The following is a 144179-nucleotide window of genomic DNA, read 5'->3' on the forward strand; positions in this document are numbered from 1 at the left end:
GAACCATAGGCAATGAAACATGAATCAGACTGAAAGTGACCAGAGTCGGGGAGAGGGGGATAATGGTGGAAAAGGGGAACGGATTAGACAAAGAACAGATATGAATGACCCACAGACACGAACAATAAAGCGGGAATTAACTATGGGAGTGGGGAATGAGTTGGGCAGAGGAGGGCAAAGGGGGGAAAATTGAGACAACTCTTAATAACAGTAAAAAGTGATTTTTTTTAAAAAGAAAAGTAGCTAACCAACCAAAACACAACATTTTGTAAAGTTTGAAATGTTTTAGAATTTTGGGTGATCTGCATTTTGGAAGAAGACTCAGCCTTTTAACTCACTTTACTAGTTACTATTAACAATCAATTAACCATTTTTCTTTATCGTAGTACTGTGGGAGAGGCTGGATGCTGTGGGTTTATAGCAGAATATTCTTCAAAGATAGACTGTTATTCAAGCATCTGGTTGGTCTTTCTGAGGTCAAGCATCAAAGCTAAGATTTAGCTGTGTTGCTGTTGTAGCAGGAAAAAAACAAATTCTAAACTCTACCACTTGCTGCCCAAGTATAGAAGCCATTGATTTTGTGTTTAAAAACCTTTTTCCAACAGAAATGTGGGAATAGAAGGGAGTGTGGGTATGAGGGTGGCAGCCTGCAGAAACTGGGCTCCCTGTGCACTTTCCCATCTTCCATTTTTAATGTGTTTTCTTGGTCTTGACACATTTCTGTGCCTGGCCCTTACATCCTGACAGTTCATTCCCAGTTTGACTCAGTTTCTGGTGGAGCCCTTGGTGCCATGGTCATTACCCTGAGGCTTCATCTGGCTGTGTCCCTGGGTGCCCAGCTTCTGTACTCACCATGGTCACCACTCTTGGCCCACCATTTGGCTCTGCCCTCCTGGCAGTCATTGGAACTTGCTTTAAGCTTAACTCCTATTTATCCTTCAGAGGCGAGGTCACATGTCATTACCATAGGAAGAACTTCCTTGACACCAAGGTAGTTTCAGGTCCTCCTTATATGTGCCCTTGGAGTTTCCTGTATTTTACCTTCAAGGTGCTTATCACAATTTATAATTATTTTTGCCATTTATTCTGCTCATCTTATATCTTCAGCACCTGGGACAGTGCATGCTGCATAGAAGGAGTTCAATAAATGTGTTGAGTAAGCATGAACAAATGAAGCTTGTAACCTCGGCCCCCACCTGTTTTATCATACAATTGTATATGACTTTGAGCCAGTTATAAAACTTATCTGAGCCTTAGTTTATGCATGTATTATGCAAGTAGGGGTAATACCGTTTTATCTACCCCACTGTTTGGGGTGCTATGTGTGTAGTAGGTGCTTTGTATATGTTGTAGAATGAGTGAATGCATATGCTATCTCTGTAATAAGAGATGCCTGTATTTTAACAAGGATTTCTTTCATCTAACAGATGAGAGAAATTGAGAATCCCAGCAAGAGGAATCTTTTTTATTGAGTGGGAAATAAAATTCAGGATTTCATATACCTTTGCCCAGGGGTCTTTATTTCTCTTCTGGTTGTAATGTCATACTGGACTTTTTTTTTAATGGGGGAAGGGGAAAGTTTTTGAATGGATTTGGACCAAACTTGTATCGACTGACTTTTCCAATTCCTAAGGGGTTTGTGCCTGTCACAGGTTTTAACTAAGTTTGGTCCACCAAGAGCACAGCTTCTGGATTGCATGTACCTTAAAAACCTGTAAGAAAGAAGCAATGGTGAATGTGAACCTGAAGACCATGGAGGGTTCTATAGAGTTACTATTCTCATCAATTGGTACAGCTGCTTGGCCTTCTGAAACAGTGGCAGGATAAGATACTGATGATAAAAATGGTGAGATGGTAAAAATGCTTTCAGCCTAACAATTCTTTGTTCTACATGCCTCAGAGCCAGGCCTAGCTTAACCTGCTTATTTCTACTATCAGTGCAGTAAATACACCTTGCATATAAAATACAAATGCTACCCTGTTTTTCTTTTTCTTGCTTATCTCTTCTCCACCATGTCCACCCACTTCTGGTATTTCCCCTAACCATTTCCTTAGGCGTACAGAATAGAGAGAAGGGAGAAAATGCAGGAAGGATCCAAATATAACCAGACATATATTTTATTTGAGCCTCATCTCTTTGGAGAAAGGGAAACAGCTGAAAGGAGTAAGTTAGAGATGATCTGATAAAAAACACCAGAGGTGCAGCATGCACAATGAAGGAAACCCTTCATTAGAATATCTGCTGAAGGTGAAATGTGGTGCGCCTGGATAGGAGAATCAGAGATAATTCTAGGTGTTTAGCATGCTGATTTAACATTGGGAGTGAGATCACACTGCTGAGCAAGGAAGGACAGCAGGTGGAGGGCTCCCCAAACAAGTTCTGAGAATTTGTAATTAATCTGGGGCTCCTGACCAAGTGACCCCATTTGGGTGGCAGGATTTGTCAAGAGAATCTGACCCTTATTCCCAGTTTATCTCCTAGGAATCCTCAGTGTCATTGCCTTTAAATGAATATGAATTCATGTGTAGATGCCTCCTGTCCACTGACCTGGGCTGAGTGTGACTTGGGGAGCTGGGGGTCCAGTACTGCTGCTGAAGATAAGTCTGAGCCCTTGGCCTGGACCTGGGCTCAGGCTCAGGTCCAAGCTCCAGCTCCAGCTCAGATTCAGGTTCCAGCTCTGACTCGGGCTCCATCTCGTGATCCAGGTCTAGCCCGGTCTCTTGTTCCGACGCCAGCGTGGGCTCCAGCTCCACGTCTACCTCTGACTCCTCCTCTATTATTGGCTCTTGGATCTTGGTGAAGCCAGGACTTATATTTTGGGGGACTCCTAGGATACTGCTGCTTGTTTTATGTTTTGAACTTACATCCTGAAATACATATAATTAGATGGGTTAAAATTTCCAATTAAATATAACTTTCAAATAGTCGAGGAATTTCAGAATACAACAGGACTTAAGGTACCAGAAATCACGAGTTTCTGGCAAAGTAGAAAATATTTCTGGCCTAAATCTGCTTTTCATCTCCTTTGTACCCACTGGTTCCTCAGTTACTCACTATTTTTTAGGCTCAATCGATCCACCACTCCTGATTTCCCTGGATTTTCTAACTAGCCTGGGTTTCATGATCAGCCATGTGGATAGATAGCAATGGTCTTGGCAGCATTCTGAAACATCTTGTCTTCTTGATCTTGTCTCTCCAACCCCCAATGTAACCCTTACCGGGGCATATACAGCCCTTCGCAACCTGGCCTCTTGCCATCTTCTTTAGCTCTATCTCCATCTGTAGTCCCCACACTTTGCTCTAGCCATTAAGTTAACCAAAGATGCTTGACTACTGCTTACGTTTGCTCATGCTGCTCCCTGTGCCTGCCTTGCCCTTCTCCCTCTCAGCCACTTACACTTACTCATTGTTTCAGAGTCACATCAAGGATCACTAACCAGGATCTTAGCTTCCTTTGTGTTCCAACTGTTCTCACTCATAGTGCTATCATAGCACCAGTAATGTATTGCCTTATTCATTTACAAATCTACCCTCCCTATTTAACCCTAAGCCCCTTGAGGTAGAGCAGGGCCTGCCTGGTTCCTGATATCCCCAATACCAGGCACTGACCCTGTCACATAGCAGATGCCTCACAGGCTCTGTGAACCAGCCTTGCAACATTATTCCACAGAATTAACACCTTTTACCCTTCCTGAAACATTTTCTTCTCATCCACCATATGACACTCTTTTGCTTTTCTCCTTCCTTCCTGGTTGCTTCTTCCTGGTCTCTGTTTTCTCCTCTACTCCTTCTGAATGTTGGCATGCCCTGAGGCTTGACCCTGGGACTCTTCTCAATCTACACTACCCCGACGGCCCATTTTATTTAGTCCCATAATTTTCTCTACTATCTGTGTGCTGATGACTTGGTTATAACCCTTCCCCTGGTCAGCTGGTTTATATATCCACTTCCATTCTTGACATCTTCACTTGGATGTTTAATAAGTATCTTGAATTTAATACCTTGCAATGGAATTTTTTCCTCTCCTAGTCTTCTGCAGTTTAAATGCTATCAAAATATTGATATATTCAGTACCAAGTCTTAAGTGCTGATGAGAATGTTAGTAAACTAGAAAAATACTTTTTGAAAACATGTCCATCCTAAGTCAACTAATACCACTATCCTTAATAGAGAGACATAAGAAGCTTTTCTCATTAAATTCAGGAGTAATACAAGACTCACCATCATTATTGAAAGTGTTCTTTAGGGCTAGCTAATGCCATAATATATGTTACTAAAATAAGAATTTTAACAATTAGAAAATAACAGATTTATATTATTTGTGGAAATTATTATTATTTTTTTATTTAGAAAACTTGAGAATTAACAATGAAACCTTCCTGGACTAGTAAAATAATTCCTAAAGTGGCCAAATAATTTAACAAAAATCAATAGGTTTCCTATAGCTCAGCAGTTGCCAGTTAAAAAATATAATGAAAAAAGATTTATTTTATTTATGTATTTATTTATTTTAGAGAGGGAAAGGGAGGGAGAAAGAGAGGGAGAAAAACATCAATGTGTGGTTGCCTCTCAGGCACCCCCCTACTGTGGAACTGGCCTGCAACCCAGACATGTGCCCTCACTGGGAATCGAACTGGTGATTCTGGTTCACAGGCTGATGCTCAATCCACTGAGCCTCATCAGCCAGGGCAAGAAGATTTATTTTAAAAAACAATAAAATTGTAAAAGATAAAGTATAAAATAGATAGGATTTATCTATATGGAGGAAGTCACAAAATCTTATTATGAATACAACATTTAAAGAGACTGAATAAATGTAGAGGCTGCCCATATAGAAAAATATGTTCAAATCTAGCTATTGGGGAAAAAGTTATTCTAGGTAAGCAGAGGCACACAGCCTGTGAGAATACTCAACAAGGGTAAGGAAATACTTGGTAGTACATTACTTAGAGAAAGAAAAGGGCTATCTTTTACTTATTAACATCTCTATAAACACTACTCTGATAATTCTTTTTTGTCATAAAAATTCAAACATTATTGAAATGTAGTTAGTCAACAAATCAGGGGCTTAATTAAAAATAATTTCTAGTCATTAGGTGATATTTTGGTGCTCACTGGTGTTTTAATTTTCTTTTTTGGGGGGCGGGGGCACCGTTAACCTTCGCAGATGCTGATTTGAAAACACTGAGGTGGGCCCAGGTCGACACTTATTATCAACAAATGGCTAAAAATTCTGGCTTGTATATCATTCTCCTTTGCATTTGGTCAGGTTGAGGAAATTATAGCCAAAGTGTTAGGCTGGCAGATCTTTACCTCTGAGAGTTCATCAGTTTTATTACTCGTCCCAAGGGTGGGGTGGGGGTAGATTCTAAAGGTCCAGCTAGAGGAGATATTTAAATTATTTAGTCATTAATATGGCACTGGCACAAACCAAGCTTTCTGTAAAAAGGTTTAGGTAACCATCGCTTCAGTTGGGAAAGGGTCCTGAATAGCACCCAGATGCTCTGGCAGTGGGGGAACCTGGGATTGAGGTCCACTGCTGTTTACCAATTGATAAGAAGCGTTTCAACATCTCAAAGTCTGGCACAGCCAAACTCAACACCCTTTCCTGGACAGTGCTCATCTCTATCTGATCAGGTGTCTCTCATGATCTCAGCCACCACGTCACCCCCCATCTCACCCTGATGCATCACATCATCCAACCTTTTCTGTTTCTGAGTAGGTTTCCTGTATCACTGTCTCAGATTCATCCACGCTTAACTCGGAGGACTCTGGAAACTTCCGTGACAAGGCAAACAGCACAGCATCATGGAGGGTGAGGAACAGTTGGGCCTTGGTGATGCCAGCATCAAAGAAGTCATTCCTCTCAAAGGCCCTGACCACAGAGGCTACAAACCAAACCCGGAACACACACAGGGTCAGACACCTGGGGAGGAGAGCACCCAGGTGCAAAGCACAGCCCTTGTGTTGGGTGGAGGCTACTCACAGTGGCTCCCTGCAATGAGCACCAGAATGTTGGCGTTCTGGAAGGCATTGCACATCTGCAGGGAGGGAGAAAGTCAGTGTTAGGAATCCTTGCACTTACTAGGAAGGAGCCTTCTAATTAGCTGAGCTGTAAAATCCCTTTGGTCATTCAGTTGCCTGGGGTATATGTACCTTTATATCCAATTCAACTCTGTAAGCATTTGATGGGTGGACTTCTATACACTAGTGTCTAAGGTGCTGGGACTACCAAAGGGGATCAGGTCATCTCGTGTGGGGTGGGGAGTGAGGTGGAGGGTTGCCCCCGGTCTCAAGCAGGGGGAAACAGTTTACATAGAGAATGTCATGTGAGTACAGTGCTAGGACGGAGAAAGGCATAGGTGTGATGGGAACACAGTAGACAGTCCTCAAGAACAACTATATCTGGATAGTAGTACTTAGTGTTCACATGTGATCCCCTTCTCCCTGGGGCAAAACATGGCCCAGAGATGGTCAAATGACACCGTAGGAAGTGGAACTCGAGAACCTGGAGGATCACATTCAGAGCTGCTCTGCAAAGTTGCTCTTGACTTCAGTAAAACATCAGATATTTAGAAGTATCAGATTAATAAGCATCTGATACTTCAGCCAGTATATATGTTCTGGGGCAATAAATAAAGTTCAATCCAAAGCAGGTCAATATTAAACTTAATACTCAAATATTGAATAGATCAAACTCTGAGCACTAAGTTAAAAATGTGAAAAGAAAACCAAAACACAAAACAGACTCTACTTTTTTAACTTCCAAGAGGAAACAAGAAAGTCATTCTTCATCACATGGTAAATCATAAAATTGTTTGGTAAAGAGCCACAATGGACATACTCTAAATGACAAGCAATGGGAGACTGAAATCCCATCAATTGGGAAGAAGCTTAAATTGAGTGGTTGTCTCTAATAAGAACAAGTGTTGGGATTTTTAAAATGAAGCTTAAATTTTCAGTTAAAATATTTGAAATTATTTCCTCTAATATGGCAACATAGAACAGTTACAAAAGGAATGGAGAAAGCTGTATTTATAGTGTAAAAGTGCACCACGAATCTGAAGGCTGTAAATGTAGGTGATTGATATCGCCTCCATGTTGGTGCTGGAGCAGGGAGTCATCAGCATTGGCAGCTGTGGGTAGATCATGCCAACGGCCAGAAGGCAAGAGAGGAGAGGGAGGAGAAGAGGATGGCACAACTGCTTTAAGTTCCAGTGATGGACAAGCCACTAACTAACTGTGAGCCCATCACTCTTAGGGGGAAATATGGCTTGTCTCTCAGGACTGTGTGAGAATTAAATGGGATCATGTGTATAAATGTGCCACGCTCAGCATGGCATGTAGTAGGCATTTAATAATGTACAATGAGTGAACTCTGAAATAGCAACTAGAGCATGAGCTTGGGAGAAAAGAACACAGCCCACTAGGATGACCTAAGATGGAAAAGCCCAAAAGACAAGACATTATCATGTATACTTGATTCTGAAAATGGGATGGGAAAAAAGCATCTCATGGATAAGACCCTGAACATTAATTTCTTCCATGCCTCAGACTTTATAGATGAGGAAACGAACACCCCGTGCAATTTAGCAAGCTACCTCTGATCATATGGACAGTGAGCAGAAGCTAGAGTGGAGCATACATCTAATAGACCACCCACCAGAGTTCTTGCTGCTTTAAGAATAGTATTCCTTTAGGAATCAGATGGTTTGATAATATAGGATCCTAGGGTAAAAGATGGAAAATCAGCCAAAGGAGCATATCTCAAGAAAAGGTGGGTGCAGTCAGAGATGTTCAGAATGTTTAAACCTGAGCCATCACCAACAGACACAAGAGTGAGATAGCAGGCTTTAAACTGAGATAAGGTGGCTGAAGAAAAGATACCATACTTATGGGGCATTGAACAATAAAACCAATATGGTTAGTCGTGCATCTCACTGACTATACTGTATAAGAAAGAGAAATGAAAACTGTCAGAGAAACCAGGGAGTGGGAGAGAAGCCAGGACATAGGGACACAACTTTTGAAGGAAAAGTCTTCCCTGCCCTTTTCACCCAAAGATGCAGCAATGAAGAGGGATCTGGGGATAATCCTAGAGGTACTGGACCAGGCAGCCCCAGGCTTGTGGTGTCATTTCATCACAACTTCAAATCTGACTGTCTTTACAATGTGTAGCTCAGAGTAGCTGAATAGTGGAGAATTCTTGGTGAGATTTTTTTTTCCCTGTAGCATTCAGACCTCTTCCTTGAAAAGACTTGCAGCTAACTCCCGGGATACACTAGGAGTTGCTGGGTGAGGCACAGACTGCTATTTCAATAGTGTTAACAGTTTCCCATTTTTTCCTTTCTTGAGCAAGACTATGCCATGCTTAGGGGACCAACCTCAGTTCAATAAATCAGAGTTGGTTCATTTTCTATTTATTCGGGTTGACCTTAAATTATCTCAGTGTCCACCTTTCTAGTGGCCTAGGAGTCACATAGTAGCTGATCAGTGACTAATACAATTCAGTCAGGGCTGGGGTGGTGCTCGTAGGTGGGGATCAGAGCTCTTGTTAAAGCCACCTCAGTACTTACCTGTCTTAATACGACCGAAGCCCGTGAATCCACAAAATGTACCATGGAGAAATCTAGGATGATGGTGTGGGTGCTGGGTAGAAAAGACGATTCTGAGTAAGGGATGACTGATCTGCTCCTGACCTGACTTTCAGCTGCAGCAGGAAGTGGCATCAGTCTGTCTCTAGGGAGGTTTTTAGAAAGCCAGACTTTCTCCCCATCCTCATAATTTTGCATTTGATTTCTCTGAAATGTGGAAGATGCTATGTACGGTGCTTGTTCATCCGATGAAATTTGGCTCGTGATCCCGCTGTCCAAACGTGTACAACGAATCAGGTTAATGGAGGATCCGTCGTGGTCCCGTTTACTTTCAAATCGTTCTGTGTAAACAACCTGGGAGGAGAGTTAGGGGAGGACTGCGATAAGATTCAAATAAGGGCTGGAAGTACTCGCAACTGTGCTGTTTCTGTCTGCTAACTCACTCTCCTCTCTCGTAAGAAACTTCTCTACAGTACATACATCTTTTACTTGGGTATCTCACTGTCACTCCAAGCTCATGACTAAAAAACCACATTCATCTTGCTTTATCCTCACCACTCAGAAGCTTCCCCTCCCAACTTCCCTATGTGCGTCAATGACATTAACATGGTCCTAGTGAGCTGAACTTAAAGTCATCTTTGACTTGTTCCTTTCCCTCACCCCAGAGTTCTAACTAGCTTCCATTGCCTTGGAATGCTTTGAAGTATTTCTTTCCATCAGCTCCTTTTCTCAATACCACCTTCTTTTATCAGTGAGATGATGATCTGTCCAACTTCCTTAAGAGGAAAAAAACTGCTTGAGCAGGGATGTCTTTACCTTTCACTCCTCTCATCCTCCCAGCAGGCCTGGGAGCCTGCCACGGCTGAAGTTCACTGTCAAGCACCAGGATAGACTAACCTGCAAGATGTGAGTGCCAGCTCTGCAGTCACAGGGACCAGTTTCCGCCAGGGGAATGGCATGTGTCCATGCAAAGGATAAATTACAACATATGTGGACAAGCACTATAAGGCACATGGAAAAGTGGAAGGAATTCATTTGCTAGAGTGGTATAATTTGGGAAAAATTCGTTGTCCTTTTTCATAGTCTCATAGTTCTGGACACATATGAGGAGCTCAGTAAATATCAGATGATTCTATTCTACTCTCAGAAGTATTTCCTGATGTCCTGTGATCACCCTCTATAATACTCAGTGCAGTGTGAGTATAACATAACAATTAGATATAGTTAATTTTGCCCTCTTGGCAAGAAAGTTGGTGTTTTCTGGGAGCTCAGTAGAACCTACACTTCGTTAGGGCATATGGCAACCAGAGCGGCTGTTCCATGTTTGCAGGGGCCTGCATGAGGAGGGGGACAGGGGTGTGTGCGGCGGGGGGGCGGGGGGCGTCTGTAGATAGAGCTGCTCCTCCCGAGTGTATGTGTGGACTAGGTAAAATGCCCCACAGCTAGAAATGAGCAGCCCTGCTCTGGGGAAAGGGAATATTTTGATCAAGTCTGAGTCAGAAATAATGAACACTATGTTCATCAGCTGAAATAACCTTCGGATGCTGTAAAATTCCCATCTGTGCTTTTTGGCCATTCACAACCCATCATCATTTCCGTGGTCACAGGCAGACAGCAGAGACCCTGACAGATCCTTGAGAATCCCAGTCACCTTGACCCTGCCTGAGTTGGGATTGTAAAATAATCTTTAAAGTCCGATATTTTCAGAACTCTAAAGGCAGGCAGCTGAAGTTCTGGAAAATAGGCACAACTAGGGAATTACTCTCTCTGCACTCAGTAAGTCTCTAACCATTGAGTAGGGACTCAAGGGTCACCTTGTCCTCCTTGTCCTCCTACCTACTTTCAGGTCAAGATCTAACCCTCAAAGGGGGACTCATATATTCATTTCTGAGTAGAAATCTTTAATTTCCAATTACCCATGGTTCATCTAAGAGTCAAAAATCCCTCTTTTGAGGGGGTTTGATTTCTTTTCTTAACAACTGACTGCTTGCACACTTCTTTATAAAACATGGAGAAAAATGCGAAAAAGAGGAGGTTTCTAACCCTGGGTGGTGGCTCCAGTTCATCACAGTTGCAGAAACACCGACAAATCTTGTCTTCCTGTGAGCTGTCTTCACTCTCTTGAAACAGGCCGAACACTTCTTCTTCTTTAAGCGGCACACTTACCATCTCCAACTGAAAGACAGAAGAGGGCTCTCACCTAAATGGCAAGTGGAGGCAAGTGGCAGGGAGCGGCCCTGGGGAGGGCAAGGGGAGCAGGTGAAGAGAATGGGAGGGAAGCCCTCACCTCTTCCAACAGCTTGTGCTTCAGGTGGTGCACGTTTACAAATGTGATGGAGTTGCAGCACTGGAAGATTTTCACCCCAGGAATGGCCATGATCTGCAAGGAAAATGTAAAGTTCAGAGAAATTGCTCAGCTCTTTTATGGGGTAAGGAAAAATCTTTAGAACCTTCTGGAAACTCCGTATTCTTTATAAGAGGTAAGAACTGGCAAGTTCCTTCCTCCCATTTTCACCCCCTGCTTTTCCTGCTTTCCTTTTTCCCCTCCATTTCTTCACTCCTCTCTTTTACCTTGGCCTCCCATCCCCTAAAGTACATTTTAAAATTATCCTTAACTGGCTGCAGGACTCTAGAATTTACCTACCTCATTAAGTTCCCCACCTCAACCACTGTGTATCCCTCTGCCTGCCTTTGTCAAGCATGTCTGGAATACAGCAAACAGCAAAGGGAGTTTGTAGAAAAACTAAGCAGCAGACCTGGTCTACCCCATGCTTTGGGCAAAGGAGTGGGACTGACTTGGGGTCTTACCTCCCGATAGTCATTGACGCTTCTGTAAATGTTGGTGTTAGGGATCTGACCCAGGAGGAGAATATTAGTTCTGAAAGGAAATGCATTTGTCTTTAGGTCAAAGTTGCCTCCCCTGCCATGGCTAACCTCCTATTACCTGAGACTAAGTACCTGTGTGACTGAACAGTGATCATGAAGAAGGCAAAAGCTACTGAAACAAGTAGTCCGATGTCCAGTCCCAGGAATATTGCAGATAGGAATGTCACCATCCAAATAATCTTATAGAAAAGGAGAAGAAGGGAAAAGGAAAACCAAGATACCAAGCAGAATGAAAAAAAATCGCCAGTCCAATCTCCCAGCTCACCTTTACCCTCCCGCTCCTGACACCCGGGATTTGGAGAACAAATTCCAACAGCCATATGAGCTGATGCCATTATAAATGTCTGGGTTCCAAGGGACTCAAGAGTTACCATGCCCTCCCACCTTGGTCATTTCACTCTTCAATTCTCTCTTGAAACTTTAGTTTCCTCATTTGAAAAATAGAGGTAATAATATCTACTTTATAGGCTTTCTTGAGATTAGAAATGCCATTTGTAAAGCAACCCAGAACACTCACCAAATGGCAGTTGCTATTTTAAGATCTATAATAGTTATCTGGAGATTCAGCAAACATCCTTTTCAAGCCCTTCTCCATCACTCTCAGCAGGTGACCTGACTTTCCCCTTCACAGAGAAGATAGGCTGAAACTCCCTCAAGTTTTACTTCCCCCTCCACCTGCCTCTTGTTAGTTAGCATCTGCCCTCAGCTTTCCTCTCCCCCTACAGTCCTGTTGGAAGTGCTCTCTCTCCTCCTAGAACCAGAAGCTCTGCCTGTGCCCTGGACCATATACCCTCTTAGCTCCTCAGGGACCTGAATCCAAAAACTATCCCCTTTTGTAACACTTTCTGCCTCTACTGGGTCCTCCGCTCATCATATTGCCCTCCCCGAGCCTTTTATTTCTTGCTGTCTCTCCTTTCTGTCCCCTAGCTCTACTACAGAGAGAAGCGGGGAGCTCCATCAGTTATTCTGGTAAGACATTTCCTTCTCTCAGTAGGATTTGTGTCTCTGGGTTAAAAGGCACTCAAATATGCAGTGCGTGACAAACCCTTTGTATTAGATATGTATGGAGCTGTAGCCCCTTAATTAATTCCTTTTTATTTAATTTTGCGTAATTGGAGTGAGGTCTCAGTATTTCCATGCACCAACAACTTCGACTCCCTGTTTAGAGCAAATGTAGAGTCTTAGGCCTTGGAGTTGCTAGTGTCCTTCATGCTGAGGTCTTTCTTTGTCCTCTCTCCCTCTCTCCAACCTTTCCCTCCATCTGCCCCTACCTCAGCCAGTGCATCTACACTCACACTGTCATATTGGCTCTGCCTCCACAGATTGGGGAGGTAGTAAATGGTTTCAAGGTAGGGTAGGATGTTGCTCACAATAATACCCGCCAGCACAGCCTGTGGAGAAAAAGATAAATGCTGCTTTAGTTTACCTTCAGGGGCAAAACTCCCAAATCTTCACAAAGGAACCATCAAAAGTTAGCCTTGCTGCTCAGAGATATTAGGCATTGATATTTCATAAAGAATATCATGTTTGTGCTTTAACTCATTGTCTAATCAAATGAGTATTCCCCACAGTTTTCTTTGCTCTCCTCTGTGATTTGTCAAACAGAGGACAAGGCAAGGCCAGGGCCTGGCTGGTTCAGCCAGGAAAGCTTCACCAAGTTCCTTTAAGATTCTGACGGAGGGGAGGAGGAGTAGCCAGAGACTGCAGCCCTCTAGCCCCTCTGCGTCCATGCTGTCACTTCTGGTGTTTGGGAGAGGACCCTCAGGGGCTGGCACCTTTGGCCACTTGCTTTGTCTAGTTTGCTTGACACATCTATGTCACTACATTGCCTAGAACCATTGTCAGATTGAATGACAAATTAAGGGAACTTCCATTCAGAGAAATTCTGAAATAGTTTCAACTGGGCTTTCATTCAATCTAACCATGATACACTAAAATTATTTCAACAGTGAGATACCATTTTTTGTCCATAAAATCAAATTAGCAAGTTGAAAACACCCCATATATATGGTTGTTGCATATGAAACAGTATAGCCCTTTTGGAAAATAATCTGGCAATACATCAATACATGCTGATATGCTTTCCCACAGAAATTTTGTTTTACTTCAGAAATCTATCCTAAATATAGAAAAGGGTAGATGTACAAAATTACTCATTGTTGTGTTATTTATAATAATAAAAATTCAGACAACCTAGTTTTCCAATAAGAAGAAAATAACTAAATAAGTTACAATATGAGGTATCATGCTATATATTAAACACAAACAAGAATGCAAAGTTACATGTCTATGCAAAGCAATATCCATACATAGAAAATAATATTGATCAGATATATGCCAAAATGTTAATAGTGGTTTACTTGTAATTATGGATGATATTTTTATCTATTATGAATTTTCCAAGATTTTAAACAAAATAAGCATGTCTACTTTTCTAATGGAAAGAAAGTTTCTTGAATATGAGAAAACGAATTTCTATACTTGTGCCCTGACTGGTGTGGCTCAGTTGGTTGGGCATCATCCTGCAGGGCAAAGGGTCACCGGTTTGATGATTTTCAGTCAGGGCATATACCTGGGTTGCGAGTTCGGTCCCGGTCGGGGGTGTGCCAGAAGCAATTGATCAATGTTTCTCTCTTGCATTGATGTTTCTCTCCCTTTCTTTCTCCCTCCTCCCCCTCTCTCTAAAAATAAATAAATATTTAAAAAGAATCTGTACTCGTAAGATGTAAAAATCATCTGGGCCTTAAAGTAGAGCTAACCTACTGTAAGAAATATTTTCATGTGTTCATGAAGTCCCAGCACTGGCTTAACATTTCTCAGCCTTTTCCTAGCCACCCTCTCCTCTATATACTCTGCCTAGGAATTAGAACTGACCCTACCACCAGGAGTGGCTGGATCCAAGCTTACTCTGGTTTTCTGAGGTCACTCAATGACCAGTTAGACTCAACAGTAGAGGAGGAAAGAGCAAAGATGAAGTTAGCAGAAATTATTTCATTCCAATTTTCATCTTCTTTTCAGTCAGGAATCTCCAAACTTTCTGCATTTTGCAGGAAGATGTGAGGGGAAGAAAAAGAATTTCAACTTCATAGGGTTTTTGCAAGCTTTTGGCTTGAGAGAAGGAGTGGGAAGAGGAACACATACTTTCATAAAAAAATACAATAAAAATGTACTTTTCTGAATATTAAGGTTAGACATGCTTATGTATAAAGAAGAAATAAATTTATTTATAATTTCCATCATCCAAGAGATTACCATTGTTAACATTTTGGTATGTTCTATATATTTATTTTACACAAATTGAAACAATATTGAGTATACTATTTTGTATCATGTTTATAAAATTTTGTGTTGGTCCCCTTGCTAACTAATTGATATCTTAGCCAGGATGCCCCAACAATTCTTCCAATAAGGATTTTGCAACAAGCAATTCATAGTCTTTCAAAGAAGAAAGGAATCTTTAATCCCCATAGAGCCAATTGGTATAGTGATTCAGATATTCCACTGATCAGATTGTATTCACATTTTCTCACCCAGAAATATCCTAACAAGATGCTGTAAAAATAATGTGCCATAGCATGGGTAGTCAGAAGCAGGAGTTGTCCTGTCTCTAACATATGTATAATGAAGGAGTACTACTTACTTTTATCACTAGCCTTCAGTGAAATTCTGACAGATTTTTATTTGTTTGGAATTTTTTAAAAATCTGATTCTTCTAGCTATGAAGAAAAAATATCACTGTTCAAAGTAAATCAGTGAGTGGATTTGCTAAAATAGACTCCAAGGGTGATCGCACCAAAGGTGCTATGCAAACTAAATTCTGGAGATGACTTCTGCTAGGAGTCAGAGGACAGCTTGTGTGATAAACACACAAGCTTAATCCCACCTTCCATACATAGATGATTCCATGGCTGGCTTTCAAGGTCCCTGAATCACAAGAGCAGAAAACAGCAACGGCCTTGAGGTGGTCCTGCTCTGCTGCAACCTACCAGGTGGAATCAACATATTCGAAAGGATGGGGATGGCATTTATCACCACTCCAGCTTCAGGGACTGCCACCTCAGTGTGTAAACAAGTTGTCAACACCAGGAGTGAAACCTCCTCCCACCTCCCTTAGTACCATGTAAAAATGGTTAAAGGGAACATTAAAGAAATTTAAAAGGAAATTGTGTTCATTGAGCATTGATTTCTTTTGTAACTTAGAACAAATTGATTATAGCTGGTAGTTAGTGCTCCTGGAATCTCAGTGCAAGGTGGTCATTTTCACACAAAGTGAAGAAACGGCACATAAGTATATAGGAGCATCCAAGCTGATCACATTTATAACTCAGCTTTCAGACCCTGCATTGTAAACTAACGAAGGAACAGTGTGGAAGCAAGAGAGAAATTGAGTTCACTTGAGTGCAAACAAGGCCTTCTGGAAACGGTTTAGGAAACCAGATGGCATGAATGCACAGTGAGTTTCTAAGCCTGTGTTGGAATGGGCGTTCTGGCATCTGAAGTGTATTTTTATCATCTTTAACTGAATCCTTACTTGTAAAGCTTACTTTATAACAAACAATTAAAAGATGATTAACAAGAATGAGAATATTAACAATAATGACTAATGTTCCTTGAGTGTTGTTATTAGCGCAACATTGTCTCTCTCTGTTATATACGATATCTTATTTAACTCTCAATCCTGTGGGGTAGATGCTGTCATTTTAAAGGAGAGGGAGTAGTGACAGGCTGAGGCAGACACCAGGGACAAGCTGAACGCGATTCTCCTCAGAGATACCCACCAAGATGCAATCTGGAGATCGGGCTTTCTTGGCTTAGCTATTTGATCAGTTCCACTTACATTTGGCAGTTCGTAGAAAAAGTGTCCCACCTTCACCATCAGGAGCAGCATCACACCTGCTCCTACCAGAGATGCAAACTGAGGAGACAGAGCAGGTTGGAGAGAGACCATCAGGAGCATATTGGTCCTTGCCTGCAACTGAGGCCTTCAGCTCAGTAAGAGGAATGTCAGTTTTCTTAAAAGGAGTTGAGTGTAAACATCAGCATAAGTGCATTTTTGTTGAACCGATATTGTCAGTCTTGTCTCAGTGCTAAACACATGCTAAATACATAGTCATTGGATGAACACACAAATGCTTTCTGAAAAGTTGCAAATTGTCTTCCGTATTTGAATCTTTATTGCCATAGCTTTTTGCTATGAATCTGAAGTCTCCTAAAACCTTGAGTGCATTCCCTCCTAACTTTAGCCTCTCCTTGAACAGTTTAGAACAGCCCTAGTAGAGTCATCACTTTCAGCCCTGAAATCCCAGCCACTTTACTTCCCTTATCAATAAATATCACACCTCTCACTCCTGGAACATGGGGACAAGGCAAGGAGTCCAGTCCTTGGAAAGCAGAGAAGGAAAGGAACCCACTCAGGGAGAACAGGGAAGCACAGTGATCAGAACTGAATAAACAGGAAGATGGACCTGGGGTCAGTCTAACTGGACACAGGCCTGGGGCTTTTCATATCCCTTCTGCTGTGGGCCTGCCAACACCTCAGGCCCAGGCCATGGCTGCAAGAGCTGCAACCAGTGAAGACAAGTGGGTTCTAGACTGCGAAAAATTAAAGAGAAATCCAGACACACATATATACACAGCTTGTATTTATGCCAGACAAAAAAACAAAGCTGCCCCTGGTGGAAAGTCATGCCTGAGAGGTTCAGAACCAGACCCCTAGCTTCTCTGTAGTCCAGTTGAAGTAGAGGTGTTCTCAGGCAGAGTGAATCAGAAGCCCCCAGAGAGAAGGGGTGGAGAGAACACCCACTGATGAAGGCCGAACCAGCCTCCGAGGCTTTTGTGGGTCCAGATCAGAACCTCAGAGCGGAGGCTGGGCAACTCTGATATGTAGGGCCAGGGGCCAGCAGAATTCTCTGCTCTAACTAGTGATTTGCACTGGGCAAATCAGGGTGTCAGGGAAGGGTTTACCAGCATCCTTAGAGACATGCCTTCTACGTAGGGTCACTGCAGAGAGGGATGTCATCGGTAGGAGAGTGTGCCGTGCAGGAGAGCAATGCAGCCACAGGAAACAGGATAAGAGCCATGGGCTGCCTTGGAGGCAGGCACTTTGTCCACCAGGCACAGGCCACCTCAGGCTGAGCTGAAGCCCTTCTCCTTGCCCGCCACCTGTAGGTATCTAACGCTCCCTTCTGTAATCCACGAAAGTCCCACTTCCTCCATCATTCTCCTTTTTGCAATATTTATGGCACTTTTAATTTATTGTACTTATTCTGCACTTAATTTTACTTGCACTATGATATAATTTTTTCCAGCAGTGTGTGTCTTTATGTTATGCTTATATACTGAATCAACAAAGTGTGTTGTCAAAAGATACTGGGAACTAAAGTCTGGGATTACCATTTCCATGTCTTCTTATCATAAAACCCTCTCGGTTTGACTTCAAAGTTTTTTTTTGTTCTTGCATAGAATTTCCTTCTTTTTAACATAACCCACCTTCCTTCTTTCTGTTAATGAGTACTGGAAAAGGGCCACCTTGTAAAGCCAACGTGTCTGGCGAAAGCTCTCTGATGACAAAGTCCAGTCCGTATAGACTGATATCATATGGTCTTACTTTAGACCCATGCTCTTGCCCCTGCTCAATCTTCTTTTATTAGCTTTCACCTTATATTTCACCAAATTTAGCAATGGACTGTGACACTTTCTCTTTCTCCATTAAAGTTTAGTGTCCATTCTTCTGACATTTCAGTTTCTGAGCATGGCTGTACCTGCCTACCATGCTTCTGCAGCCTTAGTTTATCTTTGACCTCCATCGCTGTTTCTCTGCCTTGTGAACCCTGACCCATTCCCTGGTTTCAGTTCTATTAGTTCTTTGACACTTCATCAGGCTACAGAGCTGAGACAGAACACCTCTCATGTCGTAAAGTTGTAACTTTTATCTAGTAAGTTCAAAATCCATGAACATTGCACTCATGCCTGCAGTTAGACAAGGAAGTTTGCCTGTAGAGCCTTCTTTACTGTCGTTCTTCCTTTTCCTCCCCCTAGTCCCTGGCTGCTCCCCTGTACATTTAGTTTACTAATCCAGAATGCCTAAAGAGGTTCTGACCTAGGTAATTTTCTCTTATACAAAGGTAGAAAGGTCATAAATTCCCTAGGCTCGTCTAGACAAAGACCTTACTCTCTATCATGAGAGCCCCTTGCCAGGCCCTTGGAGGAAGATAAGACAGTTTCTGCTTTGGCTGCCAGGATGCAGAGAGTTGTATTAACGCTTTCCTGGGCTAGGACTGAGAATATATCTCTCATAGAAAAAAATGTTAAGAGGTGATTGTTACTTTACCTGACATACTATCTTTTAGGTATGTTACATGGAAAATAGTTTTTTTGTAGGCTAATACAGAGAAGCTTCTCACATAGAATAACGCTTCTATAGAAAATGACTTTCAAGTTCCACAGTGACAAATAGCTTTTAAGACAAAAATTAAACAAAAATTAAGGCAAGCATGAAATCCAAATTCTTCCAAGAGATCTTTCCCAACAAGTATAACATTGAAAAGTAAAAAAATGGAGAACATTATATTCAGTGAAATAAGCCAGTCAGTGAAAGATAAGTACTATAAGATTTCACTCATATGTGAAATCTAATGAACAAAATGAACTAACAAACAAAATAGAAACAGACTAATGGATAGAGACCAGACTGACAGCTGTCAGAGGGGAGGAGGGTTGTGGGGTTGGGTGAAAAAGGTGAGGGGATCAAACAAAGAAAACAAAAAACAAAACAAACAAACCAAAAACCTCAGAAACAAACAACTGAATGGTGATTACCAGAGGAGAAGGGGAGTCGGGGGAGGTAGACAGTGGTATAGGAGGGCTAAATGGTGGTGGAAGGAGACTTGACTTGGGGTGATAAACACACAATACAATATACAAATGGTGCATTATAGAATTGTACAACTAAACATATAATTTTATTAGCTGATGTCACACCAATAAATTCAATTAAAAATAAAATATCATGATTAAGCTAATGTAATTACATTACATTATATATATGAATATATGAATATATTTCTATGAATATAGGAATAGACATAAATATCTTTATAGGTTAGAGATCAAATTCTGTTTCAACATACCTGCTGTCTTCCTCCAGATTTATCCTGGATAATAGTGCTGACAACAGCACCAGTAAACACACAAGATCTGAAAAATGAGCTGACGACATTGCAAAGGCCAATGACTATTAAATCCTATAAAGAAAAGGCAAACATACACTTGAAGCCTGTGTGATCCTATTGACCAATGTCACCATAATAAATAAAACAAATAAATAAATAAGCTTATACTGAAAAAAAGAGAAGAAACGGCAAACAACCTAGGCCCACTACTTGTTGAAGAGTGCTCATTTAAGTATGAACTGAAGGTATACTGTCTATTTCTTGTGTATGAGGATAGGTTGTTTATATCACTTCAAGTAACACTGACATATTCTTAGAAAGAGCAAAAGGATGGCAAATCTGATTTCTACATTAAGATGAAACTTCATTTTAGCTAGTGATCACAAGGAAAGCACTTTTTCAAAGTGAGAAAATGAGACTTTTGCCTTTTTATTCTCTTTCTCATTATCATTAGGACTTAGAATGACAGAGAGAACATAGTACTATTTTTCTCTCTTCCTTCTGAACTATTCTAAAAGTCAAAGTGGGACACCTCATGCTTCCATATTTCTTTTTTGAGTCCCAGGGAAAGGGCTGCACTCAGGAGATTTTCCAAAAATTAAAAAAAAAAGACAACTATTTCTGGGAAATCAACTTAATTATATATATTAGTAGCCTGGTTTTGTTGTTTCATGCCATTTCTTATTGCACCTTAAGATGTGGCTGACTTCTAAGGACTTAGTGGTAAGGAAGATAAAATTAAGAGGAGAGGCCCTCTACTAGATCAACAACATGGTGCCATATGTTATCTTCTTGCATCCTTACACCGTATCTCTTCTAGGGTTCAGGTAGGTTCATAGTAAGTGTGTCACACTTCTCAAAAGTCCTTTGGTAATTACAGTTTAAATTATGGTCTAAGTGATCCTCTGGTTACAGAAGAATCCAGTCTTCATGTTAATGGGAGTCTCAGATTAGAGAACAAAGACTTAAGGGTCAGAGGAAGTAATAGAAAGGCCTGTCCTCTCACCTGGTTGGAATTGACATTATAGTTATGGAAACTGGCAATCTTCTTGCCCAGAAATATGAGCAGTGAGGAGCTCACTAAAGCTAAGAGGAAGGCTTCTAAAATAATTTCCCGAAGAATGTTGAAGTCTGGTGTTACAGGGAACAGGAAGCTGGAATACAATGGTAGAATTATTCCTGGAGAGCAGGAATCATTTATTGGCACCTCCCCAACTCCATCTGTACTATACAGGGCAGGCCCTGAGGCTTAAAAAAGAGAGAGAGAGAAGAACAATAGAGGCAGCAGCCGGCCAAAGCTGCCAGCAAACTAAGCCAAATTACAAAAGCCATTAAGAGAGCATATTCTGCTGCCTTCTAGTTCAAGGTTTCCGACATGTAGCAATGGGAACAAACAGAAGAAGCAAAACCAAAAAGATTGATGAGAAATGGTTAATTTATAGAATTTCAGACCATAACAGTGGGTAAACTATAGGCAGATATCACATCTAAGGTGGTCCAGAGCTAAAAAGCTCAGTGTATGCCCTATTCACACTCAAATATTTCAGGGTGTAATTTTAGTCATTTTCCGTTATACAAATTACTTCCTTCCAATTCTATCCACACTTTCCCTCCTGTGGGGTTTTTTTTCCTCTTCAGGTTTTTGCTACTGTGGTAAGAAACACATAACATGAAATTTACCATCTTATGCATTTTTAAGTGTATAGTTCAGTAGTAGGAAATACAACCATAATGTGCAACCATCACCATCATCAACTCCATAACTCTTTCATCTTGTAAAATGGAAACTCTATACTCATTACTCAATAACTCTCTATTCCCCACCCCCGCCAGCCTTAGCAACCACCATTCTACTTTCTGTCTTGATGATTTTGACTAAGTACCTCATATAAGTGAATCATACTGTATATATCTTCTTGTGACTGGCTTATTTCACCTTGTATAATGTACTCGGGGTTCATCCTGGTTGTAGTATACATGAGGATTTCTCTCCTTTTTAAGGCCACATAATATTTTATTGCATGAATGTATGTACCACATTTTGCTTATCCATTCATCAGCTGTTGGGACACTTACGGTGTCTTCCACATTTTCGCTATAATGAATAATAATTCCATGAACATGGATGCACAAATAACTTGAGACCCTGCTTTCAGTTTTGGGGGGTAGACATGCAGAAGTAGAATTGCTACCTCATATGGAAATTTTATTTTTAATTTTTTGAGGACCCACTATACTGCTTTCCACAATAGGTGTGTACTATTTTACATTTTTATTAAGAGTGCACAAAAGTTCCAGTTACCATCACTTGGTATTTTGTCTTTTTTTTAGCAGCCATCATAGTGGGTGTGAGGTGTTATCTCATTGCAGTATTGATTTGCATTTCCTATATGATTAGTGATGCAGTATGTCTTAGCTTGTGCTTATTGCCCATCTGTGTATCTTCTTTGGAAAAATGTAAAGTCATTCCCTATTTTTTGAATCAGGTAGAGTTTTTTCATTGTTGGTTATCAGGAGTTTTCTGTATATTTTGAATATTAATCCCTTATTAGATATATGATTTGCAAATATTTTCTCCTGTTCTGTGGGATACCTTTTTACTCTGTTTATTGTGTCTTTTGATGCGCAAAAAGTTTTTAATTTTCATGAAGTCTAATTTGTCTATTTTCTTTTGTTGCCTATGCCTTTGGTGTCATATCCAAGAAATAATTGCCAAATCTGATGTATGAAGCTTTTGCCCTATGTTGTCTTCTAAGAGTTTTGTAGATTTAAGTCTTACATTCAGGTCTTTGATCAATTTTGAGATAATTTTCATATATAGTATTAGGTAAGAGTCCAACTTTATCCCTTGTATATGGATATCCAGTTTTCCCAGCACCACTGTTGAAAAGACAGTCCTCTCCCCATTGAGTGGTCTTGACATTCTTATCATTTGACCACATATGTGAGGGTTCATTTCTGAGCTCTCCATTCCCACGGCCTGTATGTCTGTCTTTATGCTGGTACCATACTGTTTTTGATTACTGGTGCTTTGTAGTAGGTTTTGAAATTAGGAAGTGTGAGTCCTCCAACTTTGTTAATCTTTTAGAATTGTTTTTGGCTATTTGGGGCTCCTTGAGATTCCATATGAATTTTAGGATTTTTTTTACTTCTGCAAAAATGTCATTGGAATTTTGATAGGGATTGAATTGAATCTGCTGACTGCTTTGGGGTATATCTCCATTTATTTATATTTTCTTTAATTTCTTTCACCAATGTTTTGTAGCTTTCATTGTGTGAGACTTTCACCTCTTTGGTTAATTCCTCAGTATTTTATTCACTTGATGCCATTGTAAATAGAATTGTTTCCATAATTTTTTTTTTAGATTTCTCACCATTAGTGTATAAAAAAGTTGTCTTTTTTTGTGTGTTGGCTTTGTATCATGCTACTTGCTAAATTTGTTTATTCTTTCTAACAATTTTTTTGTATGTGGAATCCTTAGGGTTTTCTATATATAAACATATCATCTACAAAGAAAGATAATTTTACTTCTATCTTTCCAATTTGGATGCCCCCTTTTTTATGCCTAATTGCTCTGGCTAGAACTTCCATTAATTATGTTGAACAGAAGTGGTGAAAGTGGGCATCCTTGCCTTGTATCAGATCTTAGAGGAAAAGCTTTCAGTCTTTCAACATCGAGTGTGATGTTTGCTGTAGATTTTTTTAAAATTTTTAAATTTAAAGTCTATTTTGTCAGCTATCAGTATACCCACACCTGCTCTCTTCAGGTTATTACTTACATAGAATATTTTTTCCCTTCCTTTCACTTTCAGTCTGTGTTTTTGGATCTAAAGTGTGTCTCTTGCAGACAACATATTGTTGAATCATGTGTTTTTAATCCATTTTGTCAACCTCTGTCTTTTGGTTGGAGAGTGTAATTCATTTACGTTTAAAGTAATTACTGATAAAGAGGAACTTATTATTATAATTTTGTCATTTGTTTTTTACGTGCCTTATAGCTTTATTTGTCCTTTATTTCCTGCATGTCTTCTTTTGTGTTGTTTTTCTTTTGTTTCTTAAAATATGTTTCTTCTTTGTGTTCTTTTTTGAGATACAGTTGACAAAATTGTAAGATCTTTATAGTGTACAATGTGATAATTTTATATTTATTTGATTTTTTTGTAGTGAAGTGTTTAAATTTCTAATTTCCTTTTCTATGCATTCTATAGCTATTTTCTTTCTTGTTGCCATGTGGATTACATTTAACATCCTAAAGTTATAACACTCTAATTTGAATTTATACCAGTTTAACTTCAATAACATACGAAATCTCTGTTCCTTGACAGCTCTATTCCCACCCCTTTTGGTTATGGATGTCACAAAATTACATCTCATACATTGTAGGCTCTAAAACATAAGTAATCCTTTAATGCATTAATCTCTTAAATTATGTAGAAATCAAAATGTGGAGTTAAAAAGGCATTATAAAAATAATAGTAAATTTTATAATTGCCCATATATTTACTTTTATTGAAATATTTATTTTTTCACACAGATTCAAGTTACTGTCTAGTGTCCTTTCATTTCACCTTGCAGGACCCCCTTGAGCATTTGTTGCAGTGCAGGTCTAGTAGTTATGAACTCCCTCAGTTTTTGATTATCTGGGAATGTCTTAATTTCTCTTTCACTTTAGAAGGGCAGTTTTGCTGGATATAGGATTCTTTAAAAACTTTTTAAATTATTTATTATTTATTTTTTAAGTACTTTTAATTGACGATGCTATTACAGTTGTACCAATTTTTCCCCCTTTGTGCCCCTATACCCAGTAATCCCTTCCCTCTAGCAATCTCCTTCCTTAGTTCAATGTCCATGGGTTGTGCATATAAGTTCTTTGGCTTCTCCATTTCTTTTCTATTCTTAACATCCTCCTGTCTATTTTATTCCTACCAATTATGCTTATTAATCCCTGCACCTTTTCTCCCATTCTCCCCTTTCCCCCTCCCAGCTGATAACCCTCCAAATGTTCCTGTTCTAGTTGTTTGTTTAGTTTTTGTTTTTATATTTTAGATTCAGTTGTTGATAGATGTTTGTTGTCACTTTAATGTTCATAATTTTGATCTTCTTTTTCTTAAATAAGCCCCTTTAATATTTCATGTAATAATGGCTTGGTGATGATGAACTCATTTAGCTTTACATTGTCTGGGAAGCACTTTATCTGCCTTTCAATTCTAAATGATAGCTTTGCTGGATGGAGTAATCTTGGTTGTAGGTACTTGCTTTTCATCACTTTGAATATTCCTTGTCAGTCCTTTCTTGTCTGCAAAGTTTCTTTCGGGAAATCAGCTGATAGTCTTATGGGAACTCCTTTGAAGGTAACTGTCTCCTTTTCTCTTGCTGCTTTTAAGATCCTCTTTTTATCTTTAAACTTTGTCATTTTAATTATGATGTGTCTTTGTGTGGTCCTCTTTGTGTCCAGCATGTTTGGGGCTGTCTGTGCTTCCTGGACTTAAATGTCTATTTCCTTCACCAAATTAGGGAAGTTTTCTTTCATTATTTTTTCAAGTATGTTTTCCATTTTTTTGCTCTCTCTCTTCTCCTTCTGGCATCCCTATGATTCAGATGTTGGCACTTTTGGAGATGTCCTAGAGCCTGCTTATTCTCTCCTCATTTTTTTGTTTTTGAATTCCTGTTTCTTCATTTTGCTTTGATTGAATGTGTTTTTCTTCCCTAAGCTCCAAATCATTGATTTGAATCCTGGCTTCCTTCCCTTCACTGTTGGTTCTCTGTGGGTTTTTCTTTTTTCTTTTTCTTTAAGATTTTATTTATTTACTTTGAAAGAAAAAGAGAGGGAGAGAAATATCAATGTGTGGTTGCCTCTCACGCACTCCCTACTGGGGACCTGGCCCACAAACCAGGCATGTGTCCTGAGTGGAAATTGAACTGGTGACCTTTTGGTACGTAGGCTGGCACTCAATCCACTGTGCTAACCAGCCAGTGCAGATTTTTCTTTATTTCACTTAGTGTAGCCTTCATTTTTTCCCTTATGTGTTTGCTATACTCAATGAGTTCTCTGAGCATCCTTATCACCAATTTTCTGAACTCTCCATCTATTAAGTTGGCTATCTCCCTTTTTGCTTAGTTCTTTTTCTGGAGTTTTGTTTTGTTCTTTCATTTGGACCGTATTTCTTTGTCTCCCCAACTTGGCATCTTCCTTATGTTTGTTTCTGTGTCTTAGGTAGAGCTGCTTTGAATCTCTGTCTTAGTGCACCTATTAAGTTTTATGAGGTGGAGCCTTAGGTATTTGCCAGGGTGGGACAACCTGTTTCACCACTTTGTGGCACTGTTGTGTCAGGGGGGGCAGTTGGAGATGGGACAGTGCTGCTACCTGGCTTCTGGAGGGTTGTCCACCACTTGCCCAATTTCCAGTCACTTCACGCACTTCTGTGTGCAACTGGTGCCCTTCTAGCTGCTGCCCTGGTGGTGGTTCCCAGAGTGGGTGGGTTTCCATATATTCTAGGACCATACTGGCCCTTTACATGGACTCTCGTGAGAGACCAGTAGTTTCTTCTGCCACCCCAACCCTCCACTGGTTTTTACAGCCAGAAATTGTGAGGCTTATATTCCTGGTGCTGGAACCCTGGGCTGCACGATCTGGCCTGCAGCTGGTATCACTCACTCCCAATATACCCCTCCCAATTTTTATCCACCATACATGAATGTGGTACTTCCCATTCCACTGCTGCCACCTCTCCATGCTGCATCATCTCATCTCCAGCCTTGCTCCCTGTCTCTGCCCCTCCTACCTATCTGGATGAATGAAGCTTCTTTAAATTCTTGGTTGTTAGACTTCCATACAGTTCGATTTTCTGGCAGTTCTAGTTGTTTTTGTTTTGAGGTTAGTTGTGATTCTTCTTGTAGTTGTGCAAGGAGGTGAACCATGTTACCTATGCCTCCAGCTTGACTGGAAGTCCCAGAATTCTTGATTGATCCTTTTTTTCTTTTAGAACCTTGACTATGTCGACCCATTACATTCTGGCCTCTAACATTTCTGACAAGGAATCTGCTCATTATTTTGTTGAGGAGCTCTTGTGTGGGATGAGTCATTTCTCTCCTGCTGCTTTCAAGAGTGTGTCTTTGGAAAGTTTCATTATAATGTGTCTAGGTGTGGGTCTCTGAGTTCATCTTACTTGGAGTTTGTTGAGCTTCTTACATGTTTATATTCATGCCTTTCATCAAATTTGGGGTGTTTTCAGGCATTACATCTTCAAATATTGTCTCTACCCCTTTCTCTTCTGCTTCTGAGACTTGAATGATGTGTGTATTGGAGAACATGAAGAACATGATGTGTTCTTCATGATGTCCCAGAGGTCCCTTAGGCTCTGTTCACTTTTCTCCAATCTTTTTTTTTCTATTCTTCAGACTCAATAATTTTCATGGTCCTATCATCCAGTTCACTGGTTTTTTTCTGACTGCTCAAATCTGCCTGTGGACACTTCTATAGCCATGTGCTGTTTAATGATAGGGATACATTCTGATAAATGTGTCATTAGGTGATTTCATCATTGTGCAAACATCATAGACTGCACTTACACAAACCTAGATGTTTCAGGCTATATGGTACTGCCTACTGCTCTTAGGCTACAAACCAATACAGCATGTTAGTGTACTGAATACTGTAGACAAATATAACACAATTGTATTTGTGTATTTAAATATATCTAAACATAGAAAAGGTACAGTAAGAACATGCTATAAAAGATGAAATATGGTACATTTGTATAGGACACTTACCATGAATGGAGCTTGCAGGACTAGAAGTTGCTCTGGGTGAGTCTGTGAGTGAGTAATAAGTGAATACAAAGGCCTAGGACATTACTGTACACTACTGTATACTTTATAAACTCAGTGTACTTAGGCTACACTAAATTTCTAAAAAAATAATCTTCTTTATTCAGTAATAAATTAACATTAATTTACTATACAGCTTATACTTCGTAAACTTAAAATGTTTTTAACTTTTTGACCCTTTTGTAATAACACCTTAAAAAAATACAAACACATCATACAACTGTACAAAATATTTTCTTTCTTTCTATCTTTATTCTATAGCTTTTCTATTTTAAAAAGTTTTATTTATTTATTTTTAAACTCTTTGGTTAAAAACTAAGGCACAAACACACACATTAGCCTAGGCTTACACAGGGTCAAGATCATTAATATTACTGTCTTCCACCTGCACATCTTGTCCCACTGGAAGGTCTTCAGGGGCAGTAACACACATGGAGTTGTCCTCTCCTGTGATAACAATGCCTTCTTCTGGAACACCTCCTGAAGGACCTGTCTGAGCCTCTTCTTGAAGAGGTGTCACTCTTTTCAGAAATATGTCCATGATGGTTTGCTTGGTTTGTTTCTTTTAATCATCATAATTTGATTGTAAGAAGATAATGCACCATGAACATTTCTATTAATAAAAACCTTTCGGTGTTGGTTCTAGGTTTTCAAGGAGCTTGTTGAGGTCTGCAAAACTTCTGTTAAACCTTCACTGTTAATGTTGAGGGTTTCCTTTTTCCTTTATTTTCCTTTTCTCTTGTTTATTCTTCAGTTTCATGATCCTGCTCCAGTTCCAACAATTCCTCATTAGTCAATTCCTCAGGAACTGCCTCTGCAAGCTCCTCAATGTCATCCTCACCCACACCCTGGTTAAAGTTGTTTTCCAGCTCAACCACGTGATTGTTGATTTTTGTAATCTTCTTACCCTTGGCAAATACTTCGAGTTATGGAAAAAACACCACTTTGATATTGGGATGAAAATCACCAATAAAAGAAGGATATTTGGGAGCATTATCAACAATAAGCAAAATCTTGAGAGTTATGTTATTCTCCAAACAGCACTTCTCCATTGTGCTGGTGTAGTGATTCAGGAGGACATCTTAGAAGAGGATCTGGGTCATCCAGTATGTGTTGCTCCTGTGGAACAATGGCAGTGTGTGCTTATTGATATGCTTGAAGGCCCTGGGGTTCTTCCTGTGCCAGGTCACAAAGGATTTCAATTTTTAACCTGCAACATTGCCCCCAAGCAAGACTGTTATCCTGTCTTAAAAGCCTTGAAACCTGGAATTTCTTGTCCTCCTTATGGATGAAGTTCTTTCAGGCATCCATTTCCAGCATAGGGAGGTTTTTCATCCATATTGAATATTTGTTCTGGCAAGTAATTTTCCTCCACTATCAGGTTACTCAGAGTTTCCTTCACTTCAGCACTCATAGAACTTCCTCCTCACTTTCACATCATGTAATGAATCTTGAATCATTTAAGATACCCAGAGCTAGAAGTAAATGCAACACTGTAGTTGGGTCCAGTCTTTTCTTCAACATCACAAACTTTTTGCTGTGGCCCTGATTGTTACTGTGCTGAGAGAGATATGATTCTGTGTCTGGTTTCCAATCCAGGTCATTAGAAGTTTCTCTATGTCTGATATAGCTCTTCTCGAGTTTTTGTTGGTCCTGTTGCCTTCAGTGAAATGGATCCTTTAACAGGCACCATGATTTTGTTCTTGTTTTTCAAGATCATAGCTATGGTGGAATGGGACATGTCTGACTTGTGAGAAGTAACCATTACTGATTTTCCACTTCACTTTTAATTTTTAATCATGTTTAATCTTGTGTCCAGGTTAATCATTCAACATGACCTCTTGCTGAAAACCTTAACAGTGGATTTTGTATGCTTAGTGGCCACGATGAATAGAAACAACTCAAGATTAAATCAAGCGCAAAAGAAAATGATGCAATCAGAGGTGTGGTAAACATGAGATGTATGAGGTTTCTCCTGGCATAACACAGCATACTATTTACAGCAAATTTTTTTTATAACTATAAAGATTACACTGTAAAATAACAATAGACTATAGTATAAAATATACATAAACCAATAACAATCATTTATTATTAGTATCAAGTTTTATGTACTATTTATCATTATATGTGCATATATGGGTGTCATTATACTTTCATATGGTTGGCAATGCAATAGGTTTGTTTGTACTAGTATCACCACAAACATGTGAGTAATGCGTCGTACTACAACGTTAGGATGGCTCTGATATCACTAGACAATAGAATTTTTTAGCTCCATTATAATCTTATGGGACCACTGTCATACATGCAGTTTGTTGTTGAAATGTCATTATGTGGCACATGATTGTAATGAATTCGTTTTATTTCAGTTATTGTACTTTACAGCCTAAGACTTCTTTTTTAGGTTTTCTATATCTTTTTTGATATTTCCATTTTGTTCATACATCATTTTCTTGACTTCCTCCACCTCTTCCTTTAGTTCTTTGAGCATCTTTAAGACCATTGTTTTAAAGTCTGTGTCTGGTAGATCTGCCATTGCGTCTCTTTCAGGACAGCTTTTTTAAAAGAAAAATCCTTACTCAATGATATATTTATTGATTTTTAGAGAGAGGGAGAGAGAGAGGGGGGAACATCAATGTGAGAGAAAAACATTGATCAGTTGCCTCCCATATGTGCCCTGATTGGAGATCAAACTTGTAGCCTAGGTATGTGCCCTGATTGAGGATCCAACCTGCAACTTTTTGGTGTACAGGACAATGCTTCAACCAATTGAGCCACCTGGCCAGGGTAGGACAGTTTTCATTGATTTACTTTTTTCCTTTGAATGGGCCATGCTTTCTATTTCTTTGTATGCCTTGTAATTTTTGTTGAACACTGGACATTTGAGTCTAATAATGTGGTAACTCTGAAAATCAGATTCTCCCCCTTCCCAGGGTTTGCTGTTTGTGTTATTATTTTTTGTTGTTGTAGGCTGTTGCTATGTCAAGGATTAGCCTGAGGTATAAATTTAAGGTCTTGTCTGGTCTTTTCTGAGCCATCCTTTGGGCATATGTAGTTACTAATTTTCCCTGTATATGCAGTTGTTTTTCTGATGTCCTAATCTTTCATGTCTGACTTCCAAAAGAGAAAAATGAAAAGGAAAAAAGGAGGTCTGGCCCTTTAAGTCCTATGGAAGTCACTTCAGCCAGAGGGGCCAGGGCTTGCGAAAATTGGGGTAAGGTGCAAAAAGACTGGCTGCCCACCTCTGCCTGTACCTCTGTGATCAGAAACAGCAATCAATGATCAGAGCAATCAATCAGATCTTCCATATTTGGAGGGTAGTGTCCTTTTTGCCCACCCAGGCTCCTGCAAGCTTTGTGCAAGTTACTCCAGGGTCACATGCCTGCTGCCTACCATGAGGACGGGGAGAGATGGTAGCTGCTACTGTGCTAGCAGCTCAGATTGACTAAAATTACACAATTTCCCATCCAAACATTCCCCTTGAAATGGTAAGTCTTCAATAGACTCCAGAGTTCCAAAATAGTTATGTCGGACTGATTGTGCCAGTGCACTTGTTGCTTAGGTGGAGAGACAGATTCCTGGTGTTTCCTACTCCACCATCTCCTGTTGTTTTGAAGTCACCAGAATTTTCAGACTTGTTCATTTTACTGGTAGTCATGGCCATTTGATTCTATAAAGTCAATACATTCTATTTCTAGTAAGATCATATCATGCAAAACATTGCCAAAAACATAACCATGATTAGAACTTTTCCCAAGGTGTATCTCCTACCATATTGTTGACTAGGGAACTCTCCTTGAGATGATAAACTTTCTTCTTTGTCAGTATTACCATAAGATTGCTGATCAGAGAATTAATGACCACCCTATTTCTTATAAGAAAGGATGCTTGTTTGTTTGTGTAGAGATTTAGTAATTTTATTCTGTTGCCCAGAGTATCTGTTAAGCCAGCTTCTTTGTGGTAAATTTTAGGCTATGATTTCTTAGGGGTCAGAATCTATGTTTTTGGCTCCCTTTATATGCATGCACCATAGTACCACTCACAAATGTTTGATCTTTTATTTTAAAAGTGGAAAATTTTCAAACATTTGCAAAAGAAAGAACAATATAATGAACCCTGGTGTACCCAAAACTGACTTGCAACACTTTGCAATTTATGGCCAATCTTATTTTTATCTGTACCCCTACCCCATGCCTATTCCAATATTATTTTGAAGTAAATCCCAGGTATTAATAGTCTAATTGTAAATATTTGAGTGTATGTATAAAAGATGCGCACAAAAAATTGTTACTAGTTTCTTAATGTTATAAAACATAATTAATATTAAAATTTCTTCAATGTCTCATAAACATATATTTTACAATGTATTCAAATTAGAATCCAAATAAAAGCATACATTATAATTGGTTGCTAAGTCTCAAATCTCTTTTAAGCTTTAGGTTCCATCTACATATTTTTGTGTGTATTTTTCCTTTTTTTTTTTTTTGGTTAAGGAAACCTGGTCATTGGTCCTATAGATTTTTCCACAGTCCAGATTTTGCTGATTGCATTCTTGTCCTTTAATGTATTCTTTTCTTCCTTATATTTCTTGTAAATTGGTAGTTAGCCCTTCATGTTTGGTCAAATATGTGATGGGGGAGGCAAAAATACTTTATAGGTGGTGGTGTATACTTCTGTCAGAAGGCACAGAATGTATAATTGGTGTTTTTTTTTTAAAAAAAAAGACTTTATTTACTTATTTTTAGAGAGAGGGGAAGGTAGGGAGTAAAGGAGGGAAAGAAACATCAATGTATGAGAGAAACATAGATTGCTTGATCGGTTGCCTCTTGCACGCACCCTAACCAGGGACTGGGCAGCAACCCAGGCATGTCCTCAAACAGGTGACCTTTCACTTTGTGGGATAAATAATCAATTGAGCCACACCAGTCAGGGCTAGTTGTCTTTTCTGAAATATATTTGACATATAACATTATGTTAGTTTCAGGTGTACAAGATAATGATTTGATATTTGTATATATGGTGAAATGATCACATTAAATCTAGTTAACACCTGTCACCACACATAGTCACAAATTTTTTTTTTCTTGGGATGGTATCTTTTCAGATATACTCTCTTAGCAACTTTCAAACATACAATATAGTAGTATTAACTATAGTCACCATGCCAAACACTACATCTCCTCAACTTATTTATTTTATAACAAGTTAGTACCCACTTCACCCATTCCACCACTCACCACTCCCCACCACTGGCAACTACCAGTCTCTTCTCTGTATCTATAAGCTTAGTTGTTTTTATTTTTTCAGATTCCACATATAAGTGAGATTATATGGTATTTGTCTTTCTCTCTCTGACTTCTTTCACTTTGCATAATGTTCTCCAGGTCGATCCATGTTGCAAATGGCACAATTTCCTTCATTTTTGTGGCTGAATAATATTCCAGCATGTATATTTTCCACATTTTCTTTATCCATTCAGCTTTCAATAGACACTTAGCTTTGTTTCCATGTCTTGGTTATTGTAAATAATGCTGCAATGAACATGGGGATGCATATCTCTTTTCAAGTGAGTGGTTTCGTTTCCTTGGGGTAAATACCAGGAAGTGAAATTGCTAGATCACATGGTAGTTCTATTTTTAATTTTTTGAGAAACCTCCATTACCACCATCAGTGCATAAGTGTTCCCTTTTCTCTGCATCCTTCCCAACACTTGTTATTTCTTGTGTTTTGTTTAATAATAGCCATTCCAACAGGTGTGAGTGATACCTCATTGGGATTTTGATTAGCATTTCCCAATGATTAATGATACTGAGCACATTTTCATGTACCTATTTGCCATCTGTATGTCTTCTTTGGAAAAATGTCTACTCAGATCTTCTGTCCACTTTTGAATAAAATTTTCTTTTTTGTTATTGAGTTGTATGAGTTCTTTATATACTTAGGATATTAACCCATTATCAGGTACATAACATGCAAATATTTGCTCACATTTAACAGGCTGCCTTTTCATTTATTTTATTGTATTTTATTGTTGTTCTAGTATTATTGTTTTTCTGCCTTTTCATTTTTTTTGATGGTGTCATTTGCTGTGCAGGTTTTTAGTTTGATGTAGTCCCACCTGTTTGTTTTTGCCTTTTTTTTTTTTTTGCCTTTGCTTTTAGAGACAAATAAAAAGAATAATCACAAAGATCAATGTCAAGGAGGGTACTGCTTATGTTTTCTTTCAGGAGTTTTATGGTTTTACGTCTTAAGTTTATGTCTTTAATCGATTTTGAATTACTTTTTGTGGTCGAATTTCATTCTTTTGCATGTGGCTGCCTAGTGGTTCCCAACATCATTTATTGAATAGGCTGTCTTCCCTGTTGCATATTCTTGGAATTCTGTTGTGAATTGATTGATCATATATGCATGGGTGTGTTTCTTGGTTCTTTATTCTATTACTTTGATCTATGTGTCTGTTTTTATTGTTTTATGCTATATTTTATTGATTATGCTATTACAATTGTCCCAATTTTTCTCTTTTTACCCCCCTGCTACCCACCTTCCCTTCAGCAATCCCCTCCCCCTTAGTTCATGTCCATGGCTCCTGCATGTTCTTTGGTTTCTCTATTTCGATGCTGTTCTTAACATCACCCTGTCTATTCTGTTCCTTCCAATTATGCTTCTTAATCCCTGTACCATTTCCCCTATTTTTCCCAGGGGATAACACTCCAAATGACCTCCATACCTATGATTATGTTCATGTTCTGGTTGTTTGCTTAGTTTTGTTTTGTTTTGTTTTGTTTTGTTTTTTTAAGATTCAGTTGTTGACAGTTGTGAATTTGTTGCCTTTTCAATTTTCATGGTTTTGATCTTTTTCTTAAGTAAGTCCCTTTAACATTACGTATAATAAGGGCTTGGTAATGATGAACTCCTTTAACTTTACCTGGGAAGCACTTTATCTGCCCTTCCATTCTAAATGATAGCTTTGCTTAATAGATAACTGGGAAGCAAAGTTTCTTTTAAGAAATCAGCTGATAGTCTTATGGGGTCTCCTTTGCAGGTAAACTCTCTCCTTTCCTCTTGCTGCTTTTAAGATTCTCTCCTTAACTTTAATCCTGGGTAACTTAATTATGATGTGCCTTGGTGTGTTCCTCCTTGGGTCCAATTTCTTAGGGACTCTCTGGGCTTCCTGGACTTCCTGGAAGTCTCTTTCCTTTGCCAGATTGGAGAAGTTTTCCTTCATTATTTGTTCAAATAAATTTTCAATTTCTTGCTCTTCCTTTTCTCCTTCTGGCACTCTTATAATTAGGATGTTGGAGTGTTTAAAGTTGTCCCAGAGGTTCCTCAGCCTCTCCTCACTTTTTTGAATTTTTGTTTCTTCATTCTGTCCCAGTTGGATGTTTATTTCTTCCTTTCATTCCAATTCATTGATTTGAGCCCCGGTTTCCTTGCCTTCACTGTTGGCTCCCTGTATATTTTGCTTTATTTCACTTTGTGTAGACTTCATTTCTTCTTTCATTTTGCAACCTAACTCAATATTTCTGTCAGCATCCTGATTACCAGTGTTTTGAACTCTGTATCTGATAGGTTGTCCATCTCCTCATCTTAGTTCTTTTTCTGGGGTTTTGATCTGTTCTTTCGTTTGGGCCATATTTCTTTCTCTTGGAGCACCTGTTATGTTGTAAGGGACAGAGCCTTAGGTATTAATCAGGGTGGGGCAACCCTCTTTGCTGCATTGTGGCACTGTCAGTCTGGATGAATACTTCTTTATCTCCTTGGTTGTTGGAGTTCCATGCAGTTTGATTTTCTGGCAGTTCTAATTGTTTTTGTATTTAAATTGGTTATTAATTGCCTCTCGGACTTTTGGCTAAAATCAAAGGTAGTATCTGTTCTTATCAGTTTATATTGGTTGTTATCCTTCTTTTGGTTGTGCAAGGAAATGAAGCATTTCTTCCTATGCCTCCATCTTAGCTGGAACTTGACTTCTATAACTTTGTGATATAGTTTGAAATCAGGAGGTGTGATGCCTCCAGCTTTATTCTTCTTTTCCAAGATTGCTTTGGCTATTTAGGGTCTTTTGAGGTTCCATGCAAATTTAAGAATTGTTTGTTCTATTTCTGTGAAATATGACATTGGAATTTTGATAGGGATTGCACTGACTTTGCAGATTGCTTTGAGTATATGAACATTTTAACAAAATTCTTCCAATCCATAAGCATGGAATATCTTTTCATTTATTTGTGTCTTCAACTTTTTTCATTAATGTGTTATAATTGTCAGTGCACAGGTCTTTCCTCCTTGGTTAAATTTATTCTTAGGTATTTATTCTTTTTGATACAATTGTAAATGGAATTGTTTTCTTAATTCTCTTTCTGATATTAGGTTATTAACTGTCTCTTTTTGTGATGTTTGCAGATGATATGCTTGTATCCCTTAATGGTGATATTCTAATTCTATAATTCCATCTCCCTTTGTTGATTATAATTCTTCTCTAAAATAAAATGTCTTGTTATCAACTATTTGGATACTCCAAAGAGCAGTTCTTGTAGGAAGACATGATTAATACTTGATTTGTTTCCTTTATTTAACAATTTTCAAAATAACAACTTGGTTCCACAGCATTTTCCAAGGGTAAAAAAATGAGTTTATTCTTTTAGAATTTTTATGTGTTCATGGACTTAAGTATATTTTATATATTTGGCAAGTGAGACCATTAAAGAAATATATGAATTCAATGCAATCCCTATCAAAATTCCGATGACTACTTTTGCAGAAATGGAAAAGCCAATTCTAAAATTTACATGGAATTGTAAAGGACCCTGAATAGCCTAAAACAATCTTTAAAATGAGGAATAAAGTTGGAGGACTCACACTTCTCCATTTCAAAATTTACTGCAAAGCTACAGTAACTAAGAGTGGCAAAAATATAGACATATCAATTGATGGAATAGAATTGAGAGTTAAAAAATAAACCCAAACATTTATAGTGAATTGATTTTCAACAAGAGTGCCACAATCATTCAGTTGGGAAAATTTCTTCACCTAATGGTGCTGGGACAACTGGGTGTTCAAATGTAAGAGAATAAAGTTGGACTCCTGTCATTTTGAGGTGGACAAAAATTGGTTTACAGTTGTGAGTATGTAAAACACAGTTTATCCTTGTATTTTTATTTATTAATTATTGTATTACAACTGTAAACCTACTTTTAGCCACCCTGTATATACAACAATAAACTCAAAATGGATCAAAGACCTAAATGTAAGACCTAAAACTATAAACTCTTAGAAGAAAACATAAGGGTAAATTTTCATGACCTTGGATTAGGCAATGGTTTCTTAAATACAGCACCAAAAACACAAGTGACAAAAGAAAAAATAAGGTGGACTTCATCAAAATTAAAAATCTTTGTCCTTCCAAAGATCTATCAAAAAATGGAAAAGGCAACCCACAGAATGGGTGAAAATACTGGCAAATCATATATATGATAAGGGTGTAGTGTTCATATAAAAAGGATTGCTACAATTCAACAACAAAAAGACAAATAAGCCAATTAAAAATATCCAAAGAAGTTGAATAGACATTCCTCAAAAAAAGATAAAAAAGATATACAAGTGACCCATAAGTACATGAAAAGATGTTCAGCATTCTTAGTCACTAGGGAAATGCAAATCAAAGCCAGAGTGATATACCACTTCATATTTTCTAGAAGGGTGATAATAATAAATAATAATAATAATAATAAACAGAAAAGAACAAGTATTGGTAAAGATGTGGAGAAATTGGAACCCTGGTAGGAATGTAAAATAGTGTATATGATCCAGCAAATCTACTCCTTGTTATATACTCAAAAGAAATGAAACAGAAACTAAAAGAAAAACTTGCACATGAACATTCATAATAGCATTATTCATAATAACTGCTAGCTGAAAATAACTGAAATGTTAGTCAGCTGATGAGTGGATTTACAAAAGTTATATATCCATATAAATGAAATATTATTCATCCATGAATAGGAATGATCCATGGTACAACATGGATAGATCTTGAAAAAATTATGTTAAGGGAAAGAAAACAGAATCAAAAGACCACATATTGTATGATTCCATTGATATGTAATATCCAGAATAGGCAAAACCATAGGGACAGAAATAAATTAGTGGTAGCCAAGGGCTGTAGTGAGTCACAATTCAGAGTGCTAATGGGTACAGGGCTACTTTTTGGGGTGATACAATATTTTAAAATTAGTGGGAATTATTGCACAACTTTGAGAATATACTAAAATCCACTGAATTGTATACTTTAAAATGGTGAATTTTGTGGTATGTGAATTGTATGTCAATAAAGCTGTTATTAAAACAAGAGAATGTTATAAATAGCTTTTTATAGTACTATAAATACATTTGACAATTTAGATTAAATTAAAATATTCTTTGAATCACTAAAACTAACAAAGTAATCTCAAAAAGAAATAGATAACCTGAATCATAAGCAATGATTCTATAATTTGATAAAAGACTTGTTTAGTAAATACCCTATTTAAAAATCAAATTTGTAGTTAAGAACCTTCCCACTACTGAAAACTCCCAGTCTTAAATATCTTCACTAATGAACTCTATCAAATATTTAAGAAAGAAGGAATGCCAGTTCTATAGAAACTTCTCTAGAAATTCAAGACTGAGAATACATCCTAAATACTTTTATGATGTCAACATTACTCTGATACCAAAACCAGACACAGATATTACAAGAAAAAAATATTAAGTCAATATCCCTCATGAATATAAATGTAAACATTATAAACATCATTTTAGCAAATCAATATTTAAAATTAAAATATATCATGACCAAGTGTGATTTATCTCAAGATGCAATGTTGGTTAACACTCAAAAGTCAATCATAATATTAATAGATGAAATAAAGGAAGAGAAATCTTCATGATTTGGAGGGCAGTTTTTCCATAGACCTGCAGTAGAATAATCCTTTAAAAGGAACTTGAGTTCAGCCTGGGTGGCTCAGTGGCTTGAACACTGGCCTGGGAACTGGAAGGTCACCTTCCCAGTCAGGGTGCTTGCTGAGGTAGAGGGCCAGGTCCCCAGTTGGGGGCATGCAAGAGGTAGCTGATCAATTTCTCTCACATATAGAGAGACCTTTCTCTCCCTCTTTCTCCCTCCCTTACCCCTCTCTTAAAATAAATAAATAAATAAATAATCTTTAAAGTGAATTTGGAAACACAGGTATGCTATGGTTTCCGTATTTCTAGATGTAAAAAAAAGTCCTTAGTGTTTTAGATAAGGTTTGCTATTGATATGTTTATTCTTCTGATTAATCTTATCATTTCATCAAGACATAGGTATATGACTCAATAATTGATTTATTTCTGAAATTTTGTGTAAAATCCAAATTCAGTAGAATAAACAATGTATTAAATACATTTGGGAAACTTATATTTTTAAAAATTTTGTGACATATTTTAATCCCTTATCTAATTAAAATTTATTAGTTTATGCATTTTAAATTTCATTTTTCTTAAAGTAGCATCACTTTCAGTATCTCAAAGTGCTCCCTCTTCCTATCTTCCTATTTCTCACCACTATTATGTGAAAATCTAAATTCATATTTTTTTAAGTAAATCATGTTTATTCTATTACAGTTGTCTCAGTTTTTCCCCTTTACCTCCCTCCACCTACCCCACCCCCACCTCCCACTCACAGTCAATTCCCACTCTGTGGTCCATGTCTATGGATCATTCATACATGTTCTTTATCTAGTCCCTACTCCTTCTTTCCTCAATTGTGATCTTTCCCCATCCCCTCTGGTCACTTTCAGTTTGCTCCATGCCTCCGTGCCTGTGGTTTATTTTGTTTGTTAGTTTATTTTGTTGAATAGAGTCCACTTATAGGTGAGATCATGTGGTATTTGTCTTTCATCAACTGGCTTATTTCACTTAGCGTAATATTCTTCAGGTTCATCCATGTTGTCACAAAAGGTAGGAGTTCCATCTCTCTCTTTCTTTCTTTCTTAAATGCAGATTGATTTTATTTATTTTTTTAAAATGTCAAATTTAATTATAAAATATTAAAAAAATTTAAAACCATTATAAAGTCTCAGCAATTAAACCAACATGACACCAGCTAGAAATAATCAATTAGGTCAATGAAATATAATGAGCATTCTAGAGACAAATGTATATATCTAACAATGTAATATATGATTAAGTTGATATTTCAAATCAATGGGTAAAATAAGGATTATTCAACAAATAAGATGCATGGACCACTATTACTTGAAATAAAACAAATATAGAACTCTATTTCACACATTATACAAGAAATTTTCAGGTGAGTTAAAATCAATATGTAGAATCTAAGGAGTTTTAGAAGAAAATAGAACTAATATTTTTCATGACCTGAAGTAAGATATTCAAACCCAGAAGCTATAAAGTAAATATTGATGATATGACTATATTAAACATTTGACCATATAGAAATATACATATAAAAAAAGTTAAAAGACAAGGAATAGGATAGAAGAGTATTTGCAACACATCTAAACATGCTTAATAGGTTGTTTTTGGTTGTTTGTTTTTTAGGGGAAAAAGTTATACAAACCTTTAATCAATAAATGGATAAAAAATACCAAAAAGTCATTTAAAGCTTTTAAAAAAAAAAAAAAAGAAATAGGCAAGAAATATATTAAAACAGGTTTAGTTTCAGCAAATAGTAAAGGAACAATTAAAATAACATCATTGTCACAATCAGATTAATGAGTATTAGAAATATTGGTAATATCAAGTGTTGACAACTCTGAAAGGAACTAGGTATTCATAGAAACTTTTTCTGCATCTTAAAGCAGTTCCTTTAGCATATTTTGCAGTGCTGGTTTGGTGAAGGCGTATTCTTTTAGCCTTCTTTTGTCTGGGAAACTCCTTATTTTGTCTTCCATTTTAAATGAGAGCCTTGCTGGGTAAGAGCCGTTTTGGTTGGAGGCTTTTGCTTTTCATGACTTGGAATATTGACATTCCCTTCTGGCTTGTAGTGTTTCTGTTGAGAAGTGAAATGCTAGCCATATCAGGGCTCCCTTATATGTTACTACCTCTTTTTCCCTTGTTTGCTTTAGGATTCTCTGTCTTTGATATTTGTCATTTTAATGATGATGTGTCTTGGAGTGGGCCTCATTGGTTTCCTCTTGAATGGGACCCTGTGTGCTTCCTGAACTTGTGTGACTTTTCCTCTCCTCCAATTAGGGAAGTTTTCCATCATTACCGTTTCAAACAGGTTCTCTATCCCTTCCTCATCCTCTTCTCCTTCTGATATCCCTATTATATGGATATGATGACATTTCAGGTTGTCCTGCATTTCCCTAAATGCCCCTTCATTCTTTTTGAGTGTTTTTTCATTTTCTTGCTCTTTCTGGGAGCTTTTTTCTACCTGTCCTCCAGCTTGCTGATTTGGTCCTCAGCTTAATCAAGCCTGCTTTTGATTCCTTCTACTGTGTTCTTCAATTCAGAAATTGTATTCTTCATTTCCCCTTGTCTCTTATTGATAGTTTCTGTGTCCTTTTTCATGCTGATATAGTTTGCGGGTAGTTCCTCGTGGTTTCCCTGTAGTTTTTTGTAATTCTCTCTGAGCTCGCTGAGCTCATTGAGATTCCTTAGAACCGTTGTTTGGAACTCAAGACCTGATAGTTTACGTGCCTCTATTTCATTTAGTTCTCTTTCTGGGGATTCCTCCTTTCCTTTTGAGCGGGGCATATTTCTTTGTCTTCCCATTATTTGTGAGATTCTTCTCTTTTGCTTCTCCTTCTTAAGTTGATCTGTCTTGACTTCCTGACTTTGTGGTGTGAACTTCTATGGTTGGAGACTGCTGTTTTTACTTTCTGGATCTGCTTCTAATGATGTCAGATGTTGTCCCTGCCTGACCTTAGGCAGTCTGTTCGAGACTTTAGGAATCTCCCATCTGTGGCTCTCTCCTTCAGCTGTTAATCTAGTCACTCTGCACTCAGCATGGCACCTTAGATAGCTCAGGGTGGGGCAGAGTCCCTACTGGGGGTGGGGTTATTGCGTCCTCTCATGCTGCTGCCATATGGGGGAGGAGTCCGCACCAGGATCCTACTGGCTACTCTCTCCATTCTCTCCCAAAGCCTCCGTCTCTCCTCAAGTGTCACCAGACCTCTCTGCATCCCCTTTAGCCAGGGATCTACTGTTTGTGGCTGCCACTCTGCACTCAGCAGGCAGCTTAGACAGCACAGGGTGGGGTGGAATCCCATTTGGGGGTGGGGCTATTGGGTCCTTTGACGCTGGTGCTGCTCAGGGGGAGTGGTCTCTGCCTGACCAAAATGGCTGCTGCCGCATGGGCAGTGACTCAGCACCAAGATCCCGCTGGCTACTCTCTCAGTTCTCTCCCCAAAGCCTCCTTACCCAGTGTATCCTCAAGTGTCTCTAGCCCACTCTGCCCCACCTTTGCCAGAGACCAGAGTAAGTGGCTGCAAATAAAAATTTATGCGTTGGCCCTTTAAACAGTTCTTTGTGTCTCCAGCTGCCTGTCTCTGGCAGAGAGCAACCCAGCCGCTTTTCACAGCTGGCTGTCTTCTGTGTACTTTTTGGTTTCTGGTGCTGTGGGCTAGAGATCCCCACTTTTGGTTTTGACCCCACTCTTAGGTGGATCCCACTGGCCGTTTCAATATCCTTCTGGTGCTGCTGCCCGTGGGCACCCTGCTCACCTTCTCGAGTCTATACCGCACTCCTTACCAGTTAGATTGCGCTAGAGCTGATTCTTCTGTCTCCGAAGTTACAAGGCTCCTCTCTCACTATCGTTCAGTTGTTTGTTCCAGGTGATTTCTCCACCATTTAGTTGTGATTCCAGGTTGGTCCTGGGAAGAGGTCAGTGAACCTTCCACTCACTCCTCCGCCATCTTGATTCCATTCTAAATTTTATTTTTGAATATCTTTTTTTTCATTATCCAACTATATCTATTTTAATTTCCTATTTATAACATACTTATAACTTAAAAGCACTTTGGTGTTTTCCGGAAAATAAGCTTTATAGGAATATAACAAAATGTTCAAACACAAATATTTAACTCATTATTAAATTTCTTCTTTTGTCCTTAAATTTTTATTTTGTCACTTGAGGACATTTTTTTCATTGCTTTTAGAGAGAAAAGAAGGGAGAGAGAGAAACCTCAAAGCTAGAGAAAAGCATTGATTGGCTATCCTCAGTACCTGCCCAGACCAGGATCGAACCCACAACCTAGATTTGTGCCCTGATTGGGAATTGAACCTACAATTTTAGTTAGGTATCAATGCTCTAACCAACTGAGCCACACTGGTCAGGGCCCCTTCTTGTTCTTTTAAGATGTTAGTTAAGAATGTGGCTGTGCCAAAGAGGAATACGGTAAATGGAATTTATTGCCTAAATGTATGTTAGTAAACCTTAAATGTTTGTATGATAACAACACCAGATACTGTTTTCCTTTCTGCTGTTCTCTGTAACATTCAATTCTTTTTTTTTTTAATTTTATTTTAATTTATTTTTTTCAAATACATTTGTCTCTGCCTACCCCCCACCACTTTCCCTTGCCCTCTCCCTCCTTCCCTCCCTCAGCTCTTCCCCTTTGGTTTTGTCCATGAGTCCTTGCTATATGTTCCTTGATTTTCCCCTTCCCTTCCTTTTCCCCGTCCCGCCCCCCACCTTCCCTCTTGTCTCTGTTGATTTCTTTTCCTTTCAGTGATGCTGGTCTTATTTTCCTTGCATCTTTGTATTGTTGGTTAGGTTCCACTTATAGGTGAGATCATATGGTATTTGTCTTTCGCCCCCTGGCTTATTTCACTTAGCATAATGCTCTCCAGTTCCATCCATGCTGTCGCGAAGTTTAGTAGTTCTTTTTTTCTTTCTGCTGCGTAATATTCCATTGTGTATATGTACCATAATTTTTTGATCCAATCATCTACTGATGAGCATTTAGGTTGCTTCCAACACTTGGCTATTGTAAATTGTGCTGCTATGAACATGGGATGCATAGGTTCTTTTGTATTGGCGTTTTGGTGTTCTTAGAGTATAGTCCCAGCAGGGGAATCACTGGATCAAAAGGCAGTTCCATTTTCAGCTTTTTGAGGAAATTCCACACTGCTTTCCACAGTGGCTGCACCAGTCTGCATTCCCACCAACAGTGGACTAGGGTTCCCTTTTCTCCACAGCCTCGCCGGCACCTGTTGTTTGTGGATCTGTTTATGATGGCCATTCTGACCGGTGTGAGGTGGTACCTCATGGTGGTTTTGATCTGCATTTCTCTGATGGCTAGTGATGCTGAGGATCCTTTCAAATGCCTCTGGGCCCTCTGTATCTCCTCCTTGGAAAAGCGTCTGCCCAGGTCCTTTGCCCATTTTTTGATTGGATCCTTTGTCTTCTTGGAGTGGAGTTGAGTGAGTTCTTTATATATCTTGGAGATCAAACCTCTATCTGATGTATCATTAGCGAATATATTTTCCCATATAGTTGGCTCCCTTTTCATTTTGTTGATGTTTTCTTTTGCCATGCAGAAGTTTCTTATTTTAATGAGGTCCCACTTGTTTTTCTTTCCTTTACGTCCCTTGCTTTAGGAGACATATCACTGAAAAAATTGCTGCGTGGGATATCTGAGAGTTTCCTGCTAATGTTCTCCTCTAGGACTTTGATGGTGTTGCGACTTATATTTAAGTCTTTTATCCATCTTGAGTTTATTTTTGTGTATGGTGTCAGCTGATGATCCAATTTCAATTTTTTGCATGTAGCCGTTCAGCTCTCCCAACACCATTTGTTGAAGAGGCTATTATTGCTCCATTTTATGCTTCTGCCCCCTTTGTCAAATATTAGATGTCCATAGAGACCTGGGCTTATTTCTGGGCTTTCTATTCTGTCCCACTGGTCTATGGGTCTGTTCTTGTGCCAGTACCACATTGTTTTGAGTATAGTAGCTTTGTAGTAGAGTTTGATGTCCGGTATTGTGATCCCTCCTACTTTGTTTTTCTTTCTCAAAATTGCTGAGGCTTTTCAGGGTCGTTTATGGTTCCATATAAATTTTTGAAATGTCTGTTCTATTTCTGTGAAATGTGTCATTGGTATCTTAATAGGGATTGCATTGAATCTATAAATTGCTTTGGGTAGTATGGACATTTTGATGATATTAATTCTTCCAATCCATGAGCACAGTAAATGCTTCCATTTATTTGTGTCTTCCTTAATTTCTTTTTTCAATGTTGTATAGTTTTCTGCGTACAGGTCTTTTACGTCTTTGGTTAAATTTATGCCTAGGTACTTTATTTTTCTTCTTGCTATATCGAATGGTATTTTTTTTTCTGATTTCTTCTTCTTCTATTGCATTGCTGGTGTACAAAAATGCCTTTGATTTGTGAATGTTGACTTTATATCCTGCTGTTTTGCCAAATTCACTTATTAGGTTGAGGAGTTTTTTGGTCGAGTCAGGGTTCTCTATGTACACTATCATGTTATCTGCAAACAATGATAGCTTCACTTCCTCCTTTCCTATTTGGATGCCTTTTATCTCTTTCTCTTGTCTAACTGCTGTGGCTAGGACTTCCAATACGATGTTGAAAAGAAGAGGTGAGAGCGGACATCCTTGTCGTGTTCCCGATCTTAGTGGGAAAGCTTTCAGTTTTTGCCCATTGAGTATGATATTGGCTGTAGGTTTTTCATATATGGCCTTTATTACATTGAGGAATGCCCCATTTATTCCCATTTTGCTGAGTGTTTTGATCATAAATGGGTGCTGTACCTTATTGAATGTTTTTTCTGCATCTGTCGAGATGATCATGTGGTTTTTGTCTTTTATTTATGTGATATATCACGTTTACTGATTTGCATATATTGAACCATCCCTGCATGCCTGGGATGAATCCCACTTGATCGTGGTGGATAATCTTTTTCATGTATTGCTGGATGTGGTTTGCCAATATTTTCTTGAGGATTTTAGCATCTATGTTCATCAGCAAAATTGGCCTGTAGTTTTCTTTCTTTGTAGGGTCTTTATCTGGTTTTGGGATCAGAGTGATGCTGGCCTCATATAAAGAGTCTGGGAGTCTTCCCTCCTCTTGGATTTTTTGGAATAGTCTGAGAAGGACAGGGGTTAGCTCTTCCTTAAACGTTTTGGGAAATTCTCCTGTGAAGCCGTCTGGCCCTGGGCTTTTGTGTGCCGGGAGTTTCTTGATTACTGCTTCAATTTCCCCAGCTGTTATCGGTCTGTTCAAGCTTTCTGTTTCTTCCTCCTTCAGTGTTGGAAGATTATACTTTTTTAAAAATTTGTCCATTTCATCAAGATTTTCAAATTTCTTGGCATATAATTGTTCATAGTAGTTTCTGACAATCCTTTGTATTTCTGTGGTATCAGTTGTTATTTCTCCTCTTTCATTTCTGATATTATTAATTTGGGTCCTCTCCCTTTTATTCTTGATGAGTCTGCTTAAAGGCTTGTCGATTTTATTTATCTTTTCAAAGAACCAGCTTCTGAATTGGTTGATCCTCTGAATTGTTCTTTTCGTCTCTATGTCATTCAGTTCTGCTCTAATCTTGACTGTTTCCTTCCTTCTACTTGATCTGGGATTTATTTGTTGTTGTTTCTCCAATTCTTGAAGTTGCAGTGTTAGGTCTTTATTTGAAATGTTTCTATCTTTTTTAGGTAAGCCTGTATTGCTATGAACTTCCCTCTCAGGACCGCCTTTGCTGTGTCCCATAGGTTTTGGACTGTTGTCTGTTCATTTTCATTTGTTTCCAGAAATTTTTTGATTTCTTCTCTTATCTCATTATTGACCCATTCATTGTTTAATAGTCTACTGTTCAGTCTCCATGAGTTTGCAAGTTTTTGAAGTTTCTCTTTGAGGTTGATTTCCAGTTTCAAGCCCTTGTGGTCTGAGAAAAAGTTTGGTATTATTTCAATTTTCCTGAATTTGCTGAGGTTTGCTTTGTGTCCTATCATGTGGTCTATCTTTGAAAAACTGCCATGAGCATTTGAAAAGAATGTGTATTTTTCTTCTTTGGGATGTAAGGTTCTATATATGTCAGTTAAGTCTCTTTGATTCAGTGTGTCATTCAGCACCACAATATGTTTATTAATGTTTTGTTTGGAAGATCTGTCCATTTTTGACAGTGGGGTGTTAAAGTCCCCTACTATCAGTGTGTTGCTGTCTATATCTTTTTTGAAGTCATCCAACAATTTCCTTATAAACTTGGGGGCTCCTATATTGGGAGCATATAAGTTTACAATGTTGATGTCTTCTTGATAGATTCTTCCTTTAAGTATTATAAAGTGCCCCTCTGGGTCTCTCTTTATGGCCTTTGTTTTGAAATCTACTTTGTCTGATACAAGTATGGCAACCCTGGCCTTTTTCTCATGTCCATTTGCTTGGAATATTTTTTTCCATCCCTTTACTTTCAATCTGTGTAGGTCTCTTGCTCTGAGGTGGGTCTCTTGTAGACAGCATATGTGTGGGTCATGTTTTCTTATCCATTCAGCTACCCTGTGTCTTTTGATTGGGGCATTTAGTCCATTCACATTGAGAGATATTACTGATAGAAACTTACTCATCTTTTCTCTTTGTACCTGTGTTCCTCTCTGTCTCATTCTTTTCCTTCATCTGCTTAAACCAGTCCCCTTAGCATATCTTGGAGTGCTGGTTTGGTAGAGATGTATTCTTTTAGTCTTCTCTTGTCTGGGAAACTCCGTATTTCCCCTTATATTTTAATTGAGAGCCTCGCTGGGTAGAGCAGCCTTGGCTGTAGGCCTTTGCTTTTCATGGCTTGGAATATTTGTTGCCATTCCCTTCTGGCTTGTAGTGTTTCTGTTGAGAAGTCAGCTCCTAGGCGTATCAGGGCCCCCTTGTATGTTACTTTCTCCTTCTCCCTTGCTGCCTTGAGGATTCTCTCTTTGTCTTTGACATTTGCCATTTTAATGATGATGTGTCTTGGAGTGGACCTCTTTGAGTCCCTCTTGAGTGGGGTCCTCTGTGCCTCCTGGACCCATGAGAGCCTTTCTCTCCTCAAATTAGGGAAATTTTCCATCATTACTTTTTCGAGGAGGTTCTCTATCCCTTGCTCCTCCTCTTCTCCTTCTGGTATCCCTATTATACGGATATTATTGTGTTTCAGGTTGTCCTGCATTTCCCTAAATGCCTCTTCATTCTTTTTGAGCCGTTTTTCCATTTCTTGTTCTTTCTGGGAGCTTCTTTCTACCTTATCCTCCATCTCACTGATTCGATCCTCGGCTTCATCCAGCCTGCTTTGGATTCCTTTTACTGTGTTCTTCAATTCAGAAATGGTATTCTTCATATCCTCTTGTGTCTTCTTGATAGTTTCTATGTCCTTTTCCAGGCTGATATAGTTTGCTGTAAGATCCTGATAGTTTCTCTGCAGTTTCTCATAGTTATCTTTGAGCTGGCTGAGCTCATTGAGCTTCCTTAGAACCACTGTTTTGAATTCAGTATCTGATAGTTCCCTTGCCTCTATTTCATTTAGCTCTCTCTGTGGGGAGTCCCCTTTTCCACTCATTTGGGGGGAACTTCTTTTTCTTCCCATTTTTGTGAGAGTCTGTTAAATATTTTTGTCCTTTACTTTTCTTTCTGGGCCTGCCTCTGATGATGTCAGTTGTTGACCCTATATGACCTTAGGTTGTTTGTTTGAGCCTTCCAGGAGTCTACTGTCTGTGTCTGACTCCTGCTTGGGGCAGCTCTGTGACCCCTTCGGTCAGGGCTGGGCTATTTTTTGGGATCTCTCTGCACTCTCACGCCGGTTCCTTGAGCACGCTCCTGCACGGCAGGATCCCCCGCCTGCCTGGGGTCGCACGTGCTTGCCCCAGACCAGGGGGCTTATTCGCAACCTCGTGTACTCATCTGGCCCCCTGGCTGGTGAGCTCCCCGGCATTGGTCAGTTTAAGGGTCTTCTATTGTGTGTTTTCCCCGCTTTTGGCTCTTTGGGTGCGTTGCTTGCCCTCGCCAAATGGGGACTACAGAAATGGGAGGAAGTCAGCTCCAGGACTCTCTGGTTAATCCTGTCTCCGGTCTCTCCTCCAGGGACTCTGGGTAGCTCTGTGACCCCTACGGCCGCGGATCTACTAATTTTGTGGGCCGCTCCGCAATTGCGGGCGGGCGCGTCAATTTACGCCTGCCCTTGCCGCTCTGTGCACTCCCTCGCAGGCCATATGGGTGCCAATCTGTGGGAGGCCTTGCTGGCTGGTGCAAGCATTCACCAGCCCGCGCAGGTCACACACACGCTCGCCAACCCTCGCCAGTCACTCGGTGCAAGTATGCACGCCTGCACTGGTTGTTTTTGGGGTGTCTATGTGTGCTTCTTGGCTTTTGGCTCTTTGGGGGTGTGGCCTCTTCCCGCGCAATGGAGACTACGGCAAGGAGAAGGAGTCGGGACTCCCTGGTTCCTCCTCCTGTTCTTTCCCCAACACCTCCGTTTGTAGTCTCTCCTCAGGGGTCTCTGGGCAGTTCTGTGACCCCTTCGGTCAAGGATCCATCACCTGTGCGGCCTGCGTTTCAATTGCAGGCAGTCTGGTTCATGCGCGCCCCGCTTCTGCCTCTTTGGGGTCACGCCCTTCCAGCCCACAATGGAGACTACAGAAAGGGGAGGGAGTCGGGACTCCCCGGTTCCTCCTCCCATTCTTTCCCCAACGCCTCTGTCTCCAGTCTCTCCTCAAGGCTCTCCCAGCCAGTCTGCACTCAGTCCCCCAGCTCACATGCACAAGCTGTGTGCGGAGCACACAAAAGGCAGGTTAATTGATTCCCTTATGCCTGAGTGAGATGGTAGCTGCAGAGTGGGAGGTGCGTTATCACCCAGGCTCCACTGGCCGCTGTGTCGGTTCTCTTCACAAAGTTTTCCTCACCAGTCTTTTCCCAGGCACCAGCCCACTCTGTTGTGGCCTCTACCCAGAGATCAAGGAGGGTGGCTGCCACTGCAATTTTTGCATTGGCCCTTTAAATGTCTCTTTGCATCCCCAGCCACCTGTCTCTGGCAGAGAACGCCCCTAAGCTTTTTGGGGTTGCGTTTTGTCTGTATTTTCTTGGTTTTAGCTGCTGTAGTTTAGGGGTCCCTGTTTATGATTCAGACCCCGTTCTTCTCAGGGGAAGCTAACTGGCCGTTTCAATGTCCCTCTGGTGCTGGTGCCCGTGGGCACCCAGCCCACCCTCTCGAGCCTCCACCGCACTTCTCACCCATTGGGATGTGTGAGAGTTGAATCCACTGTCCCCGGCTCCAAGGCTCCTCTCCCACTATCGTTCCATTGTTTTCCACGTGATTACTCCACTATTTAGTCGCAATTCCAGTTTGGTCTTGGGAAGAGGTCAGTGTGACTCCCATTCACTCCTCCGCCATCTTCTCTCTCCACATTCAATTCTTTATTAACAGTTTAGGTTAAAAGGGGACATGGGTATTGAAGGAACTAACTTAAATTTTTTTTTCTTGTCCATAGCAACCTTGGATAAATAAATAAATAATAATAAAGGAAGTTCAAAGCAGTACCTAAAATTAGATTTTTGGAATGCTCACTGCCTATAATCTTGAATTTTATGAAAAAATATAAACAAAGGCTAACTGTGTAGTTTTTAAGTCATTAATAACAGAAGCATATTGAGTCTAATAGAGTGGTTATAATCAGGTTTTGGAATTAAATAGCTCTGCCACTGACCAGCTGTATGATCTTGGATGAGTAATTTAAATTTGGTAAGTCTTAGTTTCCTCAGCCATAAAAAGAAGATAAGATCTACCTCATAATTAATGTGAGGGGGCAAATGAAATAAAATAATTACATGAAGTATCAATCCCGTTGTTTGTGTTATTTTTTTCTGAGTGTAGAGACCAAACCTTATTTACTGTCACATTCCCTGGCAGTCTGCTCACTCCACCCCCAACCTTCAACTGAACAGAATTTCAAATGGATTTAGCCATCACAGGTTTCACTGAGAACTGGTAGGATATGGGACTAATCCATTCTGGTTATGTCAAAGTAGCCTGTTTTGTTACCCTGGGGGCTAGCCAGTATCTCTAACTCTTTGCAGTGTTCCCTGTTGAACAGCATGAGGAAATGAACAGTGCTCTTCAAAAGCCTGCTTATGAGTCAACAAACTACAGTACATTACCCTTCTTAGCTAAAGTGATCATCTGATCAAGGTTAAAGAAATTACAATTTCCCAGCAGAAGCAAGAGTGTTGCTCCGTAGTCCCTGGTAGGAATTATGATGTAAATTGTCAGTCCCTAAGAACTCTTTATGCCAGACTCACTGAGGATAGCTTTCTACTCAGAGTAATGGCACAATGTTACTCAAGGACACCGATTCAGTCTAAGTGGCTGAAGACAGAAGGAATGCTCATCTCATGAGCACTAATCCCCAGGAGAGAGGAAAACAGAGGCATCTTTTGTCCCATCCGTGAGAGTTAATCAGATAGGTATGGAGGCTGAAGAGGCCCATAATGTATTAGAAAATAATGAATGAGTCTCTCTGGTACTCCATGCCTCCAACAATTTATTTGGGTAAGGGGATTGGTTCAACTATGGAAATAGAGTCAGAGACTGACCAGAGAAGAAACAAGGGGGTTGTCCTAGCCCTGCTCCTTTCGCAAACCTCTATGTTCTAAAATGAATGTACACTTGTGACCTGAATGGGGCTGTGGCTTAAAGACCCCTAGTGGAGAATGTCAATCAAGTAATCAGAATGTAAGAGAAAGACAAAAGTAGTCTTGAAAAATGAAATTACCAACCTATACGGAATCATATCAATGAGCATCTTGCTGGTTTCTGTGGCCATGTTTACCTTGTTTGCAAAGGCACTGAAGCCAAGAACCTGTAGGGGTTTAAAAAAAAAAAAAAGGCATACCATCATGTAAATATTATTTTGTGTATTGCTTCCAGGAGTGGAGATGCCCTTAGCTTCTGGCAGGACAGGGAATGAAATATGTGTCAGTCCCTATGCATGAACATTGGAGAGAGGGAGGCAGGGCCAGTTCAGTGCAGCAAGGAAAGCAGGAGTCCTCCCTGATTCTTTTAGTTCCTGAAGCTGTTTTGAGCACTGGAGCCCAAATGGAAAGCAACTTCAGCCTTGGTCTCTGACATATAATGGGGACAAATGGATGCCCTGGACTTCTCTTTCCTTGCCAACTTTAATCATCTAGCAGGGGTGTACAAACTTTTGGCATCTGTGTCACACTGGAAGAAGAAGAGTTGTCTTGAACCATATATTAAATACACTATGATATGTAATCACAAAAATCTCATAATGTTTTAAGTAAACTTACAGTTTTGTGTTGGGCTGCATTCACAGACATCCTGGGCTGCATGTGGCCCATGGGACGCAGGTTGGACACCCCAATGGGGCAAGTATAAGCATTTTCGGGTAAGAGCTGTATCAAGGCCTCGGTTTTAAATAAAGATCTAGGTACACTGTGCTCATATAAATAAGTCCTTTAGGGGATTGTTGAGATATATTGAGAATCGTATTACTGACTAACCGTTAATAATATGGAACAGCATTTTATAGCACAAGGAAAAAGGTCTTTAGCAAAGCAACTACTTGCCTTTTTTCTTCCCCATTCATTAATTTCTAAAATTTCTCCCTTTCATTTCAACTAGAAGGAAAATAGATAACCTATCTGCTATTATATCTCATAAAGACCTCACACCAAAGCAAATTAAACCATGGACAATAATAGAACTCAGTGCCTAGGGTTTTAAAAAAATTGTTTTAAATTATTGATTTTAGAGAGAGGAAGGGAAAGAAGTAGCGGGAAGGAGGGAGGGAGTGGGGAGAGAGAGAGAGAATGACTTTGTTGTTCCACTTATTCATGCATCCATTGGTTGACTCCTGCATGTGCCCTGACCAGGGATAGAACCCTCAACCTTGGTGTATTGGGACAGCACTCGAACCATCTGAGATACCTGGCTAGGGCCCTCAATGCCTACGTTTTAAAATAATAATTATATAGTTGCTTTACCCCATCCTCCTAACATATAAATCTTTTCCCAGCATCTACTCTAACAGTTCAACCAGACACTGAGCAGGGTAGCAGTTGGTTTAACCATGACGCTGTGATCAGATGAAGACCCCTAGGAAGCTTGAAGATCAGAATGGAGGCAAGAACATGGATCATAGCTTGAGTCAGAGAAGAAAAGTTTTGGTCTTTGTGTAGTTAAGGGACAAGATGTGTAGCAAGTGGCCAAGGAACTCTTTTATTTCCAGTGTAAAGATAATACTTGCTCATAAAGGAAAATAGAAAAAATATGAAAGATTAACAAGCAGAAATGAATCACCTAAAGGCAACTACTATTAACACTTTTTTTTTATATTTGCTACACAACTTAACTACAAACACACAAATAAACTAGGAACATATAGTATGTATCATTTCTTATAGCTCTGGGACTCTTGAATTATTTGTTAGTAGATTGTACCTGGATCTCAGATACAGCCTCGAAAATTTCCCTCATATTTGAGACTACCACCTTAAGAACAGGCCAGAGTGGTGGATGTGTGAAGGTTCCTGCAAATCGAAACAGTAGTTTCATGATGGGCACTGTGAGAAACTCTTTATACCTCAGGCCATAGCCACTGTTATCTTCCTTCTCCCATTATTCTCACCAGCAGGGGAAATATAGAGGTCTTTTTCCAGTTCTAAACGACATCTCTAATTCCCGCTATGTAGCAGAAAGTGTTCCCAATCACTTGACATGTGTATAAGTAACATATTGTAGGCTTCAAAGACCTCTGAGTATAAATGAAGTCACAAAAAAGTTTAATACCTAAGTTGCAATGATTCTAAGTCTTCAACTACTTGTATTGCTGGGTCTCAGATTCCTCCCTCGCTTCACTTCATGGTGCATCCTAATTATTCACAGCACTTCCCAAAGGGATGTTTTAACTGTGGCTCACAAACCAATCTGTCAGCCACAGTGAACCCACAGCATCCTCTGTGCTCTCACTTCCCTCCTTTCTTAATAACCCAGGATAATGTTCATTGCTTTTGAGGTTGCTTGAAGAAATAGCACTATAATTCCTGCTGCTGATGTCTCTTAAGAGAGGGTTGATTTGTGATAACCTGGGTAGGTCTTAAGGGCATCATGATAAGTAAGATAAGCCAGATAGAGGAACAAATACTGCCTGGTGTCACTTAAATGTGGAACCTAAAAACAAAACCAGTCACACTCATAGAAACAGTAGAGAGGTGGCTGCCAGGGCTGTGGTGAGGGAAATAGGAAAAAGGTGATAAAATTTTAGATACGACTTTCAACTACAATAAAGTGTTAGGAACTAATGTGTAGTAACATGGTGACTGTAACTGATAACTCTGTATTGTATAATTGAAATTTGATAAAAAGAGTAGAGCTTAAATTGTCCTCACCCCCTCCAAAAGAGACAAATGCGTGAAGCAATGGATGTGTTAATTAACCAGATGGGTGGATCCTTTCCCAATGTACATGTGTGTCAAATCAACATGATGCACAAGTTAAATACCTTACAATTTTATATGTCAATTATACCTTGATAAAGCTGAAATGAGAGAGCGATGTCTGTGTCATAGATGCCATCTGCTGGTGGCTCCAAAGCCTCTGTTTTCTAAGATGTCAGAACTGGGTGGGGCTCTGTGGAAAGGAGAGGTTGCCTCTGGCTCCATTCCCCAAACTCCAAACGCACATCACCTCCTCGGCACCAGGGCACCACTATTTGCGTACAGTGTTTTGGAAAGTCTTTTGTAAAAGCAGCCCTTCAGCCTTTGTCCTTTAGGAATTAACAGCTTTTCAACTACTCTGAGGAAGAAAGAATATGCACCTCTACAAGTGGTAAACAGTAATGAAACAGAGCTTAGTCTCAATTTCCAAAAGCAGTTCCCATGCTCTTTCAATCACGAACTGTAGAGACCTGGATTAGTTAGGATAGGATAGGTATGCTGTGGCAACATACAAACCATGAGATCTTAACACATAAAAGTTATTTGCCTAAACAAAGTCCATTGTGGGTCCGTGTCTCTCCAGAGAGGCTTCTTTGCAAAGGGTGCCTCAAGGATCCAAGCTAATTCCACCTGCAGACTCATCTCAACATACAGCCCCGATGACTATCACAGCAGGGGAAGGAAGTACCTGGGCACTCACATCTGGTCTCCTATACTTTAGCTCCAAAGTCACATGGTCTTGCCTAACTACAAGGGTGGCTGGGAAATACAGGGGAGCACAAGGATATTTGGTAAACTTTAAGTATCTCTGCAAGAGACCACTTCTTAAGGGGAAAATAGTTCTCAAAGACACCCAAGGATTCAGCAATCCTAATGAGAAATACTGGCCTTAAAAAACTTAAGCTTTATTTATGAACATGTCTTTATCATTCTAAAACAGTGAATTATAACTGCAAAAGATAAATTTTATCAGTGGATTTTTATAACAAGAAATATTATTACTAGACAGTAGTGAGCCCCAGCTCTGCCACTTACTAGTGACATGGATTAGGTAATGCCTCTCAGTTTCTTTACTGTGACACAATGGGAATGAAAGGAGGCTAAATGACAGTATGACTGCAAGTAGACTCAAATAGCAACAAAACTGTTACATGTAAGAAGATGGAAGTCCACCAACACGGAGTACAGGCCTGTCATATATTTGTTTGGAAGATGAATAATTAAAAATCTAAAAGTATCAATTGTAGTTGACTTTGGGTGGTGAAGCTATAGGAATTTTTTCCTTTTTTTCTTCTTCATGTATTGCAAAATTGTTAGGATGAGCCTGTATTGCTTGCATAAGGAGAAACATTACTTTTTTAAGTAGTATGAAAGAGAGGCAATAGATGAAAGTCCTTTGAAAATAAGTATGTTTTACAAATATAAGCGAGCATTTAAAACTAAATGTATTCAGCTTTGTCACAATTCAACATATGTTTTTTAATTATTATTTTTATAACCTTTCCCTTCCTAGGTTGCTTTTTATTTAATTTTTTAAAAGCTAGGTATTTTAAATGATCTGCATCGTGATTTTGGGACATCAAAACACTTACCAGAAAAGCTTCCATTGGAAACTCAATGGGGTACTGATTGAAGGAAATTCTGATGCATTTGTTGATTCTCAGAGCCACAATAGCAGTTAGAAATAGTAGGATGCTGGTGGAATTAGCTTTTGGGAGAGACATACAGTAGTTAACTATGTTCTGAAAGAAAACAAAATTACAAAGTCTTAGAAAGGGATATATAATTGCATAAATCTAGAAAATGACACTTTCTAGATTAGTTCAATAAGAAATCCCTAGACAGTTTTGCTGGGCACAAAAGTCTTGACCAGGTGTGTGGATTGTATTTTTTTTTTTAAGTTGAAAAAGTGATATTAAATGATAGTAATGTTCAAAAAAGAAAGAATACACTTTATATATTTTAGTGTAACACAAAGGACTCAGGAGTTCTGTTTGTTAGCTTAATCTGTAGTAATTTTCCCAGACCATATATATGCTTTAGCTTGGCTCCTATGCCATTCTTGCATTCAAGGATTACCTAGCAATTTATATTCTTTAGATGTCTTAGGATACATGTCTGTTATGAGCCATGTAATGGGAAGAATTATGATAGATATAGTATCTTAAAGATCACAATTTAGTGTAAATAATTTGAGTTTAAAAAGCTGGGCAATGTGTTTAATGCAACTGAGAACATGCTCCAACTGGTGTTTCCAATAAATCAAGAGTATTAATCTAAGAGAGAGAAAATCATTTCCAGGACCCTCTTGACCCAGCTGCCTATGCAGGAGTCTCTCCACTCGTATCTACTTCTTTTGGGGACAAGGCGGGGGCATTTGTAATTTGGGTGAGGGTAGAAATTACTCACATAGAAAAAGGAGATAGGACCCGCATGGAAACTAATCATAATCCCGAAGATGGAGGTCAGCTGGGACTGGATAATGTGCAGTGCCATGGCAGCCAGGTAAGCGCTGATCACAGCTTCTGGAAGGTACGTGGTCACAAAGCCAAACCCTAACATGCCCATTGATAGCTTCAGGGGGTTCAGATGAAAAAGAAAAACAGGCAGAATGTCATCAAACCAGCAATGGCACAGTTGTGTTCTCTTCAGTGGCTTTCCAACAGCAAAGTTAGGTTAGGCCCCTTTGATAACTCTTATGTTTCTCCTTCCCTAATCAATGGAAATTAATGAGATACAGTAGGTCCTTGGTGTCATTCGGAGGCTCCCTACAGACACCAGACCACACTTCTTTCTTTCTTTGCAAGCACCTAAGCTTAATTTTTTGCCCTAGAATCCACTGACCTTGTATGTATGTGTATATATGTATACATATATATAATAGTATTCTACATGCACATGTGCATATAGAATATATAATTATATATTTTTAAATGTTATATAATATAGAACAAAATAAATTATATATATTTCTAAATATACAAAGGCTCTAAAGTATAAACATCAAACTATTAACAGAAGTTACCTTTGGGGAATGGGGTTTAAAGTTGGTGGTAATACTTTATAATTTATACTTTGAGATTTTTACAATATACATGTCAATCTTTTATGATTAAAAACACAATTGGAAAATTGATGGATAAAACGTGGACCCCAACCCCCTTAAGAGAGGAGGTTCAGAAAACTGGCACAGCCCAATGAAGACGACAGGGAAGAAAACCCCGAAAGTCTTGAAGCTTGCTATTCTCATCACTTTATCTTCCACTGGACTAGAAATTTTCAGAAAACAAACTTGGAGAAATAAATCTTTTCACTTTAAAAGCTTTTGTTTCAAAACTTCCCATGAGCTGTGCACTGTGTTTCCACCTTAATCTCCTGTCACTTCAACTCAATACTCTGCTCTAATCAGGCCAGTCTATTTCCTGTCTCTTGTGATTGGCTGATGTTTACTTCTGCGTTTATGCATGAACCCCTCTTTTTTAAAAAGATTTTATTTATTTTTTTAGAGAGTGGGGAAGGGAAAGAGAAAGAGAGGGAGAAAAAATGTCAATGTGACACGCCTCCACTGGGGTCAACCCTGCAACCCAGGCATGTGCCCTGATCAGAATTGATCCAAGGACCTTTCACTTTGCAGAATGACACCTAACCAACTGATATACACCAATCAGGGCATGAACCCCTCTCTTTTTGGCATCTCTGGCAATCCATGTCCATCAGCTCTTTCAGGAGCTTAATAAAACACCCCTTCTTTAGGAGATGTGCTGAAAAGAGCAAGATTCCTGGGGGTGGAGAACTTGGCTTCAATCCTAACTCTGCCATTCACTGGCTGTATGAGTTTGGACAAGTTAACTAAACTCTCTGAGCCTCAGTTTCCTAATCTATAAATTGTGAATAATAACACATGATGTTTTGAGTGGATTACATTATACAACACATGTAAAACACTTAGCTCAAATCTGAAAATAGTGCCAAATGCAAATACATATCCCTCATTCTTCCTGCCATATTTTCCTTCCACCTTGTAAATGGCAAGTACAAGGGAGGGATCCCTCCAAAACAGGATTTATTTATAAAAATTGTGTATTTGTTCTTACACATTTAAACTTCAGTCACCTTCAAAGTTATCTCTATTTAACACAATACACCTATCAAGATGTTTTTTTCACTGCTCAAAACAGTTTTTGAATTGAACAATTTTGATATCTTTAGTGCTTCAGCTGTTTTTTGTTTTACCTCTTCCACGTCAACAAAATGTTTCCCTTTGAAGACATTTTTCATATGGGGAAACAAACAAACAAAAAAAAACCACTGAGGGTGAGATCAGGTGAATAGGGAAGGTGGGGTGTGGGGGTCATGCCGCTTTTGGTCAAAAACTGTTGAACATTCAGCACAGTATGGGCAGGTGCACCTGTAAATCACCCATCATGAAGCAAATGCCTTGAAAAAGTCTTCCAAAAAAAAATTCACTGAAGCCAAATGCAGCCTCTCACAACAACACCAGCTGGTACACTGATACAGATGGGTTCCTAGAACACTCACCTAGTGGGGGAAGCCTGCGCTACAAGGGGCTCACACTCCAGAAGATAATTCTGGCTTTTTGGGGGTCCCTTCTCTTATCTATAACCACAGAACTCTTTCTTGCTCAGGTGTTACATGGCATCAGAATCTGTGTTAACATAGTTTTCTAGGCAGCCATTCTCAGTCAGTCAGAGTTGTCTTATGACATGAAAAACATGAAACCCATCTGCCGTTCTTATAGAAAGCAAGTACTAGATGTTCAATGAATGAAAGAAAGGCTCAGCAAATGACTGTTTCCTTTCCATACAACTCCATAACAACTAAAGATTATTACTTTATTTTTTATTCTTATGACACTAAACTCTCTTCACCTTTGGCAATTCACTTAACCTCATTATACATTTGTTTCCTTAAAATAAGGACTATAGTAATATCCACCCTCAAAAAGGAAGTGTTGTGAGGGTCAAAAGAGATGTTACATATAACGTGTTTTGAACAATGACTAGCACACAGCAATGAATGTTAGATGTTATCATCTAGTTTAGAGTTCTTTAAATTTATACTTTTTATTTTTGATAATTGCAGATAGATAGGCAGTTGTCAGAAACAAAATGGAGAGATCTTGTGTACTCTTTACCTGGTTTTCCCTAAGAGTAATGTCTTGAAAAACTAGAGTACAATACCACAGTTAGGATACCCAATAATTCCATCACCACAAGGATCCCTCCTATTGATCCTTTATAGCCAACACCCACTTGCCTCTCACCTCCCATTCCTACTCCCCACCTCACTCTCCTACCTCCACCCTCATCCTTAATCCCTGGCAACAATCTGTTCTCCATTTCCATAATTTTGTCACTTCAGGAATTGTACATAGGAATTGATGAGTATGTAAACTTTCCTATTTTCAATTTCATTCATTTTTGTTCCTCATTATTACCTTCTGTTTATTTTGGATTTAATTTGCTCCAGTTTTTCTAGGTTCTTGAGGTGGAAACTTAGACTATTAATTTGAAATCCTTTCTTTCTTTTACTGTATGCATTTTAGTGCTATAAATTTCCCTTTCAGTACTGCTTTAGCTGTGTCCTACAAATTTTGGTATTTTTCTTTTTCATTTACCCTAATATATTTATAAACATTTTTCCTTGAGACTTACTTTCTAACCTATGGATTATTTAGAAGTATGTTGTTTAATGCCCAAATATTCAGGGATTTTCCTGTAAACTTTCTGTTATTGAATACTAGTGTGATTCCACTGTGGTTAGAGAACACAGTGTGATATTAATTCATTTAAATTTATTGTTAGTTTTATGGCTCAGAATATGGTTTATCTTGGTATATGTTTCATGAGTCATTGAAAAGAATGTATGTTCTGTTGTTTATTAAATGAACTGTTCTGTAAATATCTCTTAAATCCTGTTAGTCAATAGTGTTGTTGAATTTTATTATTTCCTTGCTGCCTTTCTTTTTTTAAAAAAAATATTTATTTATTTATTTTCACAGAGAGGGGAAGGGAGGGAGGAAGAGAGGGAGAGAAATATAAATGTGTGGTTGTTTCTCACAGGTCCCCTACTGGGGACCTGACCCACAACCTAGGAATGTGCTCTGACTGGGAATTGAACTGGTGACCATTTGGTTTGCAAGCCAGTGCTCAATCCACTGCACCACACCAGCCAGGGCTCCTTGCTGCCTTTCTGTCTAGTTGTTTTATCAGTTATTGAGAGGAGTGTTGAAGTTTCCAACTGCAACTGTGAATTTGTCTGTTTCTCCTTTCAGTTCTATTAGTTTTGCTTCACATATTGTGTAGCTTTGTTGTTTGGTGCATATATACCTAGAATTGTTATGTCTTCTTGGCGGAGTGATCCTCTGATAGTGTTCTTCTCTACCTCTGGTAATTTTCTTAGCTCTGAAGTCTACTTTATCTGATATTAATATAGTCAATTCTGCTTTTCTTTTATTCATATTTGCATTCTATATCTTCTTTTACTTGCAACCTGTCCATATCATTATAGTTGATGTTTCTTGTAGACAGCATATTTTAAAGTATGTCAGTCTCTCTCCTTAGTGTAAGCATTGCTATGTTAGGGCTTATGTCTGCTGTTTTTCTGTTTGTTCTGTTTTCATTTCTCTTCCTCTTTTTCCTGACTTTGGTGGGTTACTTTAACATTTCTAGAATTCTATTTTTATTTGTTCATATTGTTTTTGAGTGTATTTCTTTGTACACCTTCTTTAGTGCTTGCCTTAGGTGTTACATTTTATGTATATAATTTATTACAGTCTACTGATGTCAACATTTTACCAGTTAAAGCAAAGTATAGAAACCTTACCTCCCTTTATGTTTGTTTAAAAAAGAATTGTGTTATAATTTTGCTTCAACCATCAAACATAATTTAGAAAACCTAAGAGGATAAGAAAAATCTATTGTATTTATTCACATTTTTACTTTCATTCTTCCTGATGTTTCAAGATTCCTTCTTTTATCATTTCCTTTCTTTTTAGGGAACTTCCTCTAGCTGTATTTTTAGGGTAGGTCTGCTTATGACAAATTCTCTTAGTTTTCTTTCATCTGAGAATGTCTTGACTTCCCCTTCATTCTTGAATGGTATTTTCACTGAGTATATGATTTTGGATTGACAGTTCTTTTCTTTCAGTGAACGAAAAATATCGTGCCACTTCCTTCTGGTCTCCATGGTTTCCAATAAGAAATCTGTGGTAATTTGAATTGTTTCCTCCCTATAAGCAAAGTGTTTCACTGCTTTCAAGACTTTTTTCACTGTTTTTAGTTTTCAGAACTTTGACTATGATTTGTCTTCTCGTGAATTTTTAAAAAATATATTTTCTTTTGGATTTTCTCAGCTTCTTGAATCTGTAGGATTAGATATTTTGCCAAATTTGGGGAGTCTTCAGCTATTATCTCTTCAAGTAATTCAGTCTCATATATTTTTTCCTCTCATTATGGATTCCTATGACACTAATGGTAGATCTTTTTTTATAATTCCCTTGTTCCTGAGGCTCTGTTCATTTTTTTCAGTCTATTTTCTCTCTGTTGTTCAGATTTGGTAATTTCTATTATTCATTCTTAACATTTATTGCTTCTTTTCTCTGTCTCCTTCATTCTGCTGTTAAGCCCAGCCTTTAAATTTTTAACTTTGTTTGTTGTATTTTTCAGTTCTAAAATATCCATTTTTGTTTCTTAATATTTTATATTCTATATAAATACTCTATATTAATATTTGCTGAGGATAGATTATTTTTCAGTTTTATTAAGTATGTTTAAAGTTGCTTGCTGAACCATTTTTAGGATGGCTGCTTTAAAATCTTTCAGACAATTCTAATATCTCTCTCATCTCGGTGTCAGAATATTTTTATTGTCTTTTTTTCATTCAAGTTGAGATTTTCCTCATCCTTAGTATGACAAGTGATTTTAAATTCAATCATACATTTTGGGGACTATACTATGAGACTGGATCTTATTTAAACCTTCTGTTTTAGCTAGTTTATTTTGACAAAGTGCTGGCAGGGGAAGGAAGAAGGTACCACCTTGTTATTGCCTGGTAGAGGTCCAGGTTCTCCTCTCAGCTTCCACTGACACTTGAGGCACTAGAGACTCTTCAGTGTTACTGGGCAGGTGTAAGAGCTCTGGCTCAACACTAAGCCTCCACTGATATTATCCTGGCTGGGATAGATAGAAATACCTTTACTTCTTCCCACATGAACATCACAGCAGAGGGATGGGGGTTGTCTTCATTACTGCTGTGTGGTGATGAAAGACCTGACTCTTCACTCGGCCTTCTTTGGCATCACACCAGCATGCGGTAGTATGGGTGTCTCATTACTGTCCAGTGGGGATGAAAGTTCTGACTCTGTTTAGCCTTCTCTGACAATACCCCATTTGGGAGTGGGTGGGCATGTCATTATAGCTAAGTGAGGGTAGAAATCTAGGCTCCCCACTTGGTCTTTGCTGATATGAATGCCAGTGATATCATAATTCTATTTTTTCTTGTTGTTTGGAGTAGACAAATCAGCATATTAATATTTTCAATCTTGATTTTCCTGGTCCTGTGGCAAACTTTTTGGGGGGCTTTTTTTTGTCTGCACTTATTGGCACTTTGGGTTTCTGGCCTCTTCAGCACCAAAATTAAGATATAGCAGGCAAAAAAAAAAAAAAGAAAGAAAAAAGAAAAAAATCTCAGGGAACTCACCAGTGTGTTTTTCCTGGTGTCCTGAAGTCCGAGACCATTTGCCTTCTTCTCTCTACCTTTCAGAGCCTTCTTACATTTGTTTTACATATAATGTTCCAAGGTTTTTAGTTGTACTTAGCAGGAGGAATAGGGAAAAGTACATCTATTCCATCTTCCTGAATATGGAATGTCTCCTCCTTTATTAAATGAAAAAACTGAGGCTCAAAGAGGGGACAGAACATGCCCAAGGCCATTTAGACTATTGATAGGTTACTGACTTATTGCCTGTTACTTTGTCTTCTCCTACAACACTAGGTTTTTTAAACTACAGGAATTATATCTTTTAAAAAATATCTTGTTCTCTGTTAACGTATCAAATTTATTTCTCTATTTTCAGCAATTATAATTTATGATGCTTACTAAATGACAGGTGCTGGGCTGAGTGTTATATGCATTTTCTCATTTAATCCTGACAAGAACCCCAGAAAATAAATACTATTATTCTCATTTTATATATGAGAAAACTAAGGCCCACAAAGGTAAGATAATTTATGTTCATACATCTGGCAAATGTCCACCAGATGGTCAGCCCACCATAATAGCTTGCCTGTGTAGGCTCTCAATAAATCCTTACCTAATGAAAGATGGTCCCAGGATAGATCAGTGAAAATTAGCTAGAGAGTGGGTTAGTTGAGAAGAAAGAGAAATAAATCAGGAATATGGGGTTTTAGTAAGGTGAATTAAGCTTTAGATGGCAGACCCTCAGAGAAAAATGAGAGACATTGACAAAAACTACATTTTGTTATTTTAATAAGTCATTAATATTATTGTCCTTTAGCTGTGGTCCTATCATTGTAGAAAAAAGATTCCAGGTCTGACTCCAATGCTTACTAACCCAAAATATAGTATTTGAGCTTATCAGTACTATTCTTATTGATAGAATATAGAAGAATTTTTAAAAGCATGAAATCATGAGTAGCCCGTAGTCCTTAGGACCCTTCTTTAATTTTAAAGAAGGGCTTGGTAAGTATGTATAGTATCTCATCCAAAATCAATGGTAGGTGGCTTTTTCCTCCTGGGGAAGGAGTCTTCAGGCATTCACAATGACCCAGGGTTTGACAAACTTGTGGTGGCTATCCTACAATACCACCTCTTACAAAACTAGGATGTCCTGAATCTCTGGTAACGGAATTGTTTACTTTTACACCAGGAAGGTTGGAAAGCACCACAATCTGCATGTGGCGTGCTCCCAGGCTGACTTCATGGAGTTTGTGCTGTGAGACCTACAGTTCTAATGAGGTTGTTTAAAACAAAAGAACAGGTCAGCAGGGCCTATGGTAGATCCATGTGTGCTATGTGCATCTGTGACAGGATCAAGCATGCTTTCCTTAGTGAAGAACAGAAAATCATGTGATGGTATTGAAGGCACAGAGTGAGAAAGCTAAATTAAAAAGTTCAGCTATTTTGAATAATAAAAACAAAAACAGAATCAATGGTGGATGATTTCTGGCAAGGGAGAAGTTTTGCTGCAGTCTATCCACACATCTCACAAGTTTTCCAGAAATAAATCTCTGAAGTTCCAGATGTATCATAATGGGTAGCAGGACTGATTAGAGGAAGGAGTCTATTTGTAGCTCCTTTACTTATTTCTCCTTCAGAGGTTTGGAGACTCAGATCCTACCTGAATAATCCCAGTCAAAAATGTTGTGGATGCCACCACACTCAAGGATCTGTTATAGGCTGTGAAGAAGAACGGGTTGGAAAAGTCCTCCTTGAGGAAAGAACCCAGTACCAGGTGACCACTGTTGAATGGGTACAACTTCAGGACATCAATCACCAGTGTGCTCAAAAGGAAGAAGGGACCTATGAAAGAAGATGTTTAGGCAGAAGGTAAGGTTTTAAGTCTAAGTAAATTGAGGATATTGACAAACTCAAAGCATGATCTTATGTTGTTTTCTCCTTGATCTGGAGAATTTATTTCAAAGTGGCCATTGAGAAGTAAGAGAGAGCAAAAAAAAAAAAAAAAAAAAGCCAAAACAAAAAAACCCCCAACACTCTGACTCCACAAACTGTGACCAACCACAGAATTTAGATATTGGTGGTCCAGGTAATAACCTTTTTCATATAGGCATATAGAGTGGGAATCAAATAGAAATTGACTGGAAATATGTATCAGGTTCAGCTACTATGCCTGCTCTTAGAGGTGATGAAAAGTGAGATGCTGGTGAACATGTCAGAAAACAAAGCTAAACAATAATATTAAAAGAAAGAGAAGAATACCTAAAACTTATGAAAGATTTACTAGGTGTAAAGTAAGACCAAGCTCAACCCGTTTCAAAGATAATTTCACTTAGTCTTCCCCTACTGACATACTCACATATGGGAGCAAAGGCAAAACTTACTTTTAAATTGCCTAACAGAAACAAAACTCTACTAGCCCTTTTTATCAGTATTTGGAAATAATCGTGATGTGCCTTGGGAATATGGGAATAAAATTGTTCTTTAATGTTCAAATGCAAAGTTGACCCATAATGGATTTTAATAAAAATATGTGATATTGTCCTTTCAAAAGGCACAGTAGCTCTCCACATCTAGAAGAATGGGATGGTCCCAGATTCAACAAACACGTCGGGAGAAAAAGTATGTCAGTCAAAATTATCAATGTTGGTTGCATGGCAAAGTCCAGGAAAAGGCACTTGACTGACTGGATGCTGGCAATGCCTTTCCAAGACTGCTGGGGCATTTTATGATTTGATTTCTATGCAGGTTCACCTAGTACATGTGAAGTAAACTTACTGATTATATGACCTTTAACTAGTTTCTTTCCTCTAACAGTCATTTCTAATGATAAAATAGTAGATGGACTTTTAACTCTGAGAAAGAAAGTGCTCATCCTATGGATTTGAGTGCTTTGGTGACTATGACAGCATTTTCTCATTGTAAATTAATAAGCTGACATGATAATTATAAATCAGGCCCACAAAGTCTGGTTATCATGGATCCAGCTGAAAGACGGATCCACTCTAACAGTACTGACAAAATTGTTTCTGGATCTTCTTGGCTGAGGGCAGACAGATTCCAATGTCCTTTAATTCCTTTGGGAAATAGCTTCCTGGCCTGCTCATCTCTTGGTGACAGTAATAATGACACACTAGAAGTGTTCAATTTCTAAAATCTAAACACTCATCCTATAAATAGAATGTTCATTCTCTGTCTCCTTTCTCTCTACCTTAAACATAGCTTTAACTTGGGTTCCTTAGTAATAAGTCAATAATTAAGGTGGGGACTTCATCTACCTCCTGTGATTCCAGTACTGAACTCACCAATGGACATTTGATGACATGATCCAAAAATTACATAAAGTATTGAAGAACAGAAAGCTGCATATGAGACATTGAGTGGAGGAATCAGTTGCCTTGCCAGCAAACTAAACGTCAGGACTGAAAAGCAAGATAATTTAAGTAAGAAAAGATAGCCTGGCTTTTAAAAATCACCTTAAATAAAAACTAAAAAATGTTTAAAATAAAAATGATCTACATATATAGCTGAGTATGGTATTAGTATCCTTTGGCATACAGCCTTTAATGAGTACCTTTTATTATCTCCTTTGATTCCCAGCTTCTCTTTGTGTTGTACCAAATGGTTTATACCTCAATTCTAAATCATAGGCTTAAACCCCTTTCACTACAAGGTCTTCATGCTTCACGGAAAGAGAACGTCACAGCAATGAGGCCTCAACTTCCAACGGCTCAAAGCAGCCCCACTGCTACCCCCAGCCTAGTACAAGAAGGCCCTGACAATTTTCCAGGACTGAAGACAAAGCTGGAGAGCAAGGGAAGAATCACACTTAACTGACTTGATTCCAACTTGATATGTGTTGTGTCTCTTCCATATGCTAATCAATCTCACATCTTCCTCCAGCTCCTTCTTCAATACTTACTTTCTTTTCTAAAAAGCACCATGAGAATGACGAAATTTTGAAGCAAATAGATTAACATGCATGGTGTCATCTTTTAGATGTCTCAAGCCCCATAGCTCCTGCTGTTGAGGGCCTCAACGCAGATCATACCAGTGAGCCCACTGAGACAATTTATTGTCTTGGACAAGCAAGGCTTTTTGCTTTTAATGGAAAAGTTCAAACATATGCAAAAATAGAGTATAATGAACTCCCATGTATCCATCACCTGCTTCAACAATGGTCAACTCATGGCCAATCCTATTTCACCTGTGCCCCTACTCTCTCCCACTCCATATTATTTTGAAGCAAGCCCAAAGACATGAAATCATTTCATCTGTAAATATTTCAGTATGTATCTTTAAAAGAAGACCCTCTTTTAATTTAACTACAATATCATCACCATATCTAAAAAATAATGGTCCTTTAACATTATCAAATATTCAGTCAGTGTTCACCTTTCCCTGCTTATCTCACGAAAGGTTGTTGTGGCTGAGCCTGTGGTGGCTAACTGATGTCCGTGTCCTTGTGTGATCCCTACCCCTTAAGTGTGGTGTGGACCTTATAAGTTGCTTCTAATAAATAAACACCAAAAATGATAGGATATTGTTTTTGGTACTAGGTTGCAAGAAGACTGCGGCTTCTGCCTTGGTTGCTCTCTCTCTTTCATGTAGGTCACCAGCCACCCGAGTTGACCTCAAGGGTGTGTGACTGACGCAATCACACAGAGCTCTAGGCTTCATGTTCTACTCTGACCATTTTGAAATTCTCAATAATTTTTGGACTAGGGGCTCTGTATTTTCATTTTGCAGTTGGTCCTGCACATGCAGTTGGTCCTGCCAGCTGCTATGTTGTGAGGACACTTAAGCAATTCACTGGAGAGTCCCACATGGCAAGAAAAGCAGGCCAGCCTTGGCCAGTGTGGCTCAGTTGATTAGAGTATCATTCCCTAAGCCAAAAGTTTTCAGGTTCGATTCCTAGGCAGGCACATGACTGGATTGCAGGTTTGGTCCCCAGTCAGAGAACTGATACATGTTTCTCTCTCACATTGATGTTTCTCTCCCTCTCTATCTCCCTCCCTTTCCCTCTCTCTAAAATCAATAAGCATGTCCTTGGGCAAGGATAAAAGAAAGAAAGGAAAGGGAAGGGAAGGGAGGGGAAGGGAGAAAACCAGGCCTGCCAGTAAACACATGGGTGAGCCTGGAAACTGACCCTCCAGCCTCAGTAGGGTCTTGAGATGACTGACACCTTAACTGGAACCTCATGAGAGATCTTGAGCCAGAAATGTTGTGGGTTTTGGGTTGATCTTTAAAAAATCGTTTGCTATTATATGTTGTGCTTTCTTTTATAATCTTTGTTGTTTACATCAGGGCTCAAGTATGATTTTCATATCAATTGCTATATTTCTGAAGTCTTTTTTAGTTTATGAGTTCCCCTTCCATATTTTTTTCTAAGCAAGGCTCTACTGATAGCAGGAAACAAAAAACCTGCTCAAATTCACTTATGTAAAATAGGAAATTTATTAAAAGAGTACAAAGTGCAGTTGGGCTGCGCCAGAGACTGGAACCAGAACTAAAAAGCCATCAGGATCCAAGGCAGCTACTGTCCCATTCTTTCTATCTCTGGGCTTTCATGGTCTCCTGCCTTTGTTTCCAATTTGGGGCTATTATGAACAATACTGTTATGCATATTTTCATACACAGGTCTCCTGGTACATGGATGTATAAGTTCCTTGAGATAATATACCCAGAAGCATAATTGCTGGGAGATTTACCAGAGAATGCCAAACTGTTTCCAAATGGTTGTACATTACATTCCCACCAGCATTGTATGACAGTTCCCATTATTTACCTCTGTATTAGCACATGATACTGTCAGATTTTTAGTTTTAGTGTGTATGAGTTAGTGTGTAACTCCTTTTAATTTCAATTTTCACTTCATTGATTACCAATAATGTTGATCAATCTTATGTTTCCCTGCAGAGTTGTAGGTATGTATATATATTATAGATTAAGTCACTTGTTGGGTATGTTGTTAAAAATATCTCTCCCATTCTGTGGTTTGCTTTTCAATCTTCATGTTGTTTTTGAATAAACAGTTCTTAACTTTTACTTAATTCAGTTTGTCTTTTTCCTCTTAGCCTAATGCTTTTTGTGTCTTGTTTAAGAAATCATTTTCTATCCCAAGATCATGAAGATATTCTCCTATATTATTCCCAAAAATGTTTATTGCTTTACCATTAATGTTTAGGCCTTAAGTCTACCAGGAGTAGGTTTCTGTGTATGGTGTGAGGTAGAGATCTAAAAATTGTTTTTTCATATAAGAATCCAATTGTTTCACATAATTTATTTAGAAGTCTATTTCTATAGTAACACATCTGATATAAACCATGCAACTTATATATGTGTAACTTTTTCTGTTCCATTGATCTGTCTATCTCTGCAATACCATACTGTCTTAATTATTATTTTAGCAATTAATTTAGTAATAGTTTTGATAATTTAGTAATCCCTATTTTCATTGTGAAATATGCTATACATATAGAAAGTACATTAAAACAGGTATTGAGCTTAGTAAATATTTATAAAACAAAGACCCATGTGACTGCCACCCAGGTCTTTGATCACAACTCCATTTCTCCCTGAACAGATATAGTTTGACTTTTGTGATAATAATATCTTAGCTTTCTTTGTAGTTTTACCACTAGGGTACATATCCCTTAACAATATAGTTTAGATTAGCCTGCTTTTGAACTTTATATTAATGTTTCTTTCTTCTTTTTTGCTCAATATTTTATATATACATATATATATATATGTCTATCATGTTTTTGTGAGGTGCTTGAGATCGCTTATTTTCCTTCTGTGTATCTCAGTATATACATATATGAATGTTTATTCTTTCTACTTTTGCTGTACATTATCTTAAAAAATATTATAACTTTATGTTGTCTTGATAGCTGGAGAAGCAAGTCTGCCTATGTTGTTCTTCAAGAGATTTTGGCTGTTCTTGACTTACATACATTATAGAATCTGCTTATAGTGCTTTATTAAAAAGGCCTTTTAGAATTTACATTTAGATTATAACAAATCTATAAATCAATTTTGAGAGAACTGAGATTTTTAAATATTGAATCTTCTAAGCCATGAGTATGTATCTTTCATTAATTTAGGTCCTCATTAATATTACTAAGTTGTGTATTTCTCTTTAGACATCTTACACATCTGAGTTTCATTAGAACTTAATTCATAATTGTTGTGCTTTTGTAAATAGTATACTTTAAAATTTTTTTCACTGTGGTTTATGCAGGTATATAGGAATGTAATTGATTTTTATATACTGATCTTGTATCCAACAACCCTGACAAAATCTTATGAATTCTATTAATTTTTCTGTAGACTCTCTTCAATTCTCTACATTTAAAAATATGGATAATAAAGTTTTATTTCTTTCTTTACAAATCTTATACTTTCTATTTCCTTTTCTTGCTTTAATACACTGCCTGTGAACTGCAGTATAACATTAAACAGCCCCTATTCACTCTTCATAAGCAACATTAGCATGAAGAGCGAGTCTTGAAATGCACGGTTTCAAACAACTTACCAACACAGGGAGTGCAAGAGAATTAGTTGGTAACAGCCTGATACTAAGTTGTCCAGTCTCAGTTAAGCTTAGGCTGTGGAGGAATAGAAGGAAACCAAGTTTCCAAACTTTCCAATATCCTTAAAAACTTTTAAATTTTGAACAACTAATTTTAAACTTACAGAAGTTACAAAAATAGAGAGTTTTCACATATCCCTTATGTAGGTTCACCTAACATTAACATTTTACGTACTCTTAATTACCCGAACCAGGAAATTAACATTAGAAGTTAACTAAAGACTTGATTTGAATCTTATCAGTTTTACCACTAATATTTTTTCTGTTCCAGGATTCTATGCAGAGCCCCACATTCCATTTAGTTGTTAGTTTTCCTTAGCCCTGCAATCTGTAATAGTTCCTCAGTCTTTAATTGTCTTTCTTGGCTTTTATTAATAGATCAGTTATTTTGTCAAATGTCCCTTAATTTGGGGTTGTCTTCGGTTTCATCATGATTGCATTAAGGTATCCATTTTTGGTAAGAATTCTACGAAATGATGGGTCCTTCTTACCCTACCATGGCACAGGATTTGTGATGTCCATACGTCTTACTGCTGGTGATGACAGCATTGATTACATGGGTAAGGCAGTTTCTCCCAAATCTCCACTGTCAAGTAGTAGAGTAGTTAACAAATATTTTGAGGAAGATGCTTTGAAACTATGCAAATCCTATTTCATGGTTAAAGGGAAAAAGTCAGCTTTACTGTATGACAGTTCTCTAAAAATGGGATCCCTTTCCCCCAGCTAACAGTTCGGCGTCAGAAAGCTACCACTTGCCCCTGTGGTTGGCCTCTTTTGTGCTATTCACAACCTGTTCAATCACAAGTTTTAATCCTGCCTGGTTAGCCCTAGAAAAATAAAGAAATCAAGGTGTTTAAAGACTATGTAGGGAGCTGTGAACCACTGTGGGTAAAGAATTAACAAAATCCTTTCTCTTTCTCTGTGGATAAATTTGATCTTGGGTTAATTTCTAGCTGTTTTTTGGGTTTGTTTTTTTTTGAAACCTGGTAACAGTGGAATGTCAGCTGTGTTACCAGTCAACATTGGTTATAATAAAAATGAGCATGACTAGTATACTCTATCTGGACCAAGAGGACTGTGAATGCAAAGTAAATCTCCAACGGGAAGCCCTAGCTTTTGCTTCTCTGAGCACAATGGTCTTGTAACTGGGCATGTCACTCGTGGGGCCTGAAAAACTAATGTTAATGAAAATTACCAGAGAGGTTGGTTTCTATTTGGGAAATGAGGCTTCTAAAGCCCAGATAGCCCTCTACCTATCTGCATGATCTTGTTGCCTTAAAACTGAACTGCTACTTGGAAGGCCAGAGTAGCCCCTGGACTGCTGTGTGTGTGACTTGTTGAAGAGATGCTAGCATGCTATGTTTCCTGTCCTTCACCTTTCTAAGTAAAACCAGTGTCAATAAGGTCTATTGTAGTCACGTGAGTATGAAATATCTAGTTAAGCAAAAAAAAAAAAAAAAAAAAAAAGACCATGAAGGGACATTGAAGATACGAGTATTCAGGGGTGCAAACTAAACTGAGTCTTTTGGAACCATCCTGAGTTAGAAATCTGGCAGATAAGGGAACAAATACATGGTAGTGATGTGAATGGAATTCACAGTTTTTCCTATTCATCTAATAGAAGTAATTGTTTACTCTGGGCAAGTGGACAAGGTATGATGTGTTTTCTGCAAGTGAAAGGCTTTGTATCTTCCTTACCTTGGGGAATTTGCACAAGGCCAACACTCATACCAGCAAGTAAGTCTCCAAGAAGCCAATCCTTGAATCGATACAAACACATCCATTCTAGGAAGGGAAATATTGTAAGCATGCATCTTAGGAACTTATGCCATGAGCAGCTGTGAGAAAAAAGAACAGAGACTTGATTACGTTCTCGAAAGAAAAAGCCCATATAGCCAAGAAAGGTGCATAATTCTTCCAATACAGCAGAGATCTTGTTAGCACTTTCAAAATTTTGACCCACTGGACTGGATAATTATTTGTTGTGGAGCTGTCCTGTGCATAATAGGTTTAGCAGCATCCCACTAGATGCCCCTTCCCCCAGTTGTGACCCCAAAAATGTCTCCAGACATTGGCAAGTGTTCCCTGGGAATCAAAATCACCTTCAGTTGAGAGCCATTGTCACATATAACAAACTCTAAACCTTGTAAGTCCAGTGTACAAATCAAGTCTATGTTTTCATAGGATGTTTAGAAAGATTTAGACTTACCAATGTTCCAGTAGAAAATTGACTTAGTGCTTTCTCTTCATAAAGACAGTCTTTTGATATGTGATATTGGTGAGTGGTAGGGACAATTAACACAGTCATATTGTTCCCATATACTAAAATTTTTATTGAACATGAACTCTATGTAGTTTTGACGTGTAATATGTAGAAATTTATAGAGAGTATATATGGAGTTACCATACTTAAGGAGTTAGATGTGTAAATAAAAAAGCAGTAAAATAAGACTTTGTTATTCTCTAATCCAGTAGATATTAACCAGAGCCAACTCTGTTTCCCAGGGGGAATTTCTGCAATATCTGAAGACATTTTTAATTACCATGATAGGCATTGAGTGGGCAGAGGCCAGGGATGGTAGTAAACATCCTAAAATACACTGGACAGCTCCCTATAAGAAACAATTTTCTTGTCCAAAGCATCAATGATGATAAAATTGAGAAAAGCTACTTTAACCTTTGGATCATCTAAAACAGAAGAATGACAAACCATAAACCAATCAGTCAATCAATCAGTTGATTAATCAGTAAAACTAGTTTGGTTTTATTTTCTTTTTATTTTTTGCATTTTTTATTGTTGTTCAAGTACAGTTGTCTCCATTTTCCCACCACCATTTTCCCCTGCATCCCCTATCCACACCTTCCACCCTTAATCCTTCCCCACTTTGGCTTTTTCCATGGGTCCTTTATACATGTTCCTTGACAACACTTCCCCTTCTTTCCTGCTACCCCCTCCCCACTCCCTCCTGGTTTTAAGTTGCTTTTTACTGTTTATATTTTAGTAAGGCTGAAAGCAAAGAGTATGAAGATTTCTCATGTAGCTGTAGCTGGATAATTGGGATTTGATTATAGCAGCAAATATAACTTTAATGTGTACAAGGCTACTATGTGTGCTCAGAAGAGAGTATGTTCACATATATTTGACTCTCACAACTAGGAGCATTACTATCCTTAAGGTAATTAGGAGTAAATAAGTATAAGTGACTTTGTTAAGGCCATAGTAGTAAGTGTAGACAGAGATGGGGCTAGAAACTAGGTCTTCTGAATCCTAATTTAGTGTTCTATCCACTCTATTACTGCCATGGTTCCTATTGACAACTGTTAAATTCTGTTCAGGAGTCAGAAGTGAGACCGTTGATTTGAAAGGAATATAATATTGCTATTTTTTTAAGAGTCCTGGGTGTTAGGTGCACAGAGTGAGCTCTCTCCAGTTACAGCCTTCTATGGAGGTGAGTAGAACATGGCATTGGGACAACTTGTTTCTTCACTCTCCTCCATTCCAAATGTCACTTAGTAAAAGATCAGTCATCCTAAGCAAAGTCATCAAAGCCCTTTAGTATGGCAAAAAATAAAATGAGCATGAAATTATGAGTATATAAGACTGAAAGGAATCAAGGAGGGTGTTAGAGGAACAGAAATTGCAGTTGGTGGGGAAGACTATAAGGATTCGACATGAATCTGGATTTTTGTTAAGGCATCTTACAAATGAGGAATGTAAGACAGTGTGATGGCCAATGGGAGATTTTGACTAGAAGGGATGTACTTGCAGTTGCTAACTAAGAGGGAGAAAATGAGAAGAGATTAGGTTTTCTGCATAAATAAGGAGATGGAGTTTAAAAATTGCGGGTTTTTCTTTTTACTAAAAAAAGGAGTCCACTTCTATAGTGCTTATTATGTGCTCAGTGCTTTACAAATACTCTTTAAATTCTCACAATTGACAGATCTTTAGCTAGGCAAATCAAGAAAACAAGAGAACTCAAATAAATAAAAACAGAAATAAAAAAAAGAGACTACAACCAATACCACAGAAATACAAAGGATGATAAAAGAATACTATGAACAATTATATGCCACTTATTTGATTAATTGGACAACCTAAAAGAAATGGTTAAGTTACTGGAAACGTACAATCTTATAAGAGTGAACCAGGAAGAAACAAAAATCTGAACAGATGAGCAATAAACTGAAGCAGTAATAATAAAAAAAAACTCCCCAAAAACAAAAGTCCAGGACCAGATGCCTTCACCAGTGAATTCTATCAAACATTTAAAGAAGAATTAATATCTATCCTTCTCAAACTATTACAAAAAATTGAAGAGGAAGAACACTTTCAAATTCATTCTACAAGGCCAGTATTACCCTGACACAAAAACCAGACAATGATACTAGGAAGGAAGGAAGGAAGGAAGGAAGGAAAAGGAAAGGAAAGGAAAGGAAAGAAGAGAAAGAAAATTATAGGCCAATATCTCTGATAAACATAGATGTGAAAATTCTCAATGAAATAGTTCTAGCAAACTGAATTCAACAATAGATTAAAAAGAGTATATACCATGATCAAGGGAAATTTATCCCAGGGATGCAAGGATGGTTCAGTATCTGTAAACGATGTGATACATCATGTCAAGAAAAGCAAGAATAAAAATTATATGATCATCTCAATGGAAGCATGAAAAGCATTTGACAAGATTCAACATCCATACCTTATGATAAAAACTCTCAACAAAATGGATATAGAGGGAAATTACCCCCACATAATATAAAGGCCATGTATGACAAACCCACACCTAATGTCATACTAATGGTGAAAAACTGAAATCTTTTCCTCTGAGATCAGGAAGAAGACAAGGATGCCCACTCCCACCACTGTTATTCAATAAAGTATTAAAAGTCCTAGCCACAGCAATTAAACAAGAAAAAGATGTAAAAAGCATCCAAATTGTAAAGGAAGAAGTAAAACTGTCACTATTTGCAGGTGACATAATTCTATATATAGAAAACTCTAATGACTCTACAAAAAATTAATAAAATTAATAACTGAATTCAGTAAGGTAGCAGGATACAAAATTAATATACAAAAATCTGTGAAAATTCTATATAGTAATAACAAATGACCAGAAGGAGAAATTAAGAAAACAATCCCATTTATAACTGCATCAGAATGAATAAAATACCTAGGAATAAAATTCACCAAGGAGGTGAAGATCTGTGCTCTAAAAACTATGAAACATCAAAGAAAGAAATTGAAGAGGACACCAAAAAATGTAAGGCTATATCATACTCATGGATTAAAAAGATTAATATCTTTAAAATGTCCATGCTCCTTAAAACTATCTACAGACTCAATGCAATAACTATCAACATACCAATGGCATCCTTCTCAGAACTAGAATAATCCTAAAATTTATATGGAACCACCAAATACCATGTATAGCCAAAATATTCTTTAGAAAGAATACGAAAGTTGGCAGCATCATGCTCCCTAATTTCAAACTATACTACAAGGCCATAATAATCAAAACAGTATGGTACTGGTACAAAAACAGACACACAGAACAATGGAACATAATAGAGAGAGCCCAGAAATAAACCCTTGCATATATGGGCAATTAATTCATGACAAAGGAGGAAAAAACATACAATGAAGAAATGACAGTCTGTTTAACAAGTAATGTTGGGAAAACTGAACAGATATATGCAGAAAAAAATGAAACTAGACCACTTTCTTATACCATATACAAAGATAAACTCAAAATGGATTAAAGATAAAGACTTAAGCATTCAACCTAAAACCATAAAACTCCTAGAAGAAAATATAGGTAATAAACTCTTTGATATCACTCTTAGTAATATCTTTTTTGGTATGTCCCCTTGGGCAAGGGCAAAAAGGAAAAAATAAAGAAATGGGATTATGTAAAACTAAAAATATTCTTCACAGTGAAGCAAATTATCAACAAAATGAAGACAACCTACTGATGGAAGAAGATATTCACAAATGATACTCAGATATCTGATAAGGGGTTAATATCCAAAGTATATAAGGAACACATACTACTCAATAACAAAAAAATAAATAAATGATCAAAAAATGTACAGAGGCCCTGGCTAGTGTGGCTCAGTTGGTAGGAGCATTGTCCCATACAACAAAAGGTCACCAGTTCCGTTCCTGGTTAGGTTGTGGATTGGATCCCCAGTCGGGGCACCTACAATAGGCAACTAACTGGTTTCTCTCACATTGATGTCTCTCTCTCTCTCTCTCTCTCTCTCTCACTCATTCACACACTCTCTCTTTCTCTCTCTTCCCTTACCTCTCTCTGAAAATCAGTAAACATGCCCTCAAATGAGAATGAAAAATAAACAAATAAAATTTTTTAAAATGGACAGAGGATATGAAAAAAAAACATTTCTCCAAAGACATACAGATGGCCAACAGACATTTGAAAAGATGCTTAACATCACTAATTATCAGTGAAATGCAAATCAAAACCACAATGAGATAACACCTTATGCCAGCCAAAATGGATACTATAAAAAAGTCAACCAATAACAAATGTTGGTGAGGATGCGGAGAAAAGAGAATCCTTGTGCGCCCTTAGTGGGACTATAAATTGGTATGGCCTCTATGGAAAACAGATGAAGATTCCTTAAAAAACTAAAAATAAAAGTACTGGATCTAAATATGACCCAGCAATTCCACTTCTGGGTGTTTATCTGAAGAAAAAAAGAACACTAATTTGAAAAGATATATGTATCCATATATTCATTGCAGTATTATTTACAATAGCCAAGATATGGGTGTAACCCAGGTGTCCACTGATAGATGAATGAATAAAGAAGATGTGATATGATGGAATATTACTCTGCTATAAAAAAGAATGAAATCCTGCCATTTGTGACAACATGGTATTATGCTAAGTAAAATAAAATAGAAAAAGGCAAATACTACATGATTTCTCTTATATGCAGAATCTAAAAGAAAAAAGAAACAAATAAACAAAACAAACAAAAACAGACTCACAGAAAGGGAGAAAAACTGATGCTTTCCAGAGGAAAGGTAGTTGGAGGGATGGGTTAAAAAAGTGAAGGGGAATTAGTCAATAATACTGTGGTAACTTTGCCTGGTGACAGATGATTACTAGACTTAGTGTGGTGATCACATTGTAAGGTATATAAATGTGAAATCACTACATTGTACACCTGAAACTAATATAATATTGTATACCAACTATACTTTAATAAAAAATAAACAAATCTTCACAATCATCTTATGAAATAGGTGCTATTACCATCCCCATTTTACAGGTGAGGAAACTGAAGCACAATAGAGTTAGATAGCTTAATTAAGGTCACACAGTTGGGAACAGGAGAACTGGGATTCAAAACCAGACAATCTGGCTTCTAAGTCTTCCTCTTAACCACAGTGCCTTTCAGGTTAAAATTCAGAAGTGAATATAACTATATGTTTTAGAAGTAGGGAATAAAAACTGCTATGAAAGCCTATGGGAGGCAGAACATGTCAGATTTAGGTGTTTAAGGCTACGGCAGGGGGAAGGGAGTAAGTACCTGTTTATGATGAGGGATAAGTCAGGAAAAGACTATTCTTTTACAGAGACGAAGCCAAAGTGGCCTCCAAATTTCCCTTTTGAATGTATGTCTGACCCATCCTGGAGCAGAGAAAATAAGAGTAGCGTTGTAAGACTGGGAGGGACATCCAAGACCACAACTTGCAAACGGCAGGCTATAGACAAAGGAGAATGCCTCAGAGAAGAAAGTCTGCAACAGGGCTGTGTGGCGGCCTTTCTCACTTGTTACCCAACATATGCCAAATGTGGGTGATCAATCCATGGTATGAGTGAGGAGAGCTTGAGTAATCAGGGTTAATATTATGAGGTAGGTCACGAAAGGTTCTTAACCATAGGCCTATAGACTCCCCAAGTCAGTAGATAAAATTTATGGATGTGTGTAAACTTAGGAAAAATTGTATCTTTATTTTCACTAACCTCTGAACTGAAATTTAGCATTTCTTTCATTTATGAATGTTAGCAACAAATCATATTAGTATCAGCAGAACTTGACTTTGTCACCAATAGAAATCACAAATATTTTCATAGTACATTAAAATTGCTACAGATGTCTTAAAATATCATTTATATTCACCACTACTTTGAAATAATGGTAGTTATTAGATCCATATTATTAAATAACATGAATTTTGGGTTTTTCATATTTTGAGAAAATATATTTCAATAAAACTGGTTTCCTTTATAATCTTAGGTATTTTGTGCATTGAAAAAAATTCAGGCAAAGACCATTCAGTGGGAAAAGAACAGTCCCTTCAACAAATGGTCCTGGGAAAATGGGATATCCACTTAGCATAGAATGAGTGGGACTCTTACTTTGCACCATACAAAATTAATTCAAAATGAATCAAGGATCTAAATTTAAGAACTAAAACTATAAAACTCTTAGAAAATATAGGAAAAAATCTTCATCATCTCAGATTTCACAAGTTTCTTAAATATGACACACAAGTCAGAGGCAACAAAAGAAAAATAGGTAAGTTGGACTTCATTAAAATTAAAAACAAACTGTTGTGCACCAAAGGACACTAACAACAGAGTGAAAAGACAACCTACAGAATGGGAGAAAATATTTGCAAATTATATATCTAATAAAGATTTAATGTCCAGAACATATAAAGAACTCCTACAACTCAACAAAAGATAAAAAACCTAAGTTTAAAAAGGGCAAAGGAAAACAGACATTTCTCCAAAGAAGATATACAAATGATCAATAAGCACATGAAAAAATGGTCATCATATTTGGTCATTAGGAAACTGAAAAACAAAGAAACCAACAAACAAAATCCACAGTGAGATACCACTTCACACCTTCTAGGATCTCTATAATCAAAAAGATGATAAACAATAAATGTATGGGATATGGAGAAATCTGAACACTTGAACATTGCTGGTATGAAAGTGCAATGGTGTAGCCACTGTAAAAGTGTTTGGCAGTTCCTCAAAAAGTTAAACATAAAATTACCATGTGATCCAACAATTCTACTCCTAGGTATATACCTAAAAAAAATTGAAAACAAGGACCCAACAGATACCCCTATGCCAATATTCATGGCAGCATTATTCAAACTAGCCAAAAAGTAAAAACAACTCAAGAGTCCACCAGCAGATGAGTGGATAAACAAAATGTGCTGTATACATGTAATGGAATATCATCAACCATAAAATGAAGTACTGATTCATGCTATAACATGGATGAACCTGGACAACACTGCTAAGTGAAATAAGCCACTCATAAAAGACAAATATTATATGATTCCACTTAAATGAAACATCTAGAATAGGCAATTCATAGAGACATAAAGTAAAAGAGAGGTTACCAGGGGCTAGGGCGAGGAGAAAGTGGGGAGTTATTACTTAATAGGTACAGCCTCTGTTCAAGGTGGTGAAAAGTTTTAGAAACACATAACCGTGATGGTTACATAATATTGTAAATGTCATTAATGCTCACTTTTACACTTAAAAAATAGTTAAAAATGCTAATCTAATGTTATTTTTTAACACAATAAAAAAGTAAAAAGAATATTATGCTAAGAGGTTCATAGGCTTTCCCAGACTGCTAAAAGTTTCACAGCACAAAAAAACAGGTTAGGAGCCCCCGGACTGTAGAACTCGCATAGTCACAGTGAGTGTCTCAGGAGGAGGGGTCCCCTGTTGATGGCTACAAGTACTGAGTGGGCACATCTGGGTCATTCTGCTACCAATAATTAATCCGCCATGGCAGTTTTTTGTTAGGAGACTGGTAATGATGGTTAATCAAACAATGTATTTATTAAGTATCATCCTTAGATGCTGTGGGGGACATCCAAGGTCTGTGTGCTCAAAAAATCTACAAGCAAGCAGGTGCTATAGGACAAAGCACACACACACAACTGAAGAGAAATTGCACAGTAAACTAAGGGTTCCAATGACAAGAATTCAGAGGAGGAAGACAGAAGTAGGCACCAAAAGGAGTCAAATAGGGTTATGATGCTGCCAGCTTGGCAGCAGGTGAATGACCACACACACTCACCGGCACTGGACATGGTGTCTGAAGGTGGTGATGTCGATGTCCATGTTCCCAGAGGATGCGGACTTCCTTCTGTGTTCCTGTTGAAAGGTCTCCTCATTGTACACATCTCGCTTAACATCATATGTGAAAGAACTTTCTCTATAATTAGAGTCAAAACCGTGACTGCTACTCTCTTGTTGCATCATTCCTGGATGGGTGAAAATAGATGAAACAAAAACCAATTTTAAAAAATCTAGACCCTTTTAAGTAAAATTTCAATTATAATGATACCTTATATTTGCCTAATACATTGCAGTATTATAAAACTTTCTCATGTGTTTTACAATTTTATACTCAAAACAACCCTATAATGAATGCAAGATGAGAATCATTCTCATCTTGGAGAAACTGGAGCTCCGAAGTCTAAACTGATTTGGCTGTTACATAATTAGAGTCAGGACTAGAACCCAGATGTCTGGCCAGGGAGCCTAGTTTTCTTTATATTCAGTTATTCTATAGGAAAATGATAAGAGGTACAAGTCAGCATAACCACCAATTTTCACTAAAAATGCTAAGAGTTAAGTAGTCAGTCAATACAGTGTCTTCCTAGCTCTTTGTCTATTGAAATAGCATACCTATCATTACCTCTTTGCCCTTTCCTGTTCTTCATAGCAATTGCTAACACCTGATTTAGTACTTGCTTATTTGACCATTGTCTGTTTCCCACACTAAAATGTAAGTCTAGGAGGCAGGACTTTGACTGTTCATGGCTGTATTCTCAGGGATCAGAATACTGCCTGACACTTAGCAGGCCCTCAACAAATATTTCTTAAATGACTATGTAGTACTCAACTAGTGGCATCATGGTATAAGAGAAAAAGCATTGCACAAGGCCTTAGAAGACTGGAGATCTAGTCTTGGCTGTTTTTCTAATTAGCTGTCTGATTGGGGGCAAGTTTCTTAGAAAATAAGTTTCAGTTTCAGTTTCGTTGTCCATAAAATGACATGGTTGGACCATATGATCTCTAAGGATCACATTAAGCTTTAAAACTGTATGATCTTAGTCTTTTAAGAGAATGGGAATGAGGAGTTATTGAGGATGGATATAGTTTTATCTCTGTGAGAAATTATAACCATTCTTGATCATTTGTTTTTGAAAAGTCAAATAGGCATAAATTATAAAATTCTTCCACATAAATGTAAAAAAGTATATATATACACACACACACATATCATAGCTATAAAATATATTGGTAAACACAAAGTATGTAGGTCACACAGATAGTTCATTAATAGGTGAGGCTGGAAACAAGTTTAATGTATCATCAATTTCATTTTCCTTCAGAATGATCATGTGTCATCATCATCACCAGCATTTACAGAGCACTTACTATATGGCAAGCATTGCACTAGATTTTTTTCATGAGTTTTTTCATTTCATTCCCTCAACAATCCTAGTACTACTGCTATCCCTATTTTGTAGGTGATAAAACTGAAGTGTTAGAAAAGTTAAGTAACTGGGCCATAGTTACATATTATAGTTTTACCCTCAAAGCATTGGGTAGCAGTAGTGTGCTATGTAATACCTTGAACTAAAATCACAAATTCAATAGAGAAGTGAGAATGTGATTCGGGAATACAGAAGAGGACGGAAGAGGTATTTTACAATGTGTCACTTAAGAGAATTAGTACTCCAGGTGGGCAGAGTGACCCTCAGTCAACAGGCTGGAGGGTAGGACCCACCAAAGAATGAGCAAACAACAATCAAAACCCAATTACTTCCAGAGAGCCAACACAAATGGCATAAAAGGCATCACAATAGCATCAAGTTCAGGAGTTCAAGGAGACTGCATCACTGAATCTCACAGGTCTCCTACCAAAGAAGTTCACACCAAAGTCAGGAAGTCAAGACAGATCAATTTAAGAAGCAGAAGCAAAAAAGAGTCTCACAAGTAATGGGAAGACAAATAAATACCCCCCAATCGAAGAGAAAGGAGGAATCCCAAGAAAGAGAACTAAATGTAATAGAGGCAAGTAAACTATTAGATGTTGAGTTCAAAACAATGGTTCTAAGAAAGCTCAATGAGCTCAATGAGCATTATCAAAAACCACAGAGAAACTACAAGGAACTTACTGTAAGCCATTTCAGCATGAAAAAGGACATAGAAACTATCAATAAGAGCCAAGTCTAAAAGAAGAATACAATTTCTTAATTGAAAAACACAGTAGAAGGAATCAAAAGCAGGCTGGATGGAACAGGATCGAATCAGGGAGCTGGAGGACAGGTAGGAAAAAGCTTCCAGAAAGAGCAGGAAAATGAAAAAGACTCAAAAAGAATAAAGAAGCATTTAGGGAAATGCGGGAGAACCTGAAACATAATAATATCCACATAATTGGGATACCAGAAAGAGAAGAGGAACAGGGATAGAGAGCCTGTTTGAAAAAGTAGTGGTGGAAAACTTCCCTAATATGAGGAGAGAAAAAAGTCACACAAGTCCAGTAAGCACAGAGGTCCCATTCAAGAGGAACCCAATGAGGCTCACTCCAAGATGCATCATAATTAAAATGGTAAATATTAAAGACAAACAGAATCTTAAAGGCAGCAAGGAAGAATGAGGTAGTAACATATAATGGACCCCTGATGTTGCTAGCAGCTGACTTCTCAACAGAAACACAACAAACCAGAAGGGAATGGCAAGAAATATTTCAAGGAATGAAAAGCAAAGGCCTGCAACCAAGACTGCTCAACCCAGCAAGGCTCTCAATTAAAATGGAAGGTGAAGTGAGGAGTTTCCCAGACAAAAGAAGGCTAAAAGAATACACTTCCACCAAACCAGCACTGCAAGATATGCTAAAGGGACTGCTTTAAGAAGATGAAGAAAAAGAATGAGAGAGAGAGGAACACAGGTACGAAGGGAAAAAATGTATAAGTAACTATCAATAATAACTTTAAATGTAAGTGGATTAAATTCTCCAATCAAAAGACATATGGTAGCTGAATGGACAAGAAAACATGACCCACACATACGCTGCCTACAAGAGACCCACCTCAGAACAAAGGACCTACACAGACTGAAAGTAAAGGGATGGAAAATATATTCCAAACAAAAAAGACAGGAAAAAAAAAAGCCAGGGTAACAATACTTATATCAGACAAAGTAGATTTCAAAACAAAGGCCATAAAAAGAGACCCAGAAGGACACTTCATAATACTCAAAGGAAGAATCCATCAAGAAGACATAAACATTGTAAACCTGTATGCAACCAACGTGGGAGCACCCAAATATATAAGGGAAACGTTGGAGGACTTCAAGAAACACACTGATATAGACAGCAACACACTGATAGTAGGGGATTTAAACACCCCACAGTCAACAATGGATAGATCTTCCAAACAAAATATCAACAAGGATATAGTGGAACTGAATGACACATTAGATCAAATGGACTTATCTGATTGTGTGTGTGTATGTGTGTGTATAACCTTTCATCCCAAAGAAGCAAAATACACATTCTTTTCAAATGCACATGGAACATCTTCAAAAATAGACCACATGATAGGACACAAATCAAGCCTCAACAAATTCAAGAAAATTTAAATAATCCACAAGCATTTTCTTGGACCACAAGGGCTTGAGACTAGAAGCCAACCTAAAGGAAAAAACTCAAAAGCATTCAAACTCATGGAGACTGAATAGCATGCTATGAAACAATGAATGGGTCAATAATGAGATCAAAGAAGAAATCCAAAAGTTTCTGTAAACAAATAAAAATGAACACACAACAGTCCAAAACCTATGGGACACAGCAAAGGCAGTCCTGACAGGGAAGTTCATAGCAATACAGGCCTACCTAAAAAAGACAAACGTTTCAAATCAACAACCTAACCCTACATCTTCAAGAACTGGAGAAAAAACAACAAACAAAGTTCAGAAGGAGTAGAAGGAAGGAAATAATCAAGATCAGAGCAGAACTGAATGACATAGAAACTAAAAGAACAATTCAAAACATCAATAAATCCAGGAGCTGGTTGTTTGAAAAGATAAACAAAAGCAACAAGCCTTTAAGCAGACTCATCAAGATAGAAAGGGAGAGGACCCAAATGAATAATATCATAAATGAAAGAGGGGAAATTACAACTGATACCACCGAAATACAAAGGACTGTGAGGAGTTACAATGAACAATTATATGCCAAGAAATTTGAAAACCTATGTGAAATGGACAAATTTCTAGAAAAATGTAACCTTCCAACACTGAATGAAATAGAAGCTGGAAGCCTGAACAGACTGATAACAGCTGGTGAAATTAAAGCAGTAATCAAAAAACTCCTGGCACACAGAAACCCTGGACCGGACAATTTCACAGGAGAATTTTACCAAACATTTAAGAAAGAGCTAACTCCTGTCCTTCTCAGACTATTCCAAAAAATCCAAGAAGAGGGAAGACTCCCAAATTCTTTTTATGAGGCCAGCATCATCCTAATCCCAAAACCAGATAAAGACACAACAAAGAAAGGAAACTACAGGCCAATATCGCTGATGAGAATAGGTACTAAAATCCTCAACAAAATATTGGCAAACCGCATCCAGCAATACATTAAAAAGATCATCCACCATGATCAAGTGGGATTCACCCCAGGGAGCAAGGGTGGTACAATATTTGCAAATCAATAAACGTAATACATCACATAAAAAAAAGGAAAGACCAAAATCACATGATCATATCAATAGGTGCAGAAAAAGTGTTTGATAAGGTACAGCACCCATTTATGATAAAAACACTCAACAAAATGGGAGTAAAGGGGGTCAACATAATAAAGGCCATATAGAAAAACCTACAGCCAACATCATACTCAATGGGCAAAAACTAAAAGCTTTCTCACTAAGATGAGAACAAGATAATGTTGTCCACTTTCACCACTTCTATTCAGCATAGTAATGGAAGTCCTAGCCACAGTGATCAGACAAGAAAAAGAAATAATAGGCATCCAAATTGGAAAGGAGGAAGTAAAACTGTCATTATTTGCAGATGACACGATAGTGTAAATAGAAAATCCTATAGACTCCACCAGAAAACTACTTCACATAATAGCTAAATTTGATAAAACAGCGGGATACAAAGTCAATATTCAGAAATCAAAAGCATTTTTGTACGCCAACAATGAAATATCAGAATCAGAAATCAGAAAAAAATTTCATTTGCTATAGCAACAAGAAAAATAAAGTACCTAGGAATAAACTTAATCAAAGAGGTCAAAGACCTGTACTCAGAAAATTACACAACACTGAAGAAAGAAATTAAGGAAGGCAGAAATAAATGGAAGCATATACCATGTTCATGAATTGGAAGAATTAACATCATCAAAATGTCCATACTACCCAAAGCAATTTATAGATTCAGCACAATCCCTATTAAAATTACCAATGACAGATTTCACAGATATAGAACAAACATTTCAAAAATTTATATGGAACCATAAACAACCCCAAATAGCTGCAGCAATTTTGAGAAAGAAGAACAAAGTAGGAGGGATCACAATATCTGACATCAAACTATATCACAAGGCCACTGTAATCAAAACAGTACTGGCATAAGAACAGACACATATATCAATGGAACAGAGTAGAGAGCCCAGAAATAAACCCATGTCTGTATGGTCAATTAATATTTGACAAAGGGGTCAGAGGCATAAAATAGAGTAAAAATAGTCTCTTCAACAAATGGTGTGGGGAGAGCTGGACGACTACATGCAACAAAATGAAACTAGACCACCAACTTACACCATACACAAAAATAAACTCAAGATGGATAAAAGAATTAGATATAAGTCGCAACACCATAAAAGTCCTACAGGAGAACATAGGCAGGAAACTCTCAGATATTCCATGCTGCAATATTTTCACCAATATGTCCCCTAGAGCAAGGGACATAAAGAAAAGAATAAACAAATGGGACTTCATCAAAATAAGAAGCTTCTGCACGGCTAAAGAAAACATCAGCAAAATGGAAAGAGAACCAACTGTATGGGAAAATATATTTGCCAATGATACATTGGACAGGGTTTGATCTCCAACTCACATGACTCCACTCCAGGAAGACAAGCAATCCAATTAAAAAATGGGCAAAGGACTTGAACAAACACTTCTCCAAGAAAGACATACACAAGGCCCAGAGACATATGAAAGGATGCTCAGCATCACTAGCCATCAGAAAAATGCAAATTAAAACCACAATGAGATAACACTTTACACTGGTCAGAATGGCCATCATAACCAAATCAACAAACAAGAGCTGGTGAGGTTGTGGAGAAAAGGGAACCCTAGTACACTGTTGGTAGGAATGTGGATGGGTGCAGCCACTGTGGAAAACAGTTTGGAATTTCCTCAAAAAGCTAAAAATGCAACTGTCTTTTGACCTAGCAATTCCACTGCTGGGATTATACTGCAAGAATCCCGAAATACCAATTCAAAAGACCCTATGCATCCCAATGTTCATAGCAGCATAATTTACAATAGCCAAGTGCTGGAAGCAACCTAAGTGTCCATCAATAAATGAGTGGATCAAAAAACTATGGTACATTTACACAATGGAATACTAAGCAGCAGAAAGAAAGAAAGAGCTACTATACTTCACCACAGCATGGATGGAACTGGAGGGCGTTATGCTGAGTGAAATAAGCCAGGGGGTGAAAGACAAATACCATTGGTCTCACCTGTAAGTGGAACCTAATCAACAAAACAAATAAGCAAGAAAAATATAACCAGCAACACTGAAAGAAATACAAACCGACATTAACAAGAGGGGGGATAGGAGAGGGGTAATGGGAAAAAGAAGGGGAAGGGTCAAGTCAAGGAACATGTATAAAGGACCCATGGACAACGCCAAAGTGGGGAAGGATTGAGGGTAGGAGGTAGGGGTGGATGGGGCAGGGAAAAGTGGTGGTGGGAAAATGGAGACACATGTATTTGAACAATGAAACAAATTAATATAAAATTAAAAATTCAAAAAAGAATTTGTACTTTGTGTCTTTTACAGAAAAAAACAACAGGTAGAACTGTACATTAATCCATAAGTAATATTTCCCTTTTTTCCCCTACCCATAAGAATATTTGACCAAGTCTTCCTTTTTTTCATGTAATCTTATAACGAATTTTCATTATTAGAATATATCTATTACTGGCAACTAAAAGAGCCTAATTAACTTGTAATTATATTGAGATTACAGTAACTGCCATCCTGGGTTAGATCCAGAGTCTAGAACCCAGCATTGTGTTTCTGAAAGTGGCACTAAGGATGGGTTGGTGAGAAGCAGGCAAGGTATGAACATCAAGAACAGCGGGAACAGCAGGACTGGCTGAGGCGGCGGCAGTAGCCACTCAGCTCCAGCAATTGCTGTCATGGATCATATTGGGCCCAGCATGGCCAGATCTGATCTTTTCCAAGAGAAGAGATAATTCCAGATTTTATGTTAACTTCTGATCTTTACATGTTGTCAATTACTTTTCAGATTTTTAAAAACATAGTACACATCTAACTTGGATTCAGTCTGTGAACTGCCATGTGTGACTTGTATATGAAGAGCCTTGTTTTTAAAGACACAAAAAAATCCTCCTCTCATTCCCATCACAAATTAGTTTATGCCCTGAGAATTTCCCTCTTTTTCGAAGCTAAGTATTTATATTTTCTGCTGTCATACCCTTTGGAGGTACTGTATCCTATTAATTCACTTATGGAAAGTAGTGTTTCATTTTATTGACTTCAACCTACATCATTTATATTTTAAGAGGTGGCCTTCATCTACTAGACTTCAATTTACATGAGTTCCTCAGAGTTCTACAATAATAGCAGAGCCAGAGTCTGACCTCAGCCTTTCTGATCCCAAAATAGATACCACATTCTAAAACAATGTAATCTCCTCTGGAGTGGAATTAATAATCCCAACCTAGAAAGATGCGGAAGACCTCCTAGAGGAGATATGATTTGAGCTTGGCCCTGTCTAAACTGGGGGCAGGGAGGAGAATAAGGTATTTTAGGAATAGGACAGGATAGATTTCAGAGATAATAAGATAATAAGGCAAGTAATTCAATAAATCTTAGTAAAGTCAATGTTAACCCCCAAAGGTAGGTTGAGGCCTACTCTTAGAAGGCCTTGAATGCTGGGTTCCACCTGGGCTTTCTAGCTATTGAAAGTGTTTGAGCAAATGTAGTAATATGCATAGAGACATACATGCTTTGGGAAGACAAGTTGTGTCAATGTGATGGTCTAGAGCTGTGCTCTAGAAGCTATTAAAGGTAGTAGCCACTAGCTACCTGAAGCTATTGAAATTTAACTTAAATAAAATAAAATAAATTCAGTTCTTCAGTCACACTTGCTACATTTCAAGTGCTCAACCGCCACACATGTCAGGGGCTACCATACTGGACAGCACAGACCTAAAACAGTTCCATCATCACATTAAGTTCTACTGAACAGTACTGAACAGATGGAGGTAAAAAGACCAGTTGGATATTATTACTATTACAGTAGTCTAGGGGAGGGATAATCAAAGCAAAACTTGTGGAAGCACAGTGAGGATGACTAGGAGGGGCAAGGGGAAGGTTGTTGTTAAAGGCTGTTGTTAAAGTACTCATCCCATGATTGGCTAAAGGTAGTGAGAGAAAACACATTATTTCCTTAGTGGGTGTTCTTTTAAGTAGTTTTTTCTGGAATTTCTTTGGCTCCATTATGTCTTTCTTAATTTCATAGAAACTCGAGTGGTTCATTTTTATGCACTAGCAGGACCCCTTCCCCACAAGGTGCAGTGACCAGACGCTCCTACTGACAAGTAGCAGATGCACTTCGGTGTGGAGAAGGTGACGTATTTCAGAAAAATGTCATCCAAAGTACATTGATAGGATAATGACCTTTCAGCGAAGACACAACGCGAGACGGAGTCTCTGTTACTGTCTCCTGAGCATTAGTGTGATGGGGCCTCTACACACAGTGAGATCAGCAACATGCTAAGCTCTACCCATATCCTTGAAGAAAAGCATTTAGAAACAATTCTCTGACGCTATCTGCCATCAGACAAAATATTTCGGTGGATGAACTTGGGTCTGAACTCCTTATAGTTTCATTTTGTAATTCTATAAATGTGACATAACTTGAGGTATCTAGATTCACTACAAACTAAATTAGTTTGATCTCTATTAACACTCTGTCCCTACATAAACGGCATCATCACCACCTGGGAACTAGGTTAGAAATGCAAATTCTCAGGTCCCACCGAGCAAGACCTGAATTAATCAGAAACTCTGATGATGGGCCAGCAGTATGGTTTAAGGACTCCAGGTAATTCTGATATACAGTAAAGAATGTGAACCACTGTATACATAGCCAGTTATTTTTACTTAGCCTTTCAATGCTGAATTTGGGGGCACTGTTAAAATATAGGCAATTTTGACCTAGCTCCTTCATCCCCTAAAAGACCCCTATCTATCCAGCCACCATTGATTTATTTACATAATGCTGAAAGTATTTTAAAAGTCAAGAATAAAAAATTTAAAAGCAACCCAACATATGTGAAGTCCTGAACCTAGTTTAGTTGCAAGAACTTTTCTTCCGATATTGTCATCTTTCATGTTCTCTATAATCACGGGAAGGTGAAATTCATTTCCTAAATTTCAAAATAAGCATTTGGAATTCCATCAGCAACACCTCCTTGGCGTTACCACCTCCGTTTTTACGGGGAATGTATTTGGAATATAGAACAGGCACAAAGATCATTGTTTTTAGTGTCCTTCAGTCACTCTGTCTAGTGGTTGAGGAGGCATATTAAGAGGACAGCCCCCATGGAGCTGACCACTGGACACAGAAACAACTATCTTATTGTGACGTGATGAGAATAGGACAATTAGTGCGTGCTGGAGAGAACTCATTTTCGGAGTGGGGACTTTGGAGAAGGCTTCACAGGGGGTCACTGATACATACGATTTGATAAGAAGAGAAAGGGGTTAAGTGGGGGTGGTAGAAGTGGGGACTCAGTCACAGGGAACAAAATTAACAAAAGCAGTGAGGTCTGTGCGGTCGGGCCTCAGGACAAGGATGGGTGGTGGGGTGAGGCTGGCAGCGGACCAGTTCTGGGGCTTCTGACCACTCAGACCGAGTTTGGAAGGATTCACCTTGCAAAACGCACACAACTGTCATTGCCCTTCCACTCAGCCTTTCAAAATCAGAGACAATAACTTCTGAGAGAGAAGCTCCCAGGGACGACCGTCATTCATTCATTCCACAAATTTTGACTGAGCGCCAGCGAAGTGCCTGGCCCTACCGGTGATGGACGCAGCCCCCGTCCGGGGACTTCGAAATGTACCCAGGGCTGTCCCTCGCCCTGGGCCGCGGGCGCCGGAGCCCGCCGCCGCCTCGCCACTCCAACCTGCAGCTCCGGTGCCTGGGCGTCTCCTGGCAGCGCTCACCGGTTCCTCCGCGGAGGCGGGAGTGCGGGCGCCGGAGGCCCACGCAACTGCGGCCGGGCTGGCGGCACTGCCAGCACGGACGCCGGCGGTTCCCGAGCCGTTGCGGCTGAACCCGCGCGCGTTCCGGCAGGCGGGCGGCAGGAGGGGGGCGAGGAAGCGCAGCACGGACAGCGCGAGTGGGGACCAGGGTACCTGGGTCGCCCTCCCGTGGAAGCCCCTAACCTGTGCCACTCGGGCCTCCACTCGCTTTCAGGTTTGACTATCCTTAATGAAGGGCCTCCCTGGTGCCAGGCCTCGTGCCCCACACCTCACACAGTAATTCACTTGAAGTCTCCCCATAACTGCGTCTGGTCAGATGAGGCGCGCGGAAACTGGAGGCTGGAGGGTCACCCAGATCTCCAAACCAGCCCTTGGTCCGCACCAGCCGGGCTTCTCCCACACCACTGCTCGCGCTCTCCCTCCCTCCATTTACTCGCTTTAACCTCCTTTTCCTGAAGCTCAGTCCCGGTCACTTTCTCACTATAACCTTATATCCCTGATCGGCCGTTGCAGTTTTACACTTGCTGGACTGCTGTATTAAACGTTATTCACTTTACCCATTCCTTTTTGTAAATTGTCTCACCCCTATCAGGGCAGGGATTTTTCTCTTTCATTAACTGCTGAATCAGCAGTACCTAAAACAGTGTTGTAGATATGGCAAGTGCTCAGTAAATGTGTGTTGAATCATTGAATGATTGCCCTGAAGTTAATTGGAAGCTCCTGTAGGCAGCAACTGTGCCTGTTTTTTTTAGTCACGCTTCCATCAGAAGTGCCTGGCACCTAGAAAGAGGCATTCAATACATATTTGTTGAATGAGTAAGTAAATACGATGCTCACTTCATCTTTCCCTTGTGGTCACTCTCACCTCATCATCCCAGTTTGTTGGATACATTTATGAATTTCTTAGAATTCCTACCTCCAAGGCTCCTCTCCTGTGTCTATTCACTCATTGTCTTGATTCCCCACTCCCACCCCTCTTTTTTTTCAGTCACATTTTTGTTCTCATTCCTTATGCAACTTTCATTACTTCTTTCAAAGCTCCCTAGCCTGCAGGTTGGCTTGGAACATTTTCAAGCACCATGTCTTTGTAGGACAGAGAATCCAGGCTAAGCCACATTGGTAAAAAGCAAAACCAAACCAAAACAAAAAGCCTCACACAAATCACAGGTAAATCAGGTCTTAGATTTTCTTTATTTTTTTTCGTTGAGGAGCACTTGGATCCTGTACCACCTCCTAAATTGAGATCATGGTCATTGTTCATAATTTGTTCAACAAATACATATGGGGTATCTCTTATTTTTCTAGGCACTATGCTAGATGCTGGGGCAAGACAGGCAAAGTCTGAGCATGGCAAGGGATGCATAACACAAAAGAGAATAATCATGAGAAGTGATGGGAATTTTCCTGGCTTGGATCTACTTATTTCTTTTCGAGTCCAATTCTTCTGCTTACTGTAACAAGCTTTTGCATAGGAATAGGTTGGTAACAGTGGGGGTAGGTATGGGGTTATAATAACTTGCCTATTCATATTTATCTTGTTCAGCTTTATAAATGTCCCTTTTAAGCGGAAATGTAAGAAAGGAATTCTCTTTTGCGTGAACTGGAACTAAGGTCTAAGAACGATCAATTGATTTGCCTAGTAATACCACTCTACCCTGTTCTTCTTACTCTGAGAGGCATGAATTAAATGTGTAACATGCTCTTCAGTGGAAACTCTTCAGGGCAGGAGTCAGTTGGTTTAAAAAATGCTTCTCATTTTTTACCAGGAAAGACTCTGGTATCAAAAAGGGAGATACCAGAGTCTTTCCTGAATCAGAACTGCCTGGGGTTTATTATAAAAATGCGCATTCTTGGTGCTCATCTTGGACCTATCCAGTTAGACTCCCTTTGAGTCCTGGAAATCTTCATTGTAAACTTCCAAGGTGATTCTTGTGCACTTAAAAGCTTGAAAACTACTAGGAGAGTTTGGTGTAATACGTCAGTTTTAATGCAGGGCTAATATTTGCTTTTGGGACAGATTTCATCAGAATTCCAAAGAGCTGGCTTTATGTCCTTGAGCAGATGGGAATGCAACAGCTTTCTGGCCGGAACTCTTCTCTCTATTTTTTAAATGTAATTATTTCTTGGAAATTGGGGGTTCAGCTGAGCACGTGCTCTGCTGCTGGTGGTGATTAGGGGCAGTTTAAAAGATCTTTTGGCTCTTTTCCCAAGACACTATTTATCACTCGCTTTCCACCAGGCATTTGCCCCGCCGACCACGGTGGGGCGCACGCGATATGTGTGGCCAGCTTACGCTCTCCTTCCCGGATCCGCCTTCGCGCCCTTAATGAGAACAGACAGCAAATTCTTCTTCTGGTCTCCAGCTGTTGCTATCTTCTCGCGAGAACTGCTTCTCCCGTCCTCTTGCCTCATCAGCCCCCTCCCATGGGCAGGTTCCATATTGGGTAAAATCTCGGTTCGCAGAGAGTACCGGGATCTCTTCTCGCGAGAGTACAGCGGGAGGCTCCTGTTCGCTGGTTCTGGAACGGCGACCACTGGAACAGCAGCAGCTGAAGCGGTAGCCCGTGGCGCAGCCCGGAGTCGGCCTGATCTGGGAGAGGGTGCAGGGAGACCGTGGCGGGCGCAGCCTTGAGCTCCGGAGTGTGTCCTTCCCGTTAGCAGAGCTTGTCCTCGTCGCTGAGGCGCATCCAGCCGCTGCGGCTGGTAGGGGCCGCGCGCGCGGGAGTCGGCGGGGTCGCGGCTGCCGCACCTGTGCAGGCAGCCCGTGCGGGATCCCCGCCCTGCCGCCTGGGGAACGAGGGCCAGGGAGCGGGTGCGGGTGCAGGCGCGGCCCCGGAGGGCCACCTCCTCCCCCCGCGGCCGCCGCTGGAAGATGTCTCAGGAAAGGCCCACGTTCTACCGGCAGGAGCTGAACAAGACAATCTGGGAGGTGCCGGAGCGTTACCAGAACCTGTCCCCGGTGGGCTCCGGCGCCTATGGCTCAGTGTGGTGAGTGTCACTGGGTCTGGGGCCGTGGTGGCTAGCTGGCCTTTATATCCCAAAGCCAGGCCTGCCCCCACGGCTCAGCGATGCACCAAGCGGCAGGAATTTTCCTTGGGGAGGGCATGGCTGCCCCTTCGACCCCTTTCCAGCACCTCCTGTGCTCCTTGCACCCCCTCAACCTGCGCACTTAGGTGGGTGGTCATCTGTGTGCAGGACGCACGTCCACGGTGGGCTGTGGATGGTGGTGCTGGAGCTTGAACCTGGCTCGCACCCTGTGCGTTCCCTTCTTGGGGGTTGCAGCTCCGGGGGCAAGCACCGAGAGACGCTCTTTCGCGGCCGGGGTGTCTCCCTAATGGCATCGAGCAGAAGGACCCTCTCCGGAGGTGAGCCCACCCTGGGCCCCGGAGCCTGCCCTCTGAGCAGACAAGCCCGGGGAGCTGCCGGGAGAAGCAGAAGGGCAAAGCCCGACCGGGGAGGCTGCGGTCATTTGAGCAAAACTGACGACGAAGGGCGTTCTTTCCGGGGTTTTTTTGTGTGTGTGTGTGTTTTTGTGTTGTTTTGTTGTTGTTTTTTTTTTTTTTTGCAAATGCCTGTCGAAATCTCATTTTGAGAAGCGTTCTTTTTGAATTCTCAGTTGAATTAGCAGCGACCCATAGAGCTTAAAATACCGACTTTATCTCGGTGAGCACTGTGCCAGCTTGAGTGGTGTGTTTCCGATTCGGTTGGAAGCGTATTTCCTTTTCGCAGACTGGGGGGTGGGTGATAGTGCCTGCAAGAACAGTGCAGCTTGAGAAACTGGCGGCCTCACTGATTAGTCACATTCCACTGCTCATTTAAGCATTGTTTAATAAACAATTTTCTCATTTGGAGCAAGTGAGATCCGTTGGACGCCCTCGAGATCAAAAAGTCCTTAACAATGCTGGGAGATATTGTAAATATTTTTTTAATTACGATTATTCTTGTGAATAGTGCCGTGTTTTTGAAGTCCCTGAGAGAGTTTGCAGGAGACTTATCTACATTTATAGCCTGAGGGACACGATGGTTTTCAAAAGATGTGAAATATATCATTTTTAATTCACACTTTGTGCTTAAAATTAAATTAATACCATAAAATTTCTGGGCCTGAAACATTCACTAACTTCACTACCTTCTCTAACTTCCAAGGTTTTATACACTATTTTAGATTTACTGTAATTTGAGAGCTCTTGGTCTGAAATAGTCATGTAATTCATGCCCATCCAACATTTGAAAAGGTGTCTATAAAATTATTTCTTGTTTTGAAGCAAATTCCAGCCTTTTGAATGTATTAACCTTTAAATATAATTCCTGTGTTTCTTAAAGTCACATCATGAATTTCCTGTTTGGTAGAATCTTCTGCGATTGTGCAACTGTGTCCAGCAACAGATCATATTGCATTATCTAGTTCAAACTGCTTGAACCTTGTTGCTGATGGCACCATTCCTGACATCTTTTCCACATTTTTTAGTCCAACAACCTACATGTTAAGGGAATTTGCAGCATTTTACTATATATGTGTGTGATTGACTTGAAATTTTCAAAGATGTAGTTGGATCATTGCTCCTTTAATAGCTCATTAGTTTACTTTGTTTTTTATTCTTGAATTGACACATTTATTTTTGTAGTATCAAGTTTTTGTTACCAATGATGTTTAAACTTTAATGGAATGATATAGCAGAATAGTTCAAGTAAGGTGAGTTGTTTAGTGATCTCAGAAAGAACTGCTTGCAAGTTTTCCCTGCTGTTGGTGTGAATAGCTCTGTACTGCATTTGGAGATCCAGGTTTACAATGAAGTGCCATTAAAAGAACTCCACATTTCTTTAATGCTAGTATACTTTTTTGGCTTTGAAGCCAGAAATATCCGACACTTGGAAGTAATTAAACCAATTTTTTAAAAATAGGTAATACATTCACATTGTATAAAATTCAAAAGATATAAAAGTATATTCAGTGAAAAGTCTATTCTGCAACAATGCCATTCCTTTGCTCAGAGACAAGCACCCTCAAGTTTCTTGTGTGTCTTTCCAAGAAGGCAGAGTTTGTTTGGTCTTTGGTAGTATTTCTGTGAAGGGGATCTAAGGTGTAACCTATATAGCACATTGGTGGAGGAAAATACAACTGATATATGTCACAGTTGACTGTAAACAAATGTAACTGGTTTTGGATTGAAAATATCAGAATTTAGGTTTAAGTAAGTGTTATATCATTCAGGGTAGTTATTTGAAGTTGTTCTTTCAATTAGCAACTTTTCAGATGTGGCACATAATACTTTTTTTTTTACCTTTTCTTAGAATTAATTTTGGAGCCTGTGTTATTTTTCACCATCTTCATCCTTTGAGTGCAGATTTGATTTTAGGGAATAACAAAATGAAATTGATTCCAAATAATTTTGAAAATGTATACTAAAGTCTGGTGAAAAAGATTTAGCAATCAGGTTGATGATACTGTTTTATACCTAATATGAGTCTCAACTAAAAAGTAATGAATGACACAGAATTTCTTGTGTGATTTGTAGAACTAGATCTGAAGTCTGTTCCCAAAAGTATTGCTGAAAGTATTTTAAGGAATACAACATCACTGAAATGCATCAGTTCCCTAATCTGATTGTTCTGAAGTGTGATCGACTTTGATGTGTAACTTAAAATTTTTTTTTTATTAAAGCTATTTTTATTATTTTAACTTGTACTGAGTGTATAATAAAAAAGCAAATAGAGCCAGTATGATAACCAACCATGAGTCAAAGATCAAGGAATCATACTAGAAATTTGAGGATTGTTAGGGTTTTACAAGTATGCCTTTCCCTTTTAAGGAGGAAAGGGAACTACACTAAGTCTTGCAGTTTTAAGGAACTTTGAGCATTGTTTGAGGGGAAATGAAGCAAAACTGTTTAAGAGTATGTTGTTGCAAAGCATTGATTTTGTGGGCAGGAATCTTTGTGGTTATTTTAAGGGAACATAAACAGGAACTTAAATGCCTTTTCTCTGGGGTATAGTTTTCCAGACCCTTGCTGTTGATTAGAGGAGGTGGGGGCCACTGGTAAACTGTAAAACAGGTGAGACTTAAGAATTATTCTTAAATCATATTCAATTATTTATTCAAAATTATTTATTAAATACCAACTATGGACCTGATAGCAGACTGTGTTTCTTGAGATAGAGTGTTGAACAAGACAGAACGAGGTAATACATTCCCCTCATAGGGCTTATAGCCTAATGTGAGTAGTAGTCACATTTTATGCATTGCTTACTCTGTTCCTGGCATTTGTGGTGCACAGTTTATATTTATCATCAGTACATAAAGTATATAACAAGGCTTGGCGTAAGAGGTTGGCAAAATTTACTGAGAAATCAAATCCAGCTCCCTGAATGTTTGTGGAACAAGATGGTATATTAATAAATATAATAAAAATAAATGAAGCTAATTTTTTTTTTAGTATTAATAGCCATTTACCATTTTAAATCTTTTACTTATTTTTTTATTTAGGAGTATACTTTTTTGGCTTTGAAGCCAGAAATATCTGACACTTGGAAGTAATTAAACTTGAGCCAGGGCACAAGTTGATAAAAATATGTCATCACTGAGTATGCAAAGTGACTTTCTTCTGATCAATGAGGAAGGTTTGCCCTTTACTTTTCTTGTGATAATAAGTCTATGCCGATCTTTCTTCCCATTTGCTTTTCTTTATAACCAAAGGTGATGTCATTGGCTACATGTTATCAGTGCTAGCCAGTAAGTATTTAAGTATTCCCATTGCTATATAGAGACTCTTATGAAGTTCAGTCAACTTGGCTATAAAGTCATTTTATTTATCAAATCCTGTGTTTTCACTGATACTTTTCCACTGGTTCCCATTTTAAAATAAGGGATCCTGAACCTCCAGCTTCTCAATTCTGCCAGTTTTAATTTCTCTCTCTTTTTACAAAAATTCTTGCCTGAGGACATGTTTATTGATTTAAGAGAGAGAGTAAAGGGGGTGGAGGGGAGAGAGAAACATCGATGTGAGAAACATTGATCAGTTGGGCATACGCCAGACCAGGGAACCTGCAACCTAGGTATATACCCTGACCTGGATCAAACCCGCGACATTTTAGTGAACGGGATGACGCTCCAACTAACTGAGCCATCCAGCCAGGGCTGCCAGTTTAGTTTTTTGATACTAAGGAGTACTCTGCTTCTGATTTCACTCTAACTCATCCTCAGAGATAATCTGTGTGTCGACTTAGCTTTTCACGGGCCACTGCCCAGGTGGTGCTGAGCCCCTGAGGCTTGGGATTCAAAGGTGGAAGAATTCACTGAATTCAGTCACTCTCACTTGAGAATTAACTGATATTTCAATGGGATTTTATACTTTCTAAAGTATTTTCACCCAAAGTATTATCATCCAATCTTCCCTGGCTTTATGAAGGCTGGTCTTATTAACTGAGTTATATAGCCAAAGAGCCGGACTCATTCATTAAAGGAACAGTATACCTGTTAATGCTACTTTGGGTTTGGCTCTGGGGTTTCAACACTTTAAAAGTCTCCTGTCCTGTTCCTGCTGAGGTGGTGCTGTTCGCCGCCTCCATCCTTCCTTCTGTGAAGAAAGGGGTTGGTGGGTCACTCATAATAGAGCTGTGATTGTATGAAACCAATCCCACCAGTGCCATTGCTAGTCTGAGGGGTAATGACTTGACTTGTTAAAGTCACATCTCTTCCTCAAAATTGATAAACCAAAAAATGAATTTGTTGTCCAGATTAAATTCCTCCCTCCCACAAAATTATTAGATGCTGTGCACATAGTTAATTCTTGAATTTATGGATCTTGTTGGTTTGAAATGCTTCAATGTACATTTTGTGAAGTTGGGACTTCTGTGTATGTTTGTGTTATGTAAGTATAGGATATAAATAGAAATAATTGCCTCTCCAGGCCTTTGAAAATACATTGGATTTTTGCTCTTTACTGTGAAATTTGGTATTTATTTGTTCCTATCCAAGAGTTATAAATACTGTAGTGCTTGAAAAAAACCCCAAAACCTCACTATAAACTGGGTTCTCTGACTTGAGATCTAGAGATTTCATTTCAGGGTTGTCATGTACTCAGAGGTCATGCACATGTTTCTTCAGAACAACAAAAGGATCTCTTTAAACTTTAATTTTTTTTTTTTTTTTTTGTAAATGAAACTTCCAGTATTAGAAGTAGTTTGCCTTTGTATAGTGTTTCCATAAATTAAGTACATATGTGTCAAGGACTTATAAAATTAACTGGCTTTTCTTTTTAAAATTTTTATGCTAGGGAAGAAGAAAATTGTGGTCTGTAGATTCTACACTTTTGAGAAATAGGTCCTAGGTTCTGACATGCTTGGTTTCCATGCTGAATGTGGGGGAGAAAGAGGAACAGAAAAGAGAGGAGTCTAGGATGACCCCTGAGTTTTGGCTTAGGACTAATTGATAGGTTTTAGTGCCATTATCTGAACTTTGGAGTATTACAGGGTGTAGGATTAGAAGGCAAAGGGAGAGGAAGATGAGTTCACGCTAATCTCTTTGAGGGCAGGACTCTGTATTATATCAATACTTTGAGCATCTACTGGGAAATACAGACAAAAAAATTCTCATAAGCAACTATATTCTAAGGGGGGGGTGGAAACAGAAGTCAAAAATAAATAAGATTTATAGTCTGTCAGGTGATAAGTACTATGGGGAAAATGAAGCAATGAAAGGAGAGGAAAATACTGGGATGGCTCTGTTGTACTTTTAAGCAGGATAGACAGGGTAGGCATCAGCGATAAAATGAGCAAAGACCTGAAGGAGGTGATATAGTACAGCTGTTGGGTGTGGGTGTGGAGGGAAGGACATTTCAGGCTGAGGGATCTGCTGGTGCAGAGGCCCTGAGGCAAAGGCCCTCTGTTCTCTAGGAATACCTAGCAGATCAGTTTTTCTAGAGCTGAATGAACCACGGGCCAAATAGAGTAGAAGGAGGTAGAGGGGCCGCAGATGTGCATGGATCATGAAGGTGCTTATTTGCCTTTATAAGAACTGTGCCTTTTACTCTAAGTGAGAGGGGAAGCCATGGAGGGTTCTGACCAGAGAAGAAACATGATCTAACTTGTGTTTTAATAGATTGCTCTGCCTTGGGGGTCCCTTTTTTTTTTTTTTTTTTTTCATTTCTGCTTTTTATCAATTAGAGGTGCCAATTGCATTGGGTTAGCCAAAAAGTTTGTTTGGTTTCTTTCTGTAAGATGGCTCTAGTAATGCTTAATTGTCTTCAACTTCATTCAAAACAATTTTGTTAGATTGAATTGTGGCAGCTGTCATATCAGCACACATTTTTTTTTTAAAAACAAATCAAAATTGATGAATTTTTGGGTAGCCATTTTAATATTGAAGATGGAAGAAAATGCGCCGCATTTTTATTAGCATATTATGCTTTATTATTTCAAGAAAGGTAAAAACAACTGAAATACAAAAAACAGATCGGTGCAGTGACTCATCAAATGTGTCAAAAGTGGTTTGCAAAATCTCGTGCTAGAGATTTCTTGCTGGACAATACTCCACAGTCAAGTAGACCAGTTGAAGTTGATAGCAATCTAATTGAGACCTTATTGGGAACAATCAATGTTAACCACATGGAACATAGCAACATACTCAAAATATCCAAATCAATGAAGTTATTGGTGAAAATGAAAAATGTGTCTTTTATTTTACAGAAAAAACTAAATGGCCTTCTTGGCCAACCCAATAGTGTAGGTTTGAATGGGAGAGTCAGATGAACCGGTGCACAGTTTAACTGATGCTCACAGCTCTCATTCCAGAAAGCTCAGTACCAGAGCCAGTACTTTTGGTGGGCCCTGGAGATTGAGGGTACTCAAGCTTTTTAAATAACATGGGCTTACTTTACTTTTTCAGGTTTCTGTTGTCAAAAGGAAGGGAGCAAAGAATTATATCTAGACTTCTGACAAAAGATTAGTCTGCCGGCAGATTGGAAGTTTTCTAACTTCTTTGGGCTTCTAGGTTTTTCCTTACTATCAGGTCATATTTTAAAAGTCATTTTTACCTTCCTTCAACATTTAAGATCTAATTTATTTGGTCCTGTGTCTACATTACATTCATCTACCATTTTTCCATTATAGTAATTTTAGCAGAGGTGGGATTGTTGTTACCTATTACTAATATTTTGACTACGAAACCCCCAAAACTTCTTTGTTACCTTGAAGAAATTTTTGGATTGAAAGATTCTGCACATATATGACCCCATAAAAATCAGTAGGATTTATTGTGTTCCCCACCTTTACAGATACAAGTTTCTGTTCTCTTTCATGAAAGCTATCCCACCTTTCATTGCTCTGACACCTAGTTGCGGAAAGTAAGTGATCCTAAATGCAGATTCCCGTGGCAACATAACAGAAAGGGTATAGGACAAATGTTTATTTTGTTTAGATCTGCTGTCTGAGTAACTTTGGACCTGGAACATGTTAGGTCCTGTTACTCTGAATGATGTTGTTACAGATTTCCTTGTTTTCCGGAAAACCTTCTCCCTGAGGCCTTGATGGTATTGTCACTGTGCCTGTGACATGAAGGAAGGTATGTGAGTATGTGCGTCTCTTACTGTCAGCCCACCCACGAGTATGCTGTTGGTTGCTTTTCCAGTCTTATGATCCAGAGTGTAGGCATCACGGAGCATATGACCATAACACAACAGCAAAAAAGCGTACCAGTTGTCCCCTTTGTTTTCTTTAGTTAATTCAGTATAGCCAGTGACAGGCACTATACTAGGTGTTACATTTATAAATATTAAAAAAACAAAAAAAGCAGGAAGGGTTTCTGTTCTTGAAAGTATCATTCTACAAGGGACATATTTATATTGTTTCCTCAGATTGCTGTGGAAGTCCTCTTTTGGAAGTAGCTTTTTTTTCTCCCTGCACTTTTTAAAAAAAACAAATTGCCACCTCAAATCTACCATTATATTTCTAATGCTTCCCTTGAAATCTTGTTTTAGATCCTTCTGTGTCTTTCTTGAATCTAGTGACATAGGGGTCACTTTTTACATCTAGGGCAACTATGCAAGGATACGTTTTAGAAATCTGTGTCAGAGAAGCCTTTCCGTCTGATGATTCAGATCTATAAAGTGTTGACATCAGTATGTGCCTTTAAGAGGTCAGAACTTCCTCTTTTGATCTGCTAAGGGCTCAGGAAGACGATGTTTTAGGGGGAGGAAGGGACTGTGAGGGTAAAGGTCCTCTAAATCCTTAACCCAGCCCTCTACATCTACTTGAGGTGCAACTCTGGTGTGACAGTTTCTCTCTCACAGATTAATCTGCCCCTAATCATGCCCTTTATCTGTCTTGTGACACACAGCTTGAGGTATCTGGTTTATGCAGATGGATATTGAACTCTTATATTTTCTTACCCCTGTAGTAGATACAACTTTATTCCCCAAAATAATTGCTTTATTCTTAATATCTCCAGTAGCTATTTCTTTATTTCCACTTCTGTCAAATCCTGCATTTAGGGCTTTAGCTAACTTGAACCTTCTTGTACTTAGCCTTTTGTTAGATTGTTTATGTTTTCTCCAGGCTGCCAAATGCTGGTGAAAATCTTAGTTATCTTCCTAATTTGGTATAATAAAATATGACTCCCTAATACTTAGTATTAAATTTAAGTGAAATATTAATGTTGGTTAATAATTTTCTCATCTGATATAAATTTAGCTTGCTTCATTTTCCGATTCCCAGTTTTGGGTCCTAAGTGCCTTTATGCTTTGAAATGAACAATCTCAATAAATGATATCAATGCTAAAGGGAGCAAAAGGGGAAAAATAGCTAATTAAGAGAACAGAAAGTATTAGGAGCATTTATCAAGCTGTGTTTACACTCCCTAGTATACATAGTCTTACCTAGGGTTACTCAATCTATTGACATTTGGGGTGGGATACATTTTTTTTGTTGTGGAGGCTATCTTGTCCACTGTAGGATGTTTAATAGTGTCCCTCTACTCGACCCACTAGATGCCAGTAGCAACCCTCAGTTGGTACAGTCCAAAATACATGTAGATATTAACCCATGCCTCCTGAGGGTAAGTGGTTGAGAACTACGTATATGTCCTGTATATTTGAATTGATTGTCTGTGAATAAAGGTGAGTTCAGATAATTTGAACCTTCCACCTGCAAAAACGATAGAAACAATGTACTTCCTGTGCATATTCCTTTTGAACTCATTACCTAATGCAGCATCCACAGTGGCATTGTTCATATACTGTGTGTCCAAGTTTGTACTTCCGAACTTAATCTCAAGAATATCTCACCCTTTGCATTTCAAGTCTGTTGAAATAGAATGTTTCATGATTTCCCTCTATTATTTTTCTATACATTACTGAGGACAAAGCACTCAGAGGCATGGCACTAACAACCCTAGGAATAGATACATGTAAAATTTTATGGTTCAGCTTTAGATATGAAGAGCTAATAGCTGAAGAAAGCTTATCATTAGGTGAATGATAGTGGTCATGAAAAGTATAATCAGGAAATGACCTAATTACCTGAAGATTTCCATTGCTCTAGGTACTTAAGGAACCATAATTTTGAAAGTTTGAAATATGTGTGTATATACGAGGTCTGTCTGGAAAAAGTCTAACCATTGTTAACATAATGAGAACAGTTTGCATGACATTGATATAACCTGGTTGCCAAGGAGAGTAGAATGGTATGTGCATGTGTGGACAATGACAACTTCACTAACTAGTCAGTGGGGGCGGTAGACACCATGGAGTGAGCATGTGTACTGTGTGGCCATCATGTTCAAAATGACTGAGCAAATAGAGCAATGACTCTGCATCAGATTTTGTGTTAAGCTTGAATATTCCACTGTGAAAACTATTCAGATGATTCAGAAGGCTGCAGCTATGGGCAACTGGTGATTGGCACCTTCATCACTACAACGTACCCACTCATGCATCACATCTCATACAGAGCGTTTTGGCAAAACATCAAATCACCCAGGGACAAGCCCCCTTACAGCCCAGATTTGGCGCTCTGCGACTTACGGCTTTTCCCAAAACTAAAATCACCTTTGAAAGGGAAGAGATTTCAGACCATCGATGAGATTCAGGAAAAGACAATAGCACAGCTGATGGTGATTGGGAGAACTGTGTGAGGTCCTGTGGTGCCTGCTTTGAAGGGAACTTGAGGCATCACTGTTCTATGTACAATGTTTCTTGTATCTTATTCAATAAATGTCTCTTTTTCATATTACATGGCTGGATACCTTCTGGACAGACCTCATTTATATTTATGTTTATGTTTTAGACTTACGGTAGGAAAGGAAATCTGTTGGTATACACCAGACAGTGTTAAATGCTTACTAGTGTATAAACGAAATAAACATAAAATACTAATGAACTGTATATATAAAAAGGTGTTGATATGTGTAGAGAGATGGGGCCACTAGGGGCTATAGTATTAGTAGTTAAGTGGTTTCATAGAGAGAGAAGGATTTGAAGATTATTCTGAAGGATGGGCAGTATTTGGAGAGGTGGAAAGGGAACATTTTTAGGTTACCAGGAGAAACCATAATTAAGAAAATTAGATTTGAGATGGACTGGCCGGCAGGAGGAATATCTCAGTTGAATGAACCCAATTGTTCTTAATGCTGGTGGTTCTTCAGGATCATTTGTGGAGCTTTTAAACATACAGGTCTGTGGGTCCTACCCCTAGAAATTAAGAATTAGGTCTGGGCCCTGACTGGTGTGGTTTAGTTGGTTGGGTATCGTCCTGCAACGTAAAAGGTTGCAGATTTGATCCCCGGTCAGGGCACATGCCTGGGTTGCAGGTTTGGCCCCCAGACAGGACACGTATGGGGAACAACCAATGTTTTTATTTCACATTGATGTTTCTCTCCCTCTCTTTCTTTCTCCCTCCCTTCCCCTCTCTCTAGAAATAAATAAGTAAAATCTTAAAAAGAATTAGGTCTGCAATGGGGCTAAGGCAATTGCATTTTTGTAGGCAACAGAGCTGTTAGAGTTGCTTGAGTTTAAAGTAGTGAGGAAAAGTGTTCCTAAATGGGTCTGACTAGAGGTACAGAATGGATTGCATGAAGCGAATGTGTTGCTTTGTAAAAAGTCTTCAGTAATTTTTTTATGGGTGTCTGTTCATTTTGACTCCCCAGTTAGATTTCTCAGTTCCTTGAGTTCAGGAACTACCTGCTTAAATAGCTATTTATTAATCTCACAGTATGTTCCAGGCACTGGGCTAGATTCTAAGAATAAACTGTAGCTGCTGCTCTCCCTCATAGGCTAAGTTGGGAAACAAATATATAAAGAAATAGCTTTTTGCAATTCAGTGTCATTAAGTATTGGCTACATTATATTGCTGATTTTAGTAGTTCTTACATGTTTTCTAGTAATTGCTGAATAAGTATGCATATTAAGTTATAGAAACTGTATTTTGGTTATCCTTAGCATGACAACAAATAATCAAGGATTTGCGCCTTCAATTATGTTTTAATAATCTGCCCTATGTTACTGTTAGAGATATACTTAACCTCAGGTTTGAAATTAAGAGATCTAAAAATAGATATTGAGACTTGACTATGTGATAAGCCCCACGCATGTTCATTTCAACTTGGGACATTTAAAGCTACCTGCTTTATATAGTTCATAATACTCTCACGTAATTATCTTGAGCCTCAAAACAGCAGTGTGAGATAAGCAGGGCTGGTCACCATCATTTTATTGATTTGGAAACAGGCTCATAGAAGCTTTGTCCAAGATCACCAGCTAGGGAGTGCCAGAATCAAAAGTAGAACACAAGTTTTTCACTACTAGTTTACTTTTCTCTTTACCAGACTGCATGTGTTTATACTTCATAGACTTTTTCGAGATCAGCTCATCAAAGTACTGTAAACACAGACCATTCACTGGGGTGCAAAAATAGCTTTGTTAAATGGAATTTCAGTGATTTTTCTTGAGCACTAAAAAGACTTTATCTAGTATTCCCAAAAGTAAATGAGCTATTCTTGAAAATTCCATATTGGATTTTAAAAAATCAAGTTGCTTTGGGGTGGTGAATGCACAATGTTACATGCGGATGATGTATTATAGAATTGTATACCTGAAACCTATATAATTTTGTTATATTAACCGTCACCCCAATACATTTAATTAAAAAAAAATCAAGTTGCAAAGTGTAATGATTTAAAAATATGGCCATAAGCTCTTTGATAACTCCTCCCTTCATGAGGTGGAGCTTTACTCGCCTCCCCTTGAGTGAAGACTGTACTTAGTAACTGACTCTCTAATGTACAGAATGTGGCAGGAACGATGGAGTGTGACTGCTCAGGATAGGTCATAGAAGACATTGTGACCTCTGTCTTGCTCTTTCTCAGATCAGTTGCTCTAGGGCAGTTTCTCAGCCTCAGTATTACTGATGTTTTGGGCCAGATGATTCTTTGTTGTGAAGGATGCTTAGCAATATCTCTGGCCTTTTCCCACTAGGTGTGAGTACCACCCCCCAACCCCCTCAAACTCACACACACCAGCTGGACAGCTAAAAATGTTTGATGTTGTAAAATGTCCCCTGCAGCCAGGGGGTACAGTTGCCCTCTGCTGAGAACCACTACTTTAGGGGAAGCCAGCTGCTATGTTGCAAAGACACTGAAGCAGCCCTATGGAGAGGCCCGCAGTGTGGAGAACTGAGGCCTGTCAACGCCAGGTGAGTGAGCCATCTTAGAAGTGGGTTCTTCAGTCTCAAGCCTTCAGATGACTGTAGCTTTGGCTAGCATCTTGACTGCAACATCATGAAAGACTATGAGCCAGAAACACCGAGCTAAGCTGCTCCAAAATTCCTGACCCACAAAACCTGTGAGATGATAAATCTTGTTTAAGACATGAAATTTGGCAGTAACTTATTATCCTGCATTAGATAGCTAAGTATACACAGTATTGCTGTAAAAAATATGTACATGTCCTAAGATGGAGAATCTCAGACTGAGCAAAACCCCAGAGTTGTTAAGACACATTAATGCCTGTTAGGTACTTTTGCAGTCACGTTCACAGCATATATTTATAGGATGCTTTTCTGAACATGAAGCTTATAAACACTATTACTGTGAAAGCCTTTTAATTGTAGTAGCAGGGCAAAGTTGATTGATGGTAATACTGAATAGTTACAATGTAATATTTATTTAATATTTCAGATTTGCTTGAAAGGAGTTAAAATTTATAACTTCAAAAACATTGGTTATTGAAATTTTCAAACACAGATGTGAAGAGGTACTGATGGTGACAATGTTCTAATGAGGATTTGGAAAATAATCTGTTTTAAAAGAAAAAAATAATCCACATGTAATATTTTTGCAGTCAGTATGGGATAACCATTGCTCTTGATGCAGATGTTTCACTTCACATTTGCAATCAAAGAAATGTGTTAACTGACCAGCTTCAATGAAGAAATATAAAATCATTATATATTCAAATGGAGCTTGCAGCAAATGAAGATGAATTGCATCTTACATTTTAATGTAAATGGTTTTGGATTTTTAGATTGTGTCTGAGTGAATTTCTACATTGTTTGAATGTTTGTTTTCATCACCTCAGTAAAAGTTGAAGCAGTTGTGAAAAACATTTTTGTTCCAGTAGTTGAGAAACTTTTGCAGCAGGAGTTGGACCAGATCAGGAATGGCAAGTATCTGTCATGTGTGTTGCCATTCTCTGAGTCCCTGGCCCATGGCTAAAGTCCCTAAGAAATCCTGTCACAAATATATTTTCCTATCTGAATAACATTTTCATGAAAATAGTGAATTTGCATAAAGGTTCTTGAACTATAAGTTCTGCAAGGCAAGATAAGTGATCAGTTAAATGTTTGTGGGGGTTTTTTTTGTTTTTGTTTTTTTTAAATTTGGGCTGTGTTTTAAGCCTCTTTGAGAAGTTTTAGAAACTGAAAAGCTGTGGATTGGTCCCATTGCACATACTTGTAACAATTGTATTAATACCATCTGATGTTCTTCCCATCACTATGAAAGTGATATTGTAAGAGATTAAATTCCACTTAAAAATACTATGTATAGTGCAAATAGTCAAATAATTTTGTGATTTAAAAAAAAATTCAGTGTTTTATAGACATTAAATCAAGATATTTGAAAACTAGTGATGACATGAAAGCTCACAGTGTTTCCAATGTTAAGAGTTTTTAAAGTCAATTTTGAATCCTTTTCTACTCTGAAAAACTGGGTTTTTTTTTTTGAGATTCCTAAATCAAAACTTGAGCTCTAGTTTCTGCATAAAGTTGCCTTTATTTTCATGTTATTTCCAAATGGAGGGGCAAGGCATAGCATCAAAACTACAGTGATACAGAGAGAAAATGTAGGTTTCTGTAGTAAAGGGATATATGTATCGAAAAATATTTCCAGTATGGTATTTATTGAAATTTGTATCAAGTATTACAAGTAAAGAGAAAGTACCAAGTTAGTAGTCTGAATTAGTTATTTAGAAGGCACATTTTGAAGGCTGTTATTAACTTGAATTCAGTTGGAAAAAAGCCTGAAATTGTATGGTCTGTGGAAGAGTAAATATTTCCATTAATGTGTTTTTCTTGTTAACCATTATTGAGGGCTCACTTTTCCTTACTAACATCATTTAGGGATTAGAAAAGTCACCTATAACCATTGAAAGAAATTGTAAAGTTACTTATGATCCCTACAAATTACTCAGAGACTTGCCAGGTCATTGCTTTTTCTTCATTCTTTTGGGGAAAATCCATATTGTTTTTTGAGGAAAATCCTGGTGCAGTCATTTGTACTTTCATGCTTTGTGGACATGGGCACTTGTCCAGGTTAGACAGTATATCACCTTTTTAAGAGCTTATCTCCCTCTACCTGCCAACTCAGCTGACTGTCAGAGCATATTGATCTGCCTTTATCTTGCAACAGAGCAAATCTGCAAGCCAGGTGCCCATCATGGAACATGAACACAAAGTCATGTCTATACCTGTCAAGAGCTTTGTTGATGGAAATCATCTTGGAGGATTGTCTAAGGAATATGGAATTTATTATCTATTTTCGAAACACGTGTAAGATTTCCTCTTGGATTAAGTCTGTCAGAGCAGAATGTCATGCTGTTTTATACTTTCCTCCCTCCTTTGCTAATGAACTGTATTTTAGCTTTGTGAAAGTCCTGTTGATGGATGCTCTAAGGAAAGAACCACCTGAAACACACTTATGCAGTATTTGTGTACGGATGTTGATAGGAAGTTTTTGCCACATTCTGTTTCTCCTTCATAAACATACACAGGAGGGACTTTTCTCTGGTTTTATTACAGGAGTAATTATACCTCTCCTCAGTTCTCTTGAGTACCTGGTTTGTTTTTATTATATGGTTCCTGGGACGCATGTCTTAACTGGTTGTGTTTTTTGTGATGGCTTTAGTGGAGTAGGAGCCAAATTTGAAGCCCATCTCTAACAGTATTTTTAGAAAGGTCCTCCTGATAAACGTTTTGTGCTAACCTCACCCATACTGAATTTCATATTTATCTTATATTCCCTTAATCACTTACTGTTGCATCAAGTTGTAGATACATATTTCCCGGCTACTTTAAATCCACTGTGGAATAAAGCAGGGTGGTATATGTAAATAAATTAGAAGTTAAACAGAATTATTTAGGATGTATTAGAATCTAGTAAGCCTTTTTTTTTTTTTTTTTTTTTTTGGCCAGTTGTGTGGGAGGCAAGTATGAATGTGTAACAAAACATTCAATTTCCTTAATGAATATTATTATGTCTTAGGCACTGCTTTCCTGATCAGCAGTAGATGTGTGACAGTGACATCCTAATGTTAGAGTAACTGCTTCTAATGAATTTTATATTCCTTTATTTTGTTAACCACATCGGTAATTTTATAAAATGTGAATTAACTGTAAATTTGGAAAACCTCATGTGAATTTACATTTGGGGCACAGACTTATTAAGCAGTGTATCTTATCCTGAATTTAGTTTGGAGAATCTGATCATTGTAAAGATAATTTCATTTTATGACATTGTTTATGAAAACAAGGTTTTATTTGTAGTTGTAGTTTTTAAAATGTGATTTAAGAGGAATCTTCCCAACTGGTAATACTAGTGAGTGAGTCATTATAATAAAGGTAAAGCCAAAAGCTTGTTCTAGGGTTGTCCTCACCCTGGAAAAAGAGAAAGCATTGAAATTAGACAGATTTGGGTTTGAATCTCACTGCATATGAGTTATATGACCTTGGGTGAGCTGTTAATGTTTCTTACCATTAATTTCTCATTTTGAAAAGTAAATATATCTCATAAAGTTATTAGTGTAAATGTTAAATTAAACATTGCCCAAATAACATTTGGCATAATCAGGTATTCAATAAATTTGAATTTCTTCTCAATTGGTTTCTTCTCCTTTAATTGATTTTATCAGGTGATTTTTTTTCAATTATTAGGAGTTTCTGCTTTTGGTAATTATAATGTTTATTTTAGATAAGATACATGATTTCTCTTTCTCCAAATACTGTTTTGATCAGTGATAGAACAGGAGGCTCGTTCAGAGCAATTAATTACTTAAAGAGGTGGGGGCAGGAATGGATTGTATATTCCTTGCTCCAGCAGCTTTTGATATAGCAATTACTAATTAATAAGTAGAGAGCAGTTCTCTTTTGTGAGTAAAATATGTTTTAAAAAGTGGGGAAATGTGTCCTTTGAAATAAAAATTACTCATCTGTCCTGAGGAAACTGCAATTATGGAAGAAGCAGTGTGAATTAAGATATCCATCATATTAGTATTTATAAACTGTGTGTATATGTGTATGTGAATGTGAATCAAATGATTATAATGTCCACCAATAAGACACATTGAGTAGATTGTGGTGCAGATATTTAATTATTGTTAGTGATTGTTTAGTAAAATGGAAAATGCTTATGACTGAAGGATACAAATTTATGGGCAAAAGGAGATTTACAGTTGTGAGTACACAAAACAATTTATTCCTGTGTCATTTATTTGTATTACAACTGTAAACCTACTTTTGTCCAGCCCTGTATTATGAGTATAGCCATGTAAGTATCATCTGAAGGGACTATTAAAGTTTGAGTGTCTCTTTTGTTTTAGAGCAAAAGAACAACACAGATGACTTATGCTTCTAACTTTATTATGCCCTTATTAAAAGATGTAAGCTCATTTTTTTAAAATCAGAAGATGGAAACATAAAAAGCAAAAATGTTAAAAGTCTGAATATATTAGACATTTTTCTCTGCATATGTGTATACACATGTATGAGTATACATTTTTTGCCCCACAGATAGGATCATTCTTCTGAATCTTGTTTTCTTTCCCATCAGTAGTATAACATGTACATATTAGTATGTGGAGATTCTTGTTAATGGCTGTAGTGTATGGTACATGAGAGTGTACTATAATTTAACTCTCCCGTATTGGACATCAAGATAGTTTCCAATTTTGTTCTTGTGAACAGGCTGCAAGGAAAATTTATATATTTTAACCTAATTTATATATTTTATATACAAAATTTTAAGCCCAATTTACATATATATATATTTTTATTTTCACCTGAGGACATGTTTATAGACTTTAGAGAGAGGAGAAGGGAGGGAGAGAGAGAGGGAGAGAAATGTGAGAGAGAAACATTGATTGGTTTGGTTGCCTCTTGTATGCACCCTGACTAGGAACCAAACCTGCAACCTAAGCATGTGTCCTGACTGGGAATTGAACCCACAGCTCTTCGGGTTTACGGGCTGATGCTCCAACCAAATGGGCAATAATGGCCAAGGCCCAATATACATATTTTTGAACCATATTTTTTGAAAGTGGTCAACTGTCTGTTTATAGTTGCACTGTATTATTGGGCATTCTCTGCTTTCATGTATGTTTCATCATCTCAGTTAGATGGTAAGTTCTATGACATTAGGTACTGTGTTTAATGTTCTTTTTGTATCTACAAGGAATCTCATGAAGGAGATATTTCAGTAAATACTTAGGAAGTGATATTGGTATTTGTGAGGTAACACATCATTGATTATGTCAGTATTTTACTTTCACAGGGAGTAGTAGAACTTCAGGGATTGAAAACGTCTCTTTAATAAAGCATCTAGAGTGAAATTTATTTCTTATGAAATATTTTTCATTAATATTCTCCTGAGTTCAGTGTAAGATTACAGGAAAAACTTTTTCTTTATGAAATGCAATTAATTGTAGTAGGAATCATTATAAAAAGCAGAGTTCATACAATTAGAAAATATTTTAAATGGACTGAACTCTGCTTAGCAAAGTTGAAGTTGGTTTTCCATTGTGGTATTATGGTTAAGAGGTCACACTTCCAACATACCACTTGGATTTGAAGCTCTCCAATTTTCTGTCTGTCTCCTGGGTGATTACTCAACTTCTTGGTACCTAAGTTCTCTCATGTGTAAAGGGATATAATAATAATAATGCCTAATAAAGTTGTGGTAATTAAAGATGTTTATTCACATAAAGATCTAAAAACAGTGACTAACAGTAATAAGCAGTCAAATGTAACTTTTAAACATTAATATGAGTTTTTGTTAGATGCTATTGATTTTATATAAATTGAGAACCAAATGAAAAGTAAAGTTTTACCTTTCATATTTTAGATAACTATTGTTATAAGGTACTCTTTTTATACTTTCGTTAAGCATTTATGGAGAATGCTTAACCATGTGCCAGGCATTATGCCAAGTCTTGTACAATAGTGACACTTCTGGCTCTCGGGATGCTGAGGGTGACTGAGGAAGGTGGACATTGGTAATGTCTAATCCTGGGCTTTACAGTGGCTTAGGCCTGTTGCTAAATGTACTGCAAAAGTTACCACATTTGATCCTAACAAACACCGTACAGATTAGATATAAACATTATCTTCATTTTATAAATGAGGCTGAGAGAATTTAATTAACTTTCTCAAGATTATACAACTACTAAATCGCAGAATGAATTAAAATCCAGATAGTCTAATACTAAAAATCCAGCCCCTATTTAACCACTCTGCTGGGTTGTAAATAAACATATAATAATAAATTGTAATTGGGGTCTGTACGGTACTAATTAATCCTAGCCTGCCCTTTGATTAATAGATACAGAAGTCAAATAGAGATTGAAATAATGCCTTTTATTACTATAAAGCTGGCATGGGAGAATGCCTCCTCATGGCTTGGACTTGCAGCTCAGGCAGGCTTCTTATCGCCGCCCCCCGCCCCCGACCCCCCGCCAATGGAATTTGCACACCAAGACACAGGCAGCTCACCTAGAAACCTGATGACATCCCCTGGTCTCGGAAGCCCAGCGGGCTTACCCATGAAGGGGAGGGGCCTTAGCCAGGCAGCCTCTGAGGTGGAGAGTTGGAGGGCATGGGTCGCACAGGAGCAATGGCCTTTTTTTTTTTCAGTCTCACCAGAGCCAGTGAGGAGTTTACAGAGGAGTGTAAATTTACCTGGTTCTTCCAAGAAGGAAGAAGTTACTGTTTCAAGGGTTTCAGGAACATAGGGAGTAGAAGAGAACGCCCCTCCCTTTATGTGGGATAAGGTAGGAGGCAATGAGGGTGTTGTGCCAGAGGATAACTGCTTGGGACCTCTTACGTATATACCTCCAAAGGGATGACTGTGTAAGCCTGTGCTTCTGGGAGAAGGATTCTGCTGTGGGGCGGACGGAGGTGTAGAGGTGTGGAGAGAAGAGCATTTCAGGATCCGCCTGCCTGCAAAGTGGAAGGAACTGACAGTTGCCAGCATGTTCAGAGCACAGTGTCCAAGAGGAAGGAAGGACTAGCACAGGAGCAGGGTGGGACGGTTATCAGTGGTCACATCACCTTAGCCTGGAAGGCTGATAGGAATATTCCGTTTTATTTTATATGCCAGGGAAGTTCTTTGAAGGGTTTGAAGCAGAGAAGCGGTGTCATCTAAGTTATATTTTTAAAATATTGTATTGGATGCCTGTGGAGAGTATATTAGAAGGGAGCAGAGGAGGCAGGGAGACCAGTCAGTGTAAGGAGGCAGGCTGGTGATGAGGATGTCTTGGAGTGGTGTGGAAGCAGTGAAATGAAGAGAAGTTGAATTAGAGGTGCATTTTGGAGGTGGAAATCTTAAGACTTGCTGAGGGATTTGCATGGTGGAGGGGGCAGGAGACTAGAGGAAAGGGAGAAATCAAGGGTGGCATTCAAATGTCTGGCTTGAGCAACTGGATGAAAAGTGCATTTGTTGAGATAAAGGAGACAGGGAGAGAAATAGTTCTGGGTGTTTAAAACGTGACTAAGTTTAAGGTCCTTACGTATTTTTATACGGAGGTGTCAGGTAGGCAGCTAGGCTCAGAGATTTCATTGAGGGACATAGATTTGGCAGTTTTCGATATATGGAAGGCATTTAATATTAAGATCATGGGTAGAGAAGAGATCATCTAGAAGGAAAATGTGGGAGAGGGAAGAAAAGAGGGCCCAGTACCATGCCCTGGGGAACTCCAGCACATGGAGCTTTTGTAGAGGAACCATTTGAGGTGGAGACAAAAGGAGCTGGTGCAGAGGTCACAGACAACCAGCAGGATGTACTGATATGAATTCCAGGATGGAGAGTGTTTAGAGAAAGTGAAAGCAGTAACCATGTCCATTGCTAGTCCAGAAAAGTGACCATTGGATTTGGTAACAGAGGGCATTGAGGACACTGGAAGAGCAGTGTAGGAAGTTGAGGAAAGATTGGGAGCTGAGGAAATGTGTAGATCTGTGCTTCTCAAACTTTCAGGTCCTGAGATACTGCATTTCTAAAAGCTCCCAGATAATACCAGTGCTGCTGGTCCATGGCATAGTGGTTCTCAAATTCCAGTGTGTGTTAAAATTATATAGAGGGCTTGAAAAAATACAGATTACTGGACCTACTTCAGAATTTCTGATTCAGTAAGTCTGGGGTAGCACCTGAGAATTTGCATTTCTTATAAGTTCCTAGGTGATACAAAATCTGCTGGTCTAGGAACCACACTTTGAGAACCACTGGAAAATTTTAACTGTGATGGGAAGGTCAAGAGAGATTTTTCATTTGTTAAGGATAGGAAATAACCAGAGCATACTTATGCTGATGAAAACGATCCCTTAGGTAGGGAGAAACTGATGTAAGAGAGAAAGGGAACAAAGGAGTTAAACCCTTGAAAAGATGAGGGAGGAGGGCTCTGAAGCATGTATTGAAGTCTTAGGTTTTTATAAGAAAGTGCATGCATCCTTTAGCAAGAGAGAAAGCAGAAAACATGGGTCCAGTGCAGATGGGTTTGTAGATTAAGTGGAGGGAGATGGAGCTCCCTTTGATGGTTTCTATTTTCTCAATGAAGACATGGGCTCGCTACTCCTGAGGAAGGAGGGTGAGCTGGAGGTTTGAGGAGAGAGGCTGCGGCAGATGATGACTTTGAGTAGGAAAATCAACTTTAAGAGGGGGTGGGGAATGGCAGTATTGAGAGCCTTATTTGGGATTAAGGTCAGAAATTAAGAGTGGAACCAGCCCTAACCTGAGCTGTGGCTCAGTTGGTTGGGCATTGTTCCGTGAAGCAAAAGGTTACTGGTTTGATTTCTGGTCAGGGCACTTGCCTGGGTTATGGGTTTGGTCCCCAGGCACGGTGCATACAAGAGGCAGCTGAGGAATACTTCTTTCCCTCCTTTCCCCTCTCTCTAGAAATAAATAAAGTCTTTAAAAAGAGTGGAATCAGTCTATATGATTGTGCTCTTTTTTCCACCTTCAACCACAATTAGTTCTTGATTCAAACATGGAGAATTAAATAGTTAGGATCTCCTAAAGTTAGACTTTTCAGATGAGTATGTTGGGGAGAGAGGTGCAAGAGAGAGGAACAAGAGAAATTAGACCTATAATCTAAGCCAGACAAAAAGGGAAGTGAAGACAGGAGAGGGCTGCAGGGCAGAAATAAGCAATGAGGAGGTCAGTGAATTATCATAGGGTACAAGTAAACTAAAACTAAAAGGCATAGGTTTGTGTTGGAAAAAAGTGCTGACATTCAGAATTTTGTAGGTAGGGCGGTTCTTGCTGGTGATAGAGGTCCAGAGTGTGACCAGAAAGGTGGCTGAGTGAGGTGGGGTTTCCTGGAGAGGTCAGGAAACTAAGAGGCCCTCCCCCTGGCTGTTGAAGTTGCCAAGAATGATGGCAGGGTTGGAAGTGGAGAGAGACTTTGAAGTAAGAACTAACTTTTAAATGAATGATGGAAAATTCCTGGTCAGTGTATAACAGCAGCAGAGAGGGGGGAAGATTGAGACAGAGACTTTTATAAAACAAAGGGAAAGTTACAGTCTGGAAGTGGTAATGTTTGGCAAGGCAGACAAGCATTGAGGTACTTAGAATATGAGGGAGAGAATGCCTTCTAGATGCCAGGCTGTAAGAGAACTAGTGTTTCTTCAAGGTACAGCTTAGTTTCAACTAAAGAAAAGAGATGGAGGGGAGGTTTGGAAAGGGGGTGAAGTTGTACAGGAGTTCATCAGAATTTGGGAGTTGAAGAGCAAGGACATAGTGTAAGGATTTGGAAGTGAAGGTAGGGAACTTCCGGCATCAGTCCAGAGTGATGTGGGAAAGAGTTTGATGATAATAGATGACCTGAAATTCTTGGATGCCCGTTAGAGGCTGTCATAAACTGGAGGATGGAGGCATGATAGGATCAGCCGAGTCTCTAAAAATAATACAGTAACATACACATTAAGTTTGTTGAGGAAGATGTCCTACATGATCAGCTTTTACCTATGTCTCTGACCTCATTCTCTTTACTCTGCTGACCCCTTGTTTTTGCACACACACGATCTCTCTTTCTGCCACTCTAGCATGCTATAGTAGTTTTTCTACCTGTTTCTTTTTCCTTTTGTACTGGCTCTTCCGCGAGGCAGCATAGCTATGCGGTGAATAGCATGAGCTCTGGACCCAGACTTCTGCTCTGCTACTTTGTAGCTTTGTGATGTTGGGCAAGCTCAGTAACCTCTCAGTGCTACAGTTTCCTCATTTGTAATGGGGGAATGGTTAACAGTACTTACGTCATTAAGGATGTTGGGGATTAAAAGAATTAATTTTTAAAATTAATGTGAAAAGCTTAGAACAGTTCCTATGCAGTAAAGACTCAGGTGTTAATATATTTCTAATGCTTGAAGCTCTTTTTTCCCTATTTTTTAAATTTTATTTTAATTTTTTATTATTTTTTATTTGTATAGTTTTTTAAATTTATGAATCATGTTTATTCTATTACACTTGTCTCTATTTTTCCCCCTTTGCCCTCCTCCACCCATCCCACCCCCACCCCCCACTCCCACAGTCAATTCCCACTCTGTTGTCCATGTCCATGGGTCATTCATACATGTTCTTTGCCTATTCCCTTCCCCTTCTTTCCACCATTGTCCTCTTTCCTCATCCCCTCTGGTCACTTTCATTATGCTCCATGTTTCCATGCCTGTGGTTTACTTTGTTAGTTTATTTTGTTGAATAGAGTCCACTTATAGGTGAGATCATATGGTATTTGTCTTTAATTAACTGGCTTATTTCACTTAGCTTAATATTCTCCAATTCCATCCATGTTGTCACAAAAGGTAGAAGTTCCATCTCTCTCTTTCCTTTTCTTTCTTTCTTAAATGCAGATTGATTTTATGTATTTTTTTAAATGGCAAAGTAAATTATAAAATACTAAAAAATGTAAAACCGTTATAAAGTCTCAGCAATTAAACCAACATAACACCAGCACAGAAATAACCAAGTAGATCAATGAAATATAATGAGCATTCTAGAGACAAGTGTATATATCTGTCTAACAATGTAATATATGATTAAGTTGATATTTCAGATCAATGGGTAAAACAAGGCTTATTCAACAAATAAGGCACATGGACCACTATTACTTGAAATAAAACAAATGTAGAGCCCTGTTTCACACATTATACAAGAAATATTCAGGTGAGTAAAAAATCAATATGTAGACTCTAAGGAGTTTTAGGAGAAAATACAAAATTATATTTTTCGTGACCTGAAGTAAAATATTCAACGCTAGAAGCTATAAAGTGAAATATTGACAATATGGCTATATTGTCAGTCTTAAACATTTAAGAATGAACAGTAATATGTGTATAAAAAAGTTAAAGGGCAAGTAATAGAATAGGAAATTATTTGCAGCCCATCTAAAGAAGGGTTAATGGTTTTTTGTTTTGTTTTTTTTTAGGGAAGAAATTCTACAAACATTTAATCAAAAAATGGATAAAAATACCAAAAAGTCATTTAAAGCTTTTTAAAAATAATAGAAATAGGCAAGAAAAAAACCAAAAACAGGTTTAGTTTCAACAAATAATAAAATACAATAACATCATTGTCACACTCAGATTAATGCATATTTAAAAATATTAGTAATATCAAGTATTGGCAACTGTGAAAGGAACTGGGTATTCATGGACTCTTTTTCTTCATTTTTTTAAAGCAGTCCCTTTAGCATATTTTGCAGTGCTGCTTTGGTGGAGGTGTATTCTTTTAGCCTTCTTTTGTCTGGGAAACTCCTCATTTCACCTTCCATTTTAATTGAGAGCCTTGCTGGGTAGAGCAGTCTTGGTTGCAGGCCTTTGCTGTTCATGACTTGGAATATTTCTTGCCATTCCCTTCTGGTTTACAGTGTTTCTGTTGAGAAGTCAGCTGCTAGCCGTATTGGAGCTCCCTTATATGTTACTACCTGTTTCTCCCTTGTTTCCTTTAGGAGTCTCTGTTTGTCTTTGATATTTGCCATTTTAATGACGATGTGTCTTGGAGTGGGCCTCATTGGTTTCCTCTTGAGTGGGACCCCCCGTGCTTCCTGGACTTGCGTGACTTTTTCTCTCCTCCAGTGAGGGAAGTTTTCCATCATTACTTTTTCAAACAGGTTCTCTATCCCTTCCTCATCCTCTTCTCCTTCTGGCATCCCTGTTATACAGATATTATTTCCTTTCAGGTTGTCCTGCATTTCCCTAAATGCCTCTTCATTCTTTTTGAGTCTTTTTTCATTTTCTTGCTCTTTCTGGGAGCTTTTTAGTACCTTGTCCTCCAGCTCACTGATTCAGTCCTCAGCTTCATCTAGCCTGCTTTTGATTCCTTCTACTGTGTTCTTCAACTCAGAAATTATATTCTTCATTTCCTCTTGTCTCTTACTGATAGTTTCTGTGTCCTTTTTCATGCTGATACAGTTTGCAGTAAGTTCCTCGTAGTTTTTCTGTAGTTTTTTTGTAATTCTCTCTGAGCTCACTGAGCTCATTGAGCTTCCTTAGAACTGTTGTTTTGAACTCAGTATCTGATAGTTTACGTGCCTCTATTTCATTTATTTCTCTTTCTGGGGATTCCTCCTTTCCCTTCGAGTGGGGCATATTTCTTTGTCTTCCCATTATTTGTGAGACTCTTCTTTTTTGCTTCTGCTTCTTAAGTTGATCTGTCTTGACTTCCTGACTTTGTGGTGTGAACTTCTATGGTAGGAGACTGCTGTTTTTACTTTCTGGATCTCCTGATGATGTCAGATGTTGGCCCTGCCTGACCTTAGGCAGTCTGTTCAAGACTTCCAGGAATCTACTGTTTGTGGCTGTGTCCTTCAGCTGTTAATCTAGTCACTGTGCACTCAGCAGGCTGCCTTAGACATCTCAGGGGGAGGCGGAGTCCCTCCTGGGGGCGGGGCTGTTGGGTCCTCTGATGTTGGTGCTGCTCAGGGGTAGTGGTCTCTGCCTTAGCAAGATAGCCACTGGCACATGGGGAAACGAGTCAGCACTGAGATCCGGCTGGCCACTCTCCCAGTTCTCCCCCCAAAGCCTCCCTCCCCAGTCTCCTCCCAGGTGTATCCAGCCCACTCTGCCCCCACCTCTGCTGGAGACCAGGGTAAGTGGCTGCAAATAAAAATTTTGCATTGGCCCTTTAGAAGGCTCTTTGCGTCTCCAGCAGCCTGTCTCTGGCAGAGAACAACCCTGCCGCTTTTCACAGCTGGCTGTCCTCTGTACTTTTTGGTTTCTGATGCTGTGGGCTAGAGATCCCCACTTTTGATTTAGACCCCGCTCTTCTCAGAGGCATCCAACCAGCCGTTTCAATATCCTTCTGGTGTTGCTGCCTGTGGGTGCCCCACCTGCATTCTCAATTCTGTACCGCACTCCTTACGAGTTAGATTGCGCTAAAGGTGATCCTTCTGTGTCCGAGGTTACGAGCCTCCTCTATCACTGTTGTTCAGTTGTTTGTTCCAGGTGATTTCTCCACAATTTAGCTGTAATTCCAGGTTGTTCCTGGGAAGAGGTCAGTGTGACTTCCACTCACTCCTCCACCATCTTAATTCTCTCTGTTTTTTCCCCTATTTCTTTACATGGCTGCTACTTCTCATCATTCAGTTATGTCACCTCAAATGTACTTCCTCAGACATCCTAGCTAAAGTAACATGATGCCATTGGTTTGTTGTTGTTGTTTTTACTCTTTATCCCATTATACTGTTTTGTTCAGTCATACTATTCATCACTGTTTGAAATTATTTTATTACTCTGCTCCTCTCCTCTCCCCACTTCCCCTGAAGGCAAGTATTTGCTGACTGTTCCCTCCTGTGTCAGCTTCTAAAAAGTGTCAGATACTTTATAGGTGCTCAAGAAATTTTTGTACCAAATTGTCCTGCACACATGATGGTTTCCAAGGCCTCTACTTTGATCAGGCAGCATATGGTGGCAAAGTGACAGTGAGAGACTTAGGTGAGAAGACAGGTGGAATCTATCTCCTTGTCTATTAGTCTCTTGACTCATCTAGATCAGGTGGCCTCCTTTTATATTATTGGGACACAGCCACTTTCATTTTTAAATTTGGCTGCTTTTCAGCTACAACCACGGAGTTGGGTAGCTGTGACAGAAACCCTAAGCCTCACAAAGTCTAAAATATTTACTATCCAGCCCTTCACAGAAAAGTTTGCTGACCTCTGATTTAGATGCATAGACAAAAAAAAGAGTAGAAGGAAACACAAAAAATAATAACAAAAGATTTGTTTGGATAATGGGATTATGGGTCATTTTTTATCTTTATACTTCTTTTTTTTGTATTTTGTTACAGACCCATTTAATTTAGAAATGAAATAGCCTTGTAAATGCTAGTTTTGAAGTATTTAGAGCACATTTCATGATTTTTTCTTCCCTATAGTGCTGCTTTTGACACAAAAACTGGGTTACGTGTGGCAGTCAAGAAGCTCTCCAGACCATTTCAGTCCATCATCCATGCCAAAAGGACCTACAGAGAACTGCGCTTACTGAAACATATGAAACATGAAAATGTAAGTTTGTCATTTGAGGAAGAATAAGTTGAAAAAACTAGAGAAAATTGTTTTAACTACTGCAATGGAGATACATTAGAGTGTATCCCATTAGCAGCCTCTGCATTACAAAAGGTAGCCATGCAAAGACTTGGAGTGAAATTGGTGCATCTTCCTCGAGTTTGAGTTTTACTCAAAGATTTTTAGAGGAAAAGTATTAAAAATTTTAATGAGAAAGGCTATATTATGAGGTATAACAGTTTTTAAGGATTTTTAAAAGAAAATATTACAAAGAAATTTTGTATCCTTTACCTGATTTACTTAAGGCTGTCTTACCAGAATATGAGAGTCTGTGACTCTTTTGTGTTAAGGGTTATCTCAGTGGAAAAATTTGAGGAAGAGTGCCTTGGCATTACTGATAGTTTTATCAGAGATGACTGTTATTTTATGTACAATTTACTATTATAATTTTTCTTTTTAATCTGGAAAAACAGCTTTACCAAATTTGGGTATTTTAATAAATGTGAAAAAGATATTGTTTAAATTAAATAACCTTTTCACCTTTTCTATTAATTTGGGAATTTGAGAACAATGCTGTTCTGCAAAGGGGTGCTTAAAAGTTCTAATGAGGTAAATAAATGGGTGCAATTGGAATATTAACGGACAGTGAAAAAATGGTTGACTGATTATTTTCCTGTATTTCAAAATCCAATTAAAAAGAATTTGTGTGATTGCTATTTGAAAGGAACTGTAAATTTTGTAGCATTGTAGACAAAGACCATAAAGATTTTTTTTTTTAATTTTGATTTGAGCCCTGGCTGATGTGGCTCAGTGGATTGAGCACTAGTTTGCAAACCAAAAGGTTGCTGGTTCAGTCCTGGTCAGGGCACATGCCTGGATTGTGGGCCAGGTCCCAGGTTGGGGGCTTGTGAAAGCCAAATGAACAGTGTTTTTCTCCTTCTCTTTCTCCGTCCCTTCCACTCTCTAGAAATAAATGAATAAAATCTTTAAAAAATTTTTTTACTTGATGAGAGAGATTGATTTGTTATTCCACTTATTTATGCATTCATCGGTTGCCTCTTATGTGTGCCCTGACTGGGGATCAAACCGGCAACCTTGGAGTATCAGGACCAATGCTCTAACCTACTGAGCTACCCAGCTAAGGCCAACCATAGAAATTTTAGTCATTTGACCTATTGATAGTTACTGTGTAGGAAAAAATTCAAAATCTAAATATACTTCTTGTCTATTCAGACTTTTTGTTTTAATAATTGAACTTCTTTGTTCATAGTGACAGAAAAATAACAGATTATTGAAACTTTATTAATATACATTTGTTTCACAAAGTATGAATTTCTTTTACATTGAGAGCATCAGACTTAAATTTGGAATTGGATTGTGGGTGCTGTTATAATCACAGATGCAGCTTCCTATTTTCATGTTTTATTTTAACTGCAAACTATTGAGAAAATCTTGTTTTCTACAGGTAACCTTATTTCTAGGTATAATTTTATATGAGGGTCCCCATGCAAACCTGAGAGTTTTTAAAAATGTCAGTGCAGAGCTGCAGCCTTTCTAATCAGTGACATGTTTACAAAAAATTGAGATTGTGGGAAAAGCTGCCAAGAGAAGCTTTCTTCCAAGGTCTGCATAAAATCAAGGTGGCCTGGTAGCTTAAATGACAAGTATACATTTGGTTTTCAACACAATTGAGTGTGTATGCTGATTTTCATTACACATTGATGAAGGTGGCAGAGACATTGTCATAACTTTTTAAATATAAAGAATACTTTGAGCCCTGGCTGGTGTGACTCTGACCTGCAAACCAGAGAGTTGCCTGTTGGATTCCCATTCAGGGCATATGCAGGGGTCGTGGAAGAGGTCCCCAGTAGGGGGCGCATGAGAGGCAACCACACATTGATGTTGCTCTCACTCTCTTTCTCCCTCCCTTTCCCTTTCTAAAAATAAATAAATAAAGTTGGGGCGGGGGGGGGGGAATACTTTGAAAATGGAATGCAAGCTAAACATAGAATTCCAAGAGACCTCTAGGAAGCCCCAGGATCCCACTGATGTTGCCTACACTAATTTAAGAACTTCTGGTTTACCAGTGCTATACTTTATTGTTTTGCCTTTCTCTATAGACAAATTAAGCCAGTGTTTCTGACACAAATTGTTTTGAGTTACCTGAATCTGCATTGGCTTTTCCAGTGATCATAAGCAACAGCTTTATTTAGTTTTTATGCTTTAACTTTCTATAATGGGATAATTACAAGTGTATCTAAAATGATATTGGGCTGGTTATATTTGGGCTATTTTGTATTTGTAGAAATGAGGAGGCCACAATGATGGATACAAACAATTTTTCTAATTTAGGAAAGGTTAGGAGACTCCTTTTAGAAAGAGGGCTGACTGATATTAGAAAAATAGGGTTTTAATTTATATAAATTGTTTCATAAGCAACTTAATAGCAGTCTCTCATTTTTATATTATATTAAGATGTTTACATTTTTAGCAGTATCAGTGCAGAGGGTTACCTGTATTTAGGTACTGGTGATTTGTTGTGTGAACTAAAGAAAGCACATGTGAATGTTTCATAGTTATCTATTGTCTGGGCAAATGTTTGAAGGGGGAATGGGAAGGGACCAAAAGTCTTTGACACAATATAGAAGAATTCCTGAATTTCAATCTAGTCTACAAACAATTGTTAGGTGCTTACACTGTAAAGAAGTTTTACCTAGTAAAAAACCAAGGTTGCTAAATAAGCTTATCTGAGGATTTTAAAAGGAATTCTTCTTTTTTACCCTCTTCCTCTTTCTTTTTTGAAAAGTGACTGTTCTGGGCCAACATCTAATTTTTAGGCAGCCACTTGGCCTCCAAAGGCAGCAGCAATAGCAACAGCTTAAAACTCTTTAAAGTTTTAAGTAAATATTGGTAACAAAAAGAATGTTTAAGTGCCAGAATGTAGATATGATCTTTTACACGAAAATCTCTCTGAACCATAATTCATAACTCATGTTATTTCTTTCACAGTAATGAATGACAGATACACACTTATCAGATGGATAACAAGAGCTAGGTGAGGTTTTCTGTGACTGTAAGAGTTACTCAGAGCAAAGTTAGCTGCCTCATTCGTTGAACTTGCAACCTTGATCTCATTAACACCTGCTCTAAGGAAAAATTAAAGGGAAGCAGCCTGCCAGCTGTATCCTTTTGCTGTCTGGGTAGGTACTGCAATACAAAGACTGCCCAATGAAGGACTTGGAGGTCTGCAAGTTTGAAATGTCTTCTCTAAAAATTTGATTCCTGGGCTACTTTTAGGTGTCGTATAATGGCAGAATGAGTAAGAAAATAAGCCAGAATGACTTGAATAAAAGGAAAATCATTTAAGAAATGAGTAGATCATGGAATAACTCCTACAGTGTTTGCTAGATCTATTTTAATTCTGGGAAACATCTTTTTACAAAATTTTTCTTATGATTAACACTCCATAAATATGATTAATAGAGGAGAGATGTTTTGTAGAAAATTAAAAATATTTTGATGTAACATGGGTAGTTTTAATCTCATAAAGCATGTGTCGTTTAAGAAAATTAAAATTTGATAGGGCATTTACTAATATGCTTTGCTCTATTTTTTTCCAAATTAATTAATTGTACTTCTTGCAGCCATGCTTTTAAGTTACTTGAATAATTTAGTTTAGCTTTATATCTCAAATTTTGTTACTGGGAGTAGCTGCTTCAAAAATTTGTTTCTATGATTTATATTTTGTAATTCTTTACAAAACTCTAATGGTGTGATCACTACTAATCTCAGAGGAAGTACCTTTCTTTCATTTATTTAACAAATTTTCATTGAACTGCTGTATGCAGGGCACTGTTCCATGTGCTAGGGTTATTGGAATGAAAAAGACATGAGCATCACAGACTGATGGTGGGGTTCAAACTTACAGCTCTTTGATTCCAAAATGCCTGTTGTGTTTTCAAGTTGAAATTGGAGCTTTTATTTGAAAATCTTTTGGACTTGTTTTGTTTTACTGAGTAAGCCTGTGTAAATCTGATCTCTAATGCTTTAATTTTCTGTTGACCTGAGGATAATTTTTCACAATCACAGTCGATATAGTGTGAAACAATGTAAGTTGTTTAAAATTTTTCTATTCAGCAGATGGGCAAACTCAGATAAAAAGAATCAGTGATTAGAAAATGTCAGAGATTTTAAGGCAGGAATGTATCAAATTCAAGGAAAACAATTGTGGAGAAGGAAAAAAACAATTGTGGAGATTTCACTTAAATTTAAAGCGTTATTTAGAACCGTTAATTAGGACGTGGATAGATACATTATTGGTGGGAACGTAAGTTAGCCTCATCTTCATAGAGGACAATTTGATAAGATTCAGGTCCTTAAATATATTGGTGTCCTTTGATCATGCAAATCTATTTCTTAAAATTTCTCTGGAAGAAAATATAAGATGTGCAAAATGCACACACACACACTTGCAGTGTTCCTTAAATGTCCAAAGATAGGAAATTAGTTAAATTATGGTACATATATACAAATGATAGAATATATTTTTGAAAACTATTTAAGGACTTGAGAATAGTCATATATTAAGTGACAAGGCAGGATATAAAAAAGTATATGCATTGTATAACCCCAGTTTAATTTATGAGCATCAGAAAAATCAAAGGAAATATCTTAAAGAAGTGTTATGATAGTTAGAATGGGTAGTGCAATTATAGGTAATTTTGGTTTTCATGTATACAGTTGTCGGGTATGAATCTGATGGTACCTGTCCTGTACCTTTCCTTTGGAATAAGATGCAAAGGGTTGAAAGACTATTCTTGAATTCCAAGGTTGTTTCTTTTTCCTCTTCATATTGTTTATTTTCCTTTTGAGTTCAGGCTATATAATTGAAATTGCTTTTAAAAGTCTGGTATTTGGATGAATAGAGTAACATTCTAATTAGAAATGCTTTTTATGGTAATGATTTGAGCACTGGCATATTTCACTCTTAGCACCCTTTGTTTAAGTATAACTTGGTTCGGTGGCGCAGCATGCTAATGAGGCCACAGTCATGGGTCATTTTTAATAAAGGCCATTTGGCTTTCATTTGCTTCATTTCCAGATACTCTTAAATCTGGTTGGGTGTATTAGAAATGGATTCTAGTTCTTGTTTGCCTTCTCAGTGCCTAACTTTGTAGAAATGAATGAGTCTGGGTTTTAGGAGGAAAGGAGGGGTGTGTATGTGGATTAGTTGGCATAATTCCTTGACCAGAAAAATTGCTCAAAGATCCTGGATTACTGAATATTAAGTAGCTCTTTGCTTCATCCTTGTATAAAGATAGCTTTTTTTATTTTTAAATAGTCTTGTCTAAATACTTGACAATGATTAAGAAAATTATCTTAATAGTAAGAGTATTATAAGAATAATAACAATATACTGAAAGAATGTTTGGGTTTTTTTTAAATGTCAGTTTTGCAGACTATATAGTAACAAGAAAATTTTATGGAATAATAACTATATCTAATAATAATACATTTAAAAAAGAAATGTGACTTTTTTTCTGTTTCTTAATCAGACTGTCATTAGTATATATGTTAAGTCAAAAGCCCTAAATCTTTTTGCTTACTGATAAACTAATGGCTGTATGTCACCAAATCCTAAGGAGTTAAATATTCTTAATAGTAAACTAGATTTTTATGAGAGATAGTATTAACGAGTAAACACAAAAGCATAATTTGAGTAGAAAATAAATTATAAAATATGTATGATTTTGTGATGTTACTGAACTCAGATAGTGGGATTTGGAATTGGTTCATAATCCAAGACCTAATGTGTACTCTATAGTGAGTTCATTGTTTATTTACTGTTCGATTTTTCTGTTTTCTTACAGGTGATTGGTCTGTTGGATGTCTTTACACCTGCAAGGTCTCTGGAGGAATTCAATGATGTGTGAGTAAATCTTTTTCATTCACCTTCCTCAGCTGGAAGATGAAGATTAGTATCCTGTTTCTATTTTTGAACCATTTAACAGTATACAGACTTCAAATTTTTTTTTTCTGTCATCCAGTTCTTCTGGCATATAGGATGGGAACATAATATGGGTGGTGAATGTATTTACATCATTTCAGACATATTGTACTGTGTTCAGAGAGTCAGTGGTAAGTCTTTGCAAGACTTTAACGGAGGAGAGTATAGGGAGTTTGGACTATGATTTTTGTTTTCACATTGCCTGCCCCAGCTTTTAAAGGGACACCTTTACATTATTATGTTTCATCAAGAAATGTAATGGAGCCCCAGTTCCATATAGGTTCTTCCTTCTCTTTTATTTCACTTGTATGTAGGAAATGGTACTAGAACTGCATGCTGATTCTTGAAGTGTTGGATTTCTGCACTGGGACAAGGGGTGGGCCTCACATGTTGAAAAAGCTGATGAATAGTTCTAAACCTCCCAGTTTTGTGGCCATCTCTATTATTTTAGTCTGGGAGTCCCCTGGAAAGCACAGCTGAGAGTCTCAGAAACCAGTAGTGGGAGGAGGAGGTTAGGGAAAATGAAACTGGGAAGGAGAGAAAGCTGCTACAAGGATATGTTATTAAGTTGGTCACCATTGTGGGCAACTGGAGTAAAAACTGCCAGGATCTTCTAGGAAGCTATAGAGTAGACTTCAGATGAGGAGCATTTGCCCACTGGCTTCTGACCCTGTTTTGGCAAGGGTTACTCCATGGGCCTTTGCATTCCCAGATTACACATGTGTGAGCGCAGGACACATGAGCATGAGTGCATTCATTTGAATGCAAGATACACAGGTGTTTTTGTATATGTACAAATGCTATACTGTAGCTTTCCCAGTTTGGAATGAGCACACCTCCCTCTCAGAGTGATACATTTTTTTACCAAGGTTGAACCTATATTGACACATCGAAATCACCCAAGTTCCATAGTTTACCTTAGGGGCCACTCTTGGCTGTTGTACAGTTTATGGATTTGTACAAGTGGATAACAGTGTATCATTATGATATCGTACAGTGTATGTTAACTGTCCTCAGAATGATGGGTTTTGATATTCTGCCTAAGAGTGGAAGAAATGCTTAAGTAATGTCTTTGTGAGCTACTTTGGAAAATATTTGAATGAGATCTGAGCTATAGCCCAAAGTTTTAGGTATAATGAGGATGGATTTTTTTAAACGAAGAAACTGGTGATTTCTTGACCTAGGCAAATGCTGATTTTGGCTCAATCGGGTGTTATGGAACTGGATTATGAACCTGTTTTTCCTATGTGAAAAGACCTTATTTAAGGCTAGTGTCTATTTGAAAGGTTAAATTTTATCCATTATAGTGCCTTTGGCTCCTTAAACCATTTGAATGCCTGTCGACTTCAAGCATATCCACTGAACTAAAAGTTCAGTGGACTTTATACTGAAGTATACTGAAGTATACTGTATTTATTTCTCCATTCAACAAATACCATGGCTGTTGAGCAGGAATCTGTTCTTTTTTCTTAGCTATAAAGTACTTATTTATTTCCAGCTTTACTGAGATAAAATTGACACACAACATTGTGTGAGTTGGGTTCTTATTTAGCAACAAAAACTAAATTCATCCCTTGGAAGCAAATCTCAGCACTACTTGTTGAATACATGCTGAGTGGAGTGCTCTGACTTATCAAAACACTAGTTTTTGCCTTAATGAAATAAAAATCTTGTAAGGAGAAATAAGTTCAAAATGCTTTTGTAAGTTACAAAATTGGCTGTGTGACTTAGGACAAGACACTTTGCCTCTCTGGGCCGAGTTAACTTCCTTGTAATATGATGAAAATTGAGGTGGTTGACTTCTGAAGTGTTTTTAATCCCAAAGAATCTGAAAATAGAATGATGAATCTAAGGTTGCCTTTAGGAAAATGTTTTGTTATTTACTCTTTGTGATGTGTGTGTATCAATGGAAAAAATTAGTGCTTGGCCAGGATTATGGTTATTTCAGTGTTCTCCAGAGTCATTAGAATTTGCATAAGAGAACAAGCGTCATCACCTACAATTGCAAGGTTTGCAAATTTAATATACCTGAATTGAGAGAGGATCTGAATTGTATAATACCACATACAAAATTGCATACGTCCCAATTCTTTTGGCTCTAAATCTATTTCTAATCACATTTTTCTTGATCTAGAGCTATGATTATTATTTGAAAGTCTATTAAGTCTTCTTATGGTAAATACAGTGCTTTCATTCTTTGAAAATTGGCAGAGTGCTCAAGATAGGTAGTACAGCAATAGAAGCAGCCAGGGAGAAAAATGAATGAATTAACTGTATTAAGTTATATTTGCAATTTATTTCCTTATCAGAGAGGTCTGCTGAAACAGGGGTGGAGATTTGGTGAAGCTCTTTGTAGATGTCTTCACTGATTCACATTTCAAATCTAAATGAGTTACACATCCTTTAAGAAAATACCATTTAGTCTTTTTCTCAGATCATCGATAAGATGCCCCCTTGTCTCACATCAGCTGATATAAAAAGGTAAAGAAGCTTCAAGGCCTAGCTTATATAGTTTGAGTCCTTCAAGAAATCTTTCACTAATTATCTCCTTCTTAAGTCTGGGTTGGGGACCTCTCCTGGGTGTTCTTCAGCACCTGGATGTTCCTTTTTTTACCTCTAATTGTGTTCTGCTATGGTTATATATTTACATATGCCTTCCCGTCATCTAAACAGTGTCTTTTCCACTGTTGCATCCCCTGTGCTCAACAGTTGTTGGTGGAGTGACTGAATGAATGAATAATCTTGTGCTGTCTTGTTTGTAACTGGTTGCTGATAGCGTGCCCAGAGCATTCTATTGACTAGCTTTTTTGTTTTTATCCTGTAATATAGACTATCTGTTGGAATACTGAGTCTGGTTTGATTGATGCATGTACTGTAGAGGGCACGTTTCAGCAGTCTTTGCCTCAAATGAGAATGGTTTATTGTCAAAATAAGCAGCCTCAGCTGCCTGCCTGGCTGCTGAATGGTGTTTTTACCCCTTATATTAGAACAATCTGGTCTGCTTACCAGAAAAGATATTTGGCATGAGTATTTCCATAACATGTGTTCTTGCCTGGTCTTACCAGTAATGGTATATGAGTTGTCATGGGTCATTTGATTCAATTTAGTAGTAATTGTTGCACTTACTATCTGCCAGACTCTATTCTAGGTACGTTAGATACCATGGGAAGCAAAAAAAGAATCCTTTCCTTGTTGAACATTGTACAGATAAACAGTGATAAACAATGTGCAAATAAAAGAAGAAATTAGATGATATGGTAGCAGGCAGTAATGCTGTGGACAAAAAGAAAAGGTAAAGAAGGGAAGGGAAATTAGGAATGTGAGGGCAAGGGGAGAGATGCAATTTTAAATGAAGCGGTAAGGGTATGCCTCATTGAGAAGGTAAATTTTGAAGCAGAAATTTGAAAGAGTAGAAGAATTACACTCAAGGATGTCTGGTGAAAGAGCGTTCCTGGCAGCAGGAACAGCCAGTGCAAAGGTCCTGCGGCAGAAGACTGCATGATTTTTTACAGTTACAGCAAGGGGGCCTGTGTGGCTCTAGTGTGGAGGTGAGCAGGAGCAGGCCAGAGAAGTAAATGATGAAGTGAGAATGGTGACTGGGGCAGGGCACTGAATTACGTAGGCTTCACCTGCAATTGAAGGGATTTTTTGCCTTTGATAAGAGGAAAGACTTGATGTAATTTTTATTTTTAAAAAATCATTGTCTGCTCATTGAGAATAGACTGTAGTAAGTTCCAAGGATCCTTGAATGTATGTATTTCAGAGGCTTGTGTTTACAAGTTGTCAATCCTTTGATTTTTTTATGTAGTTTCTTTAAATGTGAAAATGTTTTTTGCCTTTTTATAATTGCTTTATCAAATAGGGCTGACAGTAGTAGAGATGCCAATCTATAGATATAAAAGAGATTTTTTTTTCCCTACATAGGTTCTTTCTGACTAAATTATACTTTGAAAGTAAAGGTGGGCACTGACCATTGTGGCTCAGTTGGTTGGGTGTCATCTGGCAAAGCAAGAGGTCACAGGTTCTATTCCCAGTCAGGGCACATGCCTGGGTTGCAGATTTGATCCCCAGTCGGGATGCGTGCAAGATGCAGATGATTCATGTTTTCCTCTCACATCGATGTTTCTGTACCTCTCTTTCTCCCTCCCTTACCTTCTCTAAAAATAAATAAAATCGTAAGTAGATAGATAGATAGAGGTATTAGGGTAGGCATCTTGACAATTGGGTGTTATCCAAAAAAGTGTGTACTAAATAAAGATCTAGGAGAGGGCACTGTCTACAGAACTGAAAACCACTTACTGTAGACTTCTGCCTTTTTGCTGGTACAGTACATTTTAGTTATGAGTCACTTTGAGACTGGTTTATGCTCTTTATAATTTGACTAAATTTAAAGGCGACCATCTTCACAAGACAAGTGGAAAACAAGATTATCGATAGCTGTCCAGCTGTTCTCAAGTAAACCTTCATTTATTTGAGATGTTATGAACATTGAAAGTAGTAGGCATGTCTTTACAAAGAGGTCATTAAATTTGCTTTCCAGAGACAAATACTGTAGAAAGTATGTGGCTGTCAATGCTTCTTTTGGAATTAACTTATGTAAAATGAGCTTATCTATGTTTTCCTCCCACTCCCTTGTTCACAGCTTTTAAAAGTTGGTATGTCTTCCATAAGCATTCAGAAACTTTGCACGATGCTTGCTTTTTTGTCCACTGTTGCAAGGTTTATTTTGAAAACCTTTATGGGATGAGTTGAAATTTGACAATTTGTCATGGATTGGTCTGGGAGCTTCACGGAAACAGCATACAGTGATTTTGTTAGGTCCTGTAAGACACTTCTGCCAGGAATAATGCTTTTCAGTTGATTTGATTGTAGCCTAGCAGCAATGCTTGATAGTTATTACTGTATAGACTGATTAATCTTATATACTTACATGATGTTTAGGCAGTCTCACCTTCCGTCTAGAAATTTTAGGGATAAAATGGATGTGGTCTCTTATGGGGAGGGGTCTTGAGTGGAATTACACAGTGGTGGAGTACTCTAGCTAAAAGTATGTTCTCTCTCTCAAGCTGTGCAGTCAGTGGCCTCCTGGCCGTGTAGGATTTCTTGTCACTGGTAACCATTGAAACTCAGTAGTTACGCTGAAATTACTGTGGTTACGTTGGTAATGCTATTTGACACTGTTGTGAGCTAACACAGACCTGTCCGAGCAGCGATTTGCAACCTTTTTCATCTCATGGCACACGTAAGCTGATTACTAAAATTCTGTGGCACACCAAAAAAATTTTTTTTTTTGCCCATCTGACAAAAAAAAAGAATTTTGATCCCTTCATACCAGATGGCTATTGTGTTGGCTGTTGTCATTTTTTTATTTGGCAATTTAAGGAAAAGAGGTCAGTGCCCCTGACTAAATAGTCAGGTACTGCGTGTTTTAAAGATTCTTGCAGGACACCTATTGAAAATTGCGGTGATAAAGGGTTAAGATTTTTAGGTTTTATTTCAAGACAAATTAAGACAGATTCTAGGTAGAATCATCCAAAGCAATGTTTCCATTGTTTACCTTTCCTCCTTCAAATTGTTTTTAAAGGTTGAGAGAATAATCTTAAAAGAGAGAAATTGGATTCTGTCTTCCTCAACCTGAGCCTTACAGTTTGTCATAGTTGGTATTATAGGTGTGGCAGCCATTTGCCCAGATTTTCTGGAGGAAGTTCTGATTTCAAAATATTAATCAGCTTTTCACAGTTTTCTCATTTATCAGACTATGTGTCAATTAAGAGTTAAAAAAATACAGTGACTGATTAGAATGGAATATTCATTGCTGGGTTTTTTTGCCAGCTTTTTCAATAAGGTTAACTTTGATAGTAAATACTGAGAACTGATAAGAAAATTATCAAGAGATACTACGTCCCTGGTTATTGTGACATTTATAAAACATTTTTTAAAGAAAATCATTCTCTTGACTTAAATTTTATGTCAGCTGGAAGAATTTGGAGGCAGTATGTGCTATGGTGAAGATCACAGTCTCTGAGATCAAACAGATTTGGATGCAACCCCTGACATTACCAGTCTTTTAACCTTGAGCAAGTTTTAAGTTGTTCTTCTGTCTCTGCTTCCTCATTAATGAACTGGGAGTACTAACGGGACTTCAGTTGCGGAGTTGTTGAGACAGTGCCTGAGACATGGGCCTGATGAGTAGTGCTTGGCACAGAGGAAGCGCTCGCTGGCTTTGGTTATGCTACACTGAGCTTGGGACATTTCCTAAATAAGAACTACCTTTGTGAAAACATTTCAGAAAGTTCAATTTATACTTCAAATTATATTTAGAGTCCATCCTTTCTTAGAGGCAATATAAACAAGCAAGTTTTAAAAATACGAAATGCTAAAAATCTTACCTTAAGGTCACATCTAGGCTAAATCTTTTTGATCTTAATGAAATTGGGAACTGATCATAGTAGACCCACATGGAAATTAAGAAATAGAAAAAAAAAATTTAGTTCTTCTTTGAGGAAAGAAATTAATATAATGGTATGTTTGTGCATAGAGGTTTACACATATTTATTCATATGATACATTGTATTAGATTTAAATTTACTAGCCTGGTGTCTTTCTCTCCAAATTTATTAACGAAACAGAAATGAAATGAAATCCGCATTCTTTTAAGCTGAACTAGTATACATTATTATTCAGCCTCAGGAATGGGTAATGATTCTTACACAGTAGATAAAACCTAACCTAATTTTAAAAAATTCGGCCTCTTTAGCACTGATGTGATTTTTATGCTCCCCTCTCTGCATAATACAGTAATGAGTGTGTAAGGCATTTCGTCTAGAATATCTGTGGTGAACCTGTTGGGCTTGAATGTAAACATTCCCTAATCTTACCATGTAAAAATAGGATTAATTGCCAGCACCACACCTGTGAGAAGTTCTAGAATGCCTCATCTTGCTTACACATAAAATGTGTTCCTCCTTTTTAAAAAGTAAATGCAGGAATATTGTCAGTGAACAGTGTCCTTTTGCCAGTCATTCCAGAAAAAGTAGAATCATAATTCAAAATTTTAAAGATATTCCTATTTTAGAACCTACGACTTGGAGGGGTTATAATGAGGTGAAAATGTAATGATGGGTTGAAAATACAAATACTTTATCATGGCCGTACATCTAGTTATACTGTGTATTTCTCATGCAATAACAACAGTTTTAAAGAAAAATCATATTAACACACATAATTCAAATACCCATTTTTACTGTTTACTTTTTCTTTAGAGAACCTAGGAAACGATATATCAAGTAGGAACAAGTATGAAATTTTTAGAAAAATAGATGACAGGTGATAAATTTAGAATAGTGGTGTTGAAAATGAACCCCCTTGAGAAGTTACTAAGTTTTTAGCTGTCACTGTGGTACTTACGAAGGTTTGTGGATTATTGTGTAACTCTCCATTAATTTCTAGGTATCTGGTGACCCATCTCATGGGGGCAGATCTGAACAACATTGTGAAATGTCAGAAGCTTACGGATGACCATGTTCAGTTCCTTATCTACCAAATTCTCCGAGGTCTCAAGGTACAGACAGTATTAGTAATAATTTTGAGACGTGGAATTCTTTCCTTTTCTCTCTTTTATTTAGGGCTTAAAAAGAAAAAAAAACTTGTATGGAAAATTTCGAACCCTTACAAAATCACTCATACAGTCAATAGTATAATGAACCTTTGTATTTACTCAATGACCACAATTACCAACATATGGCCACTTTTGTTTCTTTTGTGTTCCCCAAGCCCTGGATTGTTGTAAGGCAAGTCTAGACATCATCTCATTCCACCCATAGATACTTCAGTGTGCATGTCTGAGAGTGAAGGACTCTTTATTACATCTAAACAGTAATGATAATTTCTTGATATAATCTAGTATTTGGTTGATGTCATGTTGAAACTTTAAAAGCATCCTCAAAGAGGCTACTTGGTGTGAGGGGTAGATAAACAGTGTTTTAAAATTAAACCATTTTTTATATTTAGCAGTTTTGAGTCCTTATTGAGCTCCAGAGAATGTATTAGAAAATAAGACTGAAAGCTTTATTTCATTTACGCTTCAGCTCTGAGTAGAGTTGATGGTATGGAATCATAGTTATGATAAATGTATAGACTGCTAATAATTGTTCTGATTTCTAATCCCATTGTTAATACTAGCAATTCTTACTGATTTATGAGAATGTACTTCTAATAAGTCATATAATGTGACAGTAGGAGGTTGGAGATAAATTTTCATTTAACTGACTTTTTTCTATTTCACAGTATATACATTCAGCCGACATAATTCACAGGGTATGTCTTGTGTTTTTATTAAATTATGTTGGGGAGCTGGGTGGGGAGTGGTGGGGGGTGGCTGGGAGGACTGTTATTTAACCAAAACCCTAATCCATGCTTACTTCAGCCATTGAAATACTGGTCAATTGCAACTTTACTCTAGGTTTAAACTGATTAAAGAAAGAAGATGTATAGTTTTTACCTATTTGAGACTAATTAGGACTAGATAGTGACTGCAGAATGGAGATCGTCTGTTTATAGCTGGGTGAAGTCTTAAATTTATGTTTGGATCTTCACCATTATTACTTTTAAGGAGAGAATTTACCTTGCATCATAAAGTTGATCCTCTCCTCTCTGTACTTACACCCTAGGACCTGAAACCTAGTAATCTAGCTGTGAATGAAGACTGTGAGCTGAAGGTAAGGTGAAGAGACGGTGGGAAGTATTTGTTTCGTCTTGTAATTATGTTTGATTAACTAGTCAAATTTATATCGGGAATGGTTTATAAGGCATAATTTTTTATCTGAAAATTCATGTTGTCCTTAAGAATATCAAACTTTGAAATTTAAATCATAGACTTAGTAACCTTTAGTTTTAAGTGACATTAAAGGTAGGGTCAGGTACCTTGTTTTCATTCCAAAAGTTAAATTTGAAATTTAACATTTTATATTAAGGAAAATTATAGTCTGAATATCAAGTCAGCAATCCTGAAGAGATAATTATTAAATAGAAATAAAAAAGGTAGAAGCCTACTCATTCAAAATAACTCCAGTAAGAGATAAATTGTCCATAAAGACTAAGAAGCTCTGGAAATTCTTTTTTGTTTTATTTCTTTTTTAAATAATTTTTTAAATATTTCAATTATAGTTGACATACAGTGTTTCACTTCACTTTTTACTCCATGTTTTTGAAACATAATTTACATCCAGTATGCATCATTTTAAGTGTACATTTGACAAACATATCCATGGTAACCACCAACTCAGTTATGATGAAGAACATTTCCATTTCCTCAGAAAGTTCCCCTGGGTCCCTTCGTAGCCAGTCCCCACCCCTCTACCCCTAATCCTTACTGCAGACAGTCAGTGGTCTGCTTTCTGACGCTATGGAGTAGATTTATCTTTTCTGGAGTTTCATGCAAATGAATCATACAGTGCTTGTGTGTCTGTGTGAGACTTTTGCTTGGTATGATGTTTTTTGAGATTCATATGTATTGTGTGTTTTAATAGTTCATTCATTTTTTATTGCTGAGTAGTATCCATTTTATGAATATACCACAATTTGTTTATCCATCCATCTATTGATAGACATTTGCCTCAGTTCAAGTTTGGGGCTGTGTAACACGAATATTCATGATATGTGTGGACATTTGTTTCCGTGGCTTTTGGGTAAATACCTAGGAGGGGCATTCTTGTTATGCTTTTTGTAATTTCATTTTTCAAAGTGCTTGCTGTTTATTGTGTACTCGAACATAGACCAGGAAATATATCTATGAAAGTGCTATATAGTTCTCCTTTTTTTAAAGGCACTAGGATATTTTTCCTCCTGCTTTACAAGTCTTAGGAGTTTGATTCTCTCGGTGCCTGATTTCTCTTCCTTCCCTTAGATCTTGGATTTCGGACTGGCTCGACATACAGATGATGAAATGACAGGCTATGTGGCCACCAGGTGGTACAGAGCTCCTGAGATCATGCTGAACTGGATGCATTACAACCAGACAGGTATTGCTTATATTGGTTATTTAGGGCCTATTAATGCCAGCTTGGGATACTCAGAAGTAGAGGTGGTGGAAATAGGAGGAAACACCTTTTCTTTCCTCAGTTATCCTTTTAAAGTCCACAAATAGAAAATATTTCAGTTGCTCAGATGGAGAAGGTAAAGTTTTAATACACAACTTTCAAACACTGTGATTTAACAATTGGGTTTTTATGTATTTAGATTTTTAACTTATTCTCTGACTATTTCTACCTGAAGGCAATGGGTTCATAATCTTAACCTCTCAATATTAGTTGGGAGAATCCACCATTTCTACGAAGAAGAAACTTTTGCCCCTTCGTGAACAGTTTATTTCTCTTGCCTTAATTATGTTTTGATTTATCCTACCTATGAAGCCCTTTAGTGGAGTAAAGGTCTTAATAAGCTTACTTATTTCTATAAAAATGAGTATGATTGTTTAACCTCAGATGTCTTAAATATTCATCTGAGTGTTTTGCCCCTAGTTATAGTTTCATTTGTGGCCAAATATGATCGTGGTGACTTGTATGCACTTTTATTTCTCTTTAATTTTGCCAGTTGATATTTGGTCGGTGGGATGCATAATGGCCGAGCTGTTGACTGGAAGAACGTTGTTTCCTGGTACAGACCGTATCCTTTAAAAGTTTTGGATTCTTATTTTTAACTGTGTTTCAGTGTCTATGAAAGTATATTACTTTTGCCTATCTCTTGGGAAGGTTCTCAATTACTTGCCTTTAGAGTTCACGTATGCAGGAGACCTGCCCTCTGCTGAGTATCTTGCCTTGGCAAGAAGGAGGTTTCATTTCACTTTTGTGAGTTAGAAAAATTCCTCATAAGCTGGGAAACCCTTTTCTCAGTGAGTTTCTTATTCATATTCTACAACCTGAGCATATTCATGAGAAGTTCTGGATTTCAATGACTGGTTTAGCCTGCTTGTACAAACACTTAATGAGACAAATACCCAATTTATAAATCAGGAGTATCTTTTTTATGTTTGGTTTACATACTAAAAGCTATATTTGGTCTCTGTAATGATACACCTGCTGACCCTCATTACGTTTGTTTAAGCAAGAAGGGATACGGTCACCCTGTTGTGCACGTTTTATTTTTTTAAGCACAACTTAGTTTTTATCCCAGATTGTAGCCAAACCTTAATTTACTTCCAGATTTATTGTCTAGTTTATGGTTTATCTTGGCCCCTTCATTTTAATGCGTTCCCTATCTGCTGCATACCTATTTCGTGGTTTAGTAAGAATTTCAAAATAGGCTTTGTTGAAATTCCCCTCAGTTCTCCTTGGTAAAGGTGTTTACATGAGAAAGAATGTTGAAATAATATTTCTAGAATTAGGTTTGAGGGTTTTTGTAAAATTCATCTGACTAGCCTTCAGTGGGGTGGGTGGGCTTTCAGAGGTGCCACAGGCGCCAGGTCCCCTCACACTTAGGGACCTGGACGCAGCCGTGGCCCCTCAGCTGAGCAAGCTTTGCAGGTATGAGGCAAAATGCCAGTTTACTTGCTTACAGTCTGAGACATGCTTCTGTGGTGACTGTGATGTTTATGTTGTCAGTCCACGTATTCTAACTATCTATTTCCAGAGAAAATGTACTTTGCTAATGAACTGAAAAGGCCTCTTCCCTCGGGTAAAGCTGTTTATTTTCTTCTAAATATTACTGGGTTTATAAGAGTTCAGCCTTCTTATATTTAACTCACCTTATCGCTCCTCATCTCCAGATTTGAAGTTAGTTTAAATAGCTGTGTTCCTTCTTTGCCTTTTACTTTATTCACCTTATATCTGTTTCTGAGAAATTCGGTATATGCATTACAGTCAAAGCTAAGAGAATTGGGGGGGAATTTTAGTTCTCCTTTTCCTCAGGTGCTTAGCTCAATCTGCCCTCCCGAGCACACTGCTCTAATGCCGTCCTCTGTTCGCCTCTCCCCTTCCTCTTTATATCTGTCTCTCCATCTCCCTTCAGTTAGTCTGAGACACTCACACCTTCATGTGAGTGAAGTGGTGGACACACAAAGTGGTGGAACACAGGCTCTGGATCAGATGTCCTGGGTTTAGATTTGTTCGCTCTTTTACTCCCAGCTGGGTGACTTTGAGCAAGTATTCTCATCCCTTTCTCTCAGTTTCCTGAACTATAAATGCTGGTAATAGTACATACCTCACAAGGTGGTGTGAGAATTCAGTGAGATAATATCTGGACAGTGCCTAGAACAGAGCCTGCCAGGAAATGTTAAGCCATCTTCTTTAGGAAGTAGTTTCTCCCTTCATCTGCACACTCTGTTATCTATGTAGGAAGCATTAAAGCATAACTTTCTGTTTTATTTAAATTTTGTGACAGGCAGTAAAGGATGAATCTGCTTGCGAGGCTGCTGGTAGGTTTCAAAGCAGCTCTGCCCTGTGGGCCCACCTCAGAAACAGCTGCCTGCTCCCTGGTAGCTTGACCTTTTAGATGCTAACTTGCAACCTGTGAGACACCTTCCCTTCTGTTCCTACTTCTTTTCCTTCTATAGCTTTAGATAGAAAACCTTGCATTTGAACTTTTTATTAGGTGATTCTTTTTTAATGCATGGGAATTCATTTCAAAGTCCTTATTTTAGTAATAGGCTATTTCCTTCTTGGCTCTTTCTGAGGCATATATTGTCCTGGATCATAAAAATCAAATTCACAGGATGTATTACCAATTTAAGGTCATGAAGATTTACTGTTTCCTTAGTGGAGTTTTATGGGTATATCTGTTATATTTAGGTCTTTGATCCATTTTGAGTTAATTTTTTATATGAAGTGAGGTTCGGAGTCCAATTTTATCTTTTGCACGTGGAAATTCAGTTGCACTGTTGAATGGGCTTGGCACTCCTGTCAGAGATCTGTCTTAGTCCATTGGTCTGTATATCTGTCCTTATAGCAGAACCACACTGTTTGGATTCTTGTAGTTTTATGATAAGTTTTGAAATCAGGAAGTGTGAGTCCTTCAACCTTGTTCTCATTTTCAAGATTTTTTTTTTGTGGCTCCTTGGGGTCCCTTGTAATTCCATATGAATTTGAGGATGTGCTTTTCCATTTCTGCAAAAAAGCTATTGGAATTTTTATAGAGATTGCATTGAATTTTTAGATCACTTTGGGTAACATTGACATCTTAACAATATTAAGTGTTCATATCCTGGAAGAGGAGATGGCTTTCCATTTGCTTAGGTCTTCTTTAATTTCTTTCAGTGATGTTTTATAATTTTCAGTAGACCAGCCTTTTACCTCCTTGGTTAAATTTATTCTTAGGTATTTTATTATTTTAGGTGGTATTGTACATGGAATGTTTTCTTTATTTCCTTTGCGCTTTTTTCATTGTTGGCATGTAGAAACACAGCTGATTTTTGTTTGTTGTTCTTGTACCCTACAACTTTGCCCAGTTTGTTTACTAGCTCTAGTAGTTTTCTTGTGCATGTTGATATTTTCTATATCTAGGATCGTGTCATCTGTGAAGAGATAGTTTTACTACTTCAGTTCCAGTTTATGTGCATTTCCCTTCTCTTATCTGATTGCTCTGGCTAGAACTCCCAAATACAGTGTTGGACAGCAGTGGTGAAAGTGGGCATCCTTGTCCTGCTGTTATCCTAGAGGGAAAACTGTTAGTCTTTCACCACTGAGTAGAATTTTATCTGTGCATTTTTCTTAAATGCTTTTTATCATGTCAAGAAAGCTCCCTTCTTGTCATAGTTTTATAGGTATTTATCTGATAAGAATTTTAAATTTCAGTAGACTTGATTTAGATTACATTTAAATTTAATCACATGGTTATTACTGTGCAGTTTTACATCTCTACAAATCTTTCTATTTAACCTTTTCATTTTCTTGTGATTAATTTTTTTCTTTAGAGATTTGGTACTGGTTGTTAATAATTCCTGGAGTTCCCATAAAGATACACAAAATATTAATTTTTGTCTTGAGGCTCATTTTATATATATAACTATGTTAGAAATTATTCTCGTTTGGGACTTTGCAGAACCCTTCCAATGAACTCAAAATAGAATGGTAAGTTTTTTAAAGAATGAAGCCCTTCCCTGTAGGTCTAGCTGACTGGGCATCAAGTGGACACAGCTGACAGAACTTGAGAAGAGAGTGAGGATCCAGATTGTTTCTTCAAGTACAGTGCTAACTTACTTTAAAGAGCCATTGGTTTTGGAAAGAGTGAGCCAGCTAGAAAATATTACTAACACTTGCAGCCTAAGGAAGAAAGAAAACAAGTTTTGTAGCCCTGTTACACATCAAATACTGTTTTCTCTTCCAGAGGTCACAGGCTTGGTTTACTGGTGTTTTCCTTTCCTAGGTAATCAAGTGAATTTCCTTCATATGTAAAACTTTTCTCCTTATATTTTAACAGACATGGTACTCTTAAGACATTAACTAGAGGATAATGGGGCTGTTGAGTTATAACCCATTTGCCATCAGCTTGCTGCCCTGTTCCATATGAATTTTTATAGTGTATTAAGTATATGCCTTAATTCTGTTCAGTTTGTTTCCTCTTTCGATTTTTTCAAATATTTTATGAAATACTTCAGACATAAAAAAGAAAGAATAATAAATGAACCCCTATGTTTATGTGATCCAGATTATGAGATAAATCATTGTCCTGGAGCTAGAATAGCTGGTGTCCCCTCCTGTCACATCTGCCCCTCACTTTCAGACATGGATGTCAAATATTGCTGTTATTTTTAAGATTTTTTTTATTTTTAGAGAGAAGGGAAGAGAGGGGGAAAGAGAGGGAGGGAAACATCAGTGTGCAAGAGAAACATCCATCAGTTGCCTCTCACGTGCCCACAACTGGGCACCTGGCCCACAACCCAGGCATGTGCCCTGACCAAGAATCAAACCAGCCACCTGCCCATTTGAGAGACAGTGCCCAACCCCGGGAGCCACGCCAGTTAGGGCTCTGCTTTCATTTTTAAAAAGCATTTGCCCTTTGGACACTAAAATTCAAGTATCCTCCTAATGAATGTTGAAGAAGAAAAATACAGTGGAACCTTGGTTCTTGAATTTAATTCAGTCCGGAAGGCTGTTGGAAAAGAGATTTGTTCAGAAACCAAGTCTCCTTTATTGCCCAAGAGATGCGTGACTGACCATACAGGTATCAGCATGACAGGATTGTCAAGTCAGGAGCTGAAGTTTTGTTCAAGGACTGAGGCTTGGGTTTTTTTTGTTGTTGTTGCTGTTGTTGTTTTTTTGTATTTTTTCCGGTGAATAACTTGGTTGAGAACTGAATTGTTCAAGATGGGAGATCTTTGAGAACCAAGGTTTGACTGTATTTTATTAGGTTGTTATTTGCCCTCCCTTCTCTAATTTAAGAATGTATTTTTCTAGGAAAAGCCAGAATTCTCAGGTTTATTCACTAACCTAGAGTACGTTAAGAAATTGTTTTTGCATGACAGTGAAAACAACTATTTTGATGACCAAGGAGACAAGCAACTAGGCTAAGTCTCATTCTGGTTCAGCCTTTCTGTCCCCAGAAGGATTTCCTACCCTCAAAGAATGGTGTTCTCACTTTGTCCCATATGGATTTTTTAATTTTCTGTATTGAAAACTGCTGCCCAAAAGCAGCAGTAGTTGCAGATAGGCCCTGCTACTGGTCCTTTTAGTCATCTTCAGCTCTTCAACCTGTACAGGTTTTCTAGAAAATGCCTAGAACGCTTAGAAATGACTAGAATATCCCTCTTTTCTTTTCCTCCAGTTTCCCCACTACCCTCAAATTTTTCCCTCACCTAGTCCTTCTTCCCTCACCTAGCTTCCTTTTACCTTGGTTACAAAGGACCTAATCTAAAGGGGAATCGTAGGCTGAAGTCATTGTTTTAGGAAGTATCACCAGATTTATCATTTGAATTTTGACATTGTGATCATTATAATTAAAACATATTTTTAACTAACAGTAAAAATAACACCAATCTAAGGGAAAAGGGGGTTAAACCTATTACAAAGGTTGGCTTGCTGTGAAAATATCTAATTTTCATATGTGGTAAATTTTGCTTTGCTTTGCTTTGCTTTGCTTTGCTTTGCTTACATAGCTGCTTGAAGCTCCTTCTGTCCTTAACTGCCTGGACAAATTGTAGTGGCCTTACAGTAGCTGGCACTGTGGGAAGACTGATCTGTATTTCAGTGGATTTGCCAGCTTTTGGAGAACCTGTGGTGATGTCTTATGAGGTGTGCATGCTTTAGCTTCCTTCATGCAAGTGCTTTTAGCTACTAAGTAGATCTTTATTTGGCATTGTGTGTTGACTAAGCTCCTAATATTGGCTGTTGCACTCTGCTGACTCTCTGTGTCCATAGTCTTTACGCACTGTTGGCACAGTATCTGTATTCTCTGCATGGTGTAAACACTTCAGATGGAGTGTTTGAGAACTTGCAACAGTAAATGATGCAATTTTTCTTGACTACTTTTTTATATATAGACTTCTCACAGAGTGTGGTTCTTCTAGATTTTGAGGGTAAAGTAGAGGGGTGGGGCTGAGTGGAAAAGCATATTACAGAAAATTTTTGTAAGTTAATCAGTATTTACTGAGCTACTCGGTGGAAAGTGTGGGGATAAGATAGTGCCTATCCCCTAAGCCAGAATGGTCATACTCAGTGGAAGGTGAATTACCGGAGTTACCTGAACAAATTTCCACTCTCTGATTATAAAACAAGACAGAGCGATTTAAAAAATACTGTAATAGAGGTTTAAATGAGTTACTGAGAAGAAGCAGTGAGTAATTCAAACTCAAGATAACCAGGAATACTTCATAGCAGAGTTGTTATTTGAGCAGGACTTTGAAGGGTAAATAAGAAAGGAAAAGGCTTGTTAGGAGGGGAAAATGGAGATATTCCTATTTATGACTTGGATAAATAAAAAGTTGGACGCTTAGAATGTTTGTTGTGAATTGAAGCCTTTAGTACATTAAAGAATAATAGGTTGAGGCAGAGTCAGAAGAGAAGCCTGATGCCAAGTCAGGAAGGCCAGAACCTGGGGTCCCCAGGCCTGAGATTGTCCATGCTGGCAGAAGTGGGGAAAAGACATAGGGTCCCCACCTCATTGCAGCAGTGAGCTGCCAGGGCTGGCGGGCGTGGCCTACTCTTCAAGCTTGTTGGGGTGGAGTGAGGGCA

General features: G+C 38.2%; 2 protein-coding genes across 4 annotated transcripts in view; one reads left to right on the forward strand and one right to left on the reverse strand.

Annotated features, from left to right (window-relative positions):
• Window positions 1–2460: 2460 nt before the first annotated feature.
• SLC26A8 (solute carrier family 26 member 8) lies at window positions 2461–80481 on the reverse strand. Its single transcript, XM_054570209.1, is given in 19 exon segments — window positions 2461–2868; window positions 5705–5889; window positions 5988–6042; window positions 8578–8949; window positions 10639–10770; window positions 10883–10975; window positions 11404–11473; window positions 11554–11660; window positions 12777–12872; window positions 16319–16396; window positions 19611–19724; window positions 20659–20806; window positions 51211–51293; window positions 55485–55634; window positions 56302–56466; window positions 64274–64455; window positions 65916–66032; window positions 71906–72045; window positions 80297–80481. Coding segments are annotated over 19 exon segments (2880 nt in total).
• Window positions 80482–93265: 12784 nt separating this feature from the next.
• Window positions 93266–144179, forward strand: part of MAPK14 (mitogen-activated protein kinase 14) — a 70747-nt gene continuing 19833 nt past the window's right edge. For all 3 annotated transcript variants that reach the window (XM_054569276.1, XM_054569275.1, XM_054569277.1), the window contains exons 1-8: window positions 93266–93759; window positions 120884–121013; window positions 126884–126942; window positions 134470–134581; window positions 135307–135336; window positions 135690–135737; window positions 136925–137039; window positions 137611–137682. In XM_054569276.1, coding sequence (XP_054425251.1) covers window positions 93644–93759; window positions 120884–121013; window positions 126884–126942; window positions 134470–134581; window positions 135307–135336; window positions 135690–135737; window positions 136925–137039; window positions 137611–137682 — 682 coding nt within the window. In that variant the 5' untranslated portion in view covers window positions 93266–93643. The remainder of the gene's footprint in view (window positions 93760–120883; window positions 121014–126883; window positions 126943–134469; window positions 134582–135306; window positions 135337–135689; window positions 135738–136924; window positions 137040–137610; window positions 137683–144179) is intronic.

The sequence above is a fragment of the Pteronotus mesoamericanus genome, unplaced genomic scaffold, assembly GCF_021234165.1.
Source record: "Pteronotus mesoamericanus isolate MK-2021 breed Mesoamerican mustached bat unplaced genomic scaffold, CSHL_Meso_final contig_20, whole genome shotgun sequence".
NCBI classification, from domain to species: domain Eukaryota; kingdom Metazoa; phylum Chordata; class Mammalia; order Chiroptera; family Mormoopidae; genus Pteronotus; species Pteronotus mesoamericanus.